Source organism: Phalacrocorax carbo, chromosome 33, assembly GCF_963921805.1.
Source record: "Phalacrocorax carbo chromosome 33, bPhaCar2.1, whole genome shotgun sequence".
NCBI lineage: Eukaryota > Metazoa > Chordata > Aves > Suliformes > Phalacrocoracidae > Phalacrocorax > Phalacrocorax carbo.
In genome coordinates this window covers 212,192-355,660 of record NC_087545.1, presented here as the reverse complement: position 1 = coordinate 355,660, position 143,469 = coordinate 212,192, and the positions used below count along the sequence as shown (strand labels likewise).

General features: G+C 53.0%; 1 long non-coding RNA gene across 2 annotated transcripts; it reads right to left on the bottom strand.

The window, feature by feature from the left end:
* Positions 1 to 40,317: 40,317 nt before the first annotated feature.
* Positions 40,318 to 133,070, bottom strand: LOC135310332 (uncharacterized). 2 transcript variants are annotated; one of them, XR_010370427.1, is made up of 7 exons: positions 132,969 to 133,070; positions 132,480 to 132,557; positions 74,607 to 74,733; positions 74,118 to 74,195; positions 73,265 to 73,389; positions 72,955 to 73,091; positions 71,029 to 71,923 (listed from the first exon to the last, which is right to left on the bottom strand). It is a non-coding gene; the product is annotated as an uncharacterized LOC135310332 (long non-coding RNA). The 2 variants fall into 2 exon arrangements; XR_010370428.1 differs by lacking the exons at positions 71,029 to 71,923; positions 72,955 to 73,091; positions 73,265 to 73,389 and adding an exon at positions 40,318 to 40,439.
* Positions 133,071 to 143,469: the final 10,399 nt, after the last annotated feature.

Here is a 143,469-nt window from a genome sequence, read left to right as displayed (position 1 = left end):
TTTATACAAATGGTACTTCTGTGGAGAAAGATTAAGCTCTAAGGGCTGGGCAAGACCCAAATAACAGATATAGCTCAAGGCCAGCGTTGGAATATCAAATCACTCAGGCAAAACATCTCCCATCACTGCAGAGCACAGCAAACTACAAAAACCAACGCCAATCTTTAACAGGTACTTCAGAACCAACATGGTGCAGGTGGGATAAACTAATACTGAGAACAGATAGATCAATGCTGTGACCAGCAACTGTTATTATCTCGACCCTTTGTGCCCCACGTTGGGCACCAACAAGGACTGCCGTGGTTTAGCCCCGGTCGGCAACTAAACACCGTGCAGCTGCTTGCTCACTCCCCTCACCCCCGTGGGATGGGGGAGAGAACCGGAAGGGCCAAAGTAAGAAAACTCGTGGGCTGAGATAAGAACACTTTCAAAATTAAAAGAAAACACTACTAGGAGTAGAAGTAGTAGCAGTAATACTAATGCTAATGAAAAGGAAAATAACAAGAGACAGAGAGAGAGGTGAAACCCTGGATTAGGAAAAAAAACTAAACAAGTGCTGCAATAGCTCAACACCCGCCAACAGGTGCTGCCGGTCCCTGAGCTGCAATCGCTGCTTCCCCAGCCAGTCCCCCCCAGTTAATATACTGGGCATGACGTCACATGAGGTGACCCTTTGGTCAGTTTGGATCAGCTCCCCTGGCTGAGCCCCCTCCCCTCCCGCCTTCTTGGGCACCTGGCAGAGCACAAGAGGCTGGGCAGGTCCTTGACTCGTACAAGCCCTACCCAGCAACAACTGAAACATCAGTGCTTTATCAATATTATTCTCATCCGGAATCCAATACACAGCACTTTACCAGCTACAGTGAAGAAAAGTCACCCTGTCCCACCTAAAACCATGGCAACGTGGCAACACCACAAGCTATAATGTCACCTCAGCGTGGTGGAGAGGCATATCTGTCAGAAGGCTGGAAAACATGACCCTTCAAACAAGGCCAGCGGAGCTGATGCAGAGCTGGGCTGTATGAATACAGAAATGGCAGCAGGAATCCTGTAGCCAGGATGCCATTTCACTGCCTGTCATTTCAGTCACTACGCCTGATTCTCTGGCCTCCGTAAATCTTAGGAAGACAGAATACAGAAGAAAAACCTGGAGTACAGGTACCATCTCAGGGCAGAAAAGATGGCCTAGAAAGAGAACCAGCAGCATTTGGTAAGGTGCTAAACTGCTCACTGAGTTTCAAGTTCGGGAAGGATTAACTAGTCCTTCACCACCCCTGCACAAAAGGCAATACGCTTTAGTATCTTGTTCTTTTGCTCTCGCCTGAAAGGGAGATTGTCTCTAGGAAACTAGTAGGAATCACTTGTGAGAGAAACTGCTTGCCTGCACCCCAGCTTTGGGGTGGAAGAACACCAGCCGCATCACCACCACCCCTCCCCCAAATGCAAGAAAGAGTCAAACACTGACAATCAGACTCTTCTGGGGTGGGAACAAATTCTAGAGCTCACACTACAGTGCCTATCTGTTAACAAGGAATCTCTCCGTGTACAGGAAACAGGACCTGCAACTCGGGCCTCAGAAAAATCAACCCCAAGCACAAAATCGAGAGAACCATTTAGAGGTTACCGTGGTTGCAGTTTGAAGCCCAGGCCCCAAGAGGCCTAGCCTTGCCAGTCTGCTTGGGCACCGATCCATCCAAACCTACCCTGTGACAACAAAAACTAAGAGCAGCTGTCGTGGTTTAGCCGGCAGCTCAGCCCCACACATGGCCCCCCCTCCCAGTCCCCCCGCCGCGCGGCAGAGCGCTTGAAGCTGTGAAGGCAGCCGCCCCCCGCGGTGAGGAGAATTAACCCCTTCTCAGGCAAACCAGCACAGCAGCTTTTGGCAAACACCAACCTGATGCGGCAGGAGCGGCAGCAGCAGCAGCAGGAGCCGCCGCCGCGGCGCGGAGCGGCCCCGATGGTCCCGCCGGGCCGGGCCGGGCCGGGCCGGGCCCCTCCGCGGCGCTCCTGCGGCTGCTGGGTGCGGAGCGGCCCCGATGGTCCCGCCGGGCCGGGCCGGGCCGGGCCCCTCCGCGGCGCTCCTGCGGCTGCTGAGCGGGGATCGGCCCCGATGGTCCCGCCGGGCCGGGCCGGGCCGGGCCCCTCCGCGGCGCTCCTGCGGCTGCTGGGTGCGGAGCGGCCCCGATGGTCCCGCCGGGCCGGGCCGGGCCGGGCCCCTCCGCGGCGCTCCTGCGGCTGCTGGGTGCGGAGCGGCCCCGATGGTCCCGCCGGGCCGGGCCGGGCCGGGCCCCTCCGCGGCGCTCCTGCGGCTGCTGGGTGCGGAGCGGCCCCGATGGTCCCGCCGGGCCGGGCCGGGCCGGGCCGGGCCCCTCCGCGGCGCTCCTGTGGCTGCTGGGTGCGGAGCGGCCCCGATGGTCCCGCCGGGCCGGGCCGGGCCGGGCCGGGCCCCTCCGCGGCGCTCCTGCGGCTGCTGGGTGCGGAGCGGCCCCGATGGTCCCGCCGGGCCGGGCCGGGCCGGGCCCCTCCGCGGCGCTCCTGCGGCTGCTGAGCGGGGATCGGCCCCGATGGTCCCGCCGGGCCGGGCCGGGCCGGGCCCCTCCGCAGCGCTCCTGCGGCTGCTGGGTGCGGAGCGGCCCCGATGGTCCCGCCGGGCCGGGCCGGGCCGGGCCCCTCCGCGGCGCTCCTGCGGCTGCTAGGTGCGGAGCGGCCCCGATGGTCCCGCCGGGCCGGGCCGGGCCGGGCCCCTCCGCGGCGCTCCTGCGGCTGCTGGGCCCGGTGCTCAGCCCAGCGCACCTTGGGGTGGTAGCGGGGCCCGGGCCGCGGTGGGGCAAGGCTGGGAGAGCAGCAGGGCTGGGCTGAGCCAGGGGAGCTGTGGCCAGCTCCACGGGCAAGTGGGAGGCAGTCGTGCTGTGGGAAGGCACAGGGGGCCGCGGCCACTGCAGGGGGATTTTCCAGGGAATGGTGGGGCCGGGAGCCGTGTCGCGGGGTGAGAAACCATCCCTAGAGCCGGCCCTGCGCCGCCCAGTCCCGCTGCAGCCTTCCTGCAGCCTGCGTATCGGGGCCAGAGCTGCATGGCCGGCCAAGGGAATAGCCTGCGGGAGTGCTTCTACGCCCGGCTGGTCACAGCTGTGCCCCGAGCCATGGCTCTGCCGCTCCCCAGCTGGGTCCGGCTTTCAGCCCTGGGGACGTCTGTCCTGGGCTGATGTCCGCTCAGGAAGACGGGAGCATTCCTGCTTTAGCCCTGCAGTGCTCTGCTTGATTACAGCTCTGCCTCCAGGCCACGGCCACCAGGCTTCTCAGGAAGATGCTGTCCAGGAGCCCCAGGGTGATCCCACAGGTATGTCACTTGACGGAATGAGTAGTTAGGTTTGACTGCGCTTGTCATATGAAATTTTCCTTAATCATTTCTTGGCCAATGCTCAGACATGCAGAAGAGCAGAGACGGCACAGCTCGAGCTTGGTGATGTGCCCTGGGGCTCTCTGCCTTGCAAAGCTGTCTTTGCCAGACCCTGCGAGCCTGTGCTGCTTCCAGTGCCTGCTGCATAGCCCGCGGGCTCTCTGGGGCTGAGTTCAGTGCCAGGCTCTGATGAAAACCCAGCAGCGATTCAATCAACAGGCATGCCAGGTAATCCTGTCCCCCAGTCCTCCAGGGTCACATATCAAAATCACTGGGGGTCTGCAGGGTCCTCCCCTGGTGCCCGCTACTGCACATCGTGTCAGCAGCCAAACTCTTAGTAGAGAGCAAATGTTCTAAAAGAAGGCTTTACCCTTCTCTCCTTTTGGCAGTGCTGTCCGACCCCGGGGAAGCCCACCACGCCAGCATATACGATTTCTTTCAAAAGAACCCAGGTACTGAGCAGTCTTGCAGGGGCCCGCAACACGTGTGCCTGGAAAAGCAGCCGCCGGCCATGGAGCACCGGGGGGAACCAGCTGATGTCATCATTTTGGATTTCAGTAAAGCTTTCAATACTGTCTCCCACAGTCTCCTTGCTTCTGATGCCATGGGAACCTGAGTAGGTGCTAGGGCAGAAGCAGGCCCCTGGCCTCTCCACCTGCGTCTGATGTCACAGGCGCCTGAGTAGGTGCTAGGCCTGAGGAAGGCCCCTGGCTTCTGCAGCTGCTTGTGATGTGTTGGTGTCGTGGTTCAGCCTCAGTTGGCAACTCAACACCACGCAGCCGCTCGCTCACTCCCCCCACCCCTGTGGGATGGGGAAGGGAATTGGAAGAGCAAAAGAACTTGTGGGTTGAGATAAGCAGAGTTTAATAATTATAATTACAATAAAATAATAATTATAATACTGACAGAATAATGAATATGATAATACTGAAAATAATATAATGAAATGGATGAGAAAAAAAAAAGGAAAAGTATTTGTTAGTGCTGACTGACCAATTTTCTGGATGGCCAGAAGCCTTCTCTTGCTGCACCAACAAAGCTAGAGAAATAGTTAAGATATTGCTGAAAAAATCATACCAAGATTTAGAGTGCCGATGGGAATGTCCTCTGATAGAGGACCACATTTTTTTGCAGATGTAGTTCAACAAATCAGTAAAATTTTGAGCATAAAATGGGACCTGCGTACGCCCTGGAGACCACAATCAAGTAAGAAATTTGAGAGGATGAACCAAACACTAAACTGATATAGTGGAATATTATTGATCTAAGATGGAAGTATTGAAAAGATGATTACCTCAAAACTTCCAAAGGGGGGAAACGTAACCAGAGCGATGGAATTAACCAACCACGGATGTTGCTCTACTCCTTGCACAGCCCTACCCAACTGGACGCTAAGTCTGGGGACAGGGAGTACACCAATCAGTGTAGTCTTTGACCTGTAGTTTAGTCCCTAGGTAAGCATTCATGTGAACAAAACAACAGACAATGTGTTTCTGTCAGAAAAGGATGACAAAATGTGGTTCCGTGTAGCGGACTGAGGAAACTGGCCAGGACTGCCAAGATTAAGAGCCGAGCAGGTAAAAGGTAATTCTGGCAGGGGGAGATCGCGACCACCGACTCAGGGACCACCGACCCAAGTAACACCACCTACTCAAAAGAGAACAATGGAAGAGGACAACCGAGCCTGTGCAGTAATTTACATAGGGAACGAGCAGGTTTGTGCCAATCAGTAGAAAGGTCAATAATGAATATGTATGCATATGTAAATTTTTGATCTCTAAATCGTATGGGAAAGGTGTGTAAGGTACGCACGTTAGGAGGAGCGATCCCCCGTGCAGCTGGCGCTGGGAATAAAGAACGACTGCTCTTTACTACTGAATTGGTGTTAAAGAGTCGTTTCCGATTGTACCGCGATTTTCGGTAACAGGAGCACCCGGACAGGTCAAGAAAGCTTTCTCTTTGAAACCCTTGAACTTCAAAATTGGGAAGAGTGTAGGGATTCACAAATTTCTCTACCTGCCTGAAGCTCCTAGACCACTTTTGGGAAGAGACTTACTAGAACAATTGAATGCTGAAATAAAATTTAATGATGGGGAAATTGAATTTAAAATACCAGAAGAAAACCACATTGACATTTTAAGTTTGACCCTCACTGAACCACAGGTTAGGGGAGAGGAAATTACACAAGACAGAAAAGACCAGGTATATCCAGGAGTATGGGCCTCGGGAATGCCTGGAAAGGCCAAAAATGCAGAATTGGTTGCTGTTAAACTCAAAGAGGGGGCACAACCTGTCAAGGTAAAGCAATATCCCCTGAAATTAGGGGACAGGCGAGGAGTGAAAAGCATCATAGAAGAATTTGTAAGATTTGGAGTATTGATTGAATGCTCTTCAGAGTATAACACTCCTGTTTTGCCTATCAAAAAGCCTGATGGCAAAACATATCGATTGGTACAAGACCTGCGGGCAATAAATGAGTGAGTTGAAGATTTATACCCGGTAGTGGCGAACCCATACACCTTACTAACTAATTTAAAAGAAACCTATGAATGGTTCACAGTATTAGACCTGAAAGATGCATTCTTTTGCCTCACCTTGGCCCCTGGAAGCCGCAATTTATTTGCCTTTGAATGGGAAAACCCTGATTCGGGACCAAAAACCCAACTAACCTGGACAGTGTTACCTCAAGGATTTAAACACAGCCCCGCGATCTTTGGAAATCAATTAGCTGAAGAATTAGAGGCCTGGGAAAGACCTCCAGGAAACGGTACTCTTTTACAATACGTAGATGATATTTTGATAGCCACAGAAAAGGATGAAGAATGTAAAGAATGGACTGTGAGTTTGTTAAACTTTCTTGGACTAAGTGGTTATCGAGTCTCGTTACAGAAAGCCCAGGTCTTGAAGAAAGAAGTAATATACTTGGGATTTGTGACTTCTAAGGGACAGAGACAGCTCGGGACTGACCGGAAAGAAGCCACGTGCAGGACTCCAGAACCGACCACGGTAAAAGAACTTCAAACCTTTCTGGGAACGACAGGTTGGTGCCGATTCTGGATCTATAATTACAGACTTCTGGTTAAACCTCTGTATGAACTGTTGAAGAATAGCCTGGCACAATGAATACGGACTGATGAAGCCGGGCGGGCATTCAAAGAACTGATATTGGAACTAATGAGGGCTCCAGCTTTGGGCCCGCCCGATGTAACTAAGCCCTTTTTGGCTGTTCTCGTATGAAAGGCAAGGAGTGGCTTTGGGAATTTTGGCCCAGAGATTGGGTCCTTATAAACGAGCTGTAGCATCCTTCTCCAAATAATTGGATGAAGTAAGCAAAGGATGGCCAGGATGCCTGCGGGCAGTAGCTGCCGTGGTCTTGGTTATCCAAGAAGCCCGAAAATTCACATTGGGACAGAAGGGGATTGTGCACACTTCCCACACTGTAACCTCCGTTTTAGAAGAAAAAGGGGGACACTGGCTCTCGCCATCAAGAGTCCTGAAATATCAATCAGTTTTGATGGAACAGGATGATACAGAAATTGTCACATCTCCTATTATCAATCCTGCTTCCTTTTTAACGGACATGGAAACAGGAAATGGAGACTGTCGCGCATGACTGCATAGAAACCGTTGAGACTGTGCATGCGAGTAGGCCCGGCTTGAAGGAGGAGCCGCTGGAAGAAGCTGACCACACTTGGTATATTGGCGGGAGCAGTCTTGTAAAGAGTGGAGTGGGAATGGCAGGATATGCTGTGACCACCACAGACCAAGTAGTGGAAGCCAAGTCACTCCCTAAGGGCACACCTGCACAACGGGCCGAAATAATTGCTTTAGTAAGAGCATTAGAGCTTGCTGAAGCTTTGCGACTAAGTATCTGGACAGACTCAACATATGCCTTTGGTGTAGTTCATGCCCGTGGGGCAATTTGGAAGGAGCGAGGACTTTTAACCGCTCAAGGGAAAGTCATAAAACATGCTGATGTAATTTTGCGACTTCCAGATGCTGCACACCTCCCGTCGGCAGTGGCGATTATGCACTGCAAAGGACATCAGAAAGGTAACGCTGGCAGGGAAGTGGGAAATAAATCGGCTGATCACGAGGCAAGGCAAGCTGCGGAACAAGGTGAGGTATTGGGCTTAATTCCTGAAAAATCTCTGCCGCTACCTGAGAGAGTTGAATAGGATGAAAAGGATCAGAAGTTAATTACCGATTTCAAGGCTGGAATTGGCCCGACGGGATGGGCAATGTTCAAAGATAACAAAATAGTAGTTCCCTTTAGAATATTATGGAAATTAATAAAAACAGAACATGACCAAACTCACTGGGGAACTGAAGCTTTGTACAGTTCCCTCACCAAGCAAATGACAGCCAGACATTTGTTTCAAACTCTCAAAACTATAGTTGATGGATGTGAAATATGCTTAAAGAATAACCCAAAGGTAGAGAATCGGGTGAAATTTGGAAGTATTGGTAAAGGGAATGTTCGAGGCCAGAACTGGCAGATCGACTTTACGGAACTCCCCAGAAAAGGGGGGCACAGATATCTATTAGTATTAACTGATACCTTTTCCGGATGGCCTGAAGCTTTCCCCTGCAGAACAAATAAAGCCCGAGAAGTAACAAAAATCCTACGGAGAGAAATTATTCCCAGATTTGGCGTGCCAGAAGTGATCTCCTCTGATAGGGGACCACGCTTTGTGTCACAAGTAGTTCAACAAGTTAGTACATTTTTAGAAATGAATTGGAAATTACACACAACCTATCGCCCGCAAGCAAGTGGGCAAGTAGAAAAGATGAATCATGTAATAAAGACACAACTGAGTAAAATTTGCCAGGAGACGAATTTAAGGTGGGCTCAAACCCTCCCTATTGCGTTACTAAGGCTCCGAGTCAAGCCAAGAACTAAGGAAAAACTGAGTCCTTTTGAAACTCTATATGGGAGACCCTTTCAAACTAGATATCAAGGACAAGATCCCACCCAGGTAGGAGAGATTAATCTACAACAATATCTGACTGCATTGGGAAAACAATTACAAGAAGTAAATGGATTAGTGATGCCTACCAGAGCATGGGGGTTAGATTCCCCAGTGCAGTTGTTCAAACCTGGAGATTGGATTTATGTTAAAAACAGTTCAGGTGATCCTCTCGAAGAGAAGTGGAGCGGCCCTTGTCAAGTTCTGCTCCCGACTTACACGGCGGTCAAGCTTGAGAGGCACGCTGCTTGGATCCACTACTCAAGAATTAAAAAGGCACCTGATGGACCATGGAAGTCCCAACCCGTAGGACCCACATCTATAAGGCTGGCCCGAAACTAACATGAATATTGCTATGTTTTTGTCTTGAGTTAATAAGTGCATTTACTCCCAGTTGGCCCCTGAAGAAAAGAAGCAAATCTGTTGATCGTCTCTGGTGGATTTGGGGAAAGAACACCAATACATTAGGTCAGTTTGCTGAAAACTGCTCTTTGTGGGAACCCTGTACTAGGAGTGATAAATTGACGGGGTGGCATGGAATGACCTTTGTATTATGTTCCAATTTGACAAATGTCACTTTGATAACGAATGTTGCCTTAGGATGTTGTGCAGTCAAAGGGATAGGGCCTCCACTGCAGATGAAGAAGTGCCTCCTTCAAAATGATACCCCCATAAATGAGACACATACTTGGAAAACTGGTAACTGGGCTACACTAATGTGTACACATGGAAGCATTAATAGAGCTGCTGGGGGGGCGGCCTCCTTACCATTGTTGAATCCACCACCTGCAGTGAATCAGGACCAGCTGATTAGATTACCATCCACTTGTGGAATGTGGCAAAGAGAAGGCAAAAGCATACGTTGTTCTTTAACATAGCCTTCCCAGCCACCCCTCCCTGCAAAGTAAAACGAGCTCGGTACGACATTTTACTTGGAGGTGCAGGATCTGGGTTAGGACTGCTAAATTCAGTAGATCTGGAAACTTTAAGGAGTAAGGTTGGAACCGCAGGAGTTGATGTAGCCCGAGCAATCAAGATTCAGGCTGAATGCATGCCAACCACCTTTAATCCTCAGATACAGAATTTAAAATATGGTAAGGAGTCCTTATATCTCTGTGATAAGAGTATAATTGCCCAGATACAATCCCTTAAGAATTTGACAAAATTTGTGGACTGGACTGTCTGTACCCTACAAGTCATGTGGCAATTGGAACAAAAGAATAAGGCACAGTCCTACTTGATGAGTGATAATGAGTCTATGTGGAGGAAACGATTTGGACAATGGGTTTTACCTAGACACTGGCTAAAAGCCTACTCACAGTTTGTGCAGTGTTATGATAGATGGTGTGCAGGAAAATTAGTATCCTATAATATAACTGACCCCAAAGTAATGTGTAAACGTTTAACTCTGCCAACCCTCTTTTCGAGTCAAGGGAGCCCAGAATATTGGTTACCAGAATTCCAGGGGAAGTCTATTGGAAACAATAACAAAACATATGATCTAGATCTTTGTGAAACCACCTCTGATGGCATCTTGTGTGGACAACAGTCTCGAGTATATGAACCCTGCTTATTAGAACACTCTGTTAACGATTGTAAATGGACGATCCTGCCTCCGAATGTGTTCGAAATGGTTGTAGAGGTTAATGCCAGATCTGTGTGTTTAGTAACTAACAGTCAATCAGGGCTTGAAGAATACCATGTAACCACCCCATTCATAGGATGCCTCAAGAACATAACCCATTTAACTTGGCATGGACAAACATAGTCATTTTTTGCATATACAGAAGAGCAAGTAGCAATGTTTTGGCATTACGAGAGATTAAATTTAAGCCCTGCAAGTTTATCTCTGAAGAAATTAAATGAAATCTTGAATCAATCACAGAAACTTCAAGAACGTTTAGGAAAACTAAACAAGACATTAGCTGAATCTATGATTAAAACAATAACAACTGGAGACAAGCTTGTCGGACCGTCTAGTCAAATTGGATCTGATACTGCCCATCATTGGTGGGATATCTTTTCGGGGTACCCACCCTCTGCAGAGAAAACTTTGAATATTTTAGTTCACCCGCTTTTGATATTGTTAGCATTTGTTATTATACTAACAGTCCTCAATTACTGGTTGTGCTATAAGCTAAAGAAATTGGCCATAAGAGTTTGGGCTTTGCCCAAGGCAACGAAACATGAAAATTTAGAACCTTTGTAAAGCCATTTACAAAGTTTAAAGAAAAGGCGGGAATGAAAGGACTAAACCCCTGACGGTCCCTGACTCAGACCTTATTGTAAGCATCCTTGTTCTCTTGTGGTTTCCTCCCTTGCAAAGATAGTTTCAGGGATTTGAGGAATGCAGCTTGGTGCCAGATAGGATTAAAAAGATGGTGAATAAGCTCGTAAATTCATTGATAACATAGGCTCGGGACATCAGTGCCGAGAGAAGCACTCGAGGAACTAGTTTAAATCAGCCCCTTGTGACGGTCCAAGGCTAAAGGACTGAGGAGCTAATTCAATGACTCTACATGGGCAAAGGAAACCCAAAGTTCAACCAGCGGACAGGTGAGGAAGACCATCAGAGACCACAGGAGGACCCCCGAAGACCACTAAAAAGACAACTATTGCATGCAGATTGAACTTTTACATATGTTAAGGAAGCCTCGGGAACCTTATGCCTATGTATGACTTTATAGCATATAATCTTTGGCAGTTTACCCAATCACTGGAGCACTTATGGTGGAGCAATCCCCAGTGCTGCCCAGCGCCGTAATAAAGAATGCCTGCTTAATAGTGACTCTGTTGCTCTTGAGATTTATTTTGGGACCTTTCTGGATACTCCGCCTCCCCTTACGGGGAGGTTCACACTTTGAAGGATAGTATCTGCGAATTTTTGTATCAATACTGGCACGGGTTGATCCTCTGATTCAGCTGCAACTCTTGTCGTGAGGGTTTGAGTGGCCGCAGTGATTGTCGCACGGCTAAAGGACCCCGGCTCATTGCAAGGAGGAGAAGGACAGCCCATACCCTGAAGAAGAAAGGATACCCCTGCACTACCCAGGCCACACCAGCATCCCAGCCCCTCCGACACCTCTGCAAAACCCTCCCCTCTGCTGGCGTCGCAGCTCAGGAACTGCAGCAAGCCTGACTCTGGTGATGTCTAGATCAAGAAACACGCAGGTGGGTGACGACACCACAGAATTAGACTTGCTTTGCAGAACAGCAGCACGTGTGTGCATGAAGTAGTGACTGACCAAATTGTGTTGGTGTCGTGGTTCAGCCTCAGTTGGCAACTCAACACCACGCAGCCCTCGCTCACTCCCCCCACCCCTGTGGGATGGGGAAGGGAATTGGAAGAGCAAAAGCACTTGTGGGTTGAGATACGCACAGTTTAATAATTACAATAAAATAATAATAATGATAATATTGACAATAATGATAATATAATAAAATGGGAAAGGAAAAAAAAAAAGGAAAAAACCCACAGAAACACAAACGATACACCCGCTCACCACCCGCCGACCGACGCTGCCCGTCCCCGAGCCGCGATTGCTGCCTCCCTCCCCCGGCCAGCTCCCCCCAGGTGCATACTGGGCATGACGTTACATGATATGGAATATCCCTTTGGCCAGTGTGAATCTGCTCTCTTAGCTGTGCCCCCTCCCCTCCTGGCTTCTTGTGCCCCCGGCAGAGCATGGGGAGCTAGAAAAGCCCCCATTTGAGGTGCCCCAGTGTGAATGGCACAGCCCGTGTGCATGAATGCCAGAACTCCTCTGTAACGCCATACTTTGCGCCCCAGCCTCTCTCCTCGGTCGGCACGGGCCAGTTGCCAGATTTTTCTGACAGCTCCCCAGCACGGCCACACGGTACCGGTACCGGCACCACCGGCTGTCCACCAGCATTGGCAGCGGCATTTTTCCACCCCCCTGGGGCAGAGAGGGCGAGCACAAAACCAACCCACCAGAAGTGCCCCATCCCCACCACTGGGGCAGGATGGGGCAGCTCACACATGTTGGCATTGCAGGGCCACCCACACCAGCTGCATCCCTCCCCCTCGGGCAGGAAATTCACCTCCCTATAAAAAATCTTGCTTGGGAAGAGAAATCATGGGGATGGGAAACCATTGCGATAGGAAACCCTCACGGGGCTGAGAAATCACTGTTGGCATGAGGAGCCACCGTAGGGATGAGAAATAATTTTGGGGATGGGAAACCCTCATCAGGTGGGAAATCAGCACTGAGGCCAGGACATCCTCAGCGCGATGGGAAATCCTTGAGATGGGCAGTTGTTGAGGCATGAAAAATCCAACCCCGGCCAGGCTGGCTGAGGCGGGTGCTGGCGGAATGATCGCCATGGGGACAGAACCCCAGAACACCCTTTGCCCCAAACAAACCCCACACTGACCAAGGGCCATGGCAGGTACAGCAGCAGGCTCCTGCTCCTCGTGGTGCTCTTGCCCTCCAGGTAACCCCCAAACCGGCTCTGACCACCAATATCTCACCCAACCACCCCTCGCTGCTTCCCCCAACAGAGAGGTTCCCTCTACGGCTGCCGATGGCATCGGAGGTGCGCGGCGTGAGCTTCACCACCCCGGCCATGCCGCCACCGGTCAGTGCCCGCGTGCTGCCCTCTGCCCCGGGGCTGGCGGTGTGCGCTAAGCCTGCCCAGCTCCACAACGTCACCCACCAGCTGGCCCAGGCCACCGTCTGTCACGGGGTGCCAGGGCCCCTGGGGGCCGCGGGACAGGCGCTGCAGCTCCCTCGTGGGGTGCCTCTTCCACCTGTGCTGCAGCTCCCCCATGGGCTGCAGCTCCCCACCATGGCTGCTCCCTGTCCCCCTGCCTACGCCCGGGGACAGCAGGCGCTGCCGGGGACGCTGCTGCCCCGCCAGCCAAAGGGACTCGGACCGAGTGTCGTGGTGCAGCACGAACCCCCGTACCCCACTGGCTCCTGCCCGCTGCGTGTCCCTGCCCACACTGGCCCCCTGACACCTGGGCAGCAGGCAGGCAGCAGTGGGCAACAAGCAGGCGGCAGCAAGCGCAGGGCACCTGAGGACACCAACGTGCCCGCCTCGGTGCTCCACCGACCCAGAAGCCCCGGGGATGCCGGGGGACAAAGCGCCCCACGCCCGCTGCCCGCTCACCCACCCGACCCGCCGCTCAGCAAGAGGGCACGCAGCATGGATCCCCGCGACATGCCACCCCAGGACAAGCTGCCACACACAGAGCTCCCGGCCAAAACAGCGCAGGGGCTGAGGACGCCCCGCACCGACCTGAAGGCACACTTGCTCAGCTCCATCCAGAGTTTCCACCCGCTGGGGCGCAGAGTGAAGGTGGTGGGGCCGGTGCGCCAACCGCTCCACCCGGAGCCCCAAGCCGGCCCCAGCGTGCCCCGCAGGGTCCCCAGTTCCCTGCGGGCAGCTCTGAGACCCAGCGCTGTGCCGGCTGCCTCCAAGTGCCCCACTGAAGGCAAGAAGGATGCGACACCAGCGGTGACATCGAGCAGCGAGGCACGCACCAGGGCTACCACCAAACCCCAGCAGCCGAGCCGCCTGCCCCCATCAGCAACAGGGGGACAAACAGCACGGGAGAGGCTGCCGCAGCAGCGGCACACGCCACCGCACCCTCCCGCCGACTCCCTGTTACCCCTCAGGCCCCGGTGGGTCCTCAGAGCTCAACCCACCCCACTGGAGGAGCAGGAGGCGTCCGTGCCCATCACAGCCCAGCAGCGGCCCCAGCGGGAGCGCATGAAGAAGCTGGCCCAGGAGGAGCGGGAGCGGGCGGCCCTGCAGACGTCCCTGGGCCAGCTGCAGTTTTTTGTGCAGAGGGAGACCGACATGCGGATAGCAGATGAGTACGGCTACCTGTGACACGCCGGTCCAGCACCATCCCCCATTGCATCCCTGCGCAGAGGATCTACGGAGGCCTGCACCCACCTGCTCCAACCCCAGCCCTCCCCCACATCCCCGCTTCTTGCCTAATTCATTAAAAGAGTTGGGTGTTGGCTTTGCAGCGCCTCTCTCTGCCTGCCGCCATTTGCTCAGTGGGAGGGGAGCTGGGGGGTGACCTGGGCTGGGGATGGCTGCTGAGAGGATGGGTAGATGGGGCCTCGCTCGGGGTGGCGGGCGCCCCTGCGAGGAACCACACTGATTAGCATCAGCGCCAGCATGACGCAGCCCTCCATCGCTGCCCCGGGACCAGCATCACCATCGCTGCCCCAGCGCCAGCATCGCTGCTGGCGAGCTGGATCCGGCCCAGGGAAGGAGCTGCAGCCGCCCCGGGGGGCCAGGCAGGGACTGGCTGAGCGCAGAATCTCAGCTCACACCTGGCCGGCGAGCGGTCATCGCTGGCTGGGGCTCGCACACCCAGGTCCCGCAGCTGGCGCCGCACCAGCCACCCAGCTCGCTCGGACCCACCTACGGCCTCCTCCGGCGCTGCCCGGGCCTTATCCAGCAAAAGCCCCTGCTCACAGCTGAACCCCAAGGCGCTCTCACAAAAACTTCCCGCCTGCCCTCTGCCAACCCAGGCGAGAGGCTAGTGGGGCACCCCTGCAGGGGCCTTCACACAGGGTTCCTATACCCCTCCGCTATTCAGCTACAAGGCGACGTGACCAATCGCTAGCACCCATGCTACCCGGCACTAAACACAGACACACTTTGCACAGCAACTCTACTTTTCAAGCGCTCTTGCTGCTTGTCTATTGATCCAGGTGTCCCTGCAATCAGCCCTCCTCAAGTGACAGATCTGTGACGCCAGACGATGCTGGCAAGGTTTCAAAGACATGGCAGAGGGGCTAGGGCGCTGCCATTATCTTGCTTCACCTCGGGTATCCTTTAGGCTTCATGGGCACCTCTAAGCTTCCTGCATGCAAAGCCCTCCTTGCCAGGGCCGGGGTGTTTGGCTTTTTTGTTTGTTTTGGTTTTACTGGGCTCCCTTGTTTTACTTCAGCATCAAGAAGAGCAAAGTCTCCAGGAAAACTCCACTACCTCATCACATTACAGTGTATCACGTCAACTCATGAGATAGATAGCTACCAACACAGTTAACACGCTTCCCTACTCTAAAGACTGGTTGATTCCATAATTACAGAAGGGAACTTTCCTAATGTGCCCTACGGGTCCCACCAGCCGGGGCCCCAAACAGCCAGCGACAGGCTGACGGACAGCCAGCAAGGATGCCACCCGGGGAGGATGGGTCTCCTTTAGCGGTGAGATTTGCTGCTGCATCTCAGAAATCCCCCTGCAGCACTCAGGGCCTTTCAGCATCCCTGGCAGAACCGTCCCACGGTGGGTCATCGCAGCTGCTCCCTGCCAGGGGGTCCCCGTGCCCCCCCAGGAGCCCCGCCTTCAGGGCATAGCTTAGGAGACATGGTAGTCTTGGGTTGGCGGTTGGACTTGGTGATCCTAGAGGCCTTTTCCAACCTTAATCAGTCTATGATTCTATGATTCCCTAGGTGACCTGTGGGGTGGGGTGTTCCAGGGGGTCAGTGCTTGGAGGAGGGGTGTGGCTGGGGGGTGGGGAGGCCGGACTGTGAGGTCACAGACCCTTCTGGGCCATGCCGTGATGTCCTGGGCTGTGCCGCGGGTACAGCTCAGGCAGTGCCTGCAGCAGCAGCAGCAGCAGCAGCAGCAGCAGTTGCAGCAGCAGCAGCATGGTGCAGGTGCAGGGGACCGTGGCCCCCAGCCACCTCCTTATTCTCCTCCTCCTGGTGGCCCTGCAAGCCCGGGAGGCCTGGGCTGCTCCGTGGCGAGCATGGGGATTAGGTAGGTGGCAGGCGAGGACTGGCACCCAGCCCTGGGCAGCGTGGAGCGGCGCCCAGCGCACCTTGGGGTGGTAGCGGGGCCGGGGCCGCGGTGGGGCAAGGCTGGGAGAGCAGCAGGGCTGGGCTGAGCCAGGGGAGCTGTGGCCAGCTCCACGGGCAAGTGGGAGGCAGTCGTGCTGTGGGGAGGCACAGGGGGCCGCGGCCACTGCAGGGGGATTTTCCAGGGAATGGTGGGGCCGGGAGCCGTGTCGCGGGGTGAGAAACCATCCCTAGAGCCGGCCCTGCGCCGCCCAGTCCCGCTGCAGCCTTCCTGCAGCCTGCGTATCGGGGCCAGAGCTGCATGGCCGGCCAAGGGAATAGCCTGCGGGAGTGCTTCTACGCCCGGCTGGTCACAGCTGTGCCCCGAGCCATGGCTCTGCCGCTCCCCAGCTGGGTCCGGCTTTCAGCCCTGGGGACGTCTGTCCTGGGTTGATGTCCGCTCAGGAAGACGGGAGCATTCCTGCTTTAGCCCTGCAATGCTCTGCTTGATTACAGCTCTGCCTCCAGGCCACGGCCACCAGGCCTCTCAGGAAGATGCTGTCCAGGAGCCCCAGGGTGATCCCACAGGTATGTCACTTGACGGAATGAGTAGTTAGGTTTGACTACGCTGGTCATGTGAAATTTTACTTAATCGATTTTTGGCCAATGCTCAGACATGCAGAAGAGCAGAGACGGCACAGCTCGAGCTTGGTGATGTGCCGTGGGGCTCTCTGCCTTGCAAAGCTGTCTTTGCCAGACCCTGCGAGCCTGTTGCTGCTTCCAGTGCCTGCTGCAAAGCCCATGGGCTCTCTGGGGCTGAGTTCAGAGCTGGTGTGAGCTCCAGGGAATCCTTTCTCCCGACAGCTCCACGCATGGTTGCTATTGGATCACCGTGGTCCAGGCACCCAGGAACTGTCTGCACGATGCCCCTGAGTGGAAGGGAGAGAAGAGTGCCATGCAGCAATCCCGCGTTTGAACTACATTCACTGCATCCGTGAATGAAGAAGTATCTGAAAAAGTATATGGAAATATTTCACGGGAGCTGCTCTGTTCTGTTTGTTTACAGACGTGGCAGGAGGCAATGGACATCCAGCTTCCCTGCTGGCTTCCAGGGCTGACGCGCAGGGAGATCGCAGCATGGGTACGTCATGGCTTTTGACTTCCTTTGAGAGCTGCCAGCTCAAAGCCCAAGTGTGAGCGAGGCATCTCCTGCGGGTGTGAGAGCACAGACCTGCGTGTGCGTGCCGTGTCGTTAGGCGATCCCCACCTATGTTCCCCTATTCGGTTATGATGGCGGGTACCCCAGCGTAGGATGAAAACTTCTCATGGCTGTTTGGTTGCAGATGTGGCTCTGACTCCTCGGCTGGGTCCTGCGCTGGAGCTCACCTGGCACCCCAGGGGTGAGTCGTCAGTCTTGGCTGACTTCACAGACTAAGCGCTCCTTTTCAATATTTGATCAGAGAGAAATTGAGCCTGATACTTTCTGTTAAGCTCCTCAAAGAGCAAAGCAGAAAGGTGAAATAGGCAAATCTAAGTACAAACAAGACGATGACATGCAATCTCCTAGTCTCTCAGCACGTCAGCTTTTGCTGTGTACTGGTAAACTGGGAAGTGCCTAGTACTGACATTTTCCTCTGTGAACGGCACATTGCTTGCACTAGAGATGAGGTGCACCCCCAAACGCCCAGGCTTTGTTTCCAAGTGTTAACGTCTTTTGCTTCCTGAAGATACCATGTTCCTGACGAGGACCAGTTACTCCTAATTAAACAGACCATCCTTCTTTCTAAAGAGATGGACCACCAGACTGTGCAGAAGGAAGAGCTTCAGGAAGGAGGCAGTCCCACGGTGCCAGGCTCTGATGAAAACCCAGCAGCGATTCAATCAACAGGCATGCCAGGTAATCCTGTCCCCCAGCCCTCCAGGGTCACATATCAAAATCACTGGGGGTCTGCAGGGTCCTCCCCTGGTGCCCGCTACTGCACATCGTGTCAGCAGCCAAACTCTTAGTAGAGAGCAAGTGTTCTAAAAGAAGGCTTTACCCTTCTCTCCTTTTGGCAGTGCTGTCCGACCCCGGGGAAGCCCACCACGCCAGCATATACGATTTCTTTCAAAAGAACCCAGGTACTGAGCAGTCTTGCAGGGGCCCGCAACACGTGTGCCTGGAAAAGCAGCCGCCGGCCATGGAGCACCGGGGGGAACCAGCTGATGTCATCATTTTGGATTTCAGTAAAGCTTTCAATACTGTCTCCCACAGTCTCCTTGCTTCTGATGCCATGGGAACCTGAGTAGGTGCTAGGGCAGAAGCAGGCCCCTGGCGTCTCCACCTGCGTCTGATGTCACAGGCGCCTGAGTAGGTGCTAGGCCTGAGGAAGGCCCCTGGCTTCTGCAGCTGCTTGTGATGTGTTGGTGTCGTGGTTCAGCCTCAGTTGGCAACTCAACACCACGCAGACCCTCGCTCACTCCCCCCACCCCTGTGGGATGGGGAAGGGAATTGGAAGAGCAAAAGAACTTGTGGGTTGAGATAAGCAGAGTTTAATAATTATAATTACAATAAAATAATAATTATAATACTGACAGAATAATGAATATGATAATACTGAAAATAATATAATAAAATGGATGAGGAAAAAAAAAGGAAAAGTATTTGTTAGTGCTGACTGACCAATTTTCTGGATGGCCAGAAGCCTTCTCTTGCTGCACCAACAAAGCTAGAGAAATAGTTAAGATATTGCTGAAAAAATCATACCAAGATTTAGAGTGCCAATGGGAATGTCCTCTGATAGAGGACCACATTTTTTTGCAGATGTAGTTCAACAAATCAGTAAAATTTTGAGCATAAAATGGGACCTGCGTACGCCCTGGAGACCACAATCAAGTAAGAAATTTGAGAGGATGAACCAAACACTAAACTGATATAGTGGAATATTATTGATCTAAGATGGAAGTATTGAAAAGATGATTACCTCAAAACTTCCAAAGGGAGGAAACGTAACCGGAGCGATGGAATTAACCAACCACGGATGTTGCTCTACTCCTTGCACAGCCCTACCCAACTGGACGCTAAGTCTGGGGACAGGGAGTACACCAATCAGTGTAGTCTTTGACCTGTAGTTTAGTCCCTAGGTAAGCATTCATGTGAACAAAACAACAGACAATGTGTTTCTGTCAGAAAAGGATGACAAAATGTGGTTCCGTGTAGCGGACTGAGGAAACTGGCCAGGACTGCCAAGATTAAGAGCCGAGCAGGTAAAAGGTAATTCCGGCAGGGGGAGATCGCGACCACCGACTCAGGGACCACCGACCCAAGTAACACCACCTACTCAAAAGAGAACAATGGAAGAGGACAACCGAGCCTGCGCAGTAATTTACATAGGGAACGAGCAGGTTTGTGCCAATCAGTAGAAAGGACAATAATGAATATGTATGCATATGTAAATTTTTGATCTCTAAATCGTATGGGAAAGGTGTGTAAGGTATGCACGTTAGGAGGAGCGATCCCCCGTGCAGCTGGCGCTGGGAATAAAGAACGACTGCTCTTTACTACTGAATTGGTGTTAAAGCGTTGTTTCCGATTGTACCGCGTTTTTCGGTAACAGGAGCACCCGGACAGGTCAAGAAAGCTTTCTCTTTGAAACCCTTGAACTTCAAAATTGGGAAGAGTGTAGGGATTCACAAATTTCTCTACCTGCCTGAAGCTCCTAGACCACTTTTGGGAAGAGACTTACTAGAACAATTGAATGCTGAAATAAAATTTAATGATGGGGAAATTGAATTTAAAATACCAGAAGAAAACCACATTGACATTTTAAGTTTGACCCTCACTGAACCACAGGTTAGGGGAGAGGAAATTACACAAGACAGAGAAGACCAGGTATATCCAGGAGTATGGGCCTCAGGAATGCCTGGAAAGGCCAAAACTGCAGAAATGGTTGCTGTTAAACTCAAAGAGGGGGCACAACCTGTCAAGGTAAAGCAATATCCCCTGAAATTAGGGGACAGGCGAGGAGTGAAAAGCATCATAGAAGAATTCGTAAGATTTGGAGTATTGATTGAATGCTCTTCCGAGTATAACACTCCTGTTTTGCCTATCAAAAAGCCTGATGGCAAAACATATCGATTGGTACAAGACCTGCGGGCAATAAATGAGTTGAAGATTTATACCCGGTTGTGGCGAACCCATACACCTTACTAACTAATTTAAAAGAAACCTATGAATGGTTCACAGTATTAGACCTGAAAGATGCATTCTTTTGCCTCACCTTGGCCCCTGGAAGCCGCAATTTATTTGCCTTTGAATGGGAAAACCCTGATTCGGGACCAAAAACCCAACTAACCTGGACAGTGTTACCTCAAGGATTTAAACACAGCCCCACGATCTTTGGAAATCAATTAGCTGAAGAATTAGAGGCCTGGGAAAGACCTCCAGGAAACGGTACTCTTTTACAATACGTAGATGATATTTTGAGAGCCACAGAAAAGGATGAAGAATGTAAAGAATGGACTGTGAGTTTGTTAAACTTTCTTGGACTAAGTGGTTATCAAGTCTCGTTACAGAAAGCCCAGGTCTTGAAGAAAGAAGTAATATACTTGGGATTTGTGACTTCTAAGGGACAGAGACAGCTCGGGACTGACTGGAAAGAAGCCACGTGCAGGACTCCAGAACCGACCACGGTAAAAGAACTTCAAACCTTTCTGGGAATGACAGGTTGGTGCCGATTCTGGATCTATAATTACGGACTTCTGGTTAAACCTCTGTATGAACTGTTGAAGAATAGCCTGGCACAATGAATACGGACTGATGAAGCCGGGCGGGCATTCAAAGAACTGAAATTGGAACGAATGAGGGCTCCAGCTTTGGGCCTGCCCGATGTAACTAAGCCCTTTTTGGCTGTTCTCGTATGAAAGGCAAGGAGTGGCTTTGGGAATTTTGGCCCAGAGATTGGGTCCTTATAAACGAGCTGTAGCATCCTTCTCCAAACAATTGGATGAAGTAAGCAAAGGATGGCCAGGATGCCTGCGGGCAGTAGCTGCCGTGGTCTTGGTTATCCAAGAAGCCCGAAAATTCACATTGGGACAGAAGGGGATTGTGCACACTTCCCACACTGTAACCTCCGTTTTAGAAGAAAAAGGGGGACACTGGCTCTCGCCATCAAGAGTCCTGAAATATCAATCAGTTTTGATGGAACAGGATGATACAGAAATTGTCACATCTCCTATTATCAATCCTGCTTCCTTTTTAACGGACATGGAAACAGGAAATGGAGACTGTCGCGCATGACTGCATAGAAACCGTTGAGACTGTGCATGCGAGTAGGCCCGGCTTGAAGGAGGAGCCGCTGGAAGAAGCTGACCACACTTGGTATATTGGCGGGAGCAGTCTTGTAAAGAGTGGAGTGGGAATGGCAGGATATGCTGTGACCACCACAGACCAAGTAGTGGAAGCCAAGTCACTCCCTAAGGGCACACCTGCACAACGGGCCGAAATAATCGCTTTAGTAAGAGCATTAGAGCTTGCTGAAGCTTTGCGACTAAGTATCTGGACAGACTCAACATATGCCTTTGGTGTAGTTCATGCCCGTGGGGCAATTTGGAAGGAGCGAGGACTTTTAACCGCTCAAGGGAAAGTCATAAAACATGCTGATGTAATTTTGCGACTTCCAGATGCTGCACACCTCCCGTCGGCAGTGGCGATTATGCACTGCAAAGGACATCAGAAAGGTAACGCTGGCAGGGAAGTGGGAAATAAATCGGCTGATCACGAGGCAAGGCAAGCTGCGGAACAAGGTGAGGTATTGGGCTTAATTCCTGAAAAATCTCTGCCGCTACCTGAGAGAGTTGAATAGGATGAAAAGGATCAGAAGTTAATTACCGATTTCAAGGCTGGAATTGGCCCGACGGGATGGGCAATGTTCAAAGATAACAAAATAGTAGTTCCCTTTAGAATATTATGGAAATTAATAAAAACAGAACATGACCAAACTCACTGGGGAACTGAAGCTTTGTACAGTTCCCTCACCAAGCAAATGACAGCCAGACATTTGTTTCAAACTCTCAAAACTATAGTTGATGGATGTGAAATATGCTTAAAGAATAACCCAAAGGTAGAGAATCGGGTGAAATTTGGAAGTATTGGTAAAGGGAATGTTCCAGGCCAGAACTGGCAGATCGACTTTACGGAACTCCCCAGAAAAGGGGGGCACAGATATCTATTAGTATTAACTGATACCTTTTCCGGATGCCCTGAAGCTTTCCCCTGCAGAACAAATAAAGCCCGAGAAGTAACAAAAATCCTACGGAGAGAAATTATTCCCAGATTTGGCGTGCCAGAAGTGATCTCCTCTGATAGGGGACCACGCTTTGTGTCACAAGTAGTTCAACAAGTTAGTACATTTTTAGAAATGAATTGGAAATTACACACAACCTATCGCCCGCAAGCAAGTGGGCAAGTAGAAAAGATGAATCATGTAATAAAGACACAACTGAGTAAAATTTGCCAGGAGACAAATTTAAGGTGGGCTCAAACCCTCCCTATTGCGTTACTAAGGCTCCGAGTCAAGCCAAGAACTAAGGAAAAACTGAGTCCTTTTGAAACTCTATATGGGAGACCCTTTCAAACTAGATATCAAGGACAAGATCCCACCCAGGTAGGAGAGATTAATCTACAACAATATCTGACTGCATTGGGAAAACAATTACAAGAAGTAAATGGATTAGTGATGCCTACCAGAGCATGGGGGTTAGATTCCCCAGTGCAGTTGTTCAAACCTGGAGATTGGATTTATGTTAAAAACAGTTCAGGTGATCCTCTCGAAGAGAAGTGGAGCGGCCCTTGTCAAGTTCTGCTCACGACTTACACGGCGGTCAAGCTTGAGAGGCACGCTGCTTGGATCCACTACTCAAGAATTAAAAAGGCACCTGATGGACCATGGAAGTCCCAACCCGTAGGACCCACATCTATAAGGCTGGCCCGAAACTAACATGAATATTGCTATGTTTTTGTCTTGAGTTAATAAGTGCATTTACTCCCAGTTGGCCCCTGAAGAAAAGAAGCAAATCTGTTGATCGTCTCTGGTGGATTTGGGGAAAGAACACCAATACATTAGGTCAGTTTGCTGAAAACTGCTCTTTGTGGGAACCCTGTACTAGGAGTGATAAATTGACGGGGTGGCATGGAATGACCTTTGTATTATGTTCCAATTTGACAAATGTCACTTTGATAACGAATGTTGCCTTAGGATGTTGTGCAGTCAAAGGGATAGGGCCTCCACTGCAGATGAAGAAGTGCCTCCTTCAAAATGATACCCCCATAAATGAGAGACATACTTGGAAAACTGGTAACTGGGCTACACTAATGTGTACACATGGAAGCATTAATAGAGCTGCTGGGGGGGCGGCCTCCTTACCATTGTTGAATCCACCACCTGCAGTGAATCAGGACCAGCTGATTAGATTACCATCCACTTGTGGAATGTGGCAAAGAGAAGGCAAAAGCATACGTTGTTCTTTAACATAGCCTTCCCAGCCACCCCTCCCTGCAAAGTAAAAAGAGCTCGGTATGACATTTTACTTGGAGGTGCAGGATCTGGGTTAGGACTGCTAAATTCAGTAGATCTGGAAACTTTAAGGAGTAAGGTTGGAACCGCAGGAGTTGATGTAGCCCGAGCAATCAAGATTCAGGCTGAATGGATGCCAACCACCTTTAATCCTCAGATACACAATTTAAAATATGGTAAGGAGTCCTTATATCTCTGTGATAAGAGTATAATTGCCCAGATACAATCCCTTAAGAATTTGACAAAATTTGTGGACTGGACTGTCTGTACCCTACAAGTCATGTGGCAATTGGAACAACACAATAAGGCACAGTCCTACTTGATGAGTGATAATGAGTCTATGTGGAGGAAACGATTTGGACAATGGGTTTTACCTAGACACTGGATAAAAGCCTAGTCACAGTTTGTGCAGTGTTATGATAGATGGTGTCAGGAAAATTAGTATCCTATAATATAACTGACCCCGAAGTAATGTGTAAACATTTAACTCTGCCAACCCTCTTTTCGAGTCAAGGGAGCCCAGAATATTGGTTACCAGCATTCCAGGGGAAGTCTATTGTAAACAATAACAAAACATATGATCTAGATCTTTGTGAAACCACCTCTGATGGCATCTTGTGTGGACAACAGTCTCGAGTATATGAACCCTGCTTATTAGAACACTCTGTTAACGATTGTAAATGGACGATCCTGCCTCCGAATGTGTTCGAAATGGTTGTAGAGGTTAATGCCAGATCTGTGTGTTTAGTAACTAACAGGCGATCAGGGCTTGAAGAATACCATGTAACCACCCCATTCATAGGATGCCTCAAGAACATAACCCATTTAACTTGGCATGCACAAACATAGTCATTTTTTGCATATACAGAAGAGCAAGTAGCAATGTTTTGGCATTCCGAGAGCTTAAATTTAAGCCCTGCAAGTTTATCTCTGAAGAAATTAAATGAAATCTTGAATCAATCACAGAAACTTCAAGAACGTTTAGGAAAACTAAACAAGACATTAGCTGAATCTATGATTAAAACAATAACAACTGGAGACAAGCTTGTCGGATTGTCTAGTCAAATTGGATCTGATACTGCCCATCATTGGTGGGATATCTTTTCGGGGTACCCACCCTCTGCAGAGAAAACTTTGAATATTTTAGTTCACCCGCTTTTGATATTGTTAGCGTTTGTTATTATACTAACAGTCCTCAATTACTGGTTGTGCTATAAGCTAAAGAAATTGGCCATAAGAGTTTGGGCTTTGCCCAAGGCAACGAACCATGAAAATTTAGAACCTTTGTAAAGCCATTTACAAAGTTTAAAGAAAAGGGGGGAATGAAAGGACTAAACCCCTGACGGTCCCTGACTCAGACCTTATTGTAAGCATCCTTGTTCTCTTGTGGTTTCCTCCCTTGCAAAGATAGTTTCAGGGATTTGAGGAATGCAGCTTGGTGCCAGATAGGATTAAAAAGATGGTGAATAAGCTCGTAAATTCATTGATAACATAGGCTCGGGACATCAGTGCCGAGAGAAGCACTCGAGGAACTAGTTTAAATCAGCCCCTTGTGACGGTCCAAGGCTAAAGGACTGAGGAGCTAATTCAATGACTCTACATGGGCAAAGGAAACCCAAAGTTCAACCAGCAGACAGGTGAGGAAGACCATCAGAGACCACAGGAGGACCCCCGAAGACCACTAAAAAGACAACTATTGCATGCAGGTTGAACTTTTACATATGTTAAGGAATCCTCGGGAACCTTATGCCTATGTATGACTTTATAGCATATAATCTTTGGCAGTTTACCCAATCACTGGAGCACTTATGGTGGAGCAATCCCCAGTGCTGCCCAGCGCTATGATAAAGAATGCCTGCTTAATAGTGACTCTGTTGCTCTTGAGATTTATTTTGGGACCTTTCTGGATACTCCGCCTCCCCTTACGGGGAGGTTCACACTTTGAAGGATAGTATCTGCGAATTTTTGTATCAATACTGGCACGGGTTGATCCTCTGATTCAGCTGCAACTCTTGTCGTGAGGGTTTGAGTGGCCGCAGTGATTGTCGCACGGCTAAAGGACCCCGGCTCATTGCAAGGAGGAGAAGGACAGCCCATACCCTGAAGAAGAAAGGATACCCCTGCACTACCCAGGCCACACCAGCATCCCAGCCCCTCCGACACCTCTGCAAAACCCTCCCCTCTGCTGGCGTCGCAGCTCAGGAACTTGCAGCAAGCCTGACTCTGGTGATGTCTAGATCAAGAAACACGCAGGTGGGTGACGACACCACAGAATTAGACTTGCTTTGCAGAACAGCAGCGCGCGTGTGCATGAAGTAGTGACTGACCAAATTGTGTTGGTGTCGTGGTTCAGCCTCAGTTGGCAACTCAACACCACGGAGCCCTCGCTCACTCCCCCCACCCCTGTGGGATGGGGAAGGGACTTGGAAGAGCAAAAGCACTTGTGGGTTGAGATACGCACAGTTTAATAATTACAATAAAATAATAATAATGATAATGATAATAATGACAATAATGATAATAGAATAAAATGGGAAAGGGAAAAAAAAAGGAAAAAACCCACAGAAACACAAACGATACACCCGCTCACCACCCGCCGATCGACGCTGCCCGTCCCCGAGCCGCGATTGCTGCCTCCCTCCCCCGGCCAGCTCCTCCCAGTAGCATACTGGGCATGACGTTACATGATATGGAATATCCCTTTGGCCAGTGTGAATCTGCTCTCTTAGCTGTGCCCCCTCCCCTCCTGGCTTCTTGTGCCCCCGGCAGAGCATGGGAAGCTAGAAAAGCCCCCATTTGAGGTGCCCCAGTGTGAATGGCACAGCCCGTGTGCATGAATGCCAGAACTCCTCTGTAACGCCATACTTTGCGCCCCAGCCTCTCTCCTCGGTCGGCACGGGCCAGTTGCCAGATTTTTCTGACAGCTCCCCAGCACGGCCACACGGTACCGGTACCGGCACCACCGGCTGTCCACCAGCGTTGGCAGCGGCATTTTTCCACCCCCCTGGGGCAGAGAGGGCGAGCACAAAACCAACCCACCAGAAGTGCCCCATCCCCACCACTGGGGCGGGATGGGGCAGCTCACACATGTTGGCATCGCAGGGCCACCCACACCAGCTGCATCCCTCCCCCTCGGGCAGGAAATTCACCTCCCTGTAAAAGTCTTGCTTGGGAAGGGAAATCATGGGGATGGGAAACCATTGCGATAGGAAACCCTCACGGGGCTGAGAAATCACTGTTGGCATGAGGAGCCATCGTAGGGATGAGAAATAATATTGGGGATGGGAAACCCTCATCAGGTGGGAAATCAGCACTGAGGCCAGGACATCCTCAGCGCGATGGGAAATCCTTGAGATGGGCAGTTGTTGAGGCATGAAAAATCCAACCCTGGCCAGGCTGGCTGAGGCGGGTGCTGGCGGAATGATCGCCATGGGGACAGAACCCCAGAACACCCTTTGCCCCAAACAAACCCCACACTGACCAAGGGCCATGGCAGGTACAGCAGCAGGCTCCTGCTCCTCGTGGTGCTCTTACCCTCCGGGTAACCCCCAAACCGGCTCTGACCACCAATAGCTCACCCAACCACCCCTCACTGCTTCCCCCAACAAAGAGGTTCCCTCTACGGCTGCCGATGGCATCGGAGGTGCGCGGCGTGAGCTTCACCACCCCGGCCATGCCGCCACCGGTCAGTGCCCGTGTGCTGCCCTCTGCCCCGGGGCTGGCGGTGTGCGCTAAGCCTGCCCAGCTCCACAACGTCACCCACCAGCTGGCCCAGGCCACCGTCTGTCAGGGGGTGCCAGGGCCCCTGGGGGCCGCGGGACAGGTGCTGCAGCTCCCTCGTGGGGTGCCTCTTCCACCCGTGCTGCAGCTCCCCCATGGGCTGCAGCTCCCCACCATGGCTGCTCCCTGTCCCCCTGCCTACGGCCGGGGACAGCAGGCGCTGCCGGGGACGCTGCTGCCCCGCCAGCCAAAGGGACTCGGACCGAGTGTCGCGGTGCAGCACGAACCCCTGTACCCCACTGGCTCCTGCCCGCTGCGTGTCCCTGCCCACACTGGCCCCCTGACACCTGGGCAGCAGGCAGGCAGCAGTGGGCAACAAGCAGGCGGCAGCAAGCGCAGGGCACCTGAGGACACCAACGTGCCCGCCTCGGTGCTCCACCGACCCAGAAGCCCCGGGGATGCCGGGGGACAAAGCGCCCCACGCCCGCTGCCCGCTCACCCACCCGACCCGCCGCTCAGCAAGAGGGCACGCAGCATGGATCCCCGCGACATGCCACCCCAGGACAAGCTGCCACACACAGAGCTCCCGGCCAAAACAGCGCAGGGGCTGAGGACGCCCCGCACCGACCTGAAGGCACACTTGCTCAGCTCCATCCAGAGTTTCCACCCGCTGGGGCGCAGAGTGAAGGTGGTGGGGCCGGTGCGCCAACCGCTCCACCCGGAGCCCCAAGCCGGCCCCAGCGTGCCCCGCAGGGTCCCCAGTTCCCTGCGGGCAGCTCTGAGACCCAGCGCTGTGCCGGCTGCCTCCAAGTGCCCCACTGAAGGCAAGAAGGATGCGACACCAGCGGTGACATCGAGCAGCGAGGCACGCACCAGGGCTACCACCAAACCCCAGCAGCCGAGCCGCCTGCCCCCATCAGCAACAGGGGGACAAACACCACGGGAGAGGCTGCCGCAGCAGCGGCACACGCCACCGCACCCTCCCGCCGACTCCCTGTTACCCCTCAGGCCCCGGTGGGTCCTCAGAGCTCAACCCACCCCACTGGAGGAGCAGGAGGCGTCCGTGCCCATCACAGCCCAGCAGCGGCCCCAGCGGGAGCGCATGAAGAAGCTGGCCCAGGAGGAGCGGGAGCGGGCGGCCCTGCAGACGTCCCTGGGCCAGCTGCAGTTTTTTGTGCAGAGGGAGACCGACATGCGGATAGCAGATGAGTACGGCTACCTGTGACACGCCGGTCCAGCACCATCCCCCATTGCATCCCTGCGCAGAGGAGCTACAGAGGCCTGCACCCACCTGCTCCAACCCCAGCCCTCCCCCACATCCCCGCTTCTTGCCTAATTCATTAAAAGAGTTGGGTGTTGGCTTTGCAGCGCCTCTCTCTGCCTGCCGCCATTTGCTCAGTGGGAGGGGAGCTGGGGGGTGACCTGGGCTGGGGATGGCTGCTGAGAGGATGGGTAGATGGGGCCTCGCTCGGGGTGGCGGGCGCCCCTGCGAGGAACCACACTGATTAGCATCAGCGCCAGCATGACGCAGCCCTCCATCGCTGCCCCGGGACCAGCATCACCATCGCTGCCCCAGCACCAGCATCGCTGCTGGCGAGCTGGATCTGGACCAGGGAAGGAGCTGCAGCCGCCCCGGGGGGCCAGGCAGGGACTGGCTGAGCGCAGAATCTCAGCTCACACCTGGCCGGCGAGCGGTCATCGCTGGCTGGGGCTCGCACACCCAGGTCCCGCAGCTGGCGCCGCACCAGCCACCCAGCTCGCTCGGACCCACCTACGGCCTCCTCCGGCGCTGCCCGGGCCTTATCCAGCAAAAGCCCCTGCTCACAGCTGAGCCCCAAGGCGCTCTCACAAAAACTTCCCGCCTGCCCTCTGCCAACCCAGGCGAGAGGCTAGTGGGGCACCCCCGCAGGGGCCTTCACACAGGGTTCCTACACCCCTCCGCTATTCAGCTACAAGGCGACGTGACCAATCGCTAGCACCCATGCTACCCGGCACTAAACACAGACACACTTTGCACAGCAACTCTACTTTTCAAGCGCTCTTGCTGCTTGTCTATTGATCCAGGTGTCCCTGCAATCAGCCCTCCTCAAGTGACAGATCTGTGACGCCAGACGATGCTGGCAAGGTTTCAAAGACATGGCAGAGGGGCTAGGGCGCTGCCATTATCTTGCTTCACCTCGGGTATCCTTTAGGCTTCATGGGCACCTCTAAGCTTCCTGCATGCAAAGCCCTCCTTGCCAGGGCCGGGGTGTTTGGGATTTTGTTTGTTTTGGTTTTACTGGGCTCCCTTGTTTTACTTCAGCATCAAGAAGAGCAAAGTCTCCAGGAAAACTCCACTACCTCATCACATTACAGTGTATCACGTCAACTCATGAGATAGATAGCTACCAACACAGTTAACACGCTTCCCTACTCTAAAGACTGGTTGATTCCATAATTACAGAAGGGAACTTTCCTAACGTGCCCTACGGGTCCCACCAGCCGGGGCCCCAAACAGCCAGCGACAGGCTGACGGAGAGCCAGCAAGGATGCCACCCGGGGAGGATGGGTCTCCCTTAGCGGTGAGATTTGCTGCTGCATCTCAGAAATCCCCCTGCAGCACTCAGGGCCTTTCAGCATCCCTGGCAGAACCGTCCCACGGTGGGTCATCGCAGCCGCTCCCTGCCAGGGGGTCCCCGTGCCCCCCCAGGAGCCCCGCCTTCGGGGCATAGCTTAGGAGACATGGTAGTCTTGGGTTGGCGGTTGGACTTGGTGATCCTAGAGGCCTTTTCCAACCTTAATCAGTCTATGATTCTATGATTCCCTAGGTGACCTGTGGGGGTGGGGTGTTCCAGGGGGTCAGTGCTTGGAGGAGGGGTGTGGCTGGGGGGTGGGGAGGCCGGACTGTGAGGTCACAGACCCTTCTGGGCCGTGCCGTGATGTCCTGGGCTGTGCCGCGGGTACAGCTCAGGCAGTGCCTGCAGCAGCAGCAGCAGCAGCAGCAGCAGCAGCAGCAGCATGGTGCAGGTGCAGGGGACCGTGGCCCCCAACCACCTCCTTATTCTCCTCCTCCTGGTGGCCCTGCAAGCCCGGGAGGCCTGGGCTGCTCCGTGGCGAGCATGGGGATTAGGTAGGTGGCAGGCGAGGACTGGCACCCAGCCCTGGGCAGCGTGGAGCGGTGCCCAGCGCACCTTGGGGTGGTAGCGGGGCCGGGGCCGCGGTGGGGCAAGGCTGGGAGAGCAGCAGGGCTGGGCTGAGCCAGGGGAGCTGTGGCCAGCTCCACGGGCAAGTGGGAGGCAGTCGTGCTGTGGGGAGGCACAGGGGGCCGCGGCCACTGCAGGGGGATTTTCCAGGGAATGGTGGGGCCGGGAGCCGTGTCGCGGGGTGAGAAACCATCCCTAGAGCCGGCCCTGCGCCGCCCAGTCCCGCTGCAGCCTTCCTGCAGCCTGCGTATCGGGGCCAGAGCTGCATGGCCGGCCAAGGGAATAGCCTGCGGGAGTGCTTCTACGCCCGGCTGGTCACAGCTGTGCCCCGAGCCATGGCTCTGCCGCTCCCCAGCTGGGTCCGGCTTTCAGCCCTGGGGACGTCTGTCCTGGGTTGATGTCCGCTCAGGAAGACGGGAGCATTCCTGCTTTAGCCCTGCAATGCTCTGCTTGATTACAGCTCTGCCTCCAGGCCACGGCCACCAGGCCTCTCAGGAAGATGCTGTCCAGGAGCCCCAGGGTGATCCCACAGGTATGTCACTTGACGGAATGAGTAGTTAGGTTTGACTGCGCTTGTCATGTGAAATTTTCCTTAATCATTTCTTGGCCAACGCTCAGACATGCAGAAGAGCAGAGACGGCACAGCTCGAGCTCGGTGATGTGCCCTGGGGCTCTCTGCCTTGCAAAGCTGTCTTTGCCAGACCCTGCAAGCCTGTTGCTGCTTCCAGTGCCTGCTGCAAAGCCCGCGGGCTCTCTGGGGCTGAGTTCAGAGCTGGTGTGAGCTCCAGGGAATCCTTTCTCCCGACAGCTCCACGCATGGTTGCTATTGGATCACCGTGGTCCAGGCACCCAGGAACTGTCTGCACGATGCCCCTGAGTGGAAGGGAGAGAAGAGTGCCATGCAGCAATCCCGCGTTTGAACTACATTCACAGCATCCGTGAATGAAGAAGTATCTGAAAAAGTATATGGAAATATTTCACGGGAGCTGCTCTGTTCTGTTTGTTTACAGACGTGGCAGGAGGCAATGGACATCCAGCTTCCCGGCTGGCTTCCAGGGCTGACGCGCAGGGAGATCGCAGCATGGGTACGTCATGGCTTTTGACTTCCTTTGAGAGCTGCCAGCTCAAAGCCCAAGTGTGAGCGAGGCATCTCCTGCGGGTGTGAGAGCACAGACCTGCGTGTGCGTGCCGTGTCATTAGGCGATCCCCACCTATGTTCCCCTATTCGGTTATGATGGCGGGTACCCCAGCGTAGGATGAAAACTTCTCATGGCTGTTTGGTTGCAGATGTGGCTCCGACTCCTCGGCTGGGTCCTGCGCTGGAGCTCACCTGGCACCCCAGGGGTGAGTCGTCAGTCTTGGCTGACTTCACAGACTAAGCGCTCCTTTTCAATATTTGATCAGAGAGAAATTGAACGGGATACTTTCTGTTAAGCTCCTCAAAGAGCAAAGTAGAAAGGTGAAATAGGCAAATCTAAGTACAAACAAGACGATGACATGCAATCTCCTAGTCTCTCAGCACGTCAGCTTTTGCTGTGTACTGGTAAACTGGGAAGTGCCTAGCGCTGACATTTTCCTCTGTGAACGGCACATTGCTTGCACTAGAGATGAGGTGCACCCCCAAACGCCCAGGCTTTGTTTCCAAGTGTTAACGTCTTTTGCTTCCTGAAGATACCATGTTCCTGACGAGGAGCAGTTACTCCTAATTAAACAGATCATCCTTCTTTCTAAAGAGATGGACCACCAGACTGTGCAGAAGGAAGAGCTTCAGGAAGGAGGCAGTCCCACGGTGCCAGGCTCTGATGAAAACCCAGCAGCAATTCAATCAACAGGCATGCCAGGTAATCCTGTCCCCCAGCCCTCCAGGGTCACATATCAAAATCACTGGGGGTCTGCAGGGTCCTCCCCTGGTGCCCGCTACTGCACATCGTGTCAGCAGCCAAACTCTTAGTAGAGAGCAAGTGTTCTAAAAGAAGGCTTTACCCTTCTCTCCTTTTGGCAGTGCTGTCCGACCCCAGGGAAGCCCACCACGCCAGCATATATGATTTCTTTCAAAACAACCCAGGTACTGAGCAGTCTTGCAGGGGCCATAAGTGGGACACGCTGCGGAAAACTGGAGGCGTGCCCGCGGGCACATGCTGGAGAAAAGGCCAAGGGGGAGAGCAAGGTTCAGGTGTCTCCTGAGAGGGCCTGACTCCGTCCCCTCGGCGGGTGGGTCCTGTGGGGAGGGAGAGCTGCGGGTGGCACTCCCTGATGCTGGGGTGGGCTTTGTCCATCTCGCTCAAAGGGGCGATGGGTCAAACAGCTGCGCTCCCCCACATGCTCTCCACCTGGCCTCATGAGTGCTCCCAAAGGGTCAGAGTGAGCCTCCAGGCAGCGGCACGAGCCAGCCTGGCAAAGCGAAGGTGGGCGAGCGCAAAGGAAATCGTGGTTTAGCTGTCTAGTTCCAGTTGTGTTTTAGAGAACTTGGTTGTGGTTTTCCTCTTGTCTTGGGGGTCTGTGGGCTCTCCACTGCCACTTGTGAAAGTGCCCAGAAGATGGCTGCCAGAGCTCGCGGTTCAGCCCACCATGTGTCTCTGATAGCCTTACCGGGTGATGGAGGTGCCATGATGGGACCTGCTTTTCTGAAGGGCTCTTTCCCTTGCTGAACTTGCCACGGCATCGTCCTGCCTTCTCTGAAGGGAGTCACCTACCATCACCCTGCAGTTTGCTGGAAGCGCACTCAGTGGGATGAGAACAAGATCACATGCAATCTCCTAGGCGTTCAGCAGGTCAGGGTTTGCTGTCTAGTTATGCCTAGTTACACTGACTCGCTTCCTTTCTAAAGAGCTGGACCGTGAGACTGTGGAGAAGGAGGTGCTTCAGGAAGGAGACGGTCACATGGTGCCGGTCTCTGAGGACAGAAGAGGGGCAATTAACTCAAAGGCGGTGCCAGGTAATTGCTGTCCTTTGGTGTCAGAAGTCCAAATCCCCTGGTGTCTGCAGGCTCTTCCCGGGGCGCTTGCTGCTGCACATCGTGTCAGCAGCCAGATTAGGAGTACGCAGCGACTGCTCTAAAAGAAGGCAGGAGCACCTCTCTGAGGAGGACTCTCATCTCTGGGGTGTGGAGGTTATTGCCCTCAGTGTGCCACAGACACACTCGCTCCTAACCCTCTGTGGATGCAGTGAGATGCTCACCGCCCGCCGCGCCCCTTCACAGGAATTTCAGAACTCTGCCATTTTGGGAACGAGGCCACCTGAGCCACGGTCAGTAGGGGATGACAAACGTGACTCTTAATCCAATGTCCCTCCATCAGTACCTGCATCCCAGAGCTTGCTGTGAGTCCCCCACAGAGGCCCTGGGCACAACAGAGGGGGATCCCTCCAGTGACCTGAGGGCCAAAGGGATGCCCTGACAGATCGGACACAGCTCAGAGGGAACCTCCACACCATCCTTCTGCATCCTCTGTGCCTGAGCCTTAATGACTGGCATATGAGGCATTCCCTTTCTCGGATTCTTGGCAGTGCTGTCCCAGCCCAGGGAAGCCCACCGTGCATGCACAGCATGTATTAAGTTATTCAAAAGAACCCAGGTACTGAGCAGTCTTGCAGGGGCCATAAGTGGGACACGCTCCGGAAAACTGGAGGCGTGCCCGCGGGCCCATGCTGGAGAAAAGGCCAAGGGGCAGAGCAAGGTTCAGGTGTCTCCTGAGAGGGCCTGACTCCGTCCCCTCGGGGGGTGGGTCCTGTGGGGAGGGAGAGCTGCGGGTGGCACTCCCTGATGCTGGGGTGGGCTTTGTCCGTCTCACTCAAAGGGGCGATGGGTCAAACAGCTGCGCTCCCCCACGTGCTCTCCACCTGGCCTCATGAGTGCTCCCAAAGGGTCAGAGTGAGCCTCCAGGCAGCGGCACGAGCCAGCCTGGCAAAGCGAAGGTGGGCGAGCGCAAAGGAATTGTGTGCAGGTGTGAAGGGTCACCAGGAAGGGGGAGCAAACCTGTGTCACGGGGAAAACTGGATTATGGCCATGCCAGAGCGTAAGCAAAGCTGAGAGGAGTAAGAGAGGCTCCAGAGTGCGTTGAGTTGCAACGGCCTTGGGAGTTTCCTTTGCTTCTCCTGAAGCCAAGGAAATGTTGCAGCCCCAGGATGTTCACTGGTTCAGAGACGCTAACAAAGTGAGAGGGGACATTTCCTGGCAATGTCAGGCCTCCTGTGAGAGGAGCAGTAGTGTGCAGGACACACTAACACACAGAATCATTCCTCCAGGCGTGGATGACAAGAAGGACACAAATGCCATGGATCCAAAAGATTTCCGGTCCTACTGCATAGAAGGCGCCGTGGCGGTCTTGGGCTCCATGTTGTTTGGGATGGTTTTCTGTTGTGCAGTCTGTCTGTGGTGGACGAGAAAACGGTGAGTCGGTGGCGGGGGGCAGGTCTTGCCAAACTTGTGCGAGATGGCTGCTATTAGCCGCAAAGCATTTTCAGGTAGGGCATTCTGCAGTGCCGAGTTAGTTACTGGCCAAACTCTCCTGGGATTTCTGCTGTAAGATGTCTTAACTGTCCTCTCAACTCATGGGCGCTCTTTGCTGAAACCTGGCCTTACTCTTGCAAGGTCCAAGTGACCCTGCCTGGACAAGAGCAGAGCCCGCAACACGTGTGCCTGGAAAAGCAGCCGCCGGCCATGGAGCACCGGGGGGAACCAGCTGATGTCATCATTCTGGATTTCAGTAAAGCTTTCAATACTGTCTGCCACAGTCTCCTTGCTTCTGATGCCATGGGAACCTGAGTAGGTGCTAGGGCAGAAGCAGGCCCCGGGCTTGTGCTGGTTCATTTTGGTCGCCCTCCGGAATAAACACTCCAAGAGGAAGGAGACGCTTCCAGAACACATCAGGAAATACTTGGCTAAAGGGGGAAAGGAGAAGAAAGAGCTGGCTTTGTTTCCTGATATCATTGTTTCCAATGATATCAACAAAAGAGATTAAAAAAAGCCCCGTACAAAATTCTCTTACTGCCTTGTGTTTACTGGATTTCCTACAGTTAGTTAACTGAGTTCACTTCAACTTCAATGGTGCATTCTATTATGACAGCTTACCAATCCCCATTTCTTACTTAGGAACCATTACCTTGAAGAAAACATAGAAAATCAGTTGTATGCAAGAAACGTCACCTTATTTTGCAGGATTTAAGTCAGAAAGACAAAACTCACTCTCGCTCTCCCACTGCTCACAGCCCATCAGCACTGGGATACAGCCTACGCCTCCTTTGCCAAACAGGTATTAGGGGGAATCGTGGCTCTGCGTCAGACGAGGCAGCGGGCATGTTGCAGGGGAGACACGCCGGTGCCACGGGAATGGAAGATGTTTAGAATATGTGGAAGGGAGATACTAGCGTGGGAAAAGTTACACCAGTCCTCATTTAGAATCAAAAGAGCAGCCAGGGAAAGCAAAAAAGTGTGAAATGCACACCAGCACCTCCACGAACGTGGACACCAATTTGAAAAGCCAGGCGAAAGCAACGGCAACAAGAACAGCAGCTTGTTCCACAAAAGCTACCTCCAGCTGAGGAGAGGCGCACGCTGCTCTCTGACACGCGAAGCCGCCTGCGAGCGCCTTTGTTACAAGGCCTCTATGAAGACAAGACCTTTCGGCACCGGCAACACCTCCCAGGACAACACTGACTGCCAGAGCAGAGACGCCAGCACGGGAAGACTCCTGCACTAAGGCTCTACCACAAAAGAACGCCGGCTGTCCTTGAGCCTCCTTGCAAAATGCAAGTGACAACAGGGAGCTTGACATCAACAACAAAGTTTTACCTCACAGTAAAACAGAGAAGGGACCAACAAAACCGATCCCCTTTTTCTAGACTTCTTCCAAAAAGGCTTCCCGCTATTAACACTTCAATTTTCCATGCAGAAGCTCCTGACACCAAACATTTTCCCACTGCGCTAGGCGCTGCCTTTGCCTATTCTCCTACGCTGCTGCCAACTCGCTCTGGGAACGAACAAAGAGAACCTGCCTCAGCTCACTGGCTCTGAACGCCGCCCTTCTGCCTCGCACAAACCAGGAAAATTGGTGAAATGCCGTTCCATACCTCTGAAACGTGCAACCATTATAAACCAATTGAATAACATTCATGTTCTAAAATCAGATTTACTTTTACAAGAATCCTATTCAAATACTCCTCCACTCACAGTTTCAGTTTCCTGCTGCATTTCACATGTGTATCCAAAGGGAATAAGAGATGATCCCAGAAAAATTAAAAAAAAAAAAGTAAAAGAGAAAGAAAATGAAAAAAGAAAAAGAAAACAAATGCCCCCCACCAAATTCTTTCTACGCTTCTGAGTTTGGGTTGTTAATCCCATTCCTTTACTCTCTGAATGGCCACACAGCTACCCCTACACTAAAAGGCAGGCACACAAGCCACTATAAATACCCTGTGTTAATCCACCGATGGCTTGACACCTTGCACCAGAGTCCCTCTAAGTCAGTGTTAACCTGTACAACTTAGCTGCCCACAGAAGACAGACCCACGCGGAAAAGAGTCCAGAAATTAAGGTGCTCCTTGAAGCCTTCATACAGGAGCGACAAAAACTGCAGAGAGTGATGTTAAGACTAGAGCTGCGTTTTGCTTTTAAAAAGAGTCCGTGTGGCAACCAGACATTCAGGCAGATTAAAACCCCATGTTCTGTCACGTCCAGATCTGGAAGGAGGGGTTACAGAACAAATCCAAAACACAGGGGCAGTGGCCAAGTGCCAATCTGTCTCCTTGGTTTCGCTCACCCTGACCCCCACTCACCACTTGGAAGCTCACAGCCCAACGAGCAATACCTGTGCCCTGTCCATGCTCATCTCACTCATCCAATAAGGGCAAAAAGACGGGAAGCAAAAGGAAAGCAACGGACCAAGCACGCTCGTACTCAAGGGCACTCATCAGGGCACAACAACAAAAACTCAGAGAAGCTTTGGCTTTATTCCAACACTCATAACCTTGATCACACAACAGCCAACTTTCCCCCCCAAGGCTTCTTCATATTCTTCCCATTCAGAAGTGAGCCCCTGGGTCCTGGTGCAGAAAAAAACCCCTGAGACAACAGCGAGTTACAACTACATTCCATTTCAGATCACTTCGGTAGGCACAGAGTCAAGGCGCGGCGTGATCTCTCCTCCCATTTCCTCTCCCCAGCTTACCTAGATGGCAGAAATAAAACTTAACGGAACTGTCCTTTTTCACAAACAGAATTTCCTCACGGACTATACACCTATGCCAGCACACAGCTTGCCTTTCCACCTAAGCCTCTGAGATTTATCAAGATGATCGGCAAACTAACGCCGTCGAGCACCAACCCAACTCGTCGCTTTAGAAATCACCACCGCACAAACGCTTCCTACCAGTAATCACGCTGTAGCGCTACAGACAAACAAAACCCCACCTGGATTCTACCGAGTCCAACCAAATCACGTTCTGGAGAGCCGAGTACTAAGTCACTATTTCTTTCTTGCACATTCTAAGGTGATAAAAATAGACCGACTCTCCATCTTCCATTAACTTACGCTGACTCTTGTCTACATTCAGATTAGGAGGCGAGGGGACGGGACATCATTTAAGCTTACGGATTAGAGAAGGCAGGAAAAATGAGTAACATTACACCAGTGCAGCCCACCTACACAAGCACAATAGTCAATAAGCAGAGAATCAAGGACTTCAGGCTGAAAGGCAATCTTTTAACAACCTGTCCGGTAACTCACTAAAGGCTCTGTTTTCCTCGCCTAAGTCAACAGAAAAATGTGTTCTGCTCTAAAGTCACCTGCTTGCTAGTCCGAGACCCATGGGAATGTGCCTAAGTCTGTTACAGCACAACCACGGAAGCCTGAGAGATGTTCAAGACAGTATTTCTGACGGAAATGAACCATTTCGGACACGTATGTTACAGACACTTTAAAGGGGGGGCAGGGACGGGTTGTTTTTCACTCTGGCCAAAAAAAGAGACAGCTTTCAAGGCCTTTTTGTGGAAGTGGACAATTAGGTAACTGCCTGCTCTACCATAAAACCAGAAACCTTGTTTTACTATCAGCAAATTCCAAAGATAACGGTACCTTTAAGCCCACCACTGTACATCAAGGTGCTCTCGACTGGAGACTCTGCCGTGACGGCGTGGTGACGCAATACAGGGAAAACACCTCCCGACACAGTGACGCTCCAAAGCTGTTCCCGAAACGGCATTGTGCAGCACCTGGCAACAGAAAAGCTTCGTTTCTCCCCTGAAAAAGCACCTGCCCTTCCTGGCAGAACAACTGCTTTAACCACTCCTGACGTTCCAGGCTCGTACAGGCAGAGGACACTTCCCTCTGCTTCTTCCAAGCCAACCAGCAGCCCCGTTCCCTTCCGCCAGGAAAACTCCTTTACCACACGGGCGGTGGGAGGCTGCTCACGGACTCCACTGAAACGGTGTGCAGAGAGCCGCTCCCCCGGCACAGCGCTCACTGCCTCCAGCTGAGGGCCACACGCCAGCCAGGCCAGCCCATCTCTCCCTGGAAGAGGAGAGAAGGCTGCCTAAAGCAAACTCCCAAGGGAGCACTGAAAACAACTGGAGAATCACAGGCGCTGCCCCTTCCCTTCAAGAGAAGACCCTAACAGAGGAAGACAGGCTTACCGAATTCTGCTCCAGGACTGAAAATCCCCCAACTGAAACCCTCAAGCAACACAGCTTGAAACCAACCACCTTATGAGTTTGCATTTCTACCTGACGTTCCTGCACTGCAGAATTCGGACTGCTTGGGGTAAAGATTACAGTCTAGCGATCTAGAGTCCTTATACCATATTCAGCTTGAGTTTGCTAGAAAGCATCCTAATACCTACGGGAATACAAGTCCTAAAGCATACTGCTAAGCCCATCCTTTCCTAAAACTAAGCCAACTCCGTTCTACTTTACTCATTTGGCTTGACACACACCGCCTTTGGGCAGGGATTTGGACTTCAGCAAGGAATTACCTTCCAATGGGCACTGCGGGAGTGAATTTAAACTTCTACACGTGCTGATTACACAGAGAATTTAACACATTTCCTTTCACTGAACTACTTGCAACCCGAAGGAAGTATGAGCTCAGTTACTGCGCTTACAGGCAGGTAGAGAGACTCTACGTGTTCTTAACAGAAGCCCCGACACCCGCATAGGCGCCCAGCTCTACATTCACATCACCTAGAAAGTCAGCCACCTCACCTGCTTAGCCACTCGCAGCAGCTCTCACTGGACACTCACCCGCATCCCAGGAAATGCTTTGCAAATCTGGCGGCAGCGCTCAACAGGGCTGTCCTCTCCCTTCTGTTTGCACTCAGGCTAGAAAGGAAAAAAAAACAGCGGGGTTTGGCTCTCTAACATTGTAGCAGAACTAGTTCTGCATGCCATGTTATGGTGATACAGGTGAAAACGGACCAGAACAGCACTGTGACTTTTTGGAAGACTGCCTTTCATTTCGTTAGCAATCGAGGAGGGCTCACTGACTCGGCATGTTGTTTTAATAGCTCAGGATTGGTGCAGGCTCCTGTCATTGCAAAGTTGAACAATACTAATGCTTTAGGAGTAGAATTTTTCAGATTTTTTTCATAGTTCGTCCTTTTTCATCTCTCAAAACCTCATGCACCTGAGCAGCACCAACCTGACACAGCTGATTCTGTGACCCTGTGCTTCAGGGAACCTCCAGGCAATAACAACTTTAGAGCAAGACCCAACGTCAAGGAAAATGCTCACCTCTGGAAAACTTCCCACGCAGCACAGAATCTAGGCTTCTCTCATCTTCCCCAAATGCCTCAACAGTCACCTCTGGAAACTGCAGCAGGCTGCTCGTTACCTGAGCCGTTAGGGCTCGCATTCTGCACTGGAAATCAAGGCAAAAATGCAAAAAGAGACTCCTGTCAGCCATCAACATTTTGGAGATTGACACAAGTTTCATCCGTTTGCCGTGAATAATCTCCTATCCCTCTCCTGTAGCTCTTTTCCTGAACAAAATGGCACTAAGGACAGGTTTGGATCTCACAGCAGAGCAAAAGGAGAACCCTTTGCGTTTCCGATGCCTACGAGGTCACCAACAAAAAGGGATGCAGAGGTATTGACACGATAAATAACAGGGAAAAAGCACCAAGACTCTGAGTTTGGGTCTACTCACGCACGTTAGGAAGATGCGATCTGAGAAAAAGCAGATTTTCAAAAGCTGCTCAGTAGCAGCTAGAAGTTTCCATTTCTCCTTTCCCTTGCTTTTCTACTTGATTCCTTATTGTCCATTGCCTTCTAGTCGATTTCACACATCGTTTAGGTCTTGTTCACTTCTGGCGTGTTTCTTTTGAACATGGAGGAATACTAAGTTCTTAACTACCTTCACTCTCAAGCTCCTCCACAAAACGTGCCGCTGATATTTTCACCTTACAAGCAATACAGGCTTTCAGAGCTCATCAGTTATACGCTAGTTTTCCATATACTGACGACGTAACCAGAACACTGCACTTGAAAACACTGAGGTTTTTCTATGCTTAAAGCCTCGTATTCCCTATTCCAGTCCTTTCCGTCCGATCGCCTGTCCTTACCACACCTCTGCAGGATTTCACACACATTTCTAGGCCCTTCAGGCAGTGCCCACACTTCTGGAGGTGCTGCACAAAGAGTTCACGTTTCAGTACATCACCTGAGATTTTCCTGTAGGAAACTGAAGAGCTGAAGCGATTTGCAAGATTAAATAGGCGCATTAGGAGGAGATGCTCCCTACACATGGAAATGCACACTCCTTCCATTAACTGTGTTTGGCAAGGTCTGCAATGCTTCCTGAAAAAGCCTCCGGAAGACAAGGCAGATTTCATCCCCTTGTTCCAATGGCGCTGCTTTCTTCACGGACTCTCAAAAGGAAGATAGGAACCGTAGCTCACTCGGCCTGGGTGTTACACCCGCTGACCAAGGCGGGCATCGGACAGAGCCCTTACCCCGTGCCACAGAGCAGAACAGCCAGCCACCTACACGTGCACACACAGCACGTGGCGTTACCTGTGCCGTACGTGTTCTCCTGCAAACAAAGGGTTATGAGCGCTCCTTCCACTCTGCACTGAGAACCTGTTCTCCTTACAGCACAGGGGGTCACAGCTAGCTCTGAAGCCCACACTCTGGCAGCAGCACCAAGTTATTAAAGGGAAGCGTCTACAGCTAAAGACAATTTATACAAATGGTACTTCTGTGGAGAAAGATTAAGCTCTAAGGGCTGGGCAAGACCCAAATAACAGATATAGCTCAAGGCCAGCGTTGGAATAACAAATCACTCAGGCAAAACATCTCCCATCACTGCAGAGCGCAGCAAACTACAAAAACCAACGCCAATCTTTAACAGGTACTTCAGAACCAACATGGTGCAGGTGGGATAAACTAATACTGAGAACAGATAGATCAATGCTGTGACCAGCAACTGTTATTATCTCGACCCTTTGTGCCCCACGTTGGGCACCAACAAGGACTGCCGTGGTTTAGCCCCGGTCGGCAACTAAACACCGTGCGGCTGCTTGCTCACTCCCCTCACCCCCGTGGGATGGGGGAGAGAACCAGAAGGGCCAAAGTAAGAAAACTCGTGGGCTGAGATAAGAACACTTTCAAAATTAAAAGAAAACACTACTAGGAGTAGAAGTAGCAGCAGTAATACTAATGCTAATGAAAAGGAAAATAACAAGGGACAGAGGTGAAACCCTGGATTAGGAAAAAAAACCAAACAACAAGTGCTGCAATAGCTCAACACCCGCCAACAGGTGCTGCCGGTCCCTGAGCTGCAATCGCTGCTTCCCCAGCCAGTCCCCCCCAGTTAATATACTGGGCATGACGTCACATGAGGTGACCCTTTGGTCAGTTTGGATCAGCTCCCCTGGCTGAGCCCCCTCCCCTCCCGCCTTCTTGGGCACCTGGCAGAGCACAAGAGGCTGGGCAGGTCCTTGACTCGTACAAGCCCTACCCAGCAACAACTGAAACATCAGTGCTTTATCAATATTATTCTCATCCGGAATCCAATACACAGCACTTTACCAGCTACAGTGAAGAAAAGTCACCCTGTCCCACCTAAAACCATGGCAACGTGGCAACACCACAAGCTATAATGTCACCTCAGCGTGGTGGAGAGGCATATCTGTCAGAAGGCTGGAAAACATGACCCTTCAAACAAGGCCAGCGGAGCTGATGCAGAGCTGGGCTGTATGAATACAGAAATGGCAGCAGGAATCCTGTAGCCAGGATGCCATTTCACTGCCTGTCATTTCAGTCACTACGCCTGATTCTCTGGCCTCCGTAAATCTTAGGAAGACAGAATACAGAAGAAAAACCTGGAGTACAGGTACCATCTCAGGGCAGAAAAGATGGCCTGGAAAGAGAACCAGCAGCATTTGGTAAGGTGCTAAACTGCTCACTGAGTTTCAGGTTCGGGAAGGATTAACTAGTCCTTCACCACCCCTGCACAAAAGGCAATACGCTTTAGTATCTTGTTCTTTTGCTCTCGCCTGAAAGGGAGATTGTCTCTAGGAAACTAGTAGGAATCACTTGTGAGAGAAACTGCTTGCTTGCACCCCAGCTTTGGGGTGGAAGAACACCAGCCGCATCACCACCAGCCCTCCCCCAAATGCAAGAAAGAGTCAAACACTGACAATCAGACTCTTCTGGGGTGGGAACAAATTCTAGAGCTCACACTACAGTGCCTATCTGTTAACAAGGAATCTCTCCGTGTACAGGAAACAGGACCTGCAACTCGGGCCTCAGAAAAATCAACCCCAAGCACAAAATCGAGAGAACCGTTTTAGAGGTTACCGTGGTTGCAGTTTGAAGCCCAGGCCCCAAGAGGCCTAGCCTTGCCAGTCTGCTTGGGCACCGATCCATCCAAACCTACCCCGTGACAACAAAAACTAAGAGCAGCTGTCGTGGTTTAGCCGGCAGCTCAGCCCCACACATGGCCCCCCCTCCCAGTCCCCCCGCCGCGCGGCAGAGCGCTTGAAGCTGTGAAGGCAGCCGCCCCCCGCGGTGAGGAGAATTAACCCCTTCTCAGGCAAACCAGCACAGCAGCTTTTGGCAAACACCAACCTGATGCGGCAGGAGCGGCAGCAGCAGCAGCAGGAGCCGCCGCCGCAGCGCGGAGCGGCCCCGATGGTCCCGCCGGGCCGGGCCGGGCCGGGCCCCTCCGCGGCGCTCCTGCGGCTGCTGAGCGGGGATCGGCCCCGATGGTCCCGCCGGGCCGGGCCGGGCCGGGCCGGGCCCCTCCGCGGCGCTCCTGCGGCTGCTGAGTGCGGAGCGGCCCCGATGGTCCCGTCGGGCCGGGCCGGGCCCCTCCGCGGCGCTCCTGCGGCTGCTGAGTGCGGAGCGGCCCCGATGGTCCCGTCGGGCCGGGCCGGGCCGGGCCGGGCCCCTCCGCGGCGCTCCTGCGGCTGCTGGGTGCGGAGCGGCCCCGATGGTCCCGCCGGGCCGGGCCGGGCCGGGCCCCTCCGCGGCGCTCCTGCGGCTGCTGGGTGCGGAGCGGCCCCGATGGTCCCGCCGGGCCGGGCCGGGCCGGGCCCCTCCGCGGCGCTCCTGCGGCTGCTGGGTGCGGAGCGGCCCCGATGGTCCCGCCGGGCCGGGCCGGGCCGGGCCCCTCCGCGGCGCTCCTGCGGCTGCTGGGTGCGGAGCGGCCCCGATGGTCCCGCCGGGCCGGGCCGGGCCGGGCCGGGCCCCTCCGCGGCGCTCCTGCGGTTGCTGGGCCCGGTGCTCAGCCCAGCACACCTTGGGGTGGTAGCGGGGCTGGGGCCGCGGTGGGGCAAGGCTGGGAGAGCAGCAGGGCTGGGCTGAGCCAGGCGAGCTGTGGCCAGCTCCACGGGCAAGTGGGAGGCAGTCGTGCTGTGGGGAGGCACAGGGGGCCGCGGCCACTGCAGGGGGATTTTCCAGGGAATGGTGGGGCCGGGAGCCGTGTCGCGGGGTGAGAAACCATCCCTAGAGCCGGCCCTGCGCCGCCCAGTCCCGCTGCAGCCTTCCTGCAGCCTGCGTATCGGGGCCAGAGCTGCATGGCCGGCCAAGGGAATAGCCTGCGGGAGTGCTTCTACGCCCGGCTGGTCACAGCTGTGCCCCGAGCCATGGCTCTGCCGCTCCCCAGCTGGGTCCGGCTTTCAGCCCTGGGGACGTCTGTCCTGGGTTGATGTCCGCTCAGGAAGACGGGAGCATTCCTGCTTTAGCCCTGCAGTGCTCTGCTTGATTACAGCTCTGCCTCCAGGCCACGGCCACCAGGCTTCTCAGGAAGATGCTGTCCAGGAGCCCCAGGGTGATCCCACAGGTATGTCACTTGACGGAATGAGTAGTTAGGTCTGACTGCGCTTGTCATATGAAATTTTCCTTAATCATTTCTTGGCCAATGCTCAGACATGCAGAAGAGCAGAGACGGCACAGCTCGAGCTTGGTGATGTGCCCTGGGGCTCTCTGCCTTGCAAAGCTGTCTTTGCCAGACCCTGCGAGCCTGTTGCTGCTTCCAGTGCCTGCTGCAAAGCCCGTGGGCTCTCTGGGGCTGAGTTCAGAGCTGGTGTGAGCTCCAGGGAATCCTTTCCCCCGACAGCTCCACGCATGGTTGCTATTGGATCACCGTGGTCCAGGCACCCAGGAACTGTCTGCACGATGCCCCTGAGTGGAAGGGAGAGAAGAGTGCCATGCAGCAATCCCGCGTTTGAACTACATTCACTGCATCCGTGAATGAAGAAGTATCTGAAAAAGTATATGGAAATATTTCACGGGAGCTGCTCTGTTCTGTTTGTTTACAGACGTGGCAGGAGGCAATGGACATCCACCTTCCCTGCTGGCTTCCAGGGCTGACGCGCAGGGAGATCGCAGCATGGGTACGTCATGGCTTTTGACTTCCTTTGAGAGCTGCCAGCTCAAAGCCCAAGTGTGAGCGAGGCATCTCCTGCGGGTGTGAGAGCACAGACCTGCGTGTGCGTGCCGTGTCGTTAGGCGATCCCCACCTATGTTCCCCTATTCGGTTATGATGGCGGGTACCCCAGCGTAGGATGAAACCTTCTCATGGCTGTTTGGTTGCAGATGTGGCTCCGACTCCTCGGCTGGGTCCTGCGCTGGAGCTCACCTGGCACCCCAGGGGTGAGTCGTCAGTCTTGGCTGACTTCACAGACTAAGCGCTCCTTTTCAATATTTGATCAGAGAGAAATTGAACGGGATACTTTCTGTTAAGCTCCTCAAAGAGCAAAGTAGGAAGGTGAAATAGGCAAATCTAAGTACAAACAAGACAATGACATGCAATCTCCTAGTCTCTCAGCACATCAGCTTTTGCTGTGTACTGGTAAACTGGGAAGTGCCTAGTGCTGACATTTTTCTCTGTGAACGGCACATTGCTTGCACTAGAGATGAGGTGCACCCCCAAACGCCCAGGCTTTGTTTCCAAGTGTTAACGTCTTCTGCTTCCTGAAGATACCATGTTCCTGACGAGGAGCAGTTACTCCTAATTAAACAGACCATCCTTCTTTCTAAAGAGATGGACCACCAGACTGTGCAGAAGGAAGAGCTTCAGGAAGGAGGCAGTCCCACGGTGCCAGGCTCTGATGAAAACCCAGCAGCAATTCAATCAACAGGCATGCCAGGTAATCCTGTCCCCCAGCCCTCCAGGGTCACATATCAAAACCACTGGGGGTCTGCAGGGTCCTCCCCTGGTGCCCGCTACTGCACATCGTGTCAGCAGCCAAACTCTTAGTAGAGAGCAAGTGTTCTAAAAGAAGGCTTTACCCTTCTCTCCTTTTGGCAGTGCTGTCCGACCCCGGGGAAGCCCACCACGCCAGCATATACGATTTCTTTCAAAAGAACCCAGGTACTGAGCAGTCTTGCAGGGGCCATAAGTGGGACTCGCTCCGGAAATCTGGAGGCGTGCCCGCGGGCACATGCTGGAGAAAAGGCCAAGGGGGAGAGCAAGGTTCAGGTGTCTCCTGAGAGGGCCTGACTCCGTCCCCTCGGGGGGTGGGTCCTGTGGGGAGGGAGAGCTGCGGGTGGCACTCCCTGATGCTGGGGTGGGCTTTGTCCGTCTCACTCAAAGGGGCGATGGGTCAAACAGCCACGCTCCCCCACGTGCTCTCCACCTGGCCTCATGAGTGCTCCCAAAGGGTCAGAGTGAGCCTCCAGGCAGCGGCACGAGCCAGCCTGGCAAAGCAAAGGTGGGCGAGCGCAAAGGAAATCGTGGTTTAGCTGTCTAGTTCCAGTTGTGTTTTAGAGAACTTGGTTGTGGTTTTCCTCTTGTCTTGGGGGTCTGTGGGCTCTCCACTGCCACTTGTGAAAGTGCCCAGAAGATGGCTGCCAGAGCTCGCGGTTCAGCCCACCATGTGTGTCTGATAGCCTTACCGTGTTGTAGCGGAATAGACAGGGATCGGCGACCGGAAGATTACGGGATGTGACGGAAAGATAGACTCCTCCCCATAGGAGTGGCAGGAACAGGAAGCGCAAGAGCTGTATAAGCGTGTGACGTAGCTAAATAGACGGACATTTTGTATCCATCATATTGGTGTCTGTGCATCGCTGTCCCCAGGGTGGGTAGAGCCCTGTGTCCCGGAGATATGCGGCCCAAGATAAGTTCTGCCATAGAGGCGTACAGCAACAAGTGGTGACCCCGACGTGATCGGTGGGGCGGCATGGCAAGTTCGCCGGCGGGAAAAGAGAGCTTGAGGCACGCAGGGGCGGGACGGGGAGCCGCAGGTCGGCGGGCGCGCCATGGATTCAGTCGTAAAGGTACTGAAGGGATTGGGGAAGGAATATGGAACTTTGATTTCAAAGGCACCTACCTCAAAGGCCATCCGATGGATGATTACGCAGGGGCTCATATGGAGTCCCGCAGACATATTTAATAAAGATAATTGGGTGAGTATTAAAGAGGAGTTAGCCGAAAGGGCTATGACGGGAAAAACCCAGTACATACAGCTCTGGGGAAAGATACACTGGTTACTATTGAAAGCTCGGGATGATCAGGAGACGTGGCGGCAGGCGCGGCGGTGCCTGCACGGTGCTACAGGCGACAGTAGCCCGGAAAGAGACCCAGGAGGGGCAGTGGGGACGCAGACAGGGACAAGCATCGCGGGGGGTGGGGAAGAAGGGGAGAGTTCGGACGGAGTAGCCTGGCCAGCGACTCAGTCTGAGGCTCCCAAGGAGGCGGACCGGGAAGCGGCGGTGTTCCCTGTTGAGCCAGCAGGACCTTTGGAACACCCCCCTGCATACCCCTGGGATGATTTGGCACAGGCGCGGGTACCTGCGCGCGGGGAGGGTGACGTGGCAGCGGACGCAGCGGGAGTGACGGAGCGGAAGGAGAAAGATGACCAGCGCCGGAAGCAGCACCGGCAGCAGCACCGCCCTCTGCCCGACCCTCGAGACTGGCTCCCGGGGCAACCCTTGAGACGGGAGTCAGGCGAGGAGGGGGATTGGGGTGCCTGGAGGGGAGGACAGGGTGGGTATAGATCAACCTCGAGTAGCAGCGAATCAGAAGTTGGGGGAGAAACCGATGTCCGCATGTGGGAAGACGGGGCAGATTGCCTGCAGCGCGCAAAAAAGAGACATAAGGCAGCAGGGACTCGGAGGACCAGTCAGAAGGAGGGAGGAGAGGGACCGTCAAAAGGGGAGGTCCGGGGCGCTGCAGCTCCGGAGGGGTCCGCGGGGGACGTGCTGCGGCAGCTGCAGCAGGCTATGCGCGCACTAGGGGAAGTAACTCGGCGGCAGACAGGACTCTTAACGAAGGGTGTGCCCCAGCGACAGTCAGTCGAGTTACCTAACTGGCGGCTGATAGCCAGAGATTGTAGCCTCGATGGAGTAAGGATAGAGATGCCTGGGATCTTCCCTGTCCGGATAGCTCCTGGAGGAAGGGCAGGGAGCTGCAAGTCGTGATGGAGAGTTCCCGCAGAGCGTATAGTGAAGTGGGCAGGTATGAAAAAAAAGCGGAACCTTGGCAAAAGATACAGCAAGGACTAGCAGAGCCATTTACAATGTTTTGTGACAGGTTGCAGAAGGCTATTATAGAATCAGAATTGCCACCAGCAGCCAAAGAGGCAGTCCTTATGGATTGCCTCCGAAATCAAGCAAATCAGCAAACACAAGATGTCCTCCGCACCCCGGCGGTGGGGGCATCATTGGGTCAAACCATCAGGCATGTCTTGTACCAGGAGGCGTTGAACCAGCATGGCAGTGTGGGAACGCACATCTGCCAGAACCCTGACTGTGGAAGCGAAGAAAGGGTGATGGTGCAAGCGGCCGGGGTGGGGCCGAGATGTCACTTGTGTGGCCGGCGAGGGCACTTTAAAGCTGGGTGCCCGCTAGCAGAAAGGGGAGGACGTAATGGAGGAGGAGCGCGCCCAGTAGGGAGGTGCTGGGTGTGGGAAGCCAGGACACCTGGCAAGAAATTGTCCAACCACAAAGCCGGGAAACAGCCAAAGGAGGGCGAAGCGAGGGGGATTCGCGCCTCCTGTGAGTCAAATGGCCCCCATCATGGTGCCAGCGCCAGGAGCTTGGCCCACCGTAGCGGGCCAAGGGGGAGTGAACCTTCAGGCAGGGGAGCAGAACCAGCAAGATTTGCAGGTTACAGCCCCCGCGTGGCCTTGGTCATAGGCTGTGATGAGAGACCCATGGCAGCGGTGATGATTACCCCGCAAGAGCCGAGTTGCCCGGCACGGATATGCCTGGGAATGTTAGTGGATACCGGGGCAGATGTCACAGTGATGCCACTTGAACGGTGGCCACCAACTTGGCCCCTTGCCATGGGAAAACGTATAATAGCGGTGGGAGGAGAACAACAAACGAGGACTAGTACTTGCCCTGTGAAACTCGAAGTCATGGACGAGGAGGCAGGGAAGCTCCTCACGGCCATAGTGACCATACTAGTAGCAGATGGGGTAGCAAGCCCCTTGTTGGGGCGAGATGCCCTTGCCCAGATGGGGATCGGGTTGAAAAATTTAGCATAAGGGCCACTGCCTCAGAGGGGCTTCGTCAGCACAAGTTAGTGTGGAAAACCAAACAGCCCGTCTGGGTGGAGCAGTGGCCCCTGACAACAGAGAAAACAGAGGCTGTAAGAGCTATAGTAAAACGAGAGCACGAAGCAGGGCACCTAGAGCCCTCGATGAGCCCGTGGAACACCCCTATATTTGCTCTAAAAAAGAAAGATAAAAACCAATGGAGGATGCTTAGAGCAGTAAATCAGCAAATGGAGGACATGGGGCCTCTCCAACCCGGCCTACCAGATCTGAGTGCTGTCCCGAAAGGATGGCGAGTCATTGTTTTAGATATCAAAGACTGCTTCTTCAGTATTCCGCTACATCCAGATGATAGAAAGAGATTTGCCTTTACTCTGCCTGCAGTGAACCGCACAGAACCAGGTAGTAGATGGCAGTGGACAGTACTTCCGCAGGGGATGAAAAATTCTCCAGCGATCTGCCAGAGGTATGTGGCGTCTGCATTGCAGCAAGTAAGGCAGCAGTTTTAGGAGAGAATCTACATGATCCACTACATGGATGACGTCCTCATAGCTGCGCCCACCGAGGCGTTGTGTGAACAAGTCTTTTCAGACACCCAAAGGGGCCTTGCGGGACAGGGCCTCAAGGTAGCTGAGGCAAAGGTACAGCGAGGACCAGTGTGCGGATTTCTGGGTGCTAGAATAGAAGGGGATTGCATACAAGCTCAGCCTATTAAACTTACACCTAACGTTAAAAATTTACACGATGTACAGAAGCTGGTAGGAGCAGTGCAGTGGTTGCGGACATTCGTGCGCGTCACCGGTGAGGAGATGCAACCTTTCTATGCGTTGCTGAAAGGGACCAACCCATGGGAGCCCAGGAGTTTAGACCCTGAGGAAGTCCAGCAGTTGCAGATGATAGAACGGAGATTAAATAATAAACGGAGATTTTGTATCCATCATATTGATGTCTGTGCATCACTGTCCCAAGGGTGGGTAGAGCCCTGTGTCCCGGAGATATGCGGCCCAAGGTAAGTTCTCCCATAGAGGCGTACAGCAACAAGGTGTGATGGAGGTGCCGTGATGGGACCTGCTTTTCTGAAGGGCTCTTTCCCTTGCTGAACTTGCCACGGCATCGTCCTGCCTTCTCTGAAGGGAGTCACCTACCATCACCCTGCAGTTTGCCGGAAGCGCACTCAGTGGGATGAGAACAAGATCACATGCAATCTCCTAGGCGTTCAGCAGGTCAGGGTTTGCTGTCTAGTTATGCCTAGTTACACTGACTCGCTTCCTTTCTAAAGAGCTGGACCGTGAGACTGTGGAGAAGGAGGTGCTTCAGGAAGGAGGCGGTCACATGGTGCCGGTCTCTGAGGACAGAAGAGGGGCAATTAACTCAAAGGCGGTGCCAGGTAATTGCTGTCCTTTGGTGTCAGAAGTCCAAATCCCCTGGTGTCTGCAGGCTCTTCCCGGGGCGCTTGCTGCTGCACATCGTGTCAGCAGCCAGATTAGGAGTACGCAGCGACTGCTCTAAAAGAAGGCAGGAGCACCTCTCTGAGGAGGACTCTCATCTCTGGGGTGTGGAGGTTATTGCCCTCAGTGTGCCACAGACACACTCGCTCCTAACCCTCTGTGGATGCAGTGAGATGCTCACCGCCCGCCGCGCCCCTTCACAGGAATTTCAGAACTCTGCCATTTTGGGAACGAGGCCACCTGAGCCACGGTCAGTAGGGGATGACAAACGTGACTCTTAATCCAATGTCCCTCCATCAGTACCTGCATCCCAGAGCTTGCTGTGAGTCCCCCCCAGAGGCTCTGGGCACAACAGAGGGGGATCCCTCCAGTGACCTGAGGGCCAAAGGGATGCCCTGACAGATCGGCCACGGCCCAGAGGGAACCTCCACACCATCCTTCTGCATCCTCTGTGCCTGAGCCTTAATGATTGGCATATGAGGCATTCCCTTTCTCGGATTCCTGGCAGTGCTGTCCGACCCCGGGGAAGCCCACCGTGCATGCACAGCATGTATTAAGTTATTCAAAAGAACCCAGGTACTGAGCAGTCTTGCAGGGGCCATAAGTGGGACACGCTGCGGAAAACTGGAGGCGTGCCCGCGGGCACATGCTGGAGAAAAGGCCAAGGGGGAGAGCAAGGTTCAGGTGTCTCCTGAGAGGGCCTGACTCCGTCCCCTCGGGGGGTGGGTCCTGTGGGGAGGGAGAGCTGGTTCACTGGTTGGAGACGCTAACAAAGTGAGAGGGGACATTTCCTGGCAATGTCAGGCCTCCTGTGAGAGGAGCAGTAGTGTGCAGGACACACTAACACACAGAATCATTCCTCCAGGCGTGGATGACAAGAAGGACACAAATGCCATGGATCCAAAAGATTTCCGGTCCTACTGCATAGAAGGCGCCGTGGCGGTCTTGGGCTCCATGTTGTTTGGGATGGTTTTCTGTTGTGCAGTCTGTCTGTGGTGGACGAGAAAACGGTGAGTCGGTGGCGGGGGGCAGGTCTTGCCAAACTTGTGCGAGATGGCTGCTATTAGCCGCAAAGCATTTTCAGGCAGGGCATTCTGGAGTGCCGAGTTAGTTACTGGCCAAACTCTCCTGAGATTTCTGCTGTAAGATGTTTTAACTGTCCTCTCAACTCATGGGCGCTCTTTGCTGAAACCTGGCCTTACTCTTGCAAGGTCCAAGTGACCCTGCCTGGACAAGAGCAGAGCCCGCAACACGTGTGCCTGGAAAAGCAGCCGCCGGCCATGGAGCACCGGGGGGAACCAGCTGATGTCATCATTCTGGATTTCAGTAAAGCTTTCAATACTGTCTGCCACAGTCTCCTTGCTTCTGATGCCATGGGAACCTGAGTAGGTGCTAGGGCAGAAGCAGGCCCCTGGCGTCTCCACCTGCGTCTGATGTCACAGGCGCCTGAGTAGGTGCTAGGCCTGAGGAAGGCCCCTGGCTTCTGCAGCTGCTTGTGATGTGTTGGTGTCGTGGTTCAGCCTCAGTTGGCAACTCAACACCACGCAGCCCCTCGCTCACTCCCCCCACCCCTGAGGGATGGGGAAGGGAATTGGAAGAGCAAAAGAACTTGTGGGTTGAGATAAGCACAGTGTCATAATTACAATAAAATAATAATTATAATAATGACAGAATAATCATTATGATAATAATGACTATAATAATAATATAATAAAATGGAAGAGGAAAAAAAATAAAGGGAAAAACCCACAGAAACAGAATAGGGGAGTGAGTAACACCAAAAAAACACATAAGAACAACCCCACAAGTTATGACAAAACTTGCAAAAGAAAAGCAGGAGCAAACACATTGGGGTGTAGGTGCTATCGTATTGAGTTTAAAAACATCTGTAGCGTGTATAGACATGACAACAATAGTTAAATCCATAATAACTGTCTAATCTGTGCTAGAAATAATCCCCTGAAACAAAAGAAACCACCTTTAAGAAAAACAAAACAAAGAAATTCTCCCAAAGGTTATTAGCAAATTAAGTTTTCTGAGTTACCCAGACAAAATACATCTACGTATTTGTTAGTGCTGACTGACCAGTTTTCTGGGTGGCCAGAAGCCTTCTCTTGCTGCACCAACAAAGCCAGAGAAATAGTTAAGATATTGCTGAAAAAATAATACCAAGATTTAGAGTGCCAATGGGAATGTCCTCTGATAGAGGACCACATTTTTTTGCAGGTGTAGTTCAACAAATCAGTAAAATTTTGAGCATAAAATGGGACCTGCGTACGCCCTGGAGACCACAATCAAGTAAGAAATTTGAGAGGATGAACCAAACACTAAACTGATATAGTGGAATATTATTGATCTAAGATGGAAGTATTGAAAAGATGATTACCTCAAAACTTCCAAAGGGGGGAAACGTAACCAGAGCGATGGAATTAACCAACCACGGATGTTGCTCTACTCCTTGCACAGCCCTACCCAACTGGACGCTAAGTCTGGGGACAGGGAGTACACCAATCAGTGTAGTCTTTGGCCTGTATTTTAGTCCCTAGGTAAGCATTCATGTGAACAAAACAACAGACAATGTGTTTCTGTCAGTAAAGGATGACAAAATGTGCTTCTGTGTAGCGGACTGAGAAAACTGGCCAGGACTGCCAAGATTAAGAGCCGAGCAGGTAAAAGGTAATTCCGGCAGGGGGAGATCGCGACCACCGACTCAGGGACCACCGACCCAAGTAACACCACCTACTCAAAAGAGAACAATGGAAGAGGACAACCGAGCCTGCGCAGTAATTTACATAGGGAACGAGCAGGTTTGTGCCAATCAGTAGAAAGGACAATAATGAATATGTATGCATATGTAAATTTTTGATCTCTAAATCGTATGGGAAAGGTGTGTAAGGTATGCACGTTAGGAGGAGCGATCCCCCGTGCAGCTGGCACTGGGAATAAAGAACGACTGCTCTTTACGACTGAATTGGTGTTAAAGCGTTGTTTCTGATTGTACCGCGTTTTTCGGTAACAGGAGCACCCGGACAGGTCAAGAAAGCTTTCTCTTTGAAACCCTTGAACTTCAAAATTGGGAAGAGTGTAGGGATTCACAAATTTCTCTACCTGCCTGAAGCTCCTAGACCACTTTTGGGAAGAGACTTACTAGAACAATTGAATGCTGAAATAAAATTTAATGATGGGGAAATTGAATTTAAAATACCAGAAGAAAACCACATTGACATTTTAAGTTTGACCCTCACTGAACCACAGGTTAGGGGAGAGGAAATTACACAAGACAGAAAAGACCAGGTATATCCAGGAGTATGGGCCTCAGGAATGCCTGGAAAGGCCAAAACTGCAGAATTGGTTGTTGTTAAACTCAAAGAGGGGGCACAACCTGTCAAGGTAAAGCAATATCCCCTGAAATTAGGGGACAGGCGAGGAGTGAAAAGCATCATAGAAGAATTCGTAAGATTTGGAGTATTGATTGAATGCTCTTCAGAGTATAACACTCCTGTTTTGCCTATCAAAAAGCCTGATGGCAAAACATATCGATTGGTACAAGACCTGCGGGCAATAAATGAGTGAGTTGAAGATTTATACCCGGTAGTGGCGAACCCATACACCTTACTAACTAATTTAAAAGAAACCTATGAATGGTTCACAGTATTAGACCTGAAAGATGCATTCTTTTGCCTCACCTTGGCCCCTGGAAGCCGCAATTTATTTGCCTTTGAATGGGAAAACCCTGATTCGGGACCAAAAACCCAACTAACCTGGACAGTGTTACCTCAAGGATTTAAACACAGCCCCACGATCTTTGGAAATCAATTAGCTGAAGAATTAGAGGCCTGGGAAACACCTCCAGGAAACGGCAGTCTTTTACAATACGTAGATGATATTTTGAGAGCCGCAGAAAAGGATGAAGAATGTAAAGAATGGACTGTGAGTTTGTTAAACTTTCTTGGACTAAGTGGTTATCGAGTCTCGTTACAGAAAGCCCAGGTCTTGAAGAAAGAAGTAATATACTTGGGATTTGTGACTTCTAAGGGACAGAGACAGCTCGGGACTGACCGGCAAGAAGCCACGTGCAGGACTCCAGAACCGACCACGGTAAAAGAACTTCAAACCTTTCTGGGAATGACAGGTTGGTGCCGATTCTGGATCTATAATTACGGACTTCTGGTTAAACCTCTGTATGAACTGTTGAAGAATAGCCTGGCACAATGAATACGGACTGATGAAGCCGGGCGGGCATTCAAAGAACTGAAATTGGAACGAATGAGGGCTCCAGCTTTGGGCCTGCCCGATGTAACTAAGCCCTTTTTGGCTGTTCTCGTATGAAAGGCAAGGAGTGGCTTTGGGAATTTTGGCCCAGAGATTGGGTCCTTATAAACGAGCTGTAGCATCCTTCTCCAAACAATTGGATGAAGTAAGCAAAGGATGGCCAGGATGCCTGCGGGCAGTAGCTGCCGTGGTCTTGGTTATCCAAGAAGCCCGAAAATTCACATTGGGACAGAAGGGGATTGTGCACACTTCCCACACTGTAACCTCCGTTTTAGAAGAAAAAGGGGGACACTGGCTCTCGCCATCAAGAGTCCTGAAATATCAATCAGTTTTGATGGAACAGGATGATACAGAAATTGTCACATCTCCTATTATCAATCCTGCTTCCTTTTTAACGGACAAACAGGAAATGGAGACTGTCGCGCATGACTGCATAGAAACCGTTGAGACTGTGCATGCGAGTAGGCCCGGCTTGAAGGAGGAGCCGCTGGAAGAAGCTGACCACACTTGGTATATTGACGGGAGCAGTCTTGTAAAGAGTGGAGTGGGAATGGCAGGATATACTGTGACCACCACAGACCAAGTAGTGGAAGCCAAGTCACTCCCTAAGGGCACACCTGCACAACGGGCCGAAATAATCGCTTTAGTAAGAGCATTAGAGCTTGCTGAAGCTTTGCGAGTAAACATCTGGACAGACTCAACATATGCCTTTGGTGTAGTTCATGCCCGTGGGGCAATTTGGAAGGAGCGAGGACTTTTAACCGCTCAAGGGAAAGTCATAAAACATGCTGATGTAATTTTGCGACTTCCAGATGCTGCACACCTCCCGTCGGCAGTGGCGATTATGCACTGCAAAGGACATCAGAAAGGTAACGCTGGCAGGGAAGTGGGAAATAAATCGGCTGATCACGAGGCAAGGCAAGCTGCGGAGCAAGGTGAGGTATTGGGCTTAATTCCTGAAAAATCTCTGCCACTACCTGAGAGAGTTGAATAGGATGAAAAGGATCAGAAGTTAATTACCGATTTCAAGGCTGGAATTGGCCCGACGGGATGGGCAATGTTCAAAGATAACAAAATAGTAGTTCCCTTTAGAATATTATGGAAATTAATAAAAACAGACCATGACCAAACTCATTGGGGAACTGAAGCTTTGTACAATTCCCTCACCAAGCAAATGACAGCCAGACATTACTTTCAAACTCTCAAAACTATAGTTGATGGATGTGAAATATGCTTAAAGAATAACCCAAAGGTAGAGAATCGGGTGAAATTTGGAAGTATTGGTAAAGGGAATGTTCCAGGCCAGAACTGGCAGATCGACTTTACGGAACTCCCCAGAAAAGGGGGGCACAGATATCTATTAGTATTAACTGATACCTTTTCCGGATGGCCTGAAGCTTTCCCCTGCAGAACAAATAAAGCCCGAGAAGTAACAAAAATCCTATGGAGAGAAATTATTCCCAGATTTGGCGTGCCAGAAGTGATCTCCTCTGATAGGGGACCATGCTTTGTGTCACAAGTAGTTCAACAAGTTAGTAAATTTTTAGAAATGAATTGGAAATTACACACAACTTATCGCCCGCAAGCAAGTGGGCAAGTAGAAAAGATGAATCGTGTAATAAAGACACAACTGAGTAAAATTTGCCAGGAGACAAATTTAAGGTGGGCTCAAACCCTCCCTATTGCGTTACTAGGGCTCCGAGTCAAGCCAAGAACTAAGGAAAAACTGAGTCCTTTTGAAATTCTATATGGGAGACCCTTTCAAACTAGATATCAAGGACAAGATCCCACCCAGGTAGGAGAGATTAATCTACAACAATATCTGACTGCATTGGGAAAACAATTACAAGAAGTAAATGGATTAGTGATGCCTACCAGAGCATGGGGGTTAGATTCCCCAGTGCAGTTGTTCAAACCTGGAGATTGGGTTTATGTTAAAAACAGTTCAGGTGATCCTCTCGAAGAGAAGTGGAGCGGCCCTTGTCAAGTTCTGCTCACGACTTACACGGCGGTCAAGCTTGAGAGGCACGCTGCTTGGATCCACTACTCAAGAATTAAAAAGGCACCTGATGGACCATGGAAGTCCCAACCCGTAGGACCCACATCTATAAGGCTGACCCGAAACTAACATGAATATTGCTATGTTTTTGTCTTGAGTTAATAAGTGCATTTACTCCCAGTTGGCCCCTGAAGAAAAGAAGCAAATCTGTTGATCGTCTCTGGTGGATTTGGGGAAAGAACACCAATACATTAGGTCAGTTTGCTGAAAACTGCTCTTTGTGGGAACCCTGTACTAGGAGTGATAAATTGACGGGGTGGCATGGAATGACCTTTGTATTATGTTCCAATTTGACAAATGTCACTTTGATAACGAATGTTGCCTTAGGATGTTGTGCAGTCAAAGGGATAGGGCCTCCACTGCAGATGAAGAAGTGCCTCCTTCAAAATGATACCCCCATAAATGAGAGACATACTTGGAAAACTGGTAACTGGGATACACTACTGTGTACACATGGAAGCATTAATAGAGCTGCTGGGGTGGCGGCCTCCTTACCATTGTTGAATCCACCACCTGCAGTGAATCAGGACCAGCTGATTAGAGTACCATCCACTTGTAGGAATGTGGCAAAGAGAAGGCAAAAGCATACGTTGTTCTTTAACATAGCCTTCCCAGCCACCCCTCCCTGCAAAGTACAACGAGCTCGGTACGACATTTTACTTGGAGGTGCAGGAACTGGGTTAGGACTGCTAAATTCAGTAGATCTGGAAACTTTAAGGAGTAAGGTTGGAACCGCAGGAGTTAATGTAGCCCGAGCAATCAAGATTCAGGCTGAATGGATGCCAACCACCTTTAATCCTCAGATACAGAATTTAAAATATGGTAAGGAGTCCTTATATCTCTGTGATAAGAGTATAATTGCCCAGATACAATCCCTTAAGAATTTGACAAAATTTGTGGACTGGACTGTCTGTACCCTACAAGTCATGTGGCAATTGGAACAACAGAATAAGGCACAGTCCTACTTGATGAGTGATAATGAGTCTATGTGGAGGAAACGATTTGGACAATGGGTTTTACCTAGACACTGGCTAAAAGCCTACTCACAGTTTGTGCAGTGTTATGATAGATGATGGTGTGCAGGAAAATTAGTATCCTATAATATAACTGACCCCGAAGTAATGTGTAAACATTTAACTCTGCCAACCCTCTTTTCGAGTCAAGGGAGCCCAGAATATTGGTTACCAGCATTCCAGGGGAAGTCTATTGGAAACAATAACAAAACATATGATCTAGATCTTTGTGAAACCACCTCTGATGGCATCTTGTGTGGACAACAGTCTCGAGTATATGAACCCTGCTTATTAGAACACTCTGTTAACGATTGTAAATGGACGATCCTGCCTCCGAATGTGTTCAAAATGGTTGTAGAGGTTAATGCCAGATCTGTGTGTTTAGTAACTAACAGGCGATCAGGACTTGAAGAATACCATATAACCACCCCATTCATAGGATGCCTCAAGAACATAACCCATTTAACTTGGCATGGACAAACATAGTCATTTTTTGCAGATACAGAAGAACAAGTAGCAATGTTTTGGCATTACGAGAGATTAAATTTAAGCCCTGCAAGTTTATCTCTGAAGAAATTAAATGAAATCTTGAATCAATCACAGAAACTTCAAGAACGTTTAGGAAAACTAAACAAGACATTAGCTGAATCTATGATTAAAACAATAACAACTGGAGACAAGCTTGTCGGACCGTCTAGTCAAATTGGATCTGATACTGCCCATCATTGGTGGGATATCTTTTCGGGGTACCCACCCTCTGCAGAGAAAACTTTGAATATTTTAGTTCACCCGCTTTTGATATTGTTAGCATTTGTTATTATACTAACAGTCCTCAATTACTGGTTGTGCTATAAGCTAAAGAAATTGGCCATAAGAGTTTGGGCTTTGCCCAAGGCAACGAAACATGAAAATTTAGAACCTTTGTAAAGCCATTTACAAAGTTTAAAGAAAAGGCGGGAATGAAAGGACTAAACCCCTGACGGTCCCTGACTCAGACCTTATTGTAAGCATCCTTGTTCTCTTGTGGTTTCCTCCCTTGCAAAGATAGTTTCAGGGATTTGAGGAATGCAGCTTGGTGCCAGATAGGATTAAAAAGATGGTGAATAAGCTCGTAAATTCATTGATAACATAGGCTCGGGACATCAGTGCCGAGAGAAGCACTTGAGGAACTAGTTTAAATCAGCCCCTTGTGACGGTCCAAGGCTAAAGGACTGAGGAGCTAATTCAATGACTCTACATGGGCAAAGGAAACCCAAAGTTCAACCAGCGGACAGGTGAGGAAGACCATCAGAGACCACAGGAGGACCCCCAAAGACCACTAAAAAGACAACTATTGCATGCAGATTGAACTTTTACATATGTTAAGGAATCCTCGGGAACCTTATGCCTATGTATGACTTTATAGCATATAATCTTTGGCAGTTTACCCAATCACTGGAGCACTTATGGTGGAGCAATCCCCAGTGCTGCCCAGCGCTGTAATAAAGAATGCCTGCTTAATAGTGACTCTGTTGCTCTTGAGATTTATTTTGGGACCTTTCTGGATACTCCGCCTCCCCTTACGGGGAGGTTCACACTTTGAAGGATAGTATCTGCGAATTTTTGTATCAATACTGGCACGGGTTGATCCTCTGATTCAGCTGCAACTCTTGGCGTGAGGGTTTGAGTGGCCGCAGTGATTGTCGCACGGCTAAAGGACCCCGGCTCATTGCAAGGAGGAGAAGGACAGCCCATACCCTGAAGAAGAAAGGATACCCCTGCACTACCCAGGCCACACCAGCATCCCAGCCCCTCCGACACCTCTGCAAAACCCTCCCCTCTGCTGGCGTCGCAGCTCAGGAACTGCAGCAAGCCTGACTCTGGTGATGTCTAGATCAAGAAACACGCAGGTGGGTGACGACACCACAGAATTAGACTTGCTTTGCAGAACAGCAGCGCGTGTGTGCATGAAGTAGTGACTGACCAAATTGTGTTGGTGTCGTGGTTCAGCCTCAGTTGGCAACTCAACACCACGGAGCCCTCGCTCACTCCCCCCACCCCTGTGGGATGGGGAAGGGAATTGGAAGAGCAAAAGAACTTGTGGGTTGAGATAAGCACAGTTTAATAATTACAATAAAATAATAATTATAATAATGATAATGATAATAATGACAATAATGATAATAGAATAAAATGGGAAAGGGAAAAAAAAAGGAAAAAACCCACAGGAACACAAACGATACAACCGCTCACCCCCCGCCGATCGACGCTGCCCGTCCCCGAGCCGCGATTGCTGCCTCCCTCCCCGGCCAGCTCCTCCCAGGTGCATACTGGGCATGACGTTACATGATATGGAATATCCCTTTGGCCAGTGTGAATCTGCTCTCTTAGTTCTGCCCCCTCCCCTCCTGGCTTCTTGTGCCCCCGGCAGAGCTTGGGAAGCTAGAAAAGCCCCCATTTGAGGTGCCCCAGTGTGAATGGCACAGCCCGTGTGCATGAATGCCAGAACTCCTCTGTAACGCCATACTTTGCGCCCCAGCCTCTCTCCTCGGTCGGCACGGGCCAGTTGCCAGATTTTTCTGACAGCTCCCCAGCATGGCCACACGGTACCGGTACCGGCACCACCGGCTGTCCACCAGTGTTGGCAGCGGCATGTTTCCACCCCACTGGGGCAGAGAGGGCGAGCACAAAACCAACCCACCAGAAGTGCCCCATCCCCACCACTGGGGCGGGATGGGGCAGCTCACACATGTTGGCATCGCAGGGCCACCCACACCAGCTGCATCCCTTCCCCTCGGGCAGGAAATTCACCTCCCTGTAAAAATCTTGCTTGGGAAGGGAAATCATGGGGATGGGAAACCATTGCGATAGGAAACCCTCACGGGGCTGAGAAATCACTGTTGGCATGAGGAGCCATTGTAGGGATGAGAAATAATTTTGGGGATGGGAAACCCTCATCAGGTGGGAAATCAGCACTGAGGCCAGGACATCCTCAGCGCGATGGGAAATCCTTGAGATGGGCAGTTGTTGAGGCATGAAAAATCCAACCCTGGCCAGGCTGGCTGAGGCGGGTGCTGGCGGAATGATCGCCATGGGGACAGAACCCCAGAACACCCTTTGCCCCAAACAAACCCCACACTGACCAAGGGCCATGGCAGGTACAGCAGCAGGCTCCTGCTCCTCGTGGTGCTCTTACCCTCCGGGTAACCCCCAAACCGACTCTGACCACCAATAGCTCACCCAACCACCCCTCACTGCTTCCCCCAACAGAGAGGTTCCCTCTACGGCTGCCGATGGCATTGGAGGTGCGCGGCGTGAGCTTCACCACCCCGGCCATGCCGCCACCGGTCAGTGCCCGCGTGCTGCCCTCTGCCCCGGGGCTGGCGGTGTGCGCTAAGCCTGCCCAGCTCCACAACGTCACCCACCAGCTGGCCCAGGCCACCGTCTGTCAGGGGGTGCCAGGCCCCCTGGGGGCCGCAGGACAGGTGCTGCAGCTCCCTGGTGGGATGCTTCTTACACCCGTGCTGCAGCTCCCCCATGGGCTGCAGCTCCCCACCATGGCTGCTCCCTGTCCCCCTGCCTACGGCCGGGGACAGCAGGCGCTGCCGGGGACGCTGCTGCCCCGCCAGCCAAAGGGACTCGGACCGAGTGTCGCGGTGCAGCAGGAACCCCCGTACCCCACTGGCTCCTGCCCGCTGCGTGTCCCTGCCCACACTGGCCCCCTGACACCTGGGCAGCAGGCAGGCAGCAGTGGGCAACAAGCAGGCGGCAGCAAGCGCAGGGCACTTGAGGACACCAACGTGCCCGCCTCGGTGCTCCACCGACCCAGAAGCCCCGGGGATGCCGGGGGACAAAGCGCCCCACGCCCGCTGCCCGCTCACCCACCCGACCCGCCGCTCAGCAAGAGGGCACGCAGCATGGATCCCCGCGACATGCCACCCCAGGACAAGCTGCCACACAAAGACCTCCCGGCCAAAACAGCGCAGGGGCTGAGGACGCCCCGCACCGACCTGAAGGCGCACTTGCTCAGCTCCATCCAGAGTTTCCACCCGCTGGGGCGCAGAGTGAAGGTGGTGGGGCCGGTGCGCCAACCGCTCCACCCGGAGCCCCAAGCCGGCCCCAGCGTGCCCCGCAGGGTCCCCAGTTCCCTGCGGGCAGCTCTGAGACCCAGCGCTGTGCCGGCTGCCTCCAAGTGCCCCACTGAAGGCAAGAAGGATGCGACACCAGCGGTGACATCGAGCAGCGAGGCACGCACCAGGGCTACCACCAAACCCCAGCAGCCGAGCCGCCTGCCCCCATCAGCAACAGGGGGCCAAACAGCATGGGAGAGGCTGCCGCAGCAGCGGCACACGCCACCGCACCCTCCCGCCGACTCCCTGTTACCCCTCAGGCCCCGGTGGGTCCTCAGAGCTCAACCCACCCCACTGGAGGAGCAGGAGGCGTCCGTGCCCATCACAGCCCAGCAGCGGCCCCAGCGGGAGCGCATGAAGAAGCTGGCCCAGGAGGAGCGGGAGCGGGCGGCCCTGCAGACGTCCCTGGGCCAGCTGCAGTTTTTTGTGCAGAGGGAGACCGACATGCGGATAGCAGATGAGTACGGCTACCTGTGACACGCCGGTCCAGCACCATCCCCCATTGCATCCCTGCGCAGAGGAGCTACGGAGGCCTGCACCCACCTGCTCCAACCCCAGCCCTCCCCCACATCCCCGCTTCTTGCCTCATTCATTAAAAGAGTTGGGTGTTGGCTTTGCAGCGCCTCTCTCTGCCTGCCGCCATTTGCTCAGTGGGAGGGGAGCTGGGGGGTGACCTGGGCTGGGGATGGCTGCTGAGAGCATGGGTAGATGGGGCCTCGCTCGGGGTGGCGGGCGCCCCTGCGAGGAACCACACTGATTAGCATCAGTGCCAGCATGACGCAGCCCTCCATCGCTGCCCCGGGACCAGCATCACCATCACTGCCCCAGCGCCAGCATCGCTGCTGGCGAGCTGGGTCTGGACCAGGGAAGGAGCTGCAGCCGCCCCGGGGGGCCAGGCAGGGACTGGCTGAGCGCAGAATCTCAGCTCACACCTGGCCGGCGAGCGGTCATCGCTGGCTGGGGCTCGCACACCCAGGTCCCGCAGCTGGCGCCGCACCAGCCACCCAGCTCGCTCGGACCCACCTACGGCCTCCTCCGGCGCTGCCCGGGCCTTATCCAGCAAAAGCCCCTGCTCACAGCTGAGCCCCAAGGCGCTCTCACAAAAACTTCCCGCCTGGCCTCTGCCAACCCAGGCGAGAGGCTAGTGGGGCACCCCCGCAGGGGCCTTCACACAGGGTTCCTATACCCCTCCGCTATTCAGCTACAAGGCGACGTGACCAATCGCTAGCACCCATGCTACCCGGCACTAAACACAGACACACTTTGCACAGCAGCTCTACTTTTCAAGCGCTCTTGCTGCTTGTCTATTGATCCAGGTGTCCCTGCAATCAGCCCTCCTCAAGTGACAGATCTGTGACGCCAGACGATGCTGGCAAGGTTTCAAAGACATGGCAGAGGGGCTAGGGCGCTGCCATTATCTTGCCTCACCTCGGGTATCCTTTAGGCTTCATGGGCACCTCTAAGCTTCCTGCATGCAAAGCCCTCCTTGCCAGGGCCGGGGTGTTTGGCTTTTTTGTTTGTTTTGCTTTTACTGGGCTCCCTTGTTTTACTTCAGCATCAAGAAGAGCAAAGTCTCCAGGAAAACTCCACTACCTCATCACATTACAGTGTATCACGTCAACTCATGAGATAGATAGCTACCAACACAGTTAACACGCTTCCCTACTCTAAAGACTGGTTGATTCCATAATTACAGAAGGGAACTTTCCTAACGTGCCCTACGGGTCCCACCAGCCGGGGCCCCAAACAGCCAGCGACAGGCTGACGGAGAGCCAGCAAGGATGCCACCCGGGGAGGATGGGTCTCCCTTAGCGGTGAGATTTGCTGCTGCATCTCAGAAATCCCCCTGCAGCACTCAGGGCCTTTCAGCATCCCTGGCAGAACCGTCCCACGGTGGGTCATCGCAGCCGCTCCCTGCCAGGGGGTCCCCGCGCCCCCCCAGGAGCCCCGCCTTCAGGGCATAGCTTAGGAGACATGGTAGTCTTGGGTTGGTGGTTGGACTTGGTGATCCTAGAGGCCTTTTCCAACCTTAATCAGTCTATGATTCTATGATTCCCTAGGTGACCTGTGGGGGTGGGGTGTTCCAGGGGGTCAGTGCTTGGAGGAGGGGTGTGGCTGGGGGGTGGGGAGGCCGGACTGTGAGGTCACAGACCCTTCTGGGCCATGCCGTGATGTCCTGGGCTGTGCTGCGGGTACAGCTCAGGCAGTGCCTGCAGCAGCAGCAGCAGCAGCAGCAGCAGCAGCAGTTGCAGCAGCAGTTGCAGCAGCAGCAGCATGGTGCAGGTGCAGGGGACCGTGGCCCCCAGCCACCTCCTTTTTCTCCTCCTCCTGGTGGCCCTGCAAGCCCGGGAGGCCTGGGCTGCTCCGTGGCGAGCATGGGGATTAGGTAGGTGGCAGGCGAGGACTGGCACCCAGCCCTGGGCAGCGTGGAGCGGCGCCCAGCGCACCTTGGGGTGGTAGCGGGGCCGGGGCCGTGGTGGGGCAAGGCTGCGAGAGCAGCAGGGCTGGGCTGAGCCAGGGGAGCTGTGGCCAGCTCCACGGGCAAGTGGGAGGCAGTCGTGCTGTGGGGAGGCACAGGGGGCCGCGGCCACTGCAGGGGGATTTTCCAGGGAATGGTGGGGCCGGGAGCCGTGTCGCGGGGTGAGAAACCATCCCTAGAGCCGGCCCTGCGCCGCCCAGTCCCGCTGCAGCCTTCCTGCAGCCTGCGTATCGGGGCCAGAGCTGCATGGCCGGCCAAGGGAATAGCCTGCGGGAGTGCTTCTACGCCCGGCTGGTCACAGCTGTGCCCCGAGCCATGGCTCTGCCGCTCCCCAGCTGGGTCCGGCTTTCAGCCCTGGGGACGTCTGTCCTGGGTTGATGTCCGCTCAGGAAGACGGGAGCATTCCTGCTTTAGCCCTGCAGTGCTCTGCTTGATTACAGCTCTGCCTCCAGGCCACGGCCACCAGGCCTCTCAGGAAGATGCTGTCCAGGAGCCCCAGGGTGATCCCACAGGTATGTCACTTGACGGAATGAGTAGTTAGGTTTGACTACGCTGGTCATGTGAAATTTTCCTTAATCGTTTTTTGGCCAATGCTCAGACATGCAGAAGAGCAGAGATGGCACAGCTCTTGCTCGGTGATGTGCCCTGGGGCTCTCTGCCTTGCAAAGCTGTCTTTGCCAGACCCTGCAAGCCTGTGCTGCTTCCAGTGCCTGCTGCAAAGCCCGCGGGCTCTCTGGGGCTGAGTTCAGAGCTGGTGTGAGCTCCAGGGAATCCTTTCCCCCAACAGCTCCACGCATGGTTGCTATTGGATCACCGTGGTCCAGGCACCCAGGAACTGTCTGCACGATGCCCCTGAGTGGAAGGGAGAGAAGAGTGCCATGCAGCAATCCCACGTTTGAACTACATTCACTGCATCCATGAATGAAGAAGTGTCTGAAAAAGTATATGGAAATATTTCACGGGAGCTGCTCTGTTCTGTTTGTTTACAGACGTGGCAGGAGGCAATGGACATCCAGCTTCCCGGCTGGCTTCCAGGGCTGACGCGCAGGGAGATCGCAGCATGGGTACGTCATGGCTTTTGACTTCCTTTGAGAGCTGCCAGCTCAAAGCCCAAGTGTGAGCGAGGCATCTCCTGCGGGTGTGAGAGCACAGACCTGCGTGTGCGTGCCGTGTCCTTAGGCGATCCCCACCTATGTTCCCCTATTCGGTTATGATGGCGGGTACCCCAGCGTAGGATGAAAACTTCTCATGGCTGTTTGGTTGCAGATGTGGCTCCGACTCCTCGGCTGGGTCCTGCGCTGGAGCTCACCTGGCACCCCAGGGGTGAGTCGTCAGTCTTGGCTGACTTCACAGACTAAGCGCTCCTTTTCAATATTTGATCAGAGAGAAATTGAACGGGATACTTTCTGTTAAGCTCCTCAAAGAGCAAAGTAGGAAGGTGAAATAGGCAAATCTAAGTACAAACAAGACGATGACATGCAATCTCCTAGTCTCTCAGCACGTCAGCTTTTGCTGTGTACTGGTAAACTGGGAAGTGCCTAGTGCTGACATTTTTCTCTGTGAACGGCACATTGCTTGCACTAGAGATGAGGTGCACCCCCAAACGCCCAGGCTTTGTTTCCAAGTGTTAACGTCTTTTGCTTCCTGAAGATACCATGTTCCTGACGAGGAGCAGTTACTCCTAATTAAACAGACCATCCTTCTTTCTAAAGAGATGGACCACCAGACTGTGCAGAAGGAAGAGCTTCAGGAAGGAGGCAGTCCCACGGTGCCAGGCTCTGATGAAAACCCAGCAGCGATTCAATCAACAGGCATGCCAGGTAATCCTGTCCCCCAGCCCTCCAGGGTCACATATCAAAATCACTGGGGGTCTGCAGGGTCCTCCCCTGGTGCCCGCTACTGCACATCGTGTCAGCAGCCAAACTCTTAGTAGAGAGCAAGTGTTCTAAAAGAAGGCTTTACCCTTCTCTCCTTTTGGCAGTGCTGTCCGACCCCGGGGAAGCCCACCACGCCAGCATATACGATTTCTTTCAAAAGAACCCAGGTACTGAGCAGTCTTGCAGGGGCCATAAGTGGGACACGCTGCGGAAAACTGGAGGCGTGCCCGCGGGCACATGCTGGAGAAAAGGCCAAGGGGGAGAGCAAGGTTCAGGTGTCTCCTGAGAGGGCCTGACTCCGTCCCCTCGGGGGGTGGGTCCTGTGGGGAGGGAGAGCTGCGGGTGGCACTCCCTGATGCTGGGGTGGGCTTTGTCCGTCTCACTCAAAGGGGCGATGGGTCAAACAGCTGCGCTCCCCCACGTGCTCTCCACCTGGCCTCATGAGTGCTCCCAAAGGGTCAGAGTGAGCCTCCAGGCAGCGGCACGAGCCAGCCTGGCAAAGCAAAGGTGGGCGAGCGCAAAGGAAATCGTGGTTTAGCTGTCTAGTTCCAGTTGTGTTTTAGAGAACTTGGTTGTGGTTTTCCTCTTGTCTTGGGGGTCTGTGGGCTCTCCACTGCCACTTGTGAAAGTGCCCAGAAGATGGCTGCCAGAGCTCGCGGTTCAGCCCACCATGTGTCTCTGATAGCCTTACCGGGTGATGGAGGTGCCATGATGGGACCTGCTTTTCTGAAGGGCTCTTTCCCTTGCTGAACTTGCCACGGCATCGTCCTGCCTTCTCTGAAGGGAGTCACCTACCATCACCCTGCAGTTTGCCGGAAGCGCACTCAGTGGGATGAGAACAAGATCACATGCAATCTCCTAGGCGTTCAGCAGGTCAGGGTTTGCTGTCTAGTTATGCCTAGTTACACTGACTCGCTTCCTTTCTAAAGAGCTGGACCGTGAGGCTGTGGAGAAGGAGGTGCTTCAGGAAGGAGGCGGTCACATGGTGCCGGTCTCTGAGGACAGAAGAGGGGCAATTAACTCAAAGGTGGTGCCAGGTAATTGCTGTCCTTTGGTGTCAGAAGTCCAAATCCCCTGGTGTCTGCAGGCTCTTCCCGGGGCGCTTGCTGCTGCACATCGTGTCAGCAGCCAGATTAGGAGTACGCAGCGACTGCTCTCAAAGAAGGCAGGAGCACCTCTCTGAGGAGGACTCTCATCTCTGGGGTGTGGAGGTTATTGCCCTCAGTGTGCCACAGACACACTCGCTCCTAACCCTCTGTGGATGCAGTGAGATGCTCACCGCCCGCCGCGCCCCTTCACAGGAATTTCAGAACTCTGCCATTTTGGGAACGAGGCCACCTGAGCCACGGTCAGTAGGGGATGACAAACGTGACTCTTAATCCAATGTCCCTCCATCAGTACCTGCATCCCAGAGCTTGCTGTGAGTCCCCCCCAGAGGCCCTGGGCACAACAGAGGGGGATCCCTCCAGTGACCTGAGGGCCAAAGGGATGCCCTGACAGATCGGCCACGGCCCAGAGGGAACCTCCACACCATCCTTCTGCATCCTCTGTGCCTGAGCCTTAATGATTGGCACATGAGGCATTCCCTTTCTCGGATTCTTGGCAGTGCTGTCCGACCCCGGGGAAGCCCACCGTGCATGCACAGCATGCATTAAGTTATTCAAAAGAACCCAGGTACTGAGCAGTCTTGCAGGGGCCATAAGTGGGACACGCTGCGGAAAACTGGAGGCGTGCCCGCGGGCACATGCTGGAGAAAAGGCCAAGGGGGAGAGCAAGGTTCAGGTGTCTCCTGAGAGGGCCTGACTCCGTCCCCTCGGGGGGTGGGTCCTGTGGGGAGGGAGAGCTGCGGGTGGCACTCCCTGATGCTGGGGTGGGCTTTGTCCGTCTCACTCAAAGGGGCGATGGGTCAAACAGCTGCGCTCCCCCACGTGTTCTCCACCTGCCCTCATGAGTGCTCCCAAAGGGTCAGAGTGAGCCTCCAGGCAGCGGCACGAGCCAGCCTGGCAAAGCGAAGGTGGGCGAGCGCAAAGGAATTGTGTGCAGGTGTGAAGGGTCACCAGGAAGGGGGAGCAAACCTGTGTCACGGGGAAAACTGGATTATGGCCATGCCAGAGCGTAAGCAAAGCTGAGAGGAGTAAGAGAGGCTCCAGAGTGCGTTGAGTTGCAACGGCCTTGGGAGTTTCCTTTGCTTCTCCTGAAGCCAAGGAAATGTTGCAGCCCCAGGATGTTCACTGGTTCAGAGATGCTAACAAAGTGAGAGGGGACATTTCCTGGCAATGTCAGGCCTCCTGTGAGAGGAGCAGTAGTGTGCAGGACACACTAACACACAGAATCATTCCTCCAGGCGCGGATGACAAGAAGGACACAAATGCCATGGATCCAAAAGATTTCCGGTCCTACTGCATAGAAGGTGCCGTGGCGGTCTTGGGCTCCATGTTGTTTGGGATGGTTTTCTGTTGTGCAGTCTGTCTGTGGTGGACGAGAAAACGGTGAGTCGGTGGCGGGGGGCAGGTCTTGCCAAACTTGTGCGAGATGGCTGCTATTAGCCGCAAAGCATTTTCAGGCAGGGCATTCTGGAGTGCCAAGTTAGTTACTGGCCAAACTCTCCTGAGATTTCTGCTGTAAGATGTCTTAACTGTCCTCTCAACTCATGGGCGCTCTTTGCTGAAACCTGGCCTTACTCTTGCAAGGTCCAAGTGACCCTGCCTGGACAAGAGCAGAGCCCGCAACACGTGTGCCTGGAAAAGCAGCCGCCGGCCATGGAGCACCGGGGGGAACCAGCTGATGTCATCATTTTGCATTTCAGTAAAGCTTTCAATACTGTCTCCCACAGTCTCCTTGCTTCTGACATCATAGGTGCCTGAGTAGGTGCTAGGGCAGAGGCAGGCCCCTGGCTTGTGCCGGTGCATTTTGGTCGCCCTCCGGAATAAACACTCCAAGAGGAAGGAGACGCTTCCAGAACACATCAGGAAATACTTGGCTAAAGGGGGAAAGAAGAAGAAAGAGCTGGCTTTGTTTCCTGATATCATTGTTTCCAATGATATCAACAAAAGAGATTAAAAAAAGCCCCGTACAAAATTCTCTTACTGCCTTGTGTTTACTGGATTTCCTACAGTTAGTTAACTGAGTTCACTTCAACTTCAATGGTGCATTCTATTATGACAGCTTACCAATCCCCATTTCTTACTTAGGAACCATTACCTTGAAGAAAACATAGAAAATCAGTTGTATGCAAGAAACGTCACCTTATTTTGCAGGATTTAAGTCAGAAAGACAAAACTCACTCTCGCTCTCCCACTGCTCACAGCCCATCAGCACTGGGATACAGCCTACGCCTCCTTTGCCAAACAGGTATTAGGGGGAATCGTGGCTCTGCGTCAGACGAGGCAGCGGGCATGTTGCAGGGGAGACACGCCGGTGCCACGGGAATGGAAGATGTTTAGAATATGTGGAAGGGAGATACTAGCGTGGGAAAAGTTACACCAGTCCTCATTTAGAATCAAAAGAGCAGCCAGGGAAAGCAAAAAAGTGTGAAATGCACACCAGCACCTCCACGAACGTGGACACCAATTTGAAAAGCCAGGCGAAAGCAACGGCAACAAGAACAGCAGCTTGTTCCACAAAAGCTACCTCCAGCTGAGGAGAGGCGCACGCTGCTCTCTGACACGCGAAGCCGCCTGCGAGCGCCTTTGTTACAAGGCCTCTATGAAGACAAGACCTTTCGGCACCGGCAACACCTCCCAGGACAACACTGACTGCCAGAGCAGAGACGCCAGCACGGGAAGACTCCTGCACTAAGGCTCTACCACAAAAGAACGCCGGCTGTCCTTGAGCCTCCTTGCAAAATGCAAGTGACAACAGGGAGCTTGACATCAACAACAAAGTTTTACCTCACAGTAAAACAGAGAAGGGACCAACAAAACCGATCCCCTTTTTCTAGACTTCTTCCAAAAAGGCTTCCCGCTATTAACACTTCAATTTTCCATGCAGAAGCTCCTGACACCAAACATTTTCCCACTGCGCTAGGCGCTGCCTTTGCCTATTCTCCTACGCTGCTGCCAACTCGCTCTGGGAACGAACAAAGAGAACCTGCCTCAGCTCACTGGCTCTGAACGCCGCCCTTCTGCCTCGCACAAACCAGGAAAATTGGTGAAATGCCGTTCCATACCTCTGAAACGTGCAACCATTATAAACCAATTGAATAACATTCATGTTCTAAAATCAGATTTACTTTTACAAGAATACTATTCAAATACTCCTCCACTCACAGTTTCAGTTTCCTGCTGCATTTCACATGCCTATCCAAAGGGAATAAGAGATGATCCCAGAAAAATAAAAAAAAAGAAAAAGAGAAAGAAAATGAAAAAAGGAAAAGAAAACAAATGCCCCCCACCAAATTCTTTCTACGCTTCTGAGTTTGGCTTTTTAATCCCATTCCTTTACTCTCTGAATGACCACACAGCTACCCCTACACTAAAAGGCAGGCACACAAGCCACTATAAATACCCTGTGTTAATCCACCAATGGCTTGACACCTTGCACCAGAGTCCCTCTAAGTCAGTGTTAACCTGTACAACTTAGCTGCCCACAGAAGACAGACCCACACGGAAAAGAGTCCAGAAATTAAGGTGCTCCTTGAAGCCTTCATACAGGAGCGACAAAAACTGCAGAGAGTGATGTTAAGACTAGAGCTGCGTTTTGCTTTTAAAAAGAGTCCGTGTGGCAACCAGACATTCAGGCAGATTAAAACCCCATGTTCTGTCACGTCCAGATCTGGAAGGAGGGGTTACAGAATAAATTCAAAACACAGGGGCAGTGGCCAAGTGCCAGTTTGTCTCCTTGGTTTCGCTCACCCTGACCCCCACTCACCACTTGGAAGCTCACAGCCCAACGAGCAATACCTGTGCCCTGTCCATGCTCATCTCACTCATCCAATAAGGGCAAAAAGACGGGAAGCAAAAGGAAAGCAACGGACCAAGCACGCTCGTACTCAAGGGCACTCGTCAGGGCACAACAACAAAAACTCAGAGAAGCTTTGGCTTTATTCCAACACTCATAACCTTGATCACACAACAGCCAACTTTCCCCCCCAAGGCTTCTTCATATTCTTCCCATTCAGAAGTGAGCCCCTGGGTCCTGGTGCAGAAAAAACACCCTGAGACAACAGCGAGTTACAACTACATTCCATTTCAGATCACTTCGGTAGGCACAGAGTCAAGGCGCGGCGTGATCTCTCCTCCCATTTCCTCTCCCCAGCTTACCTAGAGGGCAGAAATAAAACTTAACGGAACTGTCCTTTTTCACAAACAGAATTTCCTCACGGACTATACACCTATGCCAGCACACAGCTTGCCTTTCCACCTAAGCCTCTGAGATTTATCAAGATGATCGGCAAACTAACGCCGTCGAGCACCAACCCAACTCGTCGCTTTAGAAATCACCACCGCACAAACGCTTCCTACCAGTAATCACGCTGTAGCGCTACAGACAAACAAAACCCCACCTGGATTCTACCGAGTCCAACCAAATCACGTTCTGGAGAGCCGAGTACTAAGTCACTATTTCTTTCTTGCACATTCTAAGGTGATAAAAATAGACCGACTCTCCATCTTCCATTAACTTACGCTGACTCTTGTCTACATTCAGATTAGGAGGCGAGGGGACGGGACATCATTTAAGCTTACGGATTAGAGAAGGCAGGAAAAATGAGTAACATTACACCAGTGCACCCCACCTACACAAGCACAATAGTCAATAAGCAGAGATTCAAGGACTTCAGGCTGAAAGGCAATCTTTTAACAACCTGTCAGGTAACTCACTAAAGGCTCTTTTTTCCTCGCCTAAGTCAACAGAAAAATGTGTTCTGCTCTAAAGTCACCTGCTTGCTAGTCCGAGACCCATGGGAATGTGCCTAAGTCTGTTACAGCACAACCACGGAAGCCTGAGAGATGTTCAAGACAGTATTTCTGACGGAAATGAACCATTTCGGACACGTATGTTACAGACACTTTAAAGGGGGGGCAGGGACGGGTTGTTTTTCACTCTGGCCAAAAAAAGAGACAGCTTTCAAGGCCTTTTTGTGGAAGTGGACAATTAGGTAACTGCCTGCTCTACCATAAAACCAGAAACCTTGTTTTACTATCAGCAAACTCCAAAGATAACGGTACCTTTAAGCCCACCACTGTACATCAAGGTGCTCTCGACTGGAGACTCTGCCGTGACGGCGTGGTGACGCAATACAGGGAAAACACCTCCCGACACAGTGACGCTCCAAAGCTGTTCCCGAAACGGCATTGTGCAGCACCTGGCAACAGAAAAGCTTTGTTTCTCCCCTGAAAAAGCACCTGCCCTTCCTGGCAGAACAACTGCTTTAACCACTCCTGACGTTCCAGGCTCGTACAGGCAGAGGACACTTCCCTCTGCTTCTTCCAAGCCAACCAGCAGCCCCGTTCCCTTCCGCCAGGAAAACTCCTTTACCACACGGGCGGTGGGAGGCTGCTCACGGACTCCACTGAAACGGTGTGCAGAGAGCCGCTCCCCCGGCACAGCGCTCACTGCCTCCAGCTGAGGGCCACACGCCAGCCAGGCCAGCCCATCTCTCCCTGGAAGAGGGGAGAAGGCTGCCTAAAGCAAACTCCCAAGGGAGCACTGAAAACAACTGGAGAATCACAGGCGCTGCCCCTTCCCTTCAAGAGAAGACCCTAACAGAGGAAGACAGGCTTACCGAATTCTGCTCCAGGACTGAAAATCCCCCAACTGAAACCCTCAAGCAACACAGCTTGAAACCAACCACCTTATGAGTTTGCATTTCTACCTGACGTTCCTGCACTGCAGAATTCGGACTGCTTGGGGTAAAGATTACAGTCTAGCGATCTAGAGTCCTTATACCATATTCAGCTTGAGTTTGCTAGAAAGCATCCTAATACCTAAGGGAATACAAGTCCTAAAGCATACTGCTAAGCCCATCCTTTCCTAAAACTAAGCCAACTCCATTCTACTTTACTCATTTGGCTTGACACACGCCGCCTTTGGGCAGGGATTTGGACTTCAGCAAGGAATTACCTTCCAATGGGCACTGCGGGAGTGAATTTAAACTTCTACACGTGCTGATTACACAGAGAATTTAACACATTTCCTTTCACTGAACTACTTGCAACCCGAAAGAAGTATGAGCTCAGTTACTGCGCTTACAGGCAGGTAGAGAGACTCTACGTGTTCTTAACAGAAGCCCCGACACCCGCATAGGCGCCCAGCTCTACATTCACATCACCTAGAAAGTCAGCCACCTCACCTGCTTAGCCACTCGCAGCAGCTCTCACTGGACACTCACCCGCATCCCAGGAAATGCTTTGCAAATCTGGCGGCAGCGCTCAACAGGGCTGTCCTCTTCCTTCTGTTTGCACTCAGGCTAGAAAGGAAAAAAAAACAGCGGGGTTTGGCTCTCTAACATTGTAGCAGAACTAGTTCTGCATGCCATGTTATGATGATACAGGTGAAAACGGACCAGAACAGCACTGTGACTTTTTGGAAGACTGCCTTTCATTTCGTTAGCAATCGAGGAGGGCTCAGTGACTCGGCATGTTGTTTTAATAGCTCAGGATTGGTGCAGGCTCCTGTCATTGCAAAGTTGAACAATACTAATGCTTTAGGAGTAGAATTTTTCAGATTTTTTTCATAGTTCGTCCTTTTTCATCTCTCAAAACCTCATGCACCTGAGCAGCACCAACCTGACACAGCTGATTCTGTGACCCTGTGCTTCAGGGAACCTCCAGGCAATAACAACTTTAGAGCAAGACCCAACGTCAAGGAAAATGCTCACCTCTGGAAAACTTCCCACGCAGCACAGAATCTAGGCTTCTCTCATCTTCCCCAAATGCCTCAACAGTCACCTCTGGAAACTGCAGCAGGCTGCTCGTTACCTGAGCCGTTAGGGCTCGCATTCTGCACTGGAAATCAAGGCAAAAATGCAAAAAGAGACTCCTGTCAGCCATCAACATTTTGGAGATTGACACAAGTTTCATCCGTTTGCCGTGAATAATCTCCTATCCCTCTCCTGTAGCTCTTTTCCTGAACAAAATGGCGCTAAGGACAGGTTTGGATCTCACAGCAGAGCAAAAGGAGAATCCTTTGCGTTTCCGATGCCTACGAGGTCACCAACAAAAAGGGATGCAGAGGTATTGACACGATAAATAACAGGGAAAAAGCACCAAGACTCTGAGTTTGGGTCTACTCATGCATGTTAGGAAGATGCGATCTGAGAAAAAGCAGATTTTCAAAAGCTGCTCAGTAGCAGCTAGAAGTTTCCATTTCTCCTTTCCCTTGCTTTTCTACTTGATTCCTTATTGTCCATTGCCTTCTAGTCGATTTCACGCATCGTTTAGGTCTTGTTCACTTCTGGCGTGTTTCTTTTGAACATGGAGGAATACTAAGTTCTTAACTACCTTCACTCTCAAGCTCCTCCACAAAACGTGCCGTTGATATTTTCACCTTACAAGCAATACAGGCTTTCAGAGCTCATCAGTTATACGCTAGTTTTCCATATACTGACGACGTAACCATAACACTGCACTTGAAAACAATGAGGTTTTTCTATACTTAAAGCCTCGTATTCCCTATTCCAGTGCTTTCCTTCCGATTGCCTGTCCTTACCATGCCTCTGCAGGATTTCACACACGTTTCTAGGCCCTTCAGGCAGTGCCCACACTTCTGGAGGTGCTGCACAAAGAGTTCACGTTTCAGTACATCACCTGAGATTTTCCTGTAGGAAACTGAAGAGCTGAAGCGATTTGCAAGATTAAATAGGCGCATTAGGAGGAGATGCTCCCTACACATGGAAATGCACACTCCTTCCATTAACTGTGTTTGGCAAGGTCTGCAATGCTTCCTGAAAAAGCCTCCGGAAGACAAGGCAGATTTCATCCCCTTGTTCCAATGGCGCTGCTTTCTTCACGGACTCTCAAAAGGAAGATAGGAACCGTAGCTCGCTCGGCCTGGGTGTTACACCCGCTGACCAAGGCGGGCATCGGACAGAGCCCTTACCCCGTGCCACAGAGCAGTACAGCCAGCCACCTACACATGCACACACAGCACGTGGCGTTACCTGTGCCGTACGTGTTCTCCTGCAAACAAAGGGTTATGAGTGCTCCTTCCGCTCTGCACTGAGAACCTGTTCTCCTTACAGCACAGGGGGTCACAGCTAGCTCTGAAGCCCACACTCTGGCAGCAGCACCAAGTTATTAAAGGGAAGCGTCTACAGCTAAAGACAATTTATACAAATGGTACTTCTGTGGAGAAAGATTAAGCTCTAAGGGCTGGGCAAGACCCAAATAACAGATATAGCTCAAGGCCAGCGTTGGAATAACAAATCACTCAGGCAAAACATCTCCCATCACTGCAGAGCGCAGCAAACTACAAAAACCAACGCCAATCTTTAACAGGTACTTCAGAACCAACATGGTGCAGGTGGGATAAACTAATACTGAGAACAGATAGATCAATGCTGTGACCAGCAACTGTTATTATCTCGACCCTTTGTGCCCCACGTTGGGCACCAACAAGGACTGCCGTGGTTTAGCCCCGGTCGGCAACTAAACACCGTGCAGCTGCTTGCTCACTCCCCTCACCCCCGTGGGATGGGGGAGAGAACCGGAAGGGCCAAAGTAAGAAAACTCGTGGGCTGAGATAAGAACACTTTCAAAATTAAAAGAAAACACTACTAGGAGTAGAAGTAGCAGCAGTAATACTAATGCTAATGAAAAGGAAAATAACAAGAGACAGAGAGAGAGTGAAACCCTGGATTAGGAAAAAAAACTAAACAAGTGCTGCAATAGCTCAACACCCGCCAACAGGTGCTGCCGGTCCCTGAGCTGCAATCGCTGCTTCCCCAGCCAGTCCCCCCCAGTTAATATACTGGGCATGACGTCACATGAGGTGACCCTTTGGTCAGTTTGGATCAGCTCCCCTGGCTGAGCCCCCTCCCCTCCCGCCTTCTTGGGCACCTGGCAGAGCACAAGAGGCTGGGCAGGTCCTTGACTCGTACAAGCCCTACCCAGCAACAACTGAAACATCAGTGCTTTATCAATATTATTCTCATCCGGAATCCAATACACAGCACTTTACCAGCTACAGTGAAGAAAAGTCACCCTGTCCCACCTAAAACCATGGCAACGTGGCAACACCACAAGCTATAATGTCACCTCAGCGTGGTGGAGAGGCATATCTGTCAGAAGGCTGGAAAACATGACCCTTCAAACAAGGCCAGCGGAGCTGATGCAGAGCTGGGCTGTATGAATACAGAAATGGCAGCAGGAATCCTGTAGCCAGGATGCCATTTCACTGCCTGTCATTTCAGTCACTACGCCTGATTCTCTGGCCTCCGTAAATCTTAGGAAGACAGAATACAGAAGAAAAACCTGGAGTACAGGTACCATCTCAGGGCAGAAAAGATGGCCTAGAAAGAGAACCAGCAGCATTTGGTAAGGTGCTAAACTGCTCACTGAGTTTCAGGTTCGGGAAGGATTAACTAGTCCTTCACCACCCCTGCACAAAAGGCAATACGCTTTAGTATCTTGTTCTTTTGCTCTCGCCTGAAAGGGAGATTGTCTCTAGGAAACTAGTAGGAATCACTTGTGAGAGAAACTGCTTGCCTGCACCCCAGCTTTGGGGTGGAAGAACACCAGCCGCATCACCACCAGCCCTCCCCCAAATGCAAGAAAGAGTCAAACACTGACAATCAGACTCTTCTGGGGTGGGAACACATTCTAGAGCTCACACTACAGTGCCTATCTGTTAACAAGGAATCTCTCCGTGTACGGGAAACAGGACCTGCAACTCGGGCCTCAGAAAAATCAACCCCAAGCACAAAATCGAGAGAACCATTTAGAGGTTACCGTTGTTGCAGTTTGAAGCCCAGGCCCCAAGAGGCCTAGCCTTGCCAGTCTGCTTGGGCACCGATCCATCCAAACCTACCCTGTGACAACAAAAACTAAGAGCAGCTGTCGTGGTTTAGCCGGCAGCTCAGCCCCACACATGGCCCCCCCTCCCAGCCCCTCCCCACCGCGCGGCAGAGCGCTTGAAGCTGTGAAGGCAGCCGCCCCCCGCGGTGAGGAGAATTAACCCCTTCTCAGGCAAACCAGCACAGCAGCTTTTGGCAAACACCAACCTGATGCGGCAGGAGCGGCAGCAGCAGCAGCAGGAGCCGCCGCCGCGGCGCGGAGCGGCCCCGATGGTCCCGCCGGGCCGGGCCGGGCCGGGCCGGGCCCCTCCGCGGCGCTCCTGCGGCTGCTGGGTGCGGAGCGGCCCCGATGGTCCCGCCGGGCCGGGCCGGGCCGGGCCGGGCCCCTCCGCGGCGCTCCTGCGGCTGCTGGGTGCGGAGCGGCCCCGATGGTCCCGCCGGGCCGGGCCGGGCCCCTCCGCGGCGCTCCTGCGGCTGCTGAGCGGGGATCGGCCCCGATGGTCCCGCCGGGCCGGGCCGGGCCGGGCAGGGCCCCTCCGCGGCGCTCCTGCGGCTGCTGGGTGCGGAGCGGCCCCGATGGTCCCGCCGGGCCGGGCCGGGCCGGGCCCCTCCGCGGCGCTCCTGCGGCTGCTGGGTGCGGAGCGGCCCCGATGGTCCCTCCGGGCCGGGCCGGGCCGGGCCGGGCCCCTCCGCGGCGCTCCTGCGGCTGCTGGGCCCGGTGCTCAGCGCACCTTGGGGTGGTAGCGGGGCCCGGGCCGCGGTGGGGCAAGGCTGGGAGAGCAGCAGGGCTGGGCTGAGCCAGGGGAGCTGTGGCCAGCTCCACGGGCAAGTGGGAGGCAGTCGTGCTGTGGGGAGGCACAGGGGGCCGCAGCCACTGCAGGGGGATTTTCCAGGGAATGGTGGGGCCGGGAGCCGTGTCACGGGGTGAGAAACCATCCCTAGAGCCGGCCCTGTGCCGCCCAGTCCCGCTGCAGCCTTCCTGCAGCCTGCGTATCGGGGCCAGAGCTGCATGGCCGGCCAAGGGAATAGCCTGCGGGAGTGCTTCTACGCCCGGCTGGTCACAGCTGTGCCCCGAGCCATGGCTCTGCCGCTCCCCAGCTGGGTCCGGCTTTCAGCCCTGGGGACGTCTGTCCTGGGTTGATGTCCGCTCAGGAAGACGGGAGCATTCCTGCTTTAGCCCTGCAGTGCTCTGCTTGATTACAGCTCTGCCTCCAGGCCACGGCCACCAGGCCTCTCAGGAAGATGCTGTCCAGGAGCCCCAGGGTGATCCCACAGGTATGTCACTTGACGGAATGAGTAGTTAGGTTTGACTGCGCTTGTCATGTGAAATTTTCCTTAATCATTTCTTGGCCAATGCTCAGACATGCAGAAGAGCAGAGACGGCACAGCTCGAGCTTGGTGATGTGCCCTGGGGCTCTCTGCCTTGCAAAGCTGTCTTTGCCAGACCCTGCGAGCCTGTGCTGCTTCCAGTGCCTGCTGCATAGCCCGCGGGCTCTCTGGGGGTGAGTTCAGTGCCAGGCTCTGATGAAAACCCAGCAGCGATTCAATCAACAGGCATGCCAGGTAATCCTGTCCCCCAGCCCTCCAGGGTCACATATCAAAATCACTGGGGGTCTGCAGGGTCCTCCCCTGGTGCCCGCTACTGCACATCGTGTCAGCAGCCAAACTCTTAGTAGAGAGCAAGTGTTCTAAAAGAAGGCTTTACCCTTCTCTCCTTTTGGCAGTGCTGTCCGACCCCGGGGAAGCCCACCACGCCAGCATATACGATTTCTTTCAAAAGAACCCAGGTACTGAGCAGTCTTGCAGGGGCCCGCAACACGTGTGCCTGGAAAAGCAGCCGCCGGCCATGGAGCACCGGGGGGAACCAGCTGATGTCATCATTTTGGATTTCAGTAAAGCTTTCAATACTGTCTCCCACAGTCTCCTTGCTTCTGATGCCATGGGAACCTGAGTAGGTGCTAGGGCAGAAGCAGGCCCCTGGCGTCTCCACCTGCGTCTGATGTCACAGGCGCCTGAGTAGGTGCTAGGCCTGAGGAAGGCCCCTGGCTTCTGCAGCTGCTTGTGATGTGTTGGTGTCGTGGTTCAGCCTCAGTTGGCAACTCAACACCACGCAGCCGCTCGCTCACTCCCCCCACCCCTGTGGGATGGGGAAGGGAATTGGAAGAGCAAAAGAACTTGTGGGTTGAGATAAGCAGAGTTTAATAATTATAATTACAATAAAATAATAATTATAATACTGACAGAATAATGAATATGATAATACTGAAAATAATATAATAAAATGGATGAGGAAAAAAAAAGGAAAAGTATTTGTTAGTGCTGACTGACCAATTTTCTGGATGGCCAGAAGCCTTCTCTTGCTGCACCAACAAAGCTAGAGAAATAGTTAAGATATTGCTGAAAAAATCATACCAAGATTTAGAGTGCCACTGGGAATGTCCTCTGATAGAGGACCACATTTTTTTGCAGATGTAGTTCAACAAATCAGTAAAATTTTGAGCATAAAATGGGACCTGCGTACGCCCTGGAGACCACAATCAAGTAAGAAATTTGAGAGGATGAACCAAACACTAAACTGATATAGTGGAATATTATTGATCTAAGATGGAAGTATTGAAAAGATTATTACCTCAAAACTTCCAAAGGGAGGAAACGTAACCGGAGCGATGGAATTAACCAACCACGGATGTTGCTCTACTCCTTGCACAGCCCTACCCAACTGGACGCTAAGTCTGGGGACAGGGAGTACACCAATCAGTGTAGTCTTTGACCTGTAGTTTAGTCCCTAGGTAAGCATTCATGTGAACAAAACAACAGACAATGTGTTTCTGTCAGAAAAGGATGACAAAATGTGGTTCCGTGTAGCGGACTGAGGAAACTGGCCAGGACTGCCAAGATTAAGAGCCGAGCAGGTAAAAGGTAATTCCGGCAGGGGGAGATCGCGACCACCGACTCAGGGACCACCGACCCAAGTAACACCACCTACTCAAAAGAGAACAATGGAAGAGGACAACCGAGCCTGCGCAGTAATTTACATAGGGAACGAGCAGGTTTGTGCCAATCAGTAGAAAGGACAATAATGAATATGTATGCATATGTAAATTTTTGATCTCTAAATCGTATGGGAAAGGTGTGTAAGGTATGCACGTTAGGAGGAGCGATCCCCCGTGCAGCTGGCGCTGGGAATAAAGAACGACTGCTCTTTACTACTGAATTGGTGTTAAAGCGTTGTTTCCGATTGTACCGCGTTTTTCGGTAACAGGAGCACCCGGACAGGTCAAGAAAGCTTTCTCTTTGAAACCCTTGAACTTCAAAATTGGGAAGAGTGTAGGGATTCACAAATTTCTCTACCTGCCTGAAGCTCCTAGACCACTTTTGGGAAGAGACTTACTAGAACAATTGAATGCTGAAATAAAATTTAATGATGGGGAAATTGAATTTAAAATACCAGAAGAAAACCACATTGACATTTTAAGTTTGACCCTCACTGAACCACAGGTTAGGGGAGAGGAAATTACACAAGACAGAGAAGACCAGGTATATCCAGGAGTATGGGCCTCAGGAATGCCTGGAAAGGCCAAAACTGCAGAAATGGTTGCTGTTAAACTCAAAGAGGGGGCACAACCTGTCAAGGTAAAGCAATATCCCCTGAAATTAGGGGACAGGCGAGGAGTGAAAAGCATCATAGAAGAATTCGTAAGATTTGGAGTATTGATTGAATGCTCTTCCGAGTATAACACTCCTGTTTTGCCTATCAAAAAGCCTGATGGCAAAACATATCGATTGGTACAAGACCTGCGGGCAATAAATGAGTTGAAGATTTATACCCGGTTGTGGCGAACCCATACACCTTACTAACTAATTTAAAAGAAACCTATGAATGGTTCACAGTATTAGACCTGAAAGATGCATTCTTTTGCCTCACCTTGGCCCCTGGAAGCCGCAATTTATTTGCCTTTGAATGGGAAAACCCTGATTCGGGACCAAAAACCCAACTAACCTGGACAGTGTTACCTCAAGGATTTAAACACAGCCCCACGATCTTTGGAAATCAATTAGCTGAAGAATTAGAGGCCTGGGAAAGACCTCCAGGAAACGGTACTCTTTTACAATACGTAGATGATATTTTGAGAGCCACAGAAAAGGATGAAGAATGTAAAGAATGGACTGTGAGTTTGTTAAACTTTCTTGGACTAAGTGGTTATCAAGTCTCGTTACAGAAAGCCCAGGTCTTGAAGAAAGAAGTAATATACTTGGGATTTGTGACTTCTAAGGGACAGAGACAGCTCGGGACTGACCGGAAAGAAGCCACGTGCAGGACTCCAGAACCGACCACGGTAAAAGAACTTCAAACCTTTCTGGGAATGACAGGTTGGTGCCGATTCTGGATCTATAATTACAGACTTCTGGTTAAACCTCTGTATGAACTGTTGAAGAATAGCCTGGCACAATGAATACGGACTGATGAAGCCGGGCGGGCATTCAAAGAACTGAAATTGGAACGAATGAGGGCTCCAGCTTTGGGCCTGCCCGATGTAACTAAGCCCTTTTTGGCTGTTCTCGTATGAAAGGCAAGGAGTGGCTTTGGGAATTTTGGCCCAGAGATTGGGTCCTTATAAACGAGCTGTAGCATCCTTCTCCAAACAATTGGATGAAGTAAGCAAAGGATGGCCAGGATGCCTGCGGGCAGTAGCTGCCGTGGTCTTGGTTATCCAAGAAGCCCGAAAATTCACATTGGGACAGAAGGGGATTGTGCACACTTCCCACACTGTAACCTCCGTTTTAGAAGAAAAAGGGGGACACTGGCTCTCGCCATCAAGAGTCCTGAAATATCAATCAGTTTTGATGGAACAGGATGATACAGAAATTGTCACATCTCCTATTATCAATCCTGCTTCCTTTTTAACGGACATGGAAACAGGAAATGGAGACTGTCGCGCATGACTGCATAGAAACCGTTGAGACTGTGCATGCGAGTAGGCCCGGCTTGAAGGAGGAGCCGCTGGAAGAAGCTGACCACACTTGGTATATTGGCGGGAGCAGTCTTGTAAAGAGTGGAGTGGGAATGGCAGGATATGCTGTGACCACCACAGACCAAGTAGTGGAAGCCAAGTCACTCCCTAAGGGCACACCTGCACAACGGGCCGAAATAATTGCTTTAGTAAGAGCATTAGAGCTTGCTGAAGCTTTGCGACTAAGTATCTGGACAGACTCAACATATGCCTTTGGTGTAGTTCATGCCCGTGGGGCAATTTGGAAGGAGCGAGGACTTTTAACCGCTCAAGGGAAAGTCATAAAACATGCTGATGTAATTTTGCGACTTCCAGATGCTGCACACCTCCCGTCGGCAGTGGCGATTATGCACTGCAAAGGACATCAGAAAGGTAACGCTGGCAGGGAAGTGGGAAATAAATCGGCTGATCACGAGGCAAGGCAAGCTGCGGAGCAAGGTGAGGTATTGGGCTTAATTCCTGAAAAATCTCTGCCACTACCTGAGAGAGTTGAATAGGATGAAAAGGATCAGAAGTTAATTACCGATTTCAAGGCTGGAATTGGCCCGACGGGATGGGCAATGTTCAAAGATAACAAAATAGTAGTTCCCTTTAGAATATTATGGAAATTAATAAAAACAGAACATGACCAAACTCACTGGGGAACTGAAGCTTTGTACAGTTCCCTCACCAAGCAAATGACAGCCAGACATTTGTTTCAAACTCTCAAAACTATAGTTGATGGATGTGAAATATGCTTAAAGAATAACCCAAAGGTAGAGAATCGGGTGAAATTTGGAAGTATTGGTAAAGGGAATGTTCCAGGCCAGAACTGGCAGATCGACTTTACGGAACTCCCCAGAAAAGGGGGGCACAGATATCTATTAGTATTAACTGATACCTTTTCCGGATGCCCTGAAGCTTTCCCCTGCAGAACAAATAAAGCCCGAGAAGTAACAAAAATCCTACGGAGAGAAATTATTCCCAGATTTGGCGTGCCAGAAGTGATCTCCTCTGATAGGGGACCACGCTTTGTGTCACAAGTAGTTCAACAAGTTAGTACATTTTTAGAAATGAATTGGAAATTACACACAACCTATCGCCCGCAAGCAAGTGGGCAAGTAGAAAAGATGAATCATGTAATAAAGACACAACTGAGTAAAATTTGCCAGGAGACGAATTTAAGGTGGGCTCAAACCCTCCCTATTGCGTTACTAAGGCTCCGAGTCAAGCCAAGAACTAAGGAAAAACTGAGTCCTTTTGAAACTCTATATGGGAGACCCTTTCAAACTAGATATCAAGGACAAGATCCCACCCAGGTAGGAGAGATTAATCTACAACAATATCTGACTGCATTGGGAAAACAATTACAAGAAGTAAATGGATTAGTGATGCCTACCAGAGCATGGGGGTTAGATTCCCCAGTGCAGTTGTTCAAACCTGGAGATTGGATTTATGTTAAAAACAGTTCAGGTGATCCTCTCGAAGAGAAGTGGAGCGGCCCTTGTCAAGTTCTGCTCACGACTTACACGGCGGTCAAGCTTGAGAGGCACGCTGCTTGGATCCACTACTCAAGAATTAAAAAGGCACCTGATGGACCATGGAAGTCCCAACCCGTAGGACCCACATCTATAAGGCTGGCCCGAAACTAACATGAATATTGCTATGTTTTTGTCTTGAGTTAATAAGTGCATTTACTCCAAGTTGGCCCCTGAAGAAAAGAAGCAAATCTGTTGATCGTCTCTGGTGGATTTGGGGAAAGAACACCAATACATTAGGTCAGTTTGCTGAAAACTGCTCTTTGTGGGAACCCTGTACTAGGAGTGATAAATTGACGGGGTGGCATGGAATGACCTTTGTATTATGTTCCAATTTGACAAATGTCACTTTGATAACGAATGTTGCCTTAGGATGTTGTGCAGTCAAAGGGATAGGGCCTCCACTGCAGATGAAGAAGTGCCTCCTTCAAAATGATACCCCCATAAATGAGAGACATACTTGGAAAACTGGTAACTGGGCTACACTAATGTGTACACATGGAAGCATTAATAGAGCTGCTGGGGGGGCGGCCTCCTTACCATTGTTGAATCCACCACCTGCAGTGAATCAGGACCAGCTGATTAGATTACCATCCACTTGTGGAATGTGGCAAAGAGAAGGCAAAAGCATACGTTGTTCTTTAACATAGCCTTCCCAGCCACCCCTCCCTGCAAAGTAAAAAGAGCTCGGTATGACATTTTACTTGGAGGTGCAGGATCTGGGTTAGGACTGCTAAATTCAGTAGATCTGGAAACTTTAAGGAGTAAGGTTGGAACCGCAGGAGTTGATGTAGCCCGAGCAATCAAGATTCAGGCTGAATGGATGCCAACCACCTTTAATCCTCAGATACAGAATTTAAAATATGGTAAGGAGTCCTTATATCTCTGTGATAAGAGTATAATTGCCCAGATACAATCCCTTAAGAATTTGACAAAATTTGTGGACTGGACTGTCTGTACCCTACAAGTCATGTGGCAATTGGAACAACACAATAAGGCACAGTCCTACTTGATGAGTGATAATGAGTCTATGTGGAGGAAACGATTTGGACAATGGGTTTTACCTAGACACTGGATAAAAGCCTAGTCACAGTTTGTGCAGTGTTATGATAGATGGTGTCAGGAAAATTAGTATCCTATAATATAACTGACCCCGAAGTAATGTGTAAACATTTAACTCTGCCAACCCTCTTTTCGAGTCAAGGGAGCCCAGAATATTGGTTACCAGCATTCCAGGGGAAGTCTATTGTAAACAATAACAAAACATATGATCTAGATCTTTGTGAAACCACCTCTGATGGCATCTTGTGTGGACAACAGTCTCGAGTATATGAACCCTGCTTATTAGAACACTCTGTTAACGATTGTAAATGGACGATCCTGCCTCCGAATGTGTTCGAAATGGTTGTAGAGGTTAATGCCAGATCTGTGTGTTTAGTAACTAACAGGCGATCAGGGCTTGAAGAATACCATGTAACCACCCCATTCATAGGATGCCTCAAGAACATAACCCATTTAACTTGGCATGCACAAACATAGTCATTTTTTGCATATACAGAAGAGCAAGTAGCAATGTTTTGGCATTCCGAGAGCTTAAATTTAAGCCCTGCAAGTTTATCTCTGAAGAAATTAAATGAAATCTTGAATCAATCACAGAAACTTCAAGAACGTTTAGGAAAACTAAACAAGACATTAGCTGAATCTATGATTAAAACAATAACAACTGGAGACAAGCTTGTCGGATTGTCTAGTCAAATTGGATCTGATACTGCCCATCATTGGTGGGATATCTTTTCGGGGTACCCACCCTCTGCAGAGAAAACTTTGAATATTTTAGTTCACCCGCTTTTGATATTGTTAGCGTTTGTTATTATACTAACAGTCCTCAATTACTGGTTGTGCTATAAGCTAAAGAAATTGGCCATAAGAGTTTGGGCTTTGCCCAAGGCAACGAACCATGAAAATTTAGAACCTTTGTAAAGCCATTTACAAAGTTTAAAGAAAAGGCGGGAATGAAAGGACTAAACCCCTGACGGTCCCTGACTCAGACCTTATTGTAAGCATCCTTGTTCTCTTGTGGTTTCCTCCCTTGCAAAGATAGTTTCAGGGATTTGAGGAATGCAGCTTGGTGCCAGATAGGATTAAAAAGATGGTGAATAAGCTCGTAAATTCATTGATAACATAGGCTCGGGACATCAGTGCCGAGAGAAGCACTCGAGGAACTAGTTTAAATCAGCCCCTTGTGACGGTCCAAGGCTAAAGGACTGAGGAGCTAATTCAATGACTCTACATGGGCAAAGGAAACCCAAAGTTCAACCAGCAGACAGGTGAGGAAGACCATCAGAGACCACAGGAGGACCCCCGAAGACCACTAAAAAGACAACTATTGCATGCAGATTGAACTTTTACATATGTTAAGGAATCCTCGGGAACCTTATGCCTATGTATGACTTTATAGCATATAATCTTTGGCAGTTTACCCAATCACTGGAGCACTTATGGTGGAGCAATCCCCAGTGCTGCCCAGCGCTATGATAAAGAATGCCTGCTTAATAGTGACTCTGTTGCTCTTGAGATTTATTTTGGGACCTTTCTGGATACTCCGCCTCCCCTTACGGGGAGGTTCACACTTTGAAGGATAGTATCTGCGAATTTTTGTATCAATACTGGCACGGGTTGATCCTCTGATTCAGCTGCAACTCTTGGCGTGAGGGTTTGAGTGGCCGCAGTGATTGTCGCACGGCTAAAGGACCCCGGCTCATTGCAAGGAGGAGAAGGACAGCCCATACCCTGAAGAAGAAAGGATACCCCTGCACTACCCAGGCCACACCAGCATCCCAGCCCCTCCGACACCTCTGCAAAACCCTCCCCTCTGCTGGCGTCGCAGCTCAGGAACTGCAGCAAGCCTGACTCTGGTGATGTCTAGATCAAGAAACACGCAGGTGGGTGACGACACCACAGAATTAGACTTGCTTTGCAGAACAGCAGCGCGCGTGTGCATGAAGTAGTGACTGACCAAATTGTGTTGGTGTCGTGGTTCAGCCTCAGTTGGCAACTCAACACCACGGAGCCCTCGCTCACTCCCCCCACCCCTGTGGGATGGGGAAGGGAATTGGAAGAGCAAAAGCACTTGTGGGTTGAGATACGCACAGTTTAATAATTACAATAAAATAATAATAATGATAATGATAATAATGACAATAATGATAATAGAATAAAATGGGAAAGGGAAAAAAAAAGGAAAAAACCCACAGAAACACAAACGATACACCCGCTCACCACCCGCCGATCGACGCTGCCCGTCCCCGAGCCGCGATTGCTGCCTCCCTCCCCCGGCCAGCTCCTCCCAGTAGCATACTGGGCATGACGTTACATGATATGGAATATCCCTTTGGCCAGTGTGAATCTGCTCTCTTAGCTGTGCCCCCTCCCCTCCTGGCTTCTTGTGCCCCCGGCAGAGCATGGGAAGCTAGAAAAGCCCCCATTTGAGGTGCCCCAGTGTGAATGGCACAGCCCGTGTGCATGAATGCCAGAACTCCTCTGTAACGCCATACTTTGCGCCCCAGCCTCTCTCCTCGGTCGGCACGGGCCAGTTGCCAGATTTTTCTGACAGCTCCCCAGCATGGCCACACGGTACCGGTACCGGCACCACCGGCTGTCCACCAGCGTTGGCAGCGGCATTTTTCCACCCCCCTGGGGCAGAGAGGGCGAGCACAAAACCAACCCACCAGAAGTGCCCCATCCCCACCACTGGGGCGGGATGGGGCAGCTCACACATGTTGGCATCGCAGGGCCACCCACACCAGCTGCATCCCTCCCCCTCGGGCAGGAAATTCACCTCCCTGTAAAAGTCTTGCTTGGGAAGGGAAATCATGGGGATGGGAAACCATTGCGATAGGAAACCCTCACGGGGCTGAGAAATCACTGTTGGCATGAGGAGCCATCGTAGGGATGAGAAATAATATTGGGGATGGGAAACCCTCATCAGGTGGGAAATCAGCACTGAGGCCAGGACATCCTCAGCGCGATGGGAAACCCTTGAGATGGGCAGTTGTTGAGGCATGAAAAATCCAACCCTGGCCAGGCTGGCTGAGGCGGGTGCTGGCGGAATGATCGCCATGGGGACAGAACCCCAGAACACCCTTTGCCCCAAACAAACCCCACACTGACCAAGGGCCATGGCAGGTACAGCAGCAGGCTCCTGCTCCTCGTGGTGCTCTTACCCTCCGGGTAACCCCCAAACCGGCTCTGACCACCAATAGCTCACCCAACCACCCCTCACTGCTTCCCCCAACAAAGAGGTTCCCTCTACGGCTGCCGATGGCATCGGAGGTGCGCGGCGTGAGCTTCACCACCCCGGCCATGCCGCCACCGGTCAGTGCCCGTGTGCTGCCCTCTGCCCCGGGGCTGGCGGTGTGCGCTAAGCCTGCCCAGCTCCACAACGTCACCCACCAGCTGGCCCAGGCCACCGTCTGTCAGGGGGTGCCAGGGCCCCTGGGGGCCGCGGGACAGGTGCTGCAGCTCCCTCGTGGGGTGCCTCTTCCACCCGTGCTGCAGCTCCCCCATGGGCTGCAGCTCCCCACCATGGCTGCTCCCTGTCCCCCTGCCTACGGCCGGGGACAGCAGGCGCTGCCGGGGACGCTGCTGCCCCGCCAGCCAAAGGGACTCGGACCGAGTGTCGCGGTGCAGCAGGAACCCCTGTACCCCACTGGCTCCTGCCCGCTGCGTGTCCCTGCCCACACTGGCCCCCTGACACCTGGGCAGCAGGCAGGCAGCAGTGGGCAACAAGCAGGCGGCAGCAAGCGCAGGGCACCTGAGGACACCAACGTGCCCGCCTCGGTGCTCCACCGACCCAGAAGCCCCGGGGATGCCGGGGGACAAAGCGCCCCACGCCCGCTGCCCGCTCACCCACCCGACCCGCCGCTCAGCAAGAGGGCACGCAGCATGGATCCCCGCGACATGCCACCCCAGGACAAGCTGCCACACACAGAGCTCCCGGCCAAAACAGCGCAGGGGCTGAGGACGCCCCGCACCGACCTGAAGGCACACTTGCTCAGCTCCATCCAGAGTTTCCACCCGCTGGGGCGCAGAGTGAAGGTGGTGGGGCCGGTGCGCCAACCGCTCCACCCGGAGCCCCAAGCCGGCCCCAGCGTGCCCCGCAGGGTCCCCAGTTCCCTGCGGGCAGCTCTGAGACCCAGCGCTGTGCCGGCTGCCTCCAAGTGCCCCACTGAAGGCAAGAAGGATGCGACACCAGCGGTGACATCGAGCAGCGAGGCACGCACCAGGGCTACCACCAAACCCCAGCAGCCGAGCCGCCTGCCCCCATCAGCAACAGGGGGACAAACACCACGGGAGAGGCTGCCGCAGCAGCGGCACACGCCACCGCACCCTCCCGCCGACTCCCTGTTACCCCTCAGGCCCCGGTGGGTCCTCAGAGCTCAACCCACCCCACTGGAGGAGCAGGAGGCGTCCGTGCCCATCACAGCCCAGCAGCGGCCCCAGCGGGAGCGCATGAAGAAGCTGGCCCAGGAGGAGCGGGAGCGGGCGGCCCTGCAGACGTCCCTGGGCCAGCTGCAGTTTTTTGTGCAGAGGGAGACCGACATGCGGATAGCAGATGAGTACGGCTACCTGTGACACGCCGGTCCAGCACCATCCCCCATTGCATCCCTGCGCAGAGGAGCTACAGAGGCCTGCACCCACCTGCTCCAACCCCAGCCCTCCCCCACATCCCCGCTTCTTGCCTAATTCATTAAAAGAGTTGGGTGTTGGCTTTGCAGCGCCTCTCTCTGCCTGCCGCCATTTGCTCAGTGGGAGGGGAGCTGGGGGGTGACCTGGGCTGGGGATGGCTGCTGAGAGGATGGGTAGATGGGGCCTCGCTCGGGGTGGCGGGCGCCCCTGCGAGGAACCACACTGATTAGCATCAGCGCCAGCATGACGCAGCCCTCCATCGCTGCCCCGGGACCAGCATCACCATCGCTGCCCCAGCACCAGCATCGCTGCTGGCGAGCTGGATCTGGACCAGGGAAGGAGCTGCAGCCGCCCCGGGGGGCCAGGCAGGGACTGGCTGAGCGCAGAATCTCAGCTCACACCTGGCCGGCGAGCGGTCATCGCTGGCTGGGGCTCGCACACCCAGGTCCCGCAGCTGGTGCCGCACCAGCCACCCAGCTCGCTCGGACCCACCTACGGCCTCCTCCGGCGCTGCCCGGGCCTTATCCAGCAAAAGCCCCTGCTCACAGCTGAGCCCCAAGGCGCTCTCACAAAAACTTCCCGCCTGGCCTCTGCCAACCCAGGCGAGAGGCTAGTGGGGCACCCCCGCAGGGGCCTTCACACAGGGTTCCTATACCCCTCCGCTATTCAGCTACAAGGCGACGTGACCAATCGCTAGCACCCATGCTACCCGGCACTAAACACAGACACACTTTGCACAGCAACTCTACTTTTCAAGCGCTCTTGCTGCTTGTCTATTGATCCAGGTGTCCCTGCAATCAGCCCTCCTCAAGTGACAGATCTGTGACGCCAGACGATGCTGGCAAGGTTTCAAAGACATGGCAGAGGGGCTAGGGCGCTGCCATTATCTTGCTTCACCTCGGGTATCCTTTAGGCTTCATGGGCACCTCTAAGCTTCCTGCATGCAAAGCCCTCCTTGCCAGGGCCGGGGTGTTTGGGATTTTGTTTGTTTTGTTTTTACTGGGCTCCCTTGTTTTACTTCAGCATCAAGAAGAGCAAAGTCTCCAGGAAAACTCCACTACCTCATCACATTACAGTGTATCACGTCAACTCATGAGATAGATAGCTACCAACACAGTTAACACGCTTCCCTACTCTAAAGACTGGTTGATTCCATAATTACAGAAGGGAACTTTCCTAACGTGCCCTACGGGTCCCACCAGCCGGGGCCCCAAACAGCCAGCGACAGGCTGACGGAGAGCCAGCAAGGATGCCACCCGGGGAGGATGGGTCTCCTTTAGCGGTGAGATTTGCTGCTGCATCTCAGAAATCCCCCTGCAGCACTCAGGGCCTTTCAGCATCCCTGGCAGAACCGTCCCACGGTGGGTCATCGCACCCGCTCCCTGCCAGGGGGTCCCCGTGCCCCCCCAGGAGCCCCGCCTTCAGGGCATAGCTTAGGAGACATGGTAGTGTTGGGTTGGCGGTTGGACTTGGTGATCCTAGAGGCCTTTTCCAACCTTAATCAGTCTATGATTCTATGATTCCCTAGGTGACCTGTGGGGGTGGGGTGTTCCAGGGGGTCAGTGCTTGGAGGAGGGGTGTGGCTGGGGGGTGGGGAGGCCGGACTGTGAGGTCACAGACCCTTCTGGGCCATGCCGTGATGTCCTGGGCTGTGCCGCGGGTACAGCTCAGGCAGTGCCTGCAGCAGCAGCAGCAGCAGCAGGAGCAGCAGCAGTTGCAGCAGCAGCAGCATGGTGCAGGTGCAGGGGACCGTGGCCCCCAACCACCTCCTTATTCTCCTCCTCCTGGTGGCCCTGCAAGCCCGGGAGGCCTGGGCTGCTCCGTGGCGAGCATGGGGATTAGGTAGGTGGCAGGCGAGGACTGGCACCCAGCCCTGGGCAGCGTGGAGCGGTGCCCAGCGCACCTTGGGGTGGTAGCGGGGCCGGGGCCGCGGTGGGGCAAGGCTGGGAGAGCAGCAGGGCTGGGCTGAGCCAGGGGAGCTGTGGCCAGCTCCATGGGCAAGTGGGAGGCAGTCGTGCTGTGGGGAGGCACAGGGGGCCGCGGCCACTGCAGGGGGATTTTCCAGGGAATGGTGGGGCCGGGAGCCATGTCGCGGGGTGAGAAACCATCCCTAGAGCCGGCCCTGCGCCGCCCAGTCCCGCTGCAGCCTTCCTGCAGCCTGCGTATCGGGGCCAGAGCTGCATGGCCGGCCAAGGGAATAGCCTGCAGGAGTGCTTCTACGCCCGGCTGGTCACAGCTGTGCCCCGAGCCATGGCTCTGCCGCTCCCCAGCTGGGTCCGGCTTTCAGCCCTGGGGACGTCTGTCCTGGGTTGATGTCCGCTCAGGAAGACGGGAGCATTCCTGCTTTAGCCCTGCAATGCTCTGCTTGATTACAGCTCTGCCTCCAGGCCACGGCCACCAGGCCTCTCAGGAAGATGCTGTCCAGGAGCCCCAGGGTGATCCCACAGGTATGTCACTTGACGGAATGAGTAGTTAGGTTTGACTGCGCTTGTCATGTGAAATTTTCCTTAATAATTTCTTGGCCAACGCTCAGACATGCAGAAGAGCAGAGACGGCACAGCTCGAGCTCGGTGATGTGCCCTGGGGCTCTCTGCCTTGCAAAGCTGTCTTTGCCAGACCCTGCAAGCCTGTTGCTGCTTCCAGTGCCTGCTGCAAAGCCCGCGGGCTCTCTGGGGCTGAGTTCAGAGCTGGTGTGAGCTCCAGGGAATCCTTTCTCCCGACAGCTCCACGCATGGTTGCTATTGGATCACCGTGGTCCAGGCACCCAGGAACTGTCTGCACGATGCCCCTGAGTGGAAGGGAGAGAAGAGTGCCATGCAGCAATCCCGCGTTTGAACTACATTCACAGCATCCGTGAATGAAGAAGTATCTGAAAAAGTATATGGAAATATTTCACGGGAGCTGCTCTGTTCTGTTTGTTTACAGACGTGGCAGGAGGCAATGGACATCCAGCTTCCCGGCTGGCTTCCAGGGCTGACGCGCAGGGAGATCGCAGCATGGGTACGTCATGGCTTTTGACTTCCTTTGAGAGCTGCCAGCTCAAAGCCCAAGTGTGAGCGAGGCATCTCCTGTGGGTGTGAGAGCACAGACCTGCGTGTGCGTGCCGTGTCATTAGGCGATCCCCACCTATGTTCCCCTATTCGGTTATGATGGCGGGTACCCCAGCGTAGGATGAAAACTTCTCATGGCTGTTTGGTTGCAGATGTGGCTCCGACTCCTCGGCTGGGTCCTGCGCTGGAGCTCACCTGGCACCCCAGGGGTGAGTCGTCAGTCTTGGCTGACTTCACAGACTAAGCGCTCCTTTTCAATATTTGATCCGAGAGAAATTGAACGGGATACTTTCTGTTAAGCTCCTCAAAGAGCAAAGTAGGAAGGTGAAATAGGCAAATCTAAGTACAAACAAGACAATGACATGCAATCTCCTAGTCTCTCAGCACGTCAGCTTTTGCTGTGTACTGGTAAACTGGGAAGTGCCTAGCGCTGACATTTTCCTCTGTGAACGGCACATTGCTTGCACTAGAGATGAGGTGCACCCCCAAACGCCCAGGCTTTGTTTCCAAGTGTTAACGTCTTTTGCTTCCTGAAGATACCATGTTCCTGACGAGGAGCAGTTACTCCTAATTAAACAGATCATCCTTCTTTCTAAAGAGATGGACCACCAGACTGTGCAGAAGGAAGAGCTTCAGGAAGGAGGCAGTCCCACGGTGCCAGGCTCTGATGAAAACCCAGCAGCAATTCAATCAACAGGCATGCCAGGTAATCCTGTCCCCCAGCCCTCCAGGGTCACATATCAAAATCACTGGGGGTCTGCAGGGTCCTCCCCTGGTGCCCGCTACTGCACATCGTGTCAGCAGCCAAACTCTTAGTAGAGAGCAAGTGTTCTAAAAGAAGGCTTTACCCTTCTCTCCTTTTGGCAGTGCTGTCCGACCCCGGGGAAGCCCACCACGCCAGCATATATGATTTCTTTCAAAACAACCCAGGTACTGAGCAGTCTTGCAGGGGCCATAAGTGGGACACGCTGCGGAAAACTGGAGGCGTGCCCGCGGGCACATGCTGGAGAAAAGGCCAAGGGGGAGAGCAAGGTTCAGGTGTCTCCTGAGAGGGCCTGACTCCGTCCCCTCGGGGGGTGGGTCCTGTGGGGAGGGAGAGCTGCGGGTGGCACTCCCTGATGCTGGGGTGGGCTTTGTCCATCTCGCTCAAAGGGGCGATGGGTCAAACAGCTGCGCTCCCCCACATGCTCTCCACCTGGCCTCATGAGTGCTCCCAAAGGGTCAGAGTGAGCCTCCAGGCAGCGGCACGAGCCAGCCTGGCAAAGCGAAGGTGGGCGAGCACAAAGGAAATCGTGGTTTAGCTGTCTAGTTCCAGTTGTGTTTTAGAGAACTTGGTTGTGGTTTTCCTCTTGTCTTGGGGGTCTGTGGGCTCTCCACTGCCACTTGTGAAAGTGCCCAGAAGATGGCTGCCAGAGCTCGCGGTTCAGCCCACCATGTGTCTCTGATAGCCTTACCGGGTGATGGAGGTGCCATGATGGGACCTGCTTTTCTGAAGGGCTCTTTCCCTTGCTGAACTTGCCACGGCATCGTCCTGCCTTCTCTGAAGGGAGTCACCTACCATCACCCTGCAGTTTGCTGGAAGCGCACTCAGTGGGATGAGAACAAGATCACATGCAATCTCCTAGGCGTTCAGCAGGTCAGGGTTTGCTGTCTAGTTATGCCTAGTTACACTGACTCGCTTCCTTTCTAAAGAGCTGGACCGTGAGACTGTGGAGAAGGAGGTGCTTCAGGAAGGAGGCGGTCACATGGTGCCGGTCTCTGAGGACAGAAGAGGGACAATTAACTCAAAGGTGGTGCCAGGTAATTGCTGTCCCTTGGTGTCAGAGGTCCAAATCCCCTGGTGTCTGCAGGCTCTTCCCGGGGCGCTTGCTGCTGCACATCGTGTCAGCAGCCAGATTAGGAGTACGCAGCGACTGCTCTAAAAGAAGGCAGGAGCACCTCTCTGAGGAGGACTCTCATCTCTGGGGTGTGGAGGTTATTGCCCTCAGTGTGCCACAGACACACTCGCTCCTAACCCTCTGTGGATGCAGTGAGATGCTCACCGCCCGCCGCGCCCCTTCACAGGAATTTCAGAACTCTGCCATTTTGGGAACGAGGCCACCTGAGCCACGGTCAGTAGGGGATGACAAACGTGACTCTTAATCCAATGTCCCTCCATCAGTACCTGCATCCCAGAGCTTGCTGTGAGTCCCCAGAGGCCCTGGGCACAACAGAGGGGGATCCCTCCAGTGACCTGAGGGCCAAAGGGATGCCCTGACAGATCGGCCACGGCCCAGAGGGAACCTCCACACCATCCTTCTGCATCCTCTGTGCCTGACCCTTAATGATTGGCACATGAGGCATTCCCTTTCTCGGATTCTTGGCAGTGCTGTCCGACCCCGGGGAAGCCCACCGTGCATGCACAGCATGTATTAAGTTATTCAAAAGAACCCAGGTACTGAGCAGTCTTGCAGGGGCCATAAGTGGGACACGCTGCGGAAAACTGGAGGCGTGCCCGCGGGCACATGCTGGAGAAAAGGCCAAGGGGGAGAGCAAGGTTCAGGTGTCTCCTGAGAGGGCCTGACTCCGTCCCCTCGGGGGGTGGGTCCTGTGGGGAGGGAGAGCTGCGGGTGGCACTCCCTGATGCTGGGGTGGGCTTTGTCCGTCTCACTCAAAGGGGCGATGGGTCAAACAGCCGCGCTCCCCCACGTGCTCTCCACCTGGCCTCATGAGTGCTCCCAAAGGGTCAGAGTGAGCCTCCAGGCAGCGGCACGAGCCAGCCTGGCAAAGCAAAGGTGGGCGAGCGCAAAGGAATTGTGTGCAGGTGTGAAGGGTCACCAGGAAGGGGGAGCAAACCTGTGTCACGGGGAAAACTGGATTATGGCCATGCCAGAGCATAAGCAAAGCTGAGAGGAGTAAGAGAGGCTCCAGAGTGCGTTGAGTTGCAACGGCCTTGGGAGTTTCCTTTGCTTCTCCTGAAGCCAAGGAAATGTTGCAGCCCCAGGATGTTCACTGGTTCAGAGACGCTAACAAAGTGAGAGGGGACATTTCCTGGCAATGTCAGGCCTCCTGTGAGAGGAGCAGTAGTGTGCAGGACACACTAACACACAGAATCATTCCTCCAGGCGCGGATGACAAGAAGGACACAAATGCCATGGATCCAAAAGATTTCCGGTCCTACTGCATAGAAGGCGCCGTGGCGGTCTTGGGCTCCATGTTGTTTGGGATGGTTTTCTGTTGTGCAGTCTGTCTGTGGTGGACGAGAAAACGGTGAGTCGGTGGCGGGGGGCAGGTCTTGCCAAACTTGTGCGAGATGGCTGCTATTAGCCGCAAAGCATTTTCAGGCAGGGCATTCTGGAGTGCCGAGTTAGTTACTGGCCAAACTCTCCTGGGATTTCTGCTGTAAGATGTCTTAACTGTCCTCTCAACTCATGGGCGCTCTTTGCTGAAACCTGGCCTTACTCTTGCAAGGTCCAAGTGACCCCGCCTGGACAAGAGCAGAGCCCGCAACACGTGTGCCTGGAAAAGCAGCCGCCGGCCATGGAGCACCGGGGGGAACCAGCTGATGTCATCATTCTGGATTTCAGTAAAGCTTTCAATACTGTCTGCCACAGTCTCCTTGCTTCTGATGCCATGGGAACCTGAGTAGGTGCTAGGGCAGAAGCAGGCCCCTGGCGTCTCCACCTGCGTCTGATGTCACAGGTGCCTGAGTAGGTGCTAGGCCTGAGGAAGGCCCCTGGCTTCTGCAGCTGCTTGTGATGTGTTGGTGTCGTGGTTCAGCCTCAGTTGGCCACTCAACACCACGCAGCCCCTCGCTCACTCCCCCCACCCCTGTGGGATGGGGAAGGGAATTGGAAGAGCAAAAGAACTTGTGGGCTGAGATAAGCAGAGTTTAATAATTATAATTAGAATAAAATAATATTTATAATACTGACAGAATAATGATTATGATAATACTGAAAATAATATAATAAAATGGATGAGAAAAAAAAAAGGAAAAGTATTTGTTAGTGCTGACTGACCAATTTTCTGGATGGCCAGAAGCCTTCTCTTGCTGCACCAACAAAGCCAGAGAAATAGTTAAGATATTGCTGAAAAAATCATACCAAGATTTAGAGTGCCAATGGGAATGTCCTCTGATAGAGGACCACATTTTTTTGCAGATGTAGTTCAACAAATCAGTAAAATTTTGAGCATAAAATGGGACCTGCGTACGCCCTGGAGACCACAATCAAGTAAGAAATTTGAGAGGATGAACCAAACACTAAACTGATATAGTGGAATATTATTGATCTAAGATGGAAGTATTGAAAAGATGATTACCTCAAAACTTCCAAAGGGGGGAAACGTAACCAGAGCGATGGAATTAACCAACCACGGATGTTGCTCTACTCCTTGCACAGCCCTACCCAACTGGACGCTAAGTCTGGGGACAGGGAGTACACCAATCAGTGTAGTCTTTGACCTGTAGTTTAGTCCCTAGGTAAGCATTCATGTGAACAAAACAACAGACAATGTGTTTCTGTCAGAAAAGGATGACAAAATGTGGTTCCGTGTAGCGGACTGAGGAAACTGGCCAGGACTGCCAAGATTAAGAGCCGAGCAGGTAAAAGGTAATTCTGGCAGGGGGAGATCGCGACCACCGACTCAGGGACCACCGACCCAAGTAACACCACCTACTCAAAAGAGAACAATGGAAGAGGACAACCGAGCCTGTGCAGTAATTTACATAGGGAACGAGCAGGTTTGTGCCAATCAGTAGAAAGGACAATAATGAATATGTATGCATATGTAAATTTTTGATCTCTAAATCGTATGGGAAAGGTGTGTAAGGTATGCACGTTAGGAGGAGCGATCCCCCGTGCATCCGGTGCTGGGAATAAAGAACGACTGCTCTTTACTACTGAATTGGTGTTAAAGCGTTGTTTCTGATTGTACCGCGATTTTCGGTAACAGGAGCAACCGGACAGGTCGAGAAAGCTTTCTCTTTGAAACCCTTGAACTTCAAAATTGGGAAGAGTGTAGGGATTCACAAATTTCTCTACCTGCCTGAAGCTCCTAGACCACTTTTGGGAAGAGACTTACTAGAACAATTGAATGCTGACATAAAATTTAATGATGGGGAAATTGAATTTAAAATACCAGAAGAAAACCACATTGACATTTTAAGTTTGACCCTCACTGAACCACAGGTTAGGGGAGAGGAAATTACACAAGACAGAAAAGACCAGGTATATCCAGGAGTATGGGCCTCGGGAATGCCTGGAAAGGCCAAAAATGCAGAATTGGTTGTTGTTAAACTCAAAGAGGGGGCACAACCTGTCAAGGTAAAGCAATATCCCCTGAAATTAGGGGACAGGCGAGGAGTGAAAAGCATCATAGAAGAATTCGTAAGATTTGGAGTATTGACTGAATGCTCTTCAGAGTATAACACTCCTGTTTTGCCTATCAAAAAGCCTGATGGCAAAACATATCGATTGGTACAAGACCTGCGGGCAATAAATGAGTGAGTTGAAGATTTATACCCGGTAGTGGCGAACCCATACACCTTACTAACTAATTTAAAAGAAACCTATGAATGGTTCACAGTATTAGACCTGAAAGATGCATTCTTTTGCCTCACCTTGGCCCCTGGAAGCCGCAATTTATTTGCCTTTGAATGGGAAAACCCTGATTCGGGACCAAAAACCCAACTAACCTGGACAGTGTTACCTCAAGGATTTAAACACAGCCCCGCGATCTTTGGAAATCAATTAGCTGAAGAATTAGAGGCCTGGGAAACACCTCCAGGAAACGGTACTCTTTTACAATACGTAGATGATATTTTGAGAGCCACAGAAAAGGATGAAGAATGTAAAGAATGGACTGTGAGTTTGTTAAACTTTCTTGGACTAAGTGGTTATCGAGTCTCGTTACAGAAAGCCCAGGTCTTGAAGAAAGAAGTAATATACTTGGGATTTGTGACTTCTAAGGGACAGAGACAGCTCGGGACTGACCGGCAAGAAGCCACGTGCAGGACTCCAGAACCGACCACGGTAAAAGAACTTCAAACCTTTCTGGGAATGACAGGTTGGTGCCGATTCTGGATCTGTAATTACAGACTTCTGGTTAAACCTCTGTATGAACTGTTGAAAAATAGCCTGGCACAATGAATACGGACTGATGAAGCCGGGCGGGCATTCAAAGAACTGAAATTGGAACGAATGAGGGCTCCAGCTTTGGGCCTGCCCGATGTAACTAAGCCCTTTTGGCTGTTCTCGTATGAAAGGCAAGGAGTGGCTTTGGGAATTTTGGCCCAGAGATTGGGTCCTTATAAACGAGCTGTAGCATCCTTCTCCAAACAATTGGATGAAGTAAGCAAAGGATGGCCAGGATGCCTGCGGGCAGTAGCTGCCGTGGTCTTGGTTATCCAAGAAGCCCGAAAATTCACATTGGGACAGAAGGGGATTGTGCACACTTCCCACACTGTAACCTCCGTTTTAGAAGAAAAAGGGGGACACTGGCTCTCGCCATCAAGAGTCCTGAAATATCAATCAGTTTTGATGGAACAGGATGATACAGAAATTGTCACATCTCCTATTATCAATCCTGCTTCCTTTTTAACGGACATGGAAACAGGAAATGGAGACTGTCGCGCATGACTGCATAGAAACCGTTGAGACTGTGCATGCGAGTAGGCCCGGCTTGAAGGAGGAGCCGCTGGAAGAAGCTGGCCACACTTGGTATATTGGCGGGAGCAGTCTTGTAAAGAGTGGAGTGGGAATGGCAGGATATGCTGTGACCACCACAGACCAAGTAGTGGAAGCCAAGTCACTCCCTAAGGGCACACCTGCACAACGGGCCGAAATAATCGCTTTAGTAAGAGCATTAGAGCTTGCTGAAGCTTTGCGAGTAAACATCTGGACAGACTCAACATATGCCTTTGGTGTAGTTCATGCCCGTGGGGCAATTTGGAAGGAGCGAGGACTTTTAACCGCTCAAGGGAAAGTCATAAAACATGCTGATGTAATTTTGCGACTTCCAGATGCTGCACACCTCCCGTCGGCAGTGGCGATTATGCACTGCAAAGGACATCAGAAAGGTAACGCTGGCAGGGAAGTGGGAAATAAATCGGCTGATCACGAGGCAAGGCAAGCTGCGGAGCAAGGTGAGGTATTGGGCTTAATTCCTGAAAAATCTCTGCCGCTACCTGAGAGAGTTGAATAGGATGAAAAGGATCAGAAGTTAATTACCGATTTCAAGGCTGGAATTGGCCCGACGGGATGGGCAATGTTCAAAGATAACAAAATAGTAGTTCCCTTTAGAATATTATGGAAATTAATAAAAACAGACCATGACCAAACTCATTGGGGAACTGAAGCTTTGTACAATTCCCTCACCAAGCAAAAGTCAGCCAGACATTACTTTCAAACTCTCAAAACTATAGTTGATGGATGTGAAATATGCTTAAAGAATAACCCAAAGGTAGAGAATCGGGTGAAATTTGGAAGTATTGGTAAAGGGAATGTTCCAGGCCAGAACTGGCAGATCGACTTTACGGAACTCCCCAGAAAAGGGGGGCACAGATATCTATTAGTATTAACTGATACCTTTTCCGGATGGCCTGAAGCTTTCCCCTGCAGAACAAATAAAGCCCGAGAAGTAACAAAAATCCTATGGAGAGAAATTATTCCCAGATTTGGCGTGCCAGAAGTGATCTCCTCTGATAGGGGACCACGCTTTGTGTCACAAGCAGTTCAACAAGTTAGTAAATTTTTAGAAATGAATTGGAAATTACACACAACCTATCGCCCGCAAGCAAGTGGGCAAGTAGAAAAGATGAATCGTGTAATAAAGACACAACTGAGTAAAATTTGCCAGGAGACAAATTTAAGGTGGGCTCAAACCCTCCCTATTGCGTTACTAAGGCTCCGAGTCAAGCCAAGAACTAAGGAAAAACTGAGTCCTTTTGAAACTCTATATGGGAGACCCTTTCAAACTAGATATCAAGGACAAGATCCCACCCAGGTAGGGGAGATTAATCTAGAACAATATCTGACTGCATTGGGAAAACAGTTACAAGGAGTAAATGGATTAGTGATGCCTACCAGAGCACGGGGGTTAGATTCCCCAGTGCAGTTGTTCAAACCTGGAGATTGGGTTTATGTTAAAAACAGTTCAGGTGATCCTCTCGAAGAGAAGTGGAGCGGCCCTTGTCAAGTTCTGCTCACGACTTACACGGCGGTCAAGCTTGAGAGGCACGCTGCTTGGATCCACTACTCAAGAATTAAAAAGGCACCTGATGGACCATGGAAGTCCCAACCCGTAGGACCCACATCTATAAGGCTGACCCGAAACTAACATGAATGTTGCTATGTTTTTGTCTTGAGTTACTAAGTGCATTTACTCCCAGTTGGCCCCTGAAGAAACGAAGCAAATCTGTTGATCGTCTCTGGTGGATTTGGGGAAAGAACACCAATACATTAGGTCAGTTTGCTGAAAACTGCTCTTTGTGGGAACCCTGTACTAGGAGTGATAAATTGACGGGGTGGCATGGAATGACCTTTGTATTATGTTCCAATTTGACAAATGTCACTTTGATAACGAATGTTGCCTTAGGATGTTGTGCAGTCAAAGGGATAGGGCCTCCACTGCAGATGAAGAAGTGCCTCCTTCAAAATGATACCCCCATAAATGAGAGACATACTTGGAAAACTGGTAACTGGGCTACACTAATGTGTATACATGGAAGCATTAATAGAGCTGCTGGGGGGGCGGCCTCCTTACCATTGTTGAATCCACCACCTGCAGTGAATCAGGACCAGCTGATTAGAGTACCATCCACTTGTAGGAATGTGGCAAAGAGAAGGCAAAAGCATACGTTGTTCTTTAACATAGCCTTCCCAGCCACCCCTCCCTGCAAAGTACAACGAGCTCGGTACGACATTTTACTTGGAGGTGCAGGATCTGGGTTAGGACTGCTAAATTCAGTAGATCTGGAAACTTTAAGGAGTAAGGTTGGAACCGCAGGAGTTGATGTAGCCCGAGCAATCAAGATTCAGGCTGAATGGATGCCAACCACCTTTAATCCTCAGATACACAATTTAAAATATGGTAAGGAGTCCTTATATCTCTGTGATAAGAGTATAATTGCCCAGATACAATCCCTTAAGAATTTGACAAAATTTGTGGACTGGACTGTCTGTACCCTACAAGTCATGTGGCAATTGGAACAACAGAATAAGGCACAGTCCTACTTGATGAGTGATAATGAGTCTATGTGGAGGAAACGATTTGGACAATGGGTTTTACCTAGACACTGGCTAAAAGCCTACTCACAGTTTGTGCAGTGTTATGATAGATGGTGTGCAGGAAAATGAGTATCCTATAATATAACTGACCCCAAAGTAATGTGTAAACATTTAACTCTGCCAACCCTCTTTTCGAGTCAAGGGAGCCCAGAATATTGGTTACCAGCATTCCAGGGGAAGTCTATTGGAAACAATAACAAAACATATGATCTAGATCTTTGTGAAACCACCTCTGATGGCATCTTGTGTGGACAACAGTCTCGAGTATATGAACCCTGCTTATTAGAACACTCTGTTAACGATTGTAAATGGACGATCCTGCCTCCGAATGTGTTCGAAATGGTTGTAGAGGTTAATGCCAGATCTGTGTGTTTAGTAACTAACAGTCAATCAGGGCTTGAAGAATACCATGTAACCACCCCATTCATAGGACGCCTCAAGAACATAACCCATTTAACTTGGCATGGACAAACAGTCATTTTTTGCATATACAGAAGAGCATGTAGCAATGTTTTGGCATTACGAGAGCTTAAATTTAAGCCCTGCAAGTTTATCTCTGAAGAAATTAAATGAAATCTTGAATCAATCACAGAAACTTCAAGAACGTTTAGGAAAACGAAACAAGACATTAGCTGAATCTATGATTAAAACAATAACAACTGGAGACAAGCTTGTCGGACCGTCTAGTCAGATTGGATCTGATACTGCCCATCATTGGTGGGATATCTTTTCGAAGTACCCACCCTCTGCAGAGAAAACTCCCTTGTTCTCTTGTGGTTTCCTCCCTTGCAAAGATAGTTTCAGGGATTTGAGGAATGCAGCTTGGTGCCAGATAGGATTAAAAAGATGGTGAATAAGCTCGTAAATTCATTGATAACAGAGACTCGGGACATCAGTGCCGAGAGAAGCACTCGAGGAACTAGTTTAAATCAGCCCCTTGTGACGGTCCAAGGCTAAAGGACTGAGGAGCTAATTCAATGACTCTACATGGGCAAAGGAAACCCAAAGTTCAACCAGCAGACAGGTGAGGAAGACCATCAGAGACCACAGGAGGACCCCCGAAGACCACTAAAAAGACAACTATTGCATGCAGGTTGAACTTTTACATATGTTAAGGAATCCTCGGGAACCTTATGCCTTTATAGCATACCGTATGACTTTATAGCATATAATCTTTGGCAGTTTACCCAATCACTGGAGCACTTATGGTGGAGCAATCCCCAGTGCTGCCCAGCGCCGTAATAAAGAATGCCTGCTTAATAGTGACTCTGTTGCTCTTGAGATTTATTTTGGGACCTTTCTGGATACTCCGCCTCCCCTTACGGGGAGGTTCACACTTTGAAGGATAGTATCTGAGAATTTTTGTATCAATACTGGCACGGGTTGATCCTCTGATTCAGCTGCAACTCTTGTCGTGAGGGTTTGAGTGGCCGCAGTGATTGTCGCACGGCTAAAGGACCCCGGCTCATTGCAAGGAGGAGAAGGACAGCCCATACCCTGAAGAAGAAAGGATACCCCTGCACTACCCAGGCCACACCAGCATCCCAGCCCCTCCGACACCTCTGCAAAACCCTCCCCTCTGCTGGCGTCGCAGCTCAGGAACTGCAGCAAGCCTGACTCTGGTGATGTCTAGATCAAGAAACACGCAGGTGGGTGACGACACCACAAAATTAGACTTGCTTTGCAGAACAGCAGCGCGCGTGTGCATGAAGTAGTGACTGACCAAATTGTGTTGGTGTCGTGGTTCAGCCTCAGTTGGCAACTCAACACCACGGAGCCATCGCTCACTCCCCCCACCCCTGTGGGATGGGGAAGGGAATTGGAAGAGCAAAAGAACTTGTGGGTTGAGATACGCACAGTTTAATAATTACAATAAAATAATAATAATGATAATATTGACAATAATGATAATATAATAAAATGGGAAAGGAAAAAAAAAAAAGGAAAAAACCCACAGAAACACAAACGATACACCCGCTCACCACCCGCCGACCGACGCTGCCCGTCCCCGAGCCGCGATTGCTGCCTCCCTCCCCCGGCCAGCTCCTCCCAGTAGCATACTGGGCATGACGTTACATGATATGGAATATCCCTTTGGCCAGTGTGAATCTGCTCTCTTAGCTGTGCCCCCTCCCCTCCTGGCTTCTTGTGCCCCCGGCAGAGCATGGGAAGCTAGAAAAGCCCCCATTTGAGGTGCCCCAGTGTGAATGGCACAGCCCGTGTGCATGAATGCCAGAACTCCTCTGTAACGCCATACTTTGCGCCCCAGCCTCTCTCCTCGGTCGGCACGGGCCAGTTGCCAGATTTTTCTGACAGCTCCCCAGCATGGCCACACGGTACCGGTACCGGCACCACCGGCTGTCCACCAGCGTTGGCAGCGGCATTTTTCCACTCCACTGGGGCAGAGAGGGCGAGCACAAAACCAACCCACCAGAAGTGCCCCATCCCCACCACTGGGGCGGGATGGGGCAGCTCACACATGTTGGCATCGCAGGGCCACCCACACCAGCTGCATCCCTCCCCCTCGGGCAGGAAATTCACCTCCCTGTAAAAATCTTGCTTGGGAAGGGAAATCATGGGGATGGGAAACCATTGCGATAGGAAACCCTCACGGGGCTGAGAAATCACTGTTGGCATGAGGAGCCATCGTAGGGATGAGAAATAATTTTGGGGATGGGAAACCCTCATCAGGTGGGAAATCAGCACTGAGGCCAGGACATCCTCAGCGCGATGGGAAATCCTTGAGATGGGCAGTTGTTGAGGCATGAAAAATCCAACCCTGGCCAGGCTGGCTGAGGCGGGTGCTGGCGGAATGATCGCCATGGGGACAGAACCCCAGAACACCCTTTGCCCCAAACAAACCCCACACTGACCAAGGGCCATGGCAGGTACAGCAGCAGGCTCCTGCTCCTCGTGGTGCTCTTGCCCTCCAGGTAACCCCCAAACCGGCTCTGACCACCAATAGCTCACCCAACCACCCCTCGCTGCTTCCCCCAACAGAGAGGTTCCCTCTACGGCTGCCGATGGCATTGGAGATGCGCGGCGTGAGCTTCACCACCCCGGCCATGCCGCCACCGGTCAGTGCCCGCGTGCTGCCCTCTGCCCCGGGGCTGGCGGTGTGCGCTAAGCCTGCCCAGCTCCACAACGTCACCCACCAGCTGGCCCAGGCCACCGTCTGTCACGGGGTGCCAGGGCCCCTGGGGGCCGCGGGACAGGTGCTGCAGCTCCCTCGTGGGGTGCCTCTTCCACCCGTGCTGCAGCTCCCCCATGGGCTGCAGCTCCCCACCATGGCTGCTCCCTGTCCCCCTGCCTACGGCCGGGGACAGCAGGCGCTGCCGGGGACGCTGCTGCCCCGCCAGCCAAAGGGACTCGGACCGAGTGTCGCGGTGCAGCAGGAACCCCCGTACCCCACTGGCTCCTGCCCGCTGCGTGTCCCTGCCCACACTGGCCCCCTGACACCTGGGCAGCAGGCAGGCAGCAGTGGGCAACAAGCAGGCGGCAGCAAGCGCAGGGCACCTGAGGACACCAACGTGCCCGCCTCGGTGCTCCACCGACCCAGAAGCCCCGGGGATGCCGGGGGACAAAGCGCCCCACGCCCGCTGCCCGCTCACCCACCCGACCCGCCGCTCAGCAAGAGGGCACGCAGCATGGATCCCCGCGACATGCCACCCCAGGACAAGCTGCCACACACAGAGCTCCCGGCCAAAACAGCGCAGGGGCTGAGGACGCCCCGCACCGACCTGAAGGCACACTTGCTCAGCTCCATCCAGAGTTTCCGCCCGCTGGGGCGCAGAGTGAAGGTGGTGGGGCCGGTGCGCCAACCGCTCCACCCGGAGCCCCAAGCCGGCCCCAGCGTGCCCCGCAGGGTCCCCAGTTCCCTGCGGGCAGCTCTGAGACCCAGCGCTGTGCCGGCTGCCTCCAAGTGCCCCACTGAAGGCAAGAAGGATGCGACACCAGCGGTGACATCGAGCAGCGAGGAACGCACCAGGGCTACCACCAAACCCCAGCAGCCGAGCCGCCTGCCCCCATCAGCAACAGGGGGACAAACACCACGGGAGAGGCTGCCGCAGCAGCGGCACACGCCACCGCACCCTCCCGCCGACTCCCTGTTACCCCTCAGGCCCCGGTGGGTCCTCAGAGCTCAACCCACCCCACTGGAGGAGCAGGAGGCGTCCGTGCCCATCACAGCCCAGCAGCGGCCCCAGCGGGAGCGCATGAAGAAGCTGGCCCAGGAGGAGCGGGAGCGGGCGGCCCTGCAGACGTCCCTGGGCCAGCTGCAGTTTTTTGTGCAGAGGGAGACCGACATGCGGATAGCAGATGAGTACGGCTACCTGTGACACGCCGGTCCAGCACCATCCCCCATTGCATCCCTGTGCAGAGGAGCTACGGAGGCCTGCACCCACCTGCTCCAACCCCAGCCCTCCCCCACATCCCCGCTTCTTGCCTCATTCATTAAAAGAGTTGGGTGTTGGCTTTGCAGCGCCTCTCTCTGCCTGCCGCCATTTGCTCAGTGGGAGGGGAGCTGGGGGGTGACCTGGGCTGGGGATGGCTGCTGAGAGGATGGGTAGATGGGGCCTCGCTCGGGGTGGCGGGCGCCCCTGCGAGGAACCACACTGATTAGCATCAGCGCCAGCATGACGCAGCCCTCCATCGCTGCCCCGGGACCAGCATCACCATCACTGCCCCAGCGCCAGCATCGCTGCTGGCGAGCTGGATCTGGCCCAGGGAAGGAGTTGCAGCCGCCCCGGGGGGCCAGGCAGGGACTGGCTGAGCGCAGAATCTCAGCTCACACCTGGCCGGCGAGCGGTCATGGCTGGCTGGGGCTCGCACACCCAGGTCCCGCAGCTGGCGCCGCACCAGCCACCCAGCTCGCTCGGACCCACCTACGGCCTCCTCCGGCGCTGCCCGGGCCTTATCCAGCAAAAGCCCCTGCTCACAGCTGAGCCCCAAGGCGCTCTCACAAAAACTTCCCGCCTGCCCTCTGCCAACCCAGGCGAGAGGCTAGTGGGGCACCCCCGCAGGGGCCTTCACACAGGGTTCCTATACCCCTCCGCTATTCAGCTACAAGGCGACGTGACCAATCGCTAGCACCCATGCTACCCGGCACTAAACACAGACACACTTTGCACAGCAACTCTACTTTTCAAGCGCTCTTGCTGCTTGTCTATTGATCCAGGTGTCCCTGCAATCAGCCCTCCTCAAGTGACAGATCTGTGACGCCAGATGATGCTGGCAAGGTTTCAAAGACATGGCAGAGGGGCTAGGGCGCTGCCATTATCTTGCTTCACCTCGGGTATCCTTTAGGCTTCATGGGCACCTCTAAGCTTCCTGCATGCAAAGCCCTCCTTGCCAGGGCCGGGGTGTTTGGCTTTTTTGTTTGTTTTGTTTTTACTGGGCTCCCTTGTTTTACTTCAGCATCAAGAAGAGCAAAGTCTCCAGGAAAACTCCACTACCTCATCACATTACAGTGTATCACGTCAACTCATGAGATAGATAGCTACCAACACAGTTAACACGCTTCCCTACTCTAAAGACTGGTTGATTCCATAATTACAGAAGGGAACTTTCCTAACGTGCCCTACGGGTCCCACCAGCCGGGGCCCCAAACAGCCAGCGACAGGCTGACGGAGAGCCAGCAAGGATGCCACCCGGGGAGGATGGGTCTCCCTTAGCGGTGGGATTTGCTGCTGCATCTCAGAAATCCCCCTGCAGCACTCAGGGCCTTTCAGCATCCCTGGCAGAACCGTCCCACGGTGGGTCATCGCACCCGCTCCCTGCCAGGGGGTCCCCGCGCCCCCCCAGGAGCCCCGCCTTCAGGGCATAGCTTAGGAGACATGGTAGTCTTGGGTTGGCGGTTGGACTTGGTGATCCTAGAGGCCTTTTCCAACCTTAATCATTCTATGATTCTATGATTCCCTAGGTGACCTGTGGGGGTGGGGTGTTCCAGGGGTCAGTGCTTGGAGGAGGGGTGTGGCTGGGGGGTGGGGAGGCTGGACTGTGAGGTCACAGACCCTTCTGGGCCATGCCGTGATGTTCTGGGCTGTGCTGCGGGTACAGCTCAGGCAGTGCCTGCAGCAGCAGCAGCAGCAGCAGCAGCAGCAGCAGCAGCAGCAGTTGCAGCAGCAGCAGCATGGTGCAGGTGTGGGGGACCGTGGCCCCCAGCCACCTCCTTATTCTCCTCCTCCTGGTGGCCCTGCAAGCCCGGGAGGCCTGGGCTGCTCCGTGGCGAGCACGGGGATTAGGTAGGTGGCAGGCGAGGACTGGCACCCAGCCCTGGGCAGCGTGGAGCGGCGCCCAGCGCACCTTGGGGTGGTAGCGGGGCCGGGGCCGTGGTGGGGCAAGGCTGGGAGAGCAGCAGGGCTGGGCTGAGCCAGGGGGGCTGTGGCCAGCTCCACGGGCAAGTGGGAGGCAGTCGTGCTGTGGGGAGGCACAGGGGGCCGCGGCCACTGCAGGGGGATTTTCCAGGGAATGGTGGGGCCGGGAGCCGTGTCGCGGGGTGAGAAACCATCCCTAGAGCTGGCCCTGCGCCGCCCAGTCCCGCTGCAGCCTTCCTGCAGCCTGCGTATCGGGGCCAGAGCTGCATGGCCGGCCAAGGGAATAGCCTGCGGGAGTGCTTCTACGCCCGGCTGGTCACAGCTGTGCCCCGAGCCATGGCTCCGCCGCTCCCCAGCTGGGTCCGGCTTTCAGCCCTGGGGACGTCTGTCCTGGGTTGATGTCCGCTCAGGAAGACGGGAGCATTCCTGCTTTAGCCCTGCAATGCTCTGCTTGATTACAGCTCTGCCTCCAGGCCACGGCCAGCAGGCTTCTCAGGAAGATGCTGTCCAGGAGCCCCAGGGTGATCCCACAGGTATGTCACTTGACGGAATGAGTAGTTAGGATTGACTACGCTGGTCATGTGAAATTTTCCTTAATCATTTCTTGGCCAATGCTCAGACATGCAGAAGAGCAGAGACGGCACAGCTCGAGATTGGTGATGTGCCCTGGGGCTCTCTGCCTTGCAAAGCTGTCTTTGCCAGACCCTGCGAGCCTGTTGCTGCTTCCAGTGCCTGCTGCAAAGCCCGCGGGCTCTCTGGGGCTGAGTTCAGAGCTGGTGTGAGCTCCAGGGAATCCTTTCTCCCGACAGCTTCACGCATGGTTGCTATTGGATCACCGTGGTCCAGGCACCCAGGAACTGTCTGCACGATGCCCCTGAGTGGAAGGGAGAGAAGAGTGCCATGCAGCAATCCCGCGTTTGAACTACATTCACTGCATCCGTGAATGAAGAAGTATCTGAAAAAGTATATGGAAATATTTCACGGGAGCTGCTCTGTTCTGTTTGTTTACAGACGTGGCAGGAGGCAATGGACATCCAGCTTCCCTGCAGGCTTCCAGGGCTGACGCGCAGGGAGATCGCAGCATGGGTACGTCGTGGCTTTTGACTTCATTTGAGAGCTGCCAGCTCAAAGCCCAAGTGTGAGCGAGGCATCTCCTGCGGGTGTGAGAGCACAGACCTGCGTGTGCGTGCCGTGTCGTTAGGCGATCCCCACCTATGTTCCCCTATTCGGTTATGATGGCGGGTACCCCAGCGTAGGATGAAAACATCTCATGGCTGTTTGGTTGCAGATGTGGCTCCGACTCCTCGGCTGGGTCCTGTGCTGGAGCTCACCTGGCACCCCAGGGGTGAGTCGTCAGTCTTGGCTGACTTCACAGACTAAGCGCTCCTTTTCAATATTTGATCAGAGAGAAATTGAACGGGATACTTTCTGTTAAGCTCCTCAAAGAGCAAAGTAGAAAGGTGAAATAGGCAAATCTAAGTACAAACAAGACGATGACATGCAATCTTCTAGTCTCTCAGCACGTCAGCTTTTGCTGTGTACTGGTAAACTGGGAAGTGCCTAGTGCTGACATTTTCCTCTGTGAACGGCACATTGCTTGCACTAGAGATGAGGTGCACCCCCAAACGCCCAGGCTTTGTTTCCAAATGTTAACGTCTTTTGCTTCCTGAAGATACCATGTTCCTGACGAGGAGCAGTTACTCCTAATTAAACAGACCATCCTTCTTTCTAAAGAGATGGACCACCAGACTGTGCAGAACGAACCGCTTCAGGAAGGAGGCAGTCCCACGGTGCCAGGCTCTGATGAAAACCCAGCAGTGATTCAATCAACAGGCATGCCAGGTAATCCTGTCCCCCAGTCCTCCAGGGTCACATATCAAAATCACTGGGGGTCTGCAGGGTCCTCCCCTGGTGCCCGCTACTGCACATCGTGTCAGCAGCCAAACTCTTAGTAGAGAGCAAGTGTTCTAAAAGAAGGCTTTACCCTTCTCTCCTTTTGGCAGTGCTGTCCGACCCCGGGGAAGCCCACCACGCCAGCATATACGATTTCTTTCAAAAGAACCCAGGTACTGAGCAGTCTTGCAGGGGCCATAAGTGGGACACGCTCCGGAAAACTGGAGGCGTGCCCGCGGGCACATGCTGGAGAAAAGGCCAAGGGGGAGAGCAAGGTTCAGGTGTCTCCTGAGAGGGCCTGACTCCGTCCCCTCGGGGGGTGGGTCCTGTGGGGAGGGAGAGCTGCGGGTGGCACTCCCTGATGCTGGGGTGGGCTTTGTCCGTCTCACTCAAAGGGGCGATGGGTCAAACAGCTGCGCTCCCCCACGTGCTCTCCACCTGGCCTCATGAGTGCTCCCAAAGGGTCAGAGTGAGCCTCCAGGCAGCGGCACGAGCCAGCCTGGCAAAGCGAAGGTGGGCGAGCGCAAAGGAAATCGTGGTTTAGCTGTCTAGTTCCAGTTGTGTTTTAGAGAACTTGGTTGTGGTTTTCCTCTTGTCTTGGGGGTCTGTGGGCTCTCCACTGCCACTTGTGAAAGTGCCCAGAAGATGGCTGCCAGAGCTCGCGGTTCAGCCCACCATGTGTCTCTGATAGCCTTACCGGGTGATGGAGGTGCCATGATGGGACCTGCTTTTCTGAAGGGCTCTTTCCCTTGCTGAACTTGCCACGGCATCGTCCTGCCTTCTCTGAAGGGAGTCACCTACCATCACCCTGCAGTTTGCTGGAAGCGCACTCAGTGGAATGAGAACAAGATCACATGCAATCTCCTAGGCGTTCAGCAGGTCAGGGTTTGCTGTCTAGTTATGCCTAGTTACACTGACTCGCTTCCTTTCTAAAGAGCTGGACCGTGAGACCGTGGAGAAGGAGGTGCTTCAGGAAGGAGGCGGTCACATGGTGCCGGTCTCTGAGGACAGAAGAGGGGCAATTAACTCAAAGGCGGTGCCAGGTAATTGCTGTCCTTTGGTGTCAGAAGTCCAAATCCCCTGGTGTCTGCAGGCTCTTCCCGGGGCGCTTGCTGCTGCACATCGTGTCAGCAGCCAGATTAGGAGTACGCAGCGACTGCTCTCAAAGAAGGCAGGAGCACCTCTCTGAGGATGGCTCTTATCTCTGGGGTGTGGAGGTTATTGCCCTCAGTGTGCCACAGACACACTCGCTCCTAACCCTCTGTGGATGCAGTGAGATGCTCACCGCCCGCCGCGCCCCTTCACAGGAATTTCAGAACTCTGCCATTTTGGGAACGAGGCCACCTGAGCCACGGTCAGTAGGGGATGACAAACGTGACTCTTAATCCAGTGTCCCTCCATCAGTACCTGCATCCCAGAGCTTGCTGTGAGTCCCCCCCAGAGGCCCTGGGCACAACAGAGGGGGATCCCTCCAGTGACCTGAGGGCCAAAGGGATGCCCTGACAGATCGGCCACAGCTCAGAGGGAACCTCCACACCATCCTTCTGCATCCTCTGTGCCTGAGCCTTAATGATTGGCACATGAGGCATTCCCTTTCTCGGATTCTTGGCAGTGCTGTCCGACCCCGGGGAAGCCCACCGTGCATGCACAGCATGCATTAAGTTATTCAAAAGAACCCAGGTACTGAGCAGTCTTGCAGGGGCCATAAGTGGGACACGCTGCGGAAAACTGGAGGCGTGCCCGCGGGCACATGCTGGAGAAAAGGCCAAGGGGGAGAGCAAGGTTCAGGTGTCTCCTGAGAGGGCCTGACTCCGTCCCCTCGGGGGGTGGGTCCTGTGGGGAGGGAGAGCTGCGGGTGGCACTCCCTGATGCTGGGGTGGGCTTTGTCCGTCTCACTCAAAGGGGCGATGGGTCAAACAGCTGCGCTCCCCCACGTGCTCTCCACCTGGCCTCATGAGTGCTCCCAAAGGGTCAGAGTGAGCCTCCAGGCAGCGGCACGAGCCAGCCTGGCAAAGCGAAGGTGGGCGAGCGCAAAGAAATTGTGTGCAGGTGTGAAGGGTCACCAAGAAGGGGGAGCAAACCTGTGTCACGGGGAAAACTGGATTATAGCCATGCCAGAGCGTAAGCAAAGCTGAGAGGAGTAAGAGAGGCTCCAGAGTGCGTTGAGTTGCAACGGCCTTGGGAGTTTCCTTTGCTTCTCCTGAAGCCAAGGAAATGTTGCAGCCCCAGGATGTTCACTGGTTCAGAGACGCTAACAAAGTGAGAGGGGACATTTCCTGGCAATGTCAGGCCTCCTGTGAGAGGAGCAGTAGTGTGCAGGACACACTAACACACAGAATCATTCCTCCAGGCGTGGATGACAAGAAGGACACAAATGCCATGGATCCAAAAGATTTCCGGTCCTACTGCATAGAAGGCGCCGTGGCGGTCTTGGGCTCCATGTTGTTTGGGATGGTTTTCTGTTGTGCAGTCTGTCTGTGGTGGACGAGAAAACGGTGAGTCGGTGGCGGGGGGCAGGTCTTGCCAAACTTGTGCGAGATGGCTGCTATTAGCCGCAAAGCATTTTCAGGTAGGGCATTCTGGAGTGCCGAGTTAGTTACTGGCCAAACTCTCCTGGGATTTCTGCTGTAAGATGTTTTAACTGTCCTCTCAACTCATGGGCGCTCTTTGCTGAAACCTGGCCTTACTCTTGCAAGGTCCAAGTGACCCTGCCTGGACAAGAGCAGAGCCCGCAACACGTGTGCCTGGAAAAGCAGCCGCCGGCCATGGAGCACCGGGGGGAACCAGCTGATGTCATCATTTTGCATTTCAGTAAAGCTTTCAATACTGTCTCCCACAGTCTCCTTGCTTCTGATGTCATGGGAACCTGAGTAGGTGCTAGGGCAGAAGCAGGCCCCTGGCATCTCCACCTGCGTCTGATGTCACAGGTGCCTGAGTAGGTGCTAGTAGTAGTAGGCTATTGCTGCCTCCTTCCCCCTGCCAGCTCCTCCCAGGTGCATACTGGGCATGACGTTACATGATATGGAATATCCCTTTGGCCAGTGTGAATCTGCTGTCTTAGCTCTGCCCCCTCCCCTCCTGGCTTCTTGTGCCCCCGGCAGAGCATGGGAAGCTAGACATGTCCTTGACTAGTATAAGCGCTACCCAGCAACAGCCTAAACATCTGTGTTGGTGACGTGAGCATGCACATGCCGTACCTTTACAACTAGGTTCTCTACCCGGGCAGCAATATCTTGCCCCAGTGCGGCAGCCCAGATGGGTTTGCCTCTGCGCTGCCAGTTGCTTTGCTTCCACTGCTGCAGCCAGCCCCACAGGGCATTTGCTACCATCCAGGAGTCAGTACAGAGATAGAGCACTGGACACTTTTCCCGTTCAGCGATGTCTAATGCCAGCTGGATGGCCTTTACCTCTGCAAACTGGCTCGATTCACCTTCTCCTTCAGCAGGTTCTGCGACTTGTCGTGTAGGACTCCATACAGCAGCCTTCCATCTCCAGTGCTTTCCCACAAGGCGACAGGACCCATCAGTGAACAGGGCATACTGCTTCTCCTTTTCTGGCAGTGTGTTATACAGTGGGGCTTCTTCAGCACGTGTCACCTCCTCCTCTGGTGATATTCCAAAGTCTTTGCCTTCTGGCCAGTCCATAATCACTTCCAAGATTCCTGGGCGACTGGGGTTTCCTACTCGAGCCCGCTGGGTAATCAGTGCAACCCATTTACTCCACGTAGCATCAGTTGCATGGTGTGTGGAGGGGACGTTCCCTCTGAACATCCAGCCCAGCACTGGCAGTCGGGGTGCCAGGAGCAACTGTGCCTCAGTACCAACCACTTCTGAAGCAGCTCGGACCCTTTCATATGCTGCCAATATCTCTTTTTCAGTTGGAGTATAGGGGCCTCTGTATCAGACCCTCTGTATCCCCGACTCCAAATCCCTAGGGGTCCACCTCGGGTCTCCCCTGGTGCTTTCTGCCACAGGCTCCAGGTAGGGCCATTCTCCCCAGCTGCAGTGTAGAGCACATTTTTTACATCTTGTCCTGCCCGGACTGGCCCAAGAGCTACTGCATGGACTATTTCTCGTTTAATCTGTTCAAAGGCTTGTTGTTGCTCAGGGCCCCATTTGAAATCATTCTTTTTCTAGGTCACTTGATAGAGAGGGCTTACGATCAGACTGTAGTGTGGAATATGCATTCTCCACAAACCCACAACGCCCAAGAAAGCTTGTGTTTCCTTTTTGCTGGTTGGTGGAGACATGGCTGCTCTCTTATTGATCACATCCATGGGGATCTGACGACGACCATCTTGCCATTTTATTCCCAAGAACTGGATTTCTTGTGCAGGTCCCTTAACTTTACTTTGGTTTATGGCGAAACCAGCTTTCAGGAGGATTTGAACTATTTCCTTTCCTTTCTCAAAAACTTCTTCTGCTGTATTTCCCCACACAATGATGTCATCAATGTATTGTAGGTGTTCGGGAGCTCCACCTTGTTCCAAAGCATTATGGATCAGTCCATGGCAAATGGTAGGGCTGTGTTTCCACCCCTGGGGCAGTCAATTCCAGGTGTACTGGACCCCCCTCCAAGTAAAAGCAAACTGTGGCCTGCACTCTGCTGCCAGAGGGATTGAGAAGAATGCATTAGCAATATCAATTGTGGCATACCACTTGGCTGCCTTGGACTCCAGTTCGTATTGAAGTTCTAGCATGTCTGGCACAGCAGCACTCAATGGTGGAGTGACTTCATGCAGGCCACCGTAGTCTACTGTTAGCCTCCACTCTCCATTAGACTTCCGGACTGGCCATATGGGACTGTTGAAGGGTGAGTGGGTCTTACTGATCACTCCTTGGCTCTCCAGTCGACGAATGAGCCCGTGGATGGGGATCAGAGAGTCTCTGTTGGTGCGATATTGCCGCCGGTGCACTGTTGTGGTGGCGATTGGCACCTGTTGTTCTTTGACCTTCAGCAACCCCACAACAGAAGGGTCCTTCGAGAGGCCAGGCAAGGTAGACAGCTGTTTAATTTCCGCCGTCTCCAAGGCGGCTACACCAAAAGCCCACTTGTAACCTTTTGGGTCCTTGAAATACCCTCTCCTGAGATAGTCTATGCCAAGGATGCACGGAGCCTCTGGGCCAGTCACAATGGGGCGCTTCTGCCACTCATTGCCAGTGAGGCTCACTTCGGCCTCCAATACAGTTAGCTCTTGGGATCCCCCTGTCACTCCAGCAATGCTGATGGGTTCTGCCCCGATATAGTTTGATGGCATTAAGGTGCACTGTGCGCCGGTGTCCACTAAAGCTCTATACTCCTGTGGGTCAGATGTGCCAGGCCATCAGATCCACACAGTCCAGTAAGCCCGGTTATCCCTTTCCTCCACCTGGCTGGAGGCAGGGCCCCCCTAGTCCTGATCATAGTATTCATCACTCACTTCCGGTAGATATGAATCACGGGTGTCTCTGTTAAGATCAGTCAGGCCATCAGCACTTCTGCTCCTCTGTCTGGAGAATTGCTTACGGGAAACTGGGGCAGCAGCTCTCCTGGAGAAACTCCCCTGAGTAATTGTTCTCCCTTGCAGCTCACGTACCCGTGCCTCTAAGGCTGAGGTAGGTTTTCCATCCCACTTCTTCATGTCCTCTCCGTGATCACACAGGCAAAACCATAGGATGCCCCATCGTGTATATCCCTTCTCTTGAGCCAAGGGACGATTACTCCTAATGGCTGAGATACTGGTCCGTACTGGTGGGGAGTAGGACCTATCTTCTTTGAGTTGCTGGAACTCTTGGGACAGTTTCTCAACAGCAGAGATGAGCGAGGAAGAGAGATTCGCTTCATATTCCCGGAGTTTATCAATCAACTCAGCCACCGTTGGTGTCTCGTCATCTTTCCAGGACATCACTGCCAATGAGTTTGCATACGAGGATGGTGCGCTCCGTACAAACTTCCGCCACATGGGTCGTGTGCACTCAGCTTCATCTGGATCTTTGGAGGACCGTTGATCGTCCAGGTCACCATAAACCACCTCAAGCACGGCTAATTCCCTTAGATGCTGAATGCCTTTCTCCATGGTCATCCATTTTCCTAGGTGAAATACAATATCTTCCTTGAAGGGATACCTCTCTCTCACCGCGGACAGGAGCCGCCTCCAGGGGCTGAGGGCTTGTGTTCCTTTTCCAATTGCTTTATCAATGCCCCCTTCCCTAGAGAGGGATCCCAGTTGTTTGGCTTCCTTCCCCTCTAATTCCAAACTACTGGCCCCATTATCCCAGCATCGGAGCAGCCAGGTGATAACGTGCTCACCTGAATGACGCCCGAAATCTTTCCGTATATCCCGCAACTCACTCAAGGATAGAGATCGGGTAGTTTCCGTTTCTTGTACACATGGTTCCTCCTCCTCCTCCTCTTCTCGTGATGGCCCTGGTTCCTCGTAATCTCTTTCTAAATGAGTTGACCTTCTCTTCCATGATTTCTTCTTGCGTATAGGGGCGACTGATACTGACACAGGTTGGTCCTCTGGTTTAGCTGCAATGCTTGGCACTGGGGTTTGAGTAGCTGCAGTGCCTGTCGTGGGGGTTTGAGTGGCCGCCGTGCTCATCACCGGGGTTGGAGCAGCTGCAGTATCTGTCGTGGGGGGTTGGGTGGCCGCAGTGCTTGTCACTGGGGTTGGAGTAGCTGCAGTGTCTGTCGTGGGGGTTTGAGTGGCCGCCGTGTTCATCACCGGGGTTGGAGTAGCTGCAGTGCCTGTCGTGGGGGTTTGGGTGGCCGCAGTGCTTGTCACAGGGGTTGGAGTAGCTGCAGTATCTGTCGTGGCAGGTTGGGTGGCCGCAGTGCTTGTCACTGGGGTTGGAGTAGCTGCAGTCTCTGTCGCGGCGGGTTGGGTGGCCGTAGTGCTTGTCACTGGGGTTGGAGTAGCTGCAGTGTCTGTCGTGGCGGGTTGGGTGGCCGCAGTGCTTGTCACTGGGGTTGGAGTAGCTGCAGTGTCTGTCGTGGGGGTTTGAGTGGCCGCAGTGCTTGTCACTGGGGTTGGAGTAGCTGCAGTGTCTGTCGTGGGGGTTTGGGTGGCCGCAGTGCTTGTCACTGGGGTTGGAGTAGCTGCAGTGTCTGTCGTGGGGGTTTGAGTGGCCGCAGTGCTTGTCACTGGGGTTGGAGTAGCTGCAGTGTCTGTCGTGGGGGTTTGGGTGGCCGCAGTGCTTGTCACTGGGGTTGGAGTAGCTGCAGTGTCTGTCGTGGGGGTTTGAGTGGCCGCAGTGCTTGTCACTGGGGTTGGAGTAGCTGCAGTGTCTGTCGTGGGGGTTTGGGTGGCTGCAGTGCTTGTCACTGGGGTTGGAGTAGCTGCAGTGTCTGTCGTGGGGGTTTGGGTGGCCGCAGTGCTTGTCGCTGGGGTTGGAGTAGCTGCAGTATCTGTCGTGGGGGTTTGGGTGGCCGCAGTGCTTGTCACAGGGGTTGGAGTAGCTCCCTTCTCTTTCCCTTGGGGGCACTGAATAGCGTTAAAAAGGGCTCGATAGGCATAAGCCAGACCCCAGCACATGGCAGTGATCTGTATCTCTCTGGAATTGCCAGGGTGACAACATACTTCCTCCAAATGTTCTACTAATTTTTCAGGATTCTGCACTTGTTCAGGGGTGAAGTCCCACACCACGGGGGGTGCGCACCGTCTTAGGCATTTGCCCATACTTTCCCACATACCCTGCCACGCATAGCTATCGAGCCTCGGGACAGATCTCTGGATTATATTCTTAACTTGCTTACTAACCTTAGACAGATCTGATACCACTTGCCAAAGCAATATCAACAGATGTATCTTAACTACACAAGGATGTTCAAGGTACTGAAAAGTTGTTGTAATGAGGGAGGAGACATTACATAAGCTATTAGCTACAGTACCATTCTGTATTTCCTCCATAAAAAACTCCTCAGAGGAGGAGGTATAATTGCTAATTGCCTCCATGAGGTGGTAGCTGTAGTACAGTAACGGCTTCCATGCAAGACCTAAATAACTGATAACAGTCAAGGCCAGTGTTTTAATAACAAGTCTCCTAGGCAAAATATCTCTAATCACTGCAGAGCACAGCCAGCTGACAGAACCAACAGCAAGTTTTAACATGTACTTTACAATCAGCATGATAAAGACTGCACAAACTAATACTGTGAGCAGATGAATCAATGCTGTGACCAGCAACTGTTATTATCTCAAACCCTTCTCGCCCCACGTTGGGCGCCAAAAATGGACTGTCGTGGTTCAGCCTCAGCTGGCAACTGAACACCACGCAGCCGCTCGCTCACCCCCCCCCACCCCTGTGGGATGGGGAAGAGAATCGGACGAGCAAAAGAACTTGTGGGTTGAGATACGCACAGTTTAATAATTACAATAAAATAATAATAATGATAATGATAATGATAATAATGACAATAATGATAATATAATAAAATGGGAAAGGGAAAAAAAAAGGAAAAAACCCACAGAAACACAAACGATATACCCGCTCACCCCCGGCCGACCGACGCTGCCCGTCCCCGAGCCGCGATTGCTGCCTCCCTCCCCCGGCCAGCTCCTCCCAGGTGCATACTGGGCATGACGTTACATGATATGGAATATCCCTTTGGCCAGTGTGAATCTGCTCTCTTAGCTGTGCCCCCTCCCCTCCTGGCTTCTTGTGCCCCCGGCAGAGCATGGGAAGCTAGAAAAGCCCCCATTTGAGGTGCCCCAGTGTGAATGGCACAGCCCGTGTGCATGAATGCCAGAACTCCTCTGTAACGCCATACTTTGCGCCCCAGCCTCTCTCCTCGGTCGGCACGGGCCAGTTGCCAGATTTTTCTGACAGCTCCCCAGCATGGCCACACGGTACCGGTACCGGCACCACCGGCTGTCCACCAGCATTGGCAGCGGCATTTTTCCACCCCCCTGGGGGAGAGAGGGCGAGCACAAAACCAACCCACCAGAAGTGCCCCATCCCCACCACTGGGGCGGGATGGGGCAGCTCACACATGTTGGCATCGCAGGGCCACCCACACCAGCTGCATCCCTTCCCCTTGGGCAGGAAATTCACCTCCCTGTAAAAATCTTGCTTGGGAAGGGAAATCATGGGGATGGGAAACCATTGCGATAGGAAACCCTCACGGGGCTGAGAAATCACTGTTGGCATGAGGAGCCATCGTAGGGATGAGAAATAATTTTGGGGATGGGAAACCCTCATCAGGTGGGAAATCAGCACTGAGGCCAGGACATCCTCAGCGCGATGGGAAACCCTTGAGATGGGCAGTTGTTGAGGCATGAAAAATCCAGCCCTGGCCAGGCTGGCTGAGGCGGGTGCTGGCGGAATGATCGCCATGGGGACAGAACCCCAGAACACCCTTTGCCCCAAACAAACCCCACACTGACCAAGGGCCATGGCAGGTACAGCAGCAGGCTCCTGCTCCTCGTGGTGCTCTTGCCCTCCAGGTAACCCCTAAACTGGCTCTGACCACCAATAGCTCACCCAACCACCCCTCGCTGCTTCCCCCAACAGAGAGGTTCCCTCTACGGCTGCCGCTGGCATCGGAGGTGCGCGGCGTGAGCTTCACCACCCCGGCCATGCCGCCACCGGTCAGTGCCCGCGTGCTGCCCTCTGCCCCGGGGCTGGCAGTGTGCGCTAAGCCTGCCCAGCTCCACAACGTCACCCACCAGCTGGCCCAGGCCACCGTCTGTCACGGGGTGCCAGGGCCCCTGGGGGCCGCGGGACAGGTGCTGCAGCTCCCTCGTGGGGTGCCTCTTCCACCTGTGCTGCAGCTCCCCCATGGGCTGCAGCTCCCCACCATGGCTGCTCCCTGTCCCCCTGCCTACGGCCGGGGACAGCAGGCGCTGCCGGGGACGCTGCTGCCCCGCCAGCCAAAGGGACTTGGACCGAGTGTCGCGGTGCAGCAGGAACCCCTGTACCCCACTGGCTCCTGCCCGCTGCGTGTCCCTGCCCACACTGGCCCCCTGACACCTGGGCAGCAGGCAGGCAGCAGTGGGCAACAAGCAGGCGGCAGCAAGCGCAGGGCACCTGAGGACACCAACGTGCCCGCCTCGGTGCTCCACCGACCCAGAAGCCCCGGGGATGCCGGGGGACAAAGCGCCCCACGCCCGCTGCCCGCTCACCCACCCGACCCGCCGCTCAGCAAGAGGGCACGCAGCATGGATCCCCGCGACATGCCACCCCAGGACAAGCTGCCACACAAAGACCTCCCAGCCAAAACAGCGCAGGGGCTGAGGACGCCCCGCACCGACCTGAAGGCACACTTGCTCAGCTCCATCCAGAGTTTCCACCCGCTGGGGCGCAGAGTGAAGGTGGTGGGGCCGGTGCGCCAACCGCTCCACCCGGAGCCCCAAGCCGGCCCCAGCGTGCCCCGCAGGGTCCCCAGTTCCCTGCGGGCAGCTCTGAGACCCAGCGCTGTGCCGGCTGCCTCCAAGTGCCCCACTGAAGGCAAGAAGGATGCGACACCAGCGGTGACATCGAGCAGTGAGGCACGCACCAGGGCTACCACCAAACCCCAGCAGCCGAGCCGCCTGCCCCCATCAGCAACAGGGGGACAAACACCACGGGAGAGGCTGCCGCAGCAGCGGCACACGCCACCGCACCCTCCCGCCGACTCCCTGTTACCCCTCAGGCCCCGGTGGGTCCTCAGAGCTCAACCCACCCCACTGGAGGAGCAGGAGGCGTCCGTGCCCATCACAGCCCAGCAGCGGCCCCAGCGGGAGCGCATGAAGAAGCTGGCCCAGGAGGAGCGGGAGCGGGCGGCCCTGCAGACGTCCCTGGGCCAGCTGCAGTTTTTTGTGCAGAGGGAGACCGACATGCGGATAGCAGATGAGTACGGCTACCTGTGACACGCCGGTCCAGCACCATCCCCCATTGCATCCCTGCGCAGAGGAGCTACGGAGGCCTGCACCCACCTGCTCCAACCCCAGCCCTCCCCCACATCCCCGCTTCTTGCCTAATTCATTAAAAGAGTTGGGTGGTGCCTCGCTCAGGGTGGCGGGCGCCCCTGGGAGGAACCACACTGATTAGCATCAGCGCCAGCATGACGCAGCCCTCCATCGCTGCCCCGGGACCAGCATCACCATCACTGCCCCAGCGCCAGCATCGCTGCTGGCGAGCTGGATCCGGCCCAGGGAAGGAGCTGCAGCCGCCCCGGGGGGCCAGGCAGGGACTGGCTGAGCGCAGAATCTCAGCTCACACCTGGCCGGCGAGCGGTCATCGCTGGCTGGGGCTCGCACACCCAGGTCCCGCAGCTGGTGCCGCACCAGCCACCCAGCTCGCTCGGACCCACCTACGGCCTCCTCCGGCGCTGCCCGGGCCTTATCCAGCAAAAGCCCCTGCTCACAGCTGAGCCCCAAGGCGCTCTCACAAAAACTTCCCGCCTGCCCTCTGCCAACCCAGGCGAGAGGCTAGTGGGGCACCCCCGCAGGGGCCTTCACACAGGGTTCCTATACCCCTCCGCTATTCAGCTACAAGGCGACGTGACCAATCGCTAGCACCCATGCTACCCGGCACTAAACACAGACACACTTTGCACAGCAACTCTACTTTTCAAGCGCTCTTGCTGCTTGTCTATTGATCCAGGTGTCCCTGCAATCAGCCCTCCTCAAGTGACAGATCTGTGACGCCAGACGATGCTGGCAAGGTTTCAAAGACATGGCAGAGGGGCTCGGGCGCTGCCATTATCTTGCTTCACCTCGGGTATCCTTTAGGCTTCATGGGCACCTCTAAGCTTCCTGCATGCAAAGCCCTCCTTGCCAGGGCCGGGGTGTTTGGGATTTTGTTTGTTTTGCTTTTACTGGGCTCCCTTGTTTTACTTCAGCATCAAGAAGAGCAAAGTCTCCAGGAAAACTCCACTACCTCATCACATTACAGTGTATCACGTCAACTCATGAGATAGATAGCTACCAACACAGTTAACACGCTTCCCTACTCTAAAGACTGGTTGATTCCATAATTACAGAAGGGAACTTTCCTAACGTGCCCTACGGGTCCCACCAGCCGGGGCCCCAAACAGCCAGCGACAGGCTGACGGAGAGCCAGCAAGGATGCCACCCGGGGAGGATGGGTCTCCTTTAGCGGTGAGATTTGCTGCTGCATCTCAGAAATCCCCCTGCAGCACTCAGGGCCTTTCAGCATCCCTGGCAGAACCGTCCCACGGTGGGTCATCGCACCCGCGCCCTGCCAGGGGGTCCCCGTGCCCCCCCAGGAGCCCCGCCTTCGGGGCATAGCTTAGGAGACATGGTAGTCTTGGGTTGGCGGTTGGACTTGGTGATCCTAGAGGCCTTTTCCAACCTTAATCAGTCTATGATTCTATGATTCCCTAGGTGACCTGTGGGGGTGGGGTGTTCCAGGGGGTCAGTGCTTGGAGGAGGGGTGTGGCTGGGGGGTGGGGAGGCCGGACTGTGAGGTCACAGACCCTTCTGGGCCATGCCGTGATGTCCTGGGCTGTGCCGCGGGTACAGCTCAGGCAGTGCCTGCAGCAGCAGCAGCAGCAGCAGCAGCAGCAGTTACAGCAGCAGCAGCATGGTGCAGGTGCGGGGGACTGTGGCCCCCAGCCACCTCCTTATTCTCCTCCTCCTGGTGGCCCTGCAAGCCCGGGAGGCCTGGGCTGCTCCGTGGCGAGCACGGGGATTAGGTAGGTGGCAGGCGAGGACTGGCACCCAGTCCTGGGCCGCGTGGAGCGGCGCCCAGCGCACCTTGGGGTGGTAGCGGGGCCGGGGCCGCGGTGGGGCAAGGCTGGGAGAGCAGCAGGGCTGGGCTGAGCCAGGGGAGCTGTGGCCAGCTCCACGGGCAAGTGGGAGGCAGTCGTGCTGTGGGGAGGCACAGGGGGCCGCGGCCACTGCAGGGGGATTTTCCAGGGAATGGTGGGGCCGGGAGCCGTGTCGCGGGGTGAGAAACCATCCCTAGAGCCGGCCCTGCGCCGCCCAGTCCCGCTGCAGCCTTCCTGCAGCCTGCGTATCGGGGCCAGAGCTGCATGGCCGGCCAAGGGAATAGCCTGCGGGAGTGCTTCTACGCCCGGCTGGTCACAGCTGTGCCCCGAGCCATGGCTCTGCCGCTCCCCAGCTGGGTCCGGCTTTCAGCCCTGGGGACGTCTGTCCTGGGTTGATGTCCACTCAGGAAGACGGGAGCATTCCTGCTTTAGCCCTGCAGTGCTCTGCTTGATTACAGCTCTGCCTCCAGGCCACGGCCACCAGGCCTCTCAGGAAGATGCTGTCCAGGAGCCCCAGGGTGATCCCACAGGTATGTCACTTGACGGAATGAGTAGTTAGGTCTGACTACGCTGGTCATGTGAAATTTTACTTAATCATTTCTTGGCCAATGCTCAGACATGCAGAAGAGCAGAGACGGCACAGCTCGAGCTCGGTGGTGTGCCCTGGGGCTCTCTGCCTTGCAAAGCTGTCTTTGCCAGACCCTGCGAGCCTGTTGCTGCTTCCAGTGCCTGCTGCAAAGCCCGCGGGCTCTCTGGGGCTGAGTTCAGAGCTGGTGTGAGCTCCAGGGAATCCTTTCTCCCGACAGCTCCACGCATGGTTGCTATTGGATCACCGTGGTCCAGGCACCCAGGAACTGTCTGCACGATGCCCCTGAGTGGAAGGGAGAGAAGAGTGCCATGCAGCAATCCCGCGTTTGAACTACATTCACTGCATCCGTGAATGAAGAAGTATCTGAAAAAGTATATGGAAATATTTCACGGGAGCTGCTCTGTTCTGTTTGTTTACAGACGTGGCTGGAGGCAATGGACATCCACCTTCCCTGCTGGCTTCCAGGGCTGACGCGCAGGGAGATCGCAGCATGGGTACGTCATGGCTTTTGACTTCCTTTGAGAGCTGCCAGCTCAAAGCCCAAGTGTGAGCGAGGCATCTCCTGCGGGTGTGAGAGCACAGACCTGCGTGTGCGTGCCGTGTCGTTAGGCGATCCCCACCTATGTTCCCCTATTCGGTTATGATGGCGGGTACCCCAGCGTAGGATGAAAACTTCTCATGGCTGTTTGGTTGCAGATGTGGCTCCGACTCCTCGGCTGGGTCCTGCACTGGAGCTCACCTGGCACCCCAGGGGTGAGTCGTCAGTCTTGGCTGACTTCACAGACTAAGCGCTCCTTTTCAATATTTGATCAGAGAGAAATTGAACGGGATACTTTCTGTTAAGCTCCTCAAAGAGCAAAGTAGGAAGGTGAAATAGGCAAATCTAAGTACAAACAAGACGATGACATGCAATCTCCTAGTCTCTCAGCACGTCAGCTTTTGCTGTGTACTGGTAAACTGGGAAGTGCCTAGTGCTGACATTTTTCTCTGTGAACGGCACATTGCTTGCACTAGAGATGAGGTGCACCCCCAAACGCCCAGGCTTTGTTTCCAAGTGTTAACGTCTTTTGCTTCCTGAAGATACCATGTTCCTGATGAGGAGCAGTTACTCCTAATTAAACAGACCATCCTTCTTTCTAAAGAGATGGACCACCAGACTGTGCAGAAGGAAGAGCTTCAGGAAGGAGGCAGTCCCACGGTGCCAGGCTCTGATGAAAACCCAGCAGCGATTCAATCAACAGGCATGCCAGGTAATCCTGTCCCCCAGCCCTCCAGGGTCACATATCAAAATCACTGGGGGTCTGCAGGGTCCTCCCCTGGTGCCCGCTACTGCACATCGTGTCAGCAGCCAAACTCTTAGTAGAGAGCAAGTGTTCTAAAAGAAGGCTTTACCCTTCTCTCCTTTTGGCAGTGCTGTCCGACCCCGGGGAAGCCCACCACGCCAGCATATACGATTTCTTTCAAAAGAACCCAGGTACTGAGCAGTCTTGCAGGGGCCATAAGTGGGACACGCTCCGGAAAACTGGAGGCGTGCCCGCGGGCACATGCTGGAGAAAAGGCCAAGGGGGAGAGCAAGGTTCAGGTGTCTCCTGAGAGGGCCTGACTCCGTCCCCTCGGGGGGTGGGTCCTGTGGGGAGGGAGAGCTGCGGGTGGCACTCCCTGATGCTGGGGTGGGCTTTGTCCGTCTCACTCAAAGGGGCGATGGGTCAAACAGCCGCGCTCCCCCACGTGCTCTCCACCTGGCCTCATGAGTGCTCCCAAAGGGTCAGAGTGAGCCTCCAGGCAGCGGCACGAGCCAGCCTGGCAAAGCAAAGGTGGGCGAGCGCAAAGGAAATCGTGGTTTAGCTGTCTAGTTCCAGTTGTGTTTTAGAGAACTTGGTTGTGGTTTTCCTCTTGTCTTGGGGGTCTGTGGGCTCTCCACTGCCACTTGTGAAAGTGCCCAGAAGATGGCTGCCAGAGCTCGCGGTTCAGCCCACCATGTGTCTCTGATAGCCTTACCGGGTGATGGAGGTGCCACGATGGGACCTGCTTTTCTGAAGGGCTCTTTCCCTTGCTGAACTTGCCACGGCATCGTCCTGCCTTCTCTGAAGGGAGTCACCTACCATCACCCTGCAGTTTGCCGGAAGCGCACTCAGTGGGATGAGAACAAGATCACATGCAATCTCCTAGGCGTTCAGCAGGTCAGGGTTTGCTGTCTAGTTATGCCTAGTTACACTGACTCGCTTCCTTTCTAAAGAGCTGGACCGTGAGACTGTGGAGAAGGAGGTGCTTCAGGAAGGAGGCGGTCACATGGTGCCGGTCTCTGAGGACAGAAGAGGGGCAATTAACTCAAAGGCGGTGCCAGGTAATTGCTGTCCTTTGGTGTCAGAAGTCCAAATCCCCTGGTGTCTGCAGGCTCTTCCCGGGGCGCTTGCTGCTGCACATCGTGTCAGCAGCCAGATTAGGAGTACGGAGCGACTGCTCTAAAAGAAGGCAGGAGCACCTCTCTGAGGATGGCTCTTATCTCTGGGGTGTGGAGGTTATTGCCCTCAGTGTGCCACAGACACACTCGCTCCTAACCCTCTGTGGATGCAGTGAGATGCTCACCGCCCGCCGCGCCCCTTCACAGGAATTTCAGAACTCTGCCATTTTGGGAACGAGGCCACCTGAGCCACGGTCAGTAGGGGATGACAAACGTGACTCTTAATCCAATGTCCCTCCATCAGTACCTGCATCCCAGAGCTTGCTGTGAGTCCCCCCCAGAGGCCCTGGGCACAACAGAGGGGGATCCCGCCAGTGACCTGAGGGCCAAAGGGATGCCCTGACAGATCGGCCACGGCCCAGAGGGAACCTCCACACCATCCTTCTGCATCCTCTGTGCCTGAGCCTTAATGATTGGCACATGAGGCATTCCCTTTCTCGGATTCTTGGCAGTGCTGTCCGACCCCGGGGAAGCCCACCGTGCATGCACAGCATGCATTAAGTTATTCAAAAGAACCCAGGTACTGAGCAGTCTTGCAGGGGCCATAAGTGGGACACGCTGCGGAAAACTGGAGGCGTGCCCGCGGGCACATGCTGGAGAAAAGGCCAAGGGGGAGAGCAAGGTTCAGGTGTCTCCTGAGAGGGCCTGACTCCGTCCCCTCGGGGGGTGGGTCCTGTGGGGAGGGAGAGCTGCGGGTGGCACTCCCTGATGCTGGGGTGGGCTTTGTCCGTCTCACTCAAAGGGGCGATGGGTCAAACAGCTGCGCTCCCCCACGTGCTCTCCACCTGGCCTCATGAGTGCTCCCAAAGGGTCAGAGTGAGCCTCCAGGCAGCGGCACGAGCCAGCCTGGCAAAGCGAAGGTGGGCGAGCGCAAAGGAATTGTGTGCAGGTGTGAAGGGTCACCAGGAAGGGGGAGCAAACCTGTGTCACGGGGAAAACTGGATTATGGCCATGCCAGAGCGTAAGCAAAGCTGAGAGGAGTAAGAGAGGCTCCAGAGTGCGTTGAGTTGCAACGGCCTTGGGAGTTCCCTTTGCTTCTCCTGAAGCCAAGGAAATGTTGCAGCCCCAGGATGTTCACTGGTTCAGAGACGCTAACAAAGTGAGAGGGGACATTTCCTGGCAATGTCAGGCCTCCTGTGAGAGGAGCAGTAGTGTGCAGGACACACTAACACACAGAATCATTCCTCCAGGTGCGGATGACAAGGACACAAATGCCATGGATCCAAAAGATTTCCGGTCCTACTGCATAGAAGGCGCCGTGGCGGTCTTGGGCTCCATGTTGTTTGGGATGGTTTTCTGTTGTGCAGTCTGTCTGTGGTGGACGAGAAAACGGTGAGTCGGTGGCGGGGGGCAGGTCTTGCCAAACTTGTGCGAGATGGCTGCTATTAGCCGCAAAGCATTTTCAGGCAGGGCATTCTGGAGTGCCGAGTTAGTTACTGGCCAAACTCTCCTGGGATTTCTGCTGTAAGATGTTTTAACTGTCCTCTCAACTCATGGGCGCTCTTTGCTGAAACCTGGCCTTACTCTTGCAAGGTCCAAGTGACCCTGCCTGGACAAGAGCAGAGCCCGCAACACGTGTGCCTGGAAAAGCAGCCGCCGGCCATGGAGCACCGGGGGGAACCAGCTGATGTCATCATTTTGGATTTCAGTAAAGCTTTCAATACTGTCTCCCACAGTCGCCTTGCTTCTGACATCATAGGTGCCTGAGTAGGTGCTAGGGCAGAGGCAGGCCCCTGGCGTCTCCACCTGCGTCTGATGTCACAGGTGCCTGAGTAGGTGCTAGGGCAGAGGCAGGCCCCTGGCTTGTGCCGGTTCATTTTGGTCGCCCTCCGGAATAAACACTCCAAGAGGAAGGAGACGCTTCCAGAACACATCAGGAAATACTTGGCTAAAGGGGGAAAGGAGAAGAAAGAGCTGGCTTTGTTTCCTGATATCATTGTTTCCAATGATATCAACAAAAGAGATTAAAAAAAGCCCTGTACAAAATTCTCTTACTGCCTTGTGTTTACTGGATTTCCTACAGTTAGTTAACTGAGTTCACTTCAACTTCAATGGTGCATTCTATTATGACAGCTTACCAATCCCCATTTCCTACTTAGGAACCATTACCTTGAAGAAAACATAGAAAATCAGTTGTATGCAAGAAACGTCACCTTATTTTGCAGGATTTAAGTCAGAAAGACAAAACTCACTCTCGCTCTCCCACTGCTCACAGCCCATCAGCACTGGGATACAGCCTACGCCTCCTTTGCCAAACAGGTATTAGGGGGAATCGTGGCTCTGCGTCAGACGAGGCAGCGGGCATGTTGCAGGGGAGACACGCCGGTGCCACGGGAATGGAAGACGTTTAGAATATGTGGAAGGGAGATACTAGCGTGGGAAAAGTTACACCAGTCCTCATTTAGAATCAAAAGAGCAACCAGGGGAAGCAAAAAAGTGTGAAATGCACACCAGCACCTCCACGAACGTGGACACCAATTTGAAAAGCCAGGCGAAAGCAACGGCAACAAGAACAGCAGCTTGTTCCACAAAAGCTACCTCCAGCTGAGGAGAGGCGCACGCTGCTCTCTGACACGCGAAGCCGCCTGCGAGCGCCTTTGTTACAAGGCCTCTATGAAGACAGACCTTTCGGCACCGGCAACACCTCCCAGGACAACACTGACTGCCAGAGCAGAGACGCCAGCACGGGAAGACTCCTGCACTAAGGCTCTACCACAAAAGAACGCCGGCTGTCCTTGAGCCTCCTTGCAAAATGCAACACAGTGACAACAGGGAGCTTGACATCAACAACAAAGTTTTACCTCACAGTAAAACAAAGAAGGGACCAACAAAACCGATCCCCTTTTTCTAGACTTCTTCCAAAAAGGCTTCCCGCTACTAACACTTCAATTTTCCATGCAGAAGCTCCTGACACCAAACATTTTCCCACTGCGCTAGGCGCTGCCTTTGCCTATTCTCCTACGCTGCTGCCAACTCGCTCTGGGAACGAACAAAGAGAACCTGCCTCAGCTCACTGGCTCTGAACGCCGCCCTTCTGCCTCGCACAAACCAGGAAAATTGGTGAAATGCCGTTCCATACCTCTGAAACGTGCAACCATTATAAACCAATTGAATAACATTCATGTTCTAAAATCAGATTTACTTTTACAAGAATCCTATTCAAATACTCCTCCACTCACAGTTTCAGTTTCCTGCTGCATTTCACATGCGTATCCAAAGGGAATAAGAGATGATCCCAGAAAAATAAAAAAAAAGAAAAAAAAAAAGAGAAAGAAAATGAAAAAAAGAAAAAGAAAACAAATGCCCCCCACCAAATTCTTTCTACGCTTCTGAGTTTGGCTTTTTAATCCCATTCCTTTACTCTCTGAATGGCCACACAGCTACCCCTACACTAAAAGGCAGGCACACAAGCCACTATAAATACCCTGTGTTAATCCACCGATGGCTTGACACCTTGCACCAGAGTCCCTCTAAGTCAGTGTTAACCTGTACAACTTAGCTGCCCACAGAAGACAGACCCACGCGGAAAAGAGTCCAGAAATTAAGGTGCTCCTTGAAGCCTTCATACAGGAGCGACAAAAACTGCAGAGAGTGATGTTAAGACTAGAGCTGCGTTTTGCTTTTAAAAAGAGTCCGTGTGGCAACCAGACATTCAGGCAGATTAAAACCCCATGTTCTGTCACGTCCAGATCTGGAAGGAGGGGTTACAGAATAAATTCAAAACACAGGGGCAGTGGCCAAGTGCCAGTTTGTCTCCTTGGTTTCGCTCACCCTGACCCCCACTCACCACTTGGAAGCTCACAGCCCAACGAGCAATACCTGTGCCCTGTCCATGCTCATCTCACTCATCCAATAAGGGCAAAAAGACGGGAAGCAAAAGGAAAGCAACGGACCAAGCACGCTCGTACTCAAGGGCACTCATCAGGGCACAACAACAAAAACTCAGAGAAGCTTTGGCTTTATTCCAACACTCATAACCTTTATCACACAACAGCCAACTTTCCCCCCCAAGGCTTCTTCATATTCTTCCCATTCAGAAGTGAGCCCCTGGGTCCTGGTGCAGAAAAAAACACCCTGAGACAACAGCGAGTTACAACTACATTCCATTTCAGATCACTTCGGTAGGCACAGAGTCAAGGCGTGGCGTGATCTCTCCTCCCATTTCCTCTCCCCAGCTTACCTAGATGGCAGAAATAAAACTTAACGGAACTGTCCTTTTTCACAAACAGAATTTCCTCACGGACTATACACCTATGCCAGCACACAGCTTGCCTTTCCACCTAAGCCTCTGAGATTTATCAAGATGATCGGCAAACTAACGCCGTCGAGCACCAACCCAACTCGTCGCTTTAGAAATCACCACCGCACAAACGCTTCCTACCAGTAATCACGCTGTAGCGCTACAGACAAACAAAACCCCACCTGGATTCTACCGAGTCCAACCAAATCACGTTCTGGAGAGCCGAGTACTAAGTCACTATTTCTTTCTTGCACATTCTAAGGTGATAAAAATAGACCGACTCTCCATCTTCCATTAACTTACGCTGACTCTTGTCTACATTCAGATTAGGAGGCGAGGGGACGGGACATCATTTAAGCTTACGGATTAGAGAAGGCAGGAAAAATGAGTAACATTACACCAGTGCACCCCACCTACACAAGCACAATAGTCAATAAGCAGAGAATCAAGGACTTCAGGCTGAAAGGCAATCTTTTAACAACCTGTCCGGTAACTCACTAAAGGCTCTGTTTTCCTCGCCTAAGTCAACAGAAAAATGTGTTCTGCTCTAAAGTCACCTGCTTGCTAGTCCGAGACCCATGGGAATGTGCCTAAGTCTGTTACAGCACAACCACGGAAGCCTGAGAGATGTTCAAGACAGTATTTCTGACGGAAATGAACCATTTCGGACACGTATGTTACAGACACTTTAAAGGGGGGGCAGGGACGGGTTGTTTTTCACTCTGGCCAAAAAAAGAGACAGCTTTCAAGGCCTTTTTGTGGAAGTGGACAATTAGGTAACTGCCTGCTCTACCATAAAACCAGAAACCTTGTTTTACTATCAGCAAACTCCAAAGATAACGGTACCTTTAAGCCCACCACTGTACATCAAGGTGCTCTCGACTGGAGACTCTGCCGTGACGGCGTGGTGACGCAATACAGGGAAAACACCTCCCGACACAGTGACGCTCCAAAGCTGCTCCCGAAACGGCATTGTGCAGCACCTGGCAACAGAAAAGCTTCGTTTCTCCCCTGAAAAAGCACCTGCCCTTCCTGGCAGAACAACTGCTTTAACCACTCCTGACGTTCCAGGCTCGTACAGGCAGAGGACACTTCCCTCTGCTTCTTCCAAGCCAACCAGCAGCCCCGTTCCCTTCCGCCAGGAAAACTCCTTTACCACACGGGCGGTGGGAGGCTGCTCACGGACTCCACTGAAACGGTGTGCAGAGAGCCGCTCCCCCGGCACAGCGCTCACTGCCTCCAGCTGAGGGCCACACGCCAGCCAGGCCAGCCCATCTCTCCCTGGAAGAGGGGAGAAGGCTGCCTAAAGCAAACTCCCAAGGGAGCACTGAAAACAACTGGAGAATCACAGGCGCTGCCCCTTCCCTTCAAGAGAAGACCCTAACAGAGGAAGACAGGCTTACCGAATTCTGCTCCAGGACTGAAAATCCCCCAACTGAAACCCTCAAGCAACACAGCTTGAAACCAACCACCTTATGAGTTTGCATTTCTACCTGACGTTCCTGCACTGCAGAATTCGGACTGCTTGGGGTAAAGATTACAGTCTAGCGATCTAGAGTCCTTATACCATATTCAGCTTGAGTTTGCCAGAAAGCATCCTAATACCTACGGGAATACAAGTCCTAAAGCATACTGCTAAGCCCATCCTTTCCTAAAACTAAGCCAACTCCGTTCTAGTTTACTCATTTGGCTTGACACACGCCGCCTTTGGGCAGGGATTTGGACTTCAGCAAGGAATTACCTTCCAATGGGCACTGCGGGAGTGAATTTAAACTTCTACACGTGCTGATTACACAGAGAATTTAACACATTTCCTTTCACTGAACTACTTGCAACCCGAAGGAAGTATGAGCTCAGTTACTGCACTTACAGGCAGGTAGAGAGACTCTACGTGTTCTTAACAGAAGCCCCGACACCCGCATAGGCGCCCAGCTCTACATTCACATCACCTAGAAAGTCAGCCACCTCACCTGCTTAGCCACTCGCAGCAGCTCTCACTGGACACTCACCCGCATCCCAGGAAATGCTTTGCAAATCTGGCGGCAGCGCTCAACAGGGCTGTCCTCTTCCTTCTGTTTGCACTCAGGCTAGAAAGGAAAAAAAAACAGCGGGGTTTGGCTCTCTAACATTGTAGCAGAACTAGTTCTGCATGCCATGTTATGGTGATACAGGTGAAAACAGACCAGAACAACACTGTGACTTTTTGGAAGACTGCCTTTCATTTCGTTAGCAATCGAGGAGGGCTCACTGACTCGGCATGTTGTTTTAATAGCTCAAGATTGGTGCAGGCTCCTGTCATTGCAAAGTTGAACGATACTAATGCTTTAGGAGTAGAATTTTTCAGATTTTTTTCATAGTTCGTCCTTTTTCATCTCTCAAAACCTCATGCACCTGAGCAGCACCAACCTGACACAGCTGATTCTGTGACCCTGTGCTTCAGGGAACCTCCAGGCAATAACAACTTTAGAGCAAGACCCAACGTCAAGGAAAATGCTCACCTCTGGAAAACTTCCCACGCAGCACAGAATCTAGGCTTCTCTCATCTTCCCCAAATGCCTCAACAGTCACCTCTGGAAACTGCAGCAGGCTGCTCGTTACCTGAGCCGTTCGGGCTCGCATTCTCCACTGGAAATCAAGGGAAAAATGCAAAAAGAGACTCCTGTCAGCCATCAACATTTTGGAGATTGACACAAGTTTCATCCGTTTGCCGTGAATAATCTCCTATCCCTCTCCTGTAGCTCTTTTCCTGAACAAAATGGCACTAAGGACAGGTTTGGATCTCACAGCAGAGCAAAAGGAGAACCCTTTGCGTTTCCGATGCCTACGAGGTCACCAACAAAAAGGGATGCAGAGGTATTGACACGATAAATAACAGGGAAAAAGCACCAAGACTCTGAGTTTGGGTCTACTCACGCACGTTAGGAAGATGCGATCTGAGAAAAAGCAGATTTTCAAAAGCTGCTCAGTAGCAGCTAGAAGTTTCCATTTCTCCTTTCCCTTGCTTTTCTACTTGATTCCTTATTGTCCATTGCCTTCTAGTCGATTTCACGCATCGTTTAGGTCTTGTTCACTTCTGGCGTGTTTCTTTTGAACATGGAGGAATACTAAGTTCTTAACTACCTTCACTCTCAAGCTCCTCCACAAAACGTGCCGTTGATATTTTCACCTTACAAGCAATACAGGCTTTCAGAGCTCATCAGTTATACGCTAGTTTTCCATATACTGACGACGTAACCAGAACACTGCACTTGAAAACACTGAGGTTTTTCTATGCTTAAAGCCTCGTATTCCCTATTCCAGTCCTTTCCTTCCGATCGCCTGTCCTTACCACACCTCTGCAGGATTTCACACACATTTCTAGGCCCTTCAGGCAGTGCCCACACTTCTGGAGGTGCTCCACAAAGAGTTCACGTTTCAGTACATCACCTGAGATTTTCCTGTAGAAAACTGAAGAGCTGAAGCGATTTGCAAGATTAAATAGGCGCATTAGGAGGAGATGCTCCCTACACATGGAAGTGCACACTCCTTCCATTAACTGTGTTTGGCAAGGTCTGCAATGCTTCCTGAAAAAGCCTCCGGAAGACAAGGCAGATTTCATCCCCTTGTTCCAATGGCGCTGCTTTCTTCACGGACTCTCAAAAGGAAGATAGGAACCGTAGCTCACTCGGCCTGGGTGTTACACCCGCTGACCAAGGCGGGCATCGGACAGAGCCCTTACCCCGTGCCCCAGAGCAGTACAGCCAGCCACCTACACGTGCACACACAGCACGTGGCGTCACCTGTGCCGTACGTGTTCTCCTGCAAACAAAGGGTTATGAGTGCTCCTTCCACTCTGCACTGAGAACCTGTTCTCCTTACAGCACAGGGGGTCACAGCTAGCTCTGAAGCCCACACTCTGGCAGCAGCACCAAGTTATTAAAGGGAAGCGTCTACAGCTAAAGACAATTTATACAAATGGTACTTCTGTGGAGAAAGATTAAGCTCTAAGGGCTGGGCAAGACCCAAATAACAGATATAGCTCAAGGCCAGCGTTGGAATAACAAATCACTCAGGCAAAACATCTCCCATCACTGCAGAGCGCAGCAAACTACAAAAACCAACGCCAATCTTTAACAGGTACTTCAGAACCAACATGGTGCAGGTGGGATAAACTAATACTGAGAACAGATAGATCAATGCTGTGACCAGCAACTGTTATTATCTCGACCCTTTGTGCCCCACGTTGGGCACCAACAAGGACTGCCGTGGTTTAGCCCCGGTCGGCAACTAAACACCGTGCGGCTGCTTGCTCACTCCCCTCACCCCCGTGGGATGGGGGAGAGAACCGGAAGGGCCAAAGTAAGAAAACTCGTGGGCTGAGATAAGAACACTTTCAAAATTAAAAGAAAACACTACTAGGAGTAGAAGTAGCAGCAGTAATACTAATGCTAATGAAAAGGAAAATAACAAGAGACAGAGAGAGAGGTGAAACCCTGGATTAAGAAAAAAAACCAAACAAGTGCTGCAATAGCTCAACACCCGCCAACAGGTGCTGCCGGTCCCTGAGCTGCAATCGCTGCTTCCCCAGCCAGTCCCCCCCAGTTAATATACTGGGCATGACGTCACATGAGGTGACCCTTTGGTCAGTTTGGATCAGCTCCCCTGGCTGAGCCCCCTCCCCTCCTGCCTTCTTGGGCACCTGGTAGAGCACGAGAGGCTGGGCAAGTCCTTGACTCGTACAAGCCCTACCCAGCAACAACTGAAACATCAGTGCTTTATCAATATTATTCTCATCCGGAATCCAATACACAGCACTTTACCAGCTACAGTGAAGAAAAGTCACCCTGTCCCACCTAAAACCATGGCAATGTGGCAACACCACAAGCTATAATGTCACCTCAGCGTGGTGGAGAGGCATATCTGTCAGAAGGCTGGAAAACATGACCCTTCAAACAAGGCCAGCGGAGCTGATGCAGAGCTGGGCTGTATGAATACAGAAATGGCAGCAGGAATCCTGTAGCCAGGATGCCATTTCACTGCCTCTCATTTCAGTCACTACACCTGATTCTCTGGCCTCCGTAAATCTTAGGAAGACAGAATACAGAAGAAAAACCTGGAGTACAGGTACCATCTCAGGGCAGAAAAGATGGCCTAGAAAGAGAACCAGCAGCATTTGGTAAGGTGCTAAACTGCTCACTGAGTTTCAGGTTCGGGAAGGATTAACTAGTCCTTCACCACCCCTGCACAAAAGGCAATACGCTTTAGTATCTTGTTCTTTTGCTCTCGCCTGAAAGGGAGATTGTCTCTAGGAAACTAGTAGGAATCACTTGTGAGAGAAACTGCTTGCTTGCACCCCAGCTTTGGGGTGGAAGAACACCAGCCGCATCACCACCACCCCTCCCCCAAATGCAAGAAAGAGTCAAACACTGACAATCAGACTCTTCTGGGGTGGGAACAAATTCTAGAGCTCACACTACAGTGCCTATCTGTTAACAAGGAATCTCGCCGTGTACGGGAAACAGGACCTGCAACTCGGGCCTCAGAAAAATCAACCCCAAGCACAAAATCGAGAGAACCATTTTAGAGGTTACCGTGGTTGCAGTTTGAAGCCCAGGCCCCAAGAGGCCTAGCCATGCCAGTCTGCTTGGGCACCGATCCATCCAAACCTACCCCGTGACAACAAAAACTAAGAGCAGCTGTCGTGGTTTAGCCGGCAGCTCAGCCCCACACAGCCGCTCGCTCACTCCCCCACCGGCAGATGGGGGAGAGACTCAGAAGGGGAACGCTCGTGGGGCGGGATAAGAACAGCTCAATAACTAAAATTAAAAGAAAGAACAACAGAAATGCCATGTACAGGAGAACAACGAGAGGCGCAAAGCCCCGGGGGAGGGGGGAAGGGAGGGCACAGGGGGAACGAACCGCCGGAACGAACCGCACGCGCCGCAGCCGCTCGCCGCCCGCCGACCCGGCGCCGCGCCGCTCCCAAGCCGCCACCTGCCCCCCCCCCCCCCCCCCAACATAGTGGTCATGGTGTCACGTGGCATGGAATGAACCTGCCATTGGCCAGCCGGGGTCAGCCGCCCCCACCATGGCCCCGCCCTCCCAGCCCCCCCCCCCGCCACGAGGCAGAGCACATGAAGATGTAAAGGCAGCCGCCCGCCATGGTGAGGAGAATTAACCCCTTCTCAGGCAAACCAGCACAGCAGCTTCTGGCAAACACCAACCTGATGCGGCAGGAGCGGCAGCAGCAGCAGCAGGAGCCGCCGCCGCGGCGCGGAGCGGCCCCGATGGTCCCACCGGGCCGGGCCGGGCCGGGCCGGGCCCCTCCGCGGCGCTCCTGCGGCTGCTGGGTGCGGAGCGGCCCCGATGGTCCCGCCGGGCCGGGCCGGGCTAGGCCGGACCCCTCCGCGGCGCTCCTGCGAGTGCTGGGCCCAGTGCTCAGCCCAGCGCACCATGGGGTGGTAGCGGGGCCGGGGCCCTGGTGGGGCAAGGCTGGGAGAGCAGCAGGGCTGGGCTGAGCCAGGGGAGCTGTGGCCAGCTCCACGGGCAAGTGGGAGGCAGTCGTGCTGTGGGGAGGCACAGGGGGCCGCGGCCACTGCAGGGGGATTTTCCAGGGAATGGTGGGGCCGGGAGCCGTGTCGCGGGGTGAGAAACCATCCCTAGAGCCGGCCCTGCGCCGCCCAGTCCCGCTGCAGCCTTCCTGCAGCCTGCGTATCGGGGCCAGAGCTGCATGGCCGGCCAAGGGAATAGCCTGCGGGAGTGCTTCTACGCCCGGCTGGTCACAGCTCTGCCCCGAGCCATGGCTCTGCCGCTCCCCAGCTGGGTCCGGCTTTCAGCCCTGGGGACGTCTGTCCTGGGTTGATGTCCGCTCAGGAAGACAGGAGCATTCCTGCTTTAGCCCTGCAATGCTCTGCTTGAGTACAGCTCTGCCTCCAGGCCACGGCCACCAGGCCTCTCAGGAAGATGCTGTCCAGGAGCCCCAGGGTGATCCCACAGGTATGTCACTTGACAGAATGAGTAGTTAGGTTTGACTACGCTGGTCATGTGAAATTTTACTTAATCGTTTTTTGGCCAATGCTCAGACATGCAGAAGAGCAGAGACGGCACAGCTTGAGCTCGGTGATGTGCCCTGGGGCTCTCTGCCTTGCAAAGCTGTCTTTGCCAGACCCTGCGAGCCTGTTGCTGCTTCCAGTGCCTGCTGCAAAGCCCGCGGGCTCTCTGGCACTGAGTTCAGTGCCAGGCTCTGATGAAAACCCAGCAGCGATTCAATCAACAGGCATGCCAGGTAATCCTGTCCCCCAGTCCTCCAGGGTCACATATCAAAATCACTGGGGGTCTGCAGGGTCCTCCCCTGGTGCCCGCTACTGCACATCGTGTCAGCAGCCAAACTCTTAGTAGAGAGCAAGTGTTCTAAAAGAAGGCTTTACCCTTCTCTCCTTTTGGCAGTGCTGTCCGACCCCGGGGAAGCCCACCACGCCAGCATATACGATTTCTTTCAAAAGAACCCAGGTACTGAGCAGTCTTGCAGGGGCCATAAGTGGGACACGCTGCGGAAAACTGGAGGCGTGCCTGCGGGCACATGCTGGAGAAAAGGCCAAGGGGGAGAGCAAGGTTCAGGTGTCTCCTGAGAGGGCCTGACTCCGTCCCCTCGGCGGGTGGGTCCTGTGGGGAGGGAGAGCTGCGGGTGGCACTCCCTGATGCTGGGGTGGGCTTTGTCCGTCTCACTCAAAGGGGCGATGGGTCAAACAGCTGCGCTCCCCCACGTGCTCTCCACCTGGCCTCATGAGTGCTCCCAAAGGGTCAGAGTGAGCCTCCAGGCAGCGGCACGAGCCAGCCTGGCAAAGCGAAGGTGGGCGAGCGCAAAGGAAATCGTGGTTTAGCTGTCTAGTTCCAGTTGTGTTTTAGAGAACTTGGTTGTGGTTTTCCTCTTGTCTTGGGGGTCTGTGGGCTCTCCACTGCCACTTGTGAAAGTGCCCAGAAGATGGCTGCCAGAGCTCGCGGTTCAGCCCACCATGTGTCTCTGATAGCCTTACCGGGTGATGGAGGTGCCATGATGGGACCTGCTTTTCTGAAGGGCTCTTTCCCTTGCTGAACTTGCCACGGCATCGTCCTGCCTTCTCTGAAGGGAGTCACCTACCATCACCCTGCAGTTTGCCGGAAGCGCACTCAGTGGGATGAGAACAAGATCACATGCAATCTCCTAGGCGTTCAGCAGGTCAGGGTTTGCTGTCTAGTTATGCCTAGTTACACTGACTCGCTTCCTTTCTAAAGAGCTGGACCGTGAGACTGTGGAGAAGGAGGTGCTTCAGGAAGGAGGCGGTCACATGGTGCCGGTCTCTGAGGACAGAAGAGGAGCAATTAACTCAAAGGTGGTGCCAGGTAATTGCTGTCCTTTGGTGTCAGAAGTCCAAATCCCCTGGTGTCTGCAGGCTCTTCCCGGGGCGCTTGCTGCTGCACATCGTGTCAGCAGCCAGATTAGGAGTACGGAGCGACTGCTCTAAAAGAAGGCAGGAGCACCTCTCTGAGGAGGACTCTCATCTCTGGGGTGTGGAGGTTATTGCCCTCAGTGTGCCACAGACACACTCGCTCCTAACCCTCTGTGGATGCAGTGAGATGCTCACCGCCCGCCGCGCCCCTTCACAGGAATTTCAGAACTCTGCCATTTTGGGAACGAGGCCACCTGAGCCACGGTCAGTAGGGGATGACAAACGTGACTCTTAATCCAATGTCCCTCCATCAGTACCTGCATCCCAGAGCTTGCTGTGAGCCCCCAGAGGCCCTGGGCACAACAGAGGGGGATCCCGCCAGTGACCTGAGGGCCAAAGGGATGCCCTGACAGATCGGCCACAGCTCAGAGGGAACCTCCACACCATCCTTCTGCATCCTCTGTGCCTGAGCCTCAATGATTGGCATATGAGGCATTCCCTTTCTCGGATTCTTGGCAGTGCTGTCCGACCCCGGGGAAGCCCACCGTGCATGCACAGCATGTATTAAGTTATTCAAAAGAACCCAGGTACTGAGCAGTCTTGCAGGGGCCATAAGTGGGACACGCTGCGGAAAACTGGAGGCGTGTCCGCGGGCACATGCTGGAGAAAAGGCCAAGGGGGAGAGCAAGGTTGAGGTGTCTCCTGAGAGGGCCTGACTCCGTCCCCTCGGGGGGTGGGTCCTGTGGGGAGGGAGAGCTGCGGGTGGCACTCCCTGATGCTGGGGTGGGCTTTGTCCGTCTCACTCAAAGGGGCGATGGTTCAAACAGCCGCGCTCCCCCACGTGCTCTCCACCTGGCCTCATGAGTGCTCCCAAAGGGTCAGAGTGAGCCTCCAGGCAGCGGCACGAGCCAGCCTGGCAAAGCAAAGGTGGGCGAGCACAAAGGTATTGTGTGCAGGTGTGAAGGGTCACCAGGAAGGGGGAGCAAACCTGTGTCACGGAGAAAACTGGATTATGGCCATGCCAGAGCGTAAGCAAAGCTGAGAGGAGTAAGAGAGGCTCCAGAGTGCGTTGAGTTGCAACGGCCTTGGGAGTTCCCTTTGCTTCTCCTGAAGCCAAGGAAATGTTGCAGCCCCAGGATGTTCACTGGTTCAGAGACGCTAACAAAGTGAGAGGGGACATTTCCTGGCAATGTCAGGCCTCCTGTGAGAGGAGCAGTAGTGTGCAGGACACACTAACACACAGAATCATTCCTCCAGGCGTGGATGACAAGAAGGACACAAATGCCATGGATCCAAAAGATTTCCGGTCCTACTGCATAGAAGGCGCCGTGGCGGTCTTGGGCTCCATGTTGTTTGGGATGGTTTTCTGTTGTGCAGTCTGTCTGTGGTGGACGAGAAAACGGTGAGTCGGTGGCGGGGGGCAGGTCTTGCCAAACTTGTGCGAGATGGCTGCTATTAGCCGCAAAGCATTTTCAGGTAGGGCATTCTGCAGTGCCGAGTTAGTTACTGGCCAAACTCTCCTGGGATTTCTGCTGTAAGATGTTTTAACTGTCCTCTCAACTCATGGGCGCTCTTTGCTGAAACCTGGCCTTACTCTTGCAAGGTCCAAGTGACCCTGCCTGGACAAGAGCAGAGCCCGCAACACGTGTGCCTGGAAAAGCAGCCGCCGGCCATGGAGCACCGGGGGGAACCAGCTGATGTCATCATTTTGGATTTCAGTAAAGCTTTCAATACTGTCTCCCACAGTCTCCTTGCTTCTGACATCATAGGTGCCTGAGTAGGTGCTAGGGCAGAAGCAGGCCCCTGGCTTGTGCCGGTGCATTTTGGTCGCCCTCCGGAATAAACACTCCAAGAGGAAGGAGACGCTTCCAGAACACATCAGGAAATACTTGGCTAAAGGGGGAAAGGAGAAGAAAGAGCTGGCTTTGTTTCCTGATATCATTGTTTCCAATGATATCAACAAAAGAGATTAAAAAAAGCCCTGTACAAAATTCTCTTACTGCCTTGTGTTTACTGGATTTCCTACAGTTAGTTAACTGAGTTCACTTCAACTTCAATGGTGCATTCTATTATGACAGCTTACCAATCCCCATTTCCTACTTAGGAACCATTACCTTGAAGAAAACATAGAAAATCAGTTGTATGCAAGAAACGTCACCTTATTTTGCAGGATTTAAGTCAGAAAGACAAAACTCACTCTCGCTCTCCCACTGCTCACAGCCCATCAGCACTGGGATACAGCCTACGCCTCCTTTGCCAAACAGGTATTAGGGGGAATCGTGGCTCTGCGTCAGACGAGGCAGTGGGCATGTTGCAGGGGAGACACGCCGGTGCCACGGGAATGGAAGATGTTTAGAATATGTGGAAGGGAGATACTAGCGTGGGAAAAGTTACACCAGTCCTCATTTAGAATCAAAAGAGCAGCCAGGGAAAGCAAAAAAGTGTGAAATGCACACCAGCACCTCCACGAACGTGGACACCAATTTGAAAAGCCAGGCGAAAGCAACGGCAACAAGAACAGCAGCTTGTTCCACAAAAGCTACCTCCAGCTGAGGAGAAGCGCACGCTGCTCTCTGACACGCGAAGCCGCCTGCGAGCGCCTTTGTTACAAGGCCTCTATGAAGACAGACCTTTCGGCACCGGCAACACCTCCCAGGACAACACTGACTGCCAGAGCAGAGACGCCAGCACGGGAAGACTCCTGCACTAAGGCTCTACCACAAAAGAACGCCGGCTGTCCTTGAGCCTCCTTGCAAAATGCAAGTGACAACAGGGAGCTTGACATCAACAACAAAGTTTTACCTCACAGTAAAACAAAGAAGGGACCAACAAAACCGATCACCTTTTTCTAGACTTCTTCCAAAAAGGCTTCCCGCTATTAACACTTCAATTTTCCATGCAGAAGCTCCTGACACCAAACATTTTCCCACTGCGCTAGGCGCTGCCTTTGCCTATTCTCCTACGCTGCTGCCAACTCGCTCTGGGAACGAACAAAGAGAACCTGCCTCAGCTCACTGGCTCTGAACGCCGCCCTTCTGCCTCGCACAAACCAGGAAAATTGGTGAAATGCCGTTCCATACCTCTGAAACGTGCAACCATTATAAACCAATTGAATAACATTCATGTTCTAAAATCAGATTTACTTTTACAAGAATCCTATTCAAATACTCCTCCACTCACAGTTTCAGTTTCCTGCTGCATTTCACATGCGTATCCAAAGGGAATAAGAGATGATCCCAGAAAAATAAAAAAAAAGAAAAAGAGAAAGAAAATGAAAAAAGAAAAAGAAAACAAATGCCCCCCACCAAATTCTTTCTACGCTTCTGAGTTTGGCTTTTTAATCCCATTCCTTTACTCTCTGAATGACCACACAGCTACCCCTACACTAAAAGGCAGGCACACAAGCCACTATAAATACCCTGTGTTAATCCACCAATGGCTTGACACCTTGCACCAGAGTCCCTCTAAGTCAGTGTTAACCTGTACAACTTAGCTGCCCACAGAAGACAGACCCACGCGGAAAAGAGTCCAGAAATTAAGGTGCTCCTTGAAGCCTTCATACAGGAGCGACAAAAACTGCAGAGAGTGATGTTAAGACTAGAGCTGCGTTTTGCTTTTAAAAAGAGTCCGTGTGGCAACCAGACATTCAGGCAGATTAAAACCCCATGTTCTGTCACGTCCAGATCTGGAAGGAGGGGTTACAGAACAAATCCAAAACACAGGGGCAGTGGCCAAGTGCCAATCTGTCTCCTTGGTTTCGCTCACCCTGACCCCCACTCACCACTTGGAAGCTCACAGCCCAACGAGCAATACCTGTGCCCTGTCCATGCTCATCTCACTCATCCAATAAGGGCAAAAAGACAGGAAGCAAAAGGAAAGCAACGGACCAAGCACGCTCGTACTCAAGGGCACTCGTCAGGGCACAACAACAAAAACTCAGAGAAGCTTTGGCTTTATTCCAACACTCATAACCTTGATCACACAACAGCCAACTTTCCCCCCCAAGGCTTCTTCATATTCTTCCCATTCAGAAGTGAGCCCCTGGGTCCTGGTGCAGAAAAAAACCCCTGAGACAACAGCGAGTTACAACTACATTCCATTTCAGATCACTTCGGTAGGCACAGAGTCAAGGCGCGGCGTGATCTCTCCTCCCATTTCCTCTCCCCAGCTTACCTAGATGGCAGAAATAAAACTTAACGGAACTGTCCTTTTTCACAAACAGAATTTCCTCACGGACTATACACCTATGCCAGCACACAGCTTGCCTTTCCACCTAAGCCTCTGAGATTTATCAAGATGATCGGCAAACTAACACCGTCGAGCACCAACCCAACTCGTCGCTTTAGAAATCACCACCGCACAAACGCTTCCTACCAGTAATCACGCTGTAGCGCTACAGACAAACAAAACCCCACCTGGATTCTACCGAGTCCAACCAAATCACGTTCTGGAGAGCCGAGTACTAAGTCACTATTTCTTTCTTGCACATTCTAAGGTGATAAAAATAGACCGACTCTCCATCTTCCATTAACTTACGCTGACTCTTGTCTACATTCAGATTAGGAGGCGAGGGGACGGGACATCATTTAAGCTT